The sequence below is a fragment of the Littorina saxatilis genome, linkage group LG3 (genome assembly GCF_037325665.1).
Source record: "Littorina saxatilis isolate snail1 linkage group LG3, US_GU_Lsax_2.0, whole genome shotgun sequence".
NCBI lineage: Eukaryota > Metazoa > Mollusca > Gastropoda > Littorinimorpha > Littorinidae > Littorina > Littorina saxatilis.
Window position 1 is genome coordinate 48,063,450 of NC_090247.1, and position 144,179 is coordinate 48,207,628.

General features: G+C 40.3%; 5 protein-coding genes and 2 long non-coding RNA genes across 9 annotated transcripts in view; 3 read left to right on the plus strand and 4 right to left on the minus strand.

Moving 5' to 3' along the window:
• Positions 1–10,742: 10,742 nt before the first annotated feature.
• Positions 10,743–55,328, minus strand: LOC138962511 (uncharacterized). Of its 3 annotated transcripts, none has more exons than XM_070334350.1 (13): positions 55,237–55,328; positions 50,916–52,566; positions 45,732–46,264; positions 45,178–45,312; positions 36,532–36,689; positions 35,682–35,787; positions 27,351–27,497; positions 26,471–26,612; positions 26,050–26,181; positions 22,755–22,891; positions 22,045–22,179; positions 21,639–21,716; positions 10,743–18,234 (listed from the first exon to the last, which is right to left on the minus strand). In XM_070334350.1, the coding sequence occupies exons 2-13, from the start codon at positions 52,411–52,413 to the stop codon at positions 18,181–18,183; spliced, it is 3,255 nt and encodes a 1,084-aa protein (XP_070190451.1). In that variant the 5' UTR covers positions 52,414–52,566; positions 55,237–55,328; the 3' UTR covers positions 10,743–18,180. The 3 variants fall into 3 exon arrangements, with proteins under 3 accessions (XP_070190451.1, XP_070190450.1, XP_070190452.1); XM_070334349.1 differs by lacking the exon at positions 55,237–55,328 and adding an exon at positions 55,053–55,228; XM_070334351.1 differs by lacking the exons at positions 10,743–18,234; positions 21,639–21,716; positions 22,045–22,179; positions 22,755–22,891; positions 55,237–55,328 and adding an exon at positions 55,053–55,228 and having other exon boundaries at positions 25,661–26,181.
• Positions 55,329–55,380: 52 nt separating this feature from the next.
• On the plus strand, positions 55,381–98,577 carry LOC138962512 (dual specificity protein kinase TTK-like). Its single transcript, XM_070334352.1, has 20 exons — positions 55,381–55,469; positions 62,081–62,782; positions 63,239–63,384; positions 64,080–64,153; positions 64,569–64,678; positions 65,635–65,778; positions 66,421–66,496; positions 69,304–69,477; positions 70,041–70,165; positions 77,689–77,812; positions 78,141–78,203; positions 82,540–82,615; positions 82,891–82,968; positions 83,391–83,545; positions 83,891–84,060; positions 84,709–84,944; positions 86,524–86,700; positions 87,435–87,713; positions 90,424–90,506; positions 92,920–98,577. Exons 2-19 carry the CDS (start codon positions 62,140–62,142, stop codon positions 90,457–90,459), a joined length of 2,886 nt encoding a protein of 961 aa, XP_070190453.1. The 5' UTR covers positions 55,381–55,469; positions 62,081–62,139; the 3' UTR covers positions 90,460–90,506; positions 92,920–98,577.
• A 3,172-nt stretch (positions 98,578–101,749) lies between these two features.
• LOC138962513 (serine/threonine-protein phosphatase PGAM5, mitochondrial-like) lies at positions 101,750–105,368 on the minus strand. Its single transcript, XM_070334354.1, has 5 exons — positions 105,008–105,368; positions 104,111–104,283; positions 103,097–103,308; positions 102,753–102,883; positions 101,750–102,425 (listed from the first exon to the last, which is right to left on the minus strand). The coding sequence occupies exons 1-5, from the start codon at positions 105,295–105,297 to the stop codon at positions 102,254–102,256; spliced, it is 978 nt and encodes a 325-aa protein (XP_070190455.1). The 5' UTR covers positions 105,298–105,368; the 3' UTR covers positions 101,750–102,253.
• A 7,254-nt stretch (positions 105,369–112,622) lies between these two features.
• On the plus strand, positions 112,623–116,387 carry LOC138962514 (uncharacterized). The gene is made up of 3 exons (XR_011454536.1): positions 112,623–112,992; positions 114,121–114,301; positions 114,734–116,387. It is a non-coding gene; the product is annotated as an uncharacterized lncRNA (long non-coding RNA).
• A 7,944-nt stretch (positions 116,388–124,331) lies between these two features.
• On the minus strand, positions 124,332–127,335 carry LOC138962515 (toll-like receptor 2 type-2). The gene has a single exon (XM_070334355.1). The coding sequence runs from the start codon at positions 127,076–127,078 to the stop codon at positions 124,922–124,924; it is 2,157 nt and encodes a 718-aa protein (XP_070190456.1). The 5' UTR covers positions 127,079–127,335; the 3' UTR covers positions 124,332–124,921.
• Positions 127,336–127,997: 662 nt separating this feature from the next.
• LOC138962536 (vesicle transport protein SFT2A-like) overlaps positions 127,998–144,179 on the plus strand; it is a 22,391-nt gene continuing 6,209 nt past the window's right edge. The window contains exons 1-3 of the mRNA XM_070334380.1: positions 127,998–128,186; positions 141,099–141,185; positions 142,124–142,206. Of these exons, the coding sequence (XP_070190481.1) occupies positions 128,121–128,186; positions 141,099–141,185; positions 142,124–142,206 (236 nt within the window). The 5' untranslated portion in view covers positions 127,998–128,120. The remainder of the gene's footprint in view (positions 128,187–141,098; positions 141,186–142,123; positions 142,207–144,179) is intronic.
• The window catches only part of LOC138962538 (uncharacterized), a 173,842-nt gene continuing 173,373 nt past the window's right edge, over positions 143,711–144,179 (minus strand). Inside the window, exon 2 of the long non-coding RNA XR_011454541.1 lies at positions 143,711–144,055. This is a non-coding gene — a long non-coding RNA (uncharacterized lncRNA). The remainder of the gene's footprint in view (positions 144,056–144,179) is intronic.

Sequence of the window (144,179 nt, forward strand, 5' to 3'; positions counted from 1 at the left end):
TCGTCGGAGATTACTTGACCAAAATTTCAACCAATTTGGTTGAAAAATGAGAGCGTGACAGTGCCGCCTCAACTTTCACGAAAAGCCGGATATGACGTCATCAAAGACATTTATCAAAAAAATGAAAAAAACGTCTGAGGATATCGTACCCAGGAACTCTCATGTCAAATTTCATAAAGATCGGTCCAGTAGTTTAGTCTGAATCGCTCTACACACACACACAGACAGACAGACAGACACACACACACACACACACACACACACATACACCACGACCCTCGTCTCGATTCCCCCCTCTACGTTAAAACATTTAGTCAAAACTTGACTAAATGTAAAAACAAGAACAAATAGGTCCAATGTTTGAGTGCAGGGAGAAAAATATTGAAAAAATGTTTTCGAACATTTTCTCAAAGGGATGATGATGATGATGATGATGATGATGATGATGATGATGATGATGATGATGATGATGATGATGATGATGATGATGATGATGATGATGGTGAAGATGATGCATGAAGAGCATACACATGTGGTTATTCATAAAATCAAATGCATACTATGCAGGCAATTATGCGTACAAGCAAGTAGTAATGGAACATGTAGCAATAGTACAACAAAAATATGTTCAGAATATAAAATGCACAGCATATCTTTGACATAATTATTACTAACTGACATGAAGTGTTTTTTAACACATTTTTTAATTTTTTTTTAATGACTTCAAGCGCTTGAAAGATGATGGCAGTGAATTCCAGACTGATGTACCGGGAAAAGCAAGACTAGTCTTATAAAGGTCAATTCGAGAATCGGTAAGATCAAGTTGTCGGTAGCTTTTTTGAATAGTGATGTAATGTAAATCGGCACTTTACCGTAATACAATGTATGCATGAAAATGGCTTTGTTTAAATTAATATGCTTCTCCAGTCGAAGAAAGTTAAGCATTTTAAACTTCATATCTGTTGAGGCATTATCCTTTACGATGAGTTTAGCCGAGCGACGATAGAGAGAGTCTAACTTTTTTCAAATGGACATCACTGCTGCCATCCCAGAGCGTCGAAACATAATTAATGTGAGGCATGGTGGAACATTTCCAGAGTCTTTCTGTACGTAAAATGCTTTAACTTGGATAGGAGGAAAACGTTCTTGGCTACTTTCTTGCAAATATGCTGTAATTTGTGCCTGCCACTTGAATCCACAATCAATAATTACCCCTAAAACGTGATGTTGTTGAACTTGTTCAATTGATTGCGTACCAATAGTAAGATTTAGTGGAGAAATCTGGTGTTTTTGTCTGGTTGCAATTACCACACTTTTTGTTTTTACTGGATGGACAAGCATATCATTGGCACTACACCAGTTATTAACATCGTTTAAAGCTGTTTGAAGGGAGGACTCTATTACTGGAACAGATTTTCCACTTGAATAAAGAGAAGAGTCGTCAGCAAAAAAATCGCTTCTTACATTAGTATCAGAAATGTGCAGAGGCAGATCATTATTATACAGACAGAACAAGATCGGCCCAAGCACTGAATCTTGAGGCATTTCACAGCCTCCTCAGTAGATATTTTACAGTTTAGGGCAGTATATTGAGTTCTGTTACACACTGAACTGTTTCTGATATACAACTGTAATTTCTGCAATAAAATGGAATGATCAACAAGATTAAACGCTTTTTCAAAGTCGAGAAACAAAGCACCACTGATTTCAGATCGGTTTGTTGAGAGAGAGAGAGAGAGAGAGAGAGAGAGAGAGAGAGAGAGAGAGAGAGAGAGAGAGAGAGAGAGAGAGAGAGAGAGAGAGAGAGAGAGAGAGAGAGAGATCAAATCAATCAAATCAAATCAAATTTTATTTTACGAGGGTTGTGGCATAAGCAAAATAAACGAGCTTCTTTTCAACCAGCCCAGGCTATACATACATTCTTGCGTTATGAAACACTGATGCTTTATGGACAGATATGATCAATATGAAAATAATCAGAACGAAGTCTTCCATCACTGTGACTTTTCGTAATTTGACATTAAATGTAATGAGAGGTGTTTTTTGAAAGTATTGAGACTTGTTGGGACTCGAACTGATTCCGGGAGAGAATTCCACAAAACGCTGCCAGAATAAGCTAAACTTGATTTAAAGAGATCTATCCGCGGAATGGGGACGTTGAATTTTCGGCTTGGTTTGGCTTTAAATTTTGTAATGAAAGCACTCGGTGCATGGCCGGAAAGGATTTTGTGAAGGAGCACGCCTTTATTTGATTTAAATCTTTCTTTTAAAGGCAAAATTTTAAGTTTTTTATCATTGTCGAAAACAAGACTGGATTGTTTTAATATAACTGATTTTAGTGCTCGTCTGTGTAGACTGTACAGTGGTTTTAAAATGTTTGCACTAGCAGAGTCCCAGATGGTCGAACAATAATCCGTGATGGTTTGTATGTATGCATTATAAAATAATAACCTTGAGTGTGGATCAAGAAAGTGCTTTATTCTGTTCAACAAATATATTTTCCTCGACACGGTTTTGCACAACGATCTAACATGATGGGTCCAAGATAAATTATTATCGATATTTACTCCCAAAACTTTGTGATCTCCTACTTCCGCTATTGCATCGTTGCCAATTAATAAGGAATGAGGATTATTCTTGATGTTTTGTCTTTTTTGCCTTGTTGTAATTAACATGTATTTGGTCTTTTGGGGGTGAAGACTCATGTGGTTATATTTTGTCCAATTAATGAGATCATCTACACTGTTCTGCAATGATAAATAAACTTTGTCTAATTTTTTATCAGAAGTGTGTATGGTCGTATCATCAGCAAATAGTTCACAATCATCATTAACACTAAAAGGAAGATCGTTAATATACAGAGAGAAAAGAAGTGGCCCAAGGACAGAACCCTGGGGGACTCCATATAACACCGGTCTTTTACTTGACATAGTGGAATTCACGCAGACGGATTGCTCTCGTCCGGCTAAGAAAGATGAGAGGAGGCATAGGGTTTGGGGTGACAATCTATACTCAGCTAATTTTCTTAAAAGTAACTCATGATTAATGACGTCGAATGCTTTTGCAAAATCGACGAATAGGACACCACAGAGTTCATTATTATTAATGTTGCTAAGCAAGTTTTCAAGAAGGTTTATTAATGCTGTGTGGCACGAATGATTTACTCTGAAGCCTGACTGATTTGAATGAATAAGGTCGTATTTCTTCAAATGTGCGGCCAAGTGTGTATATATTATGTGTTTTTCAAGTGGTTTGGATAAAACAGGAAGAATCGAGATTGGTCTGTAATTGGCGGGGTCAGAAGAATTACCTGATTTGAATAGCGGGATTACTTTTGCCTCCTTTAATTTGGCGGGAAAGTCAGATTTGTCCAGGCACAAGTTGTAAACGTATGTCAGAGATTCTGCAATAAAAGGGGCAGACAACTTCAAAATTTTCCCATCAAGATTATCTAGACCATGAGTACCAGTTTGTTTTAAGCATATCAGATAATGGAAGACTTCGCTCACAGATAACAGGGGGATGTCTAAATTATGTGTAATATTTTTTGAAACACAAAACTGTTTCAACTTGTCCAGATTATTCTGTTTTGATCTATCATTTGTGATTATTTTTTCAACAATAGAAGTGAAATGAATGTTAAGATCATCCGCAGGTACATCAATGACAGAAGATTTTACGGTTTCTTTACGTGTCAACTGGTTGATCACTTTCCAGATGGCTTTTGAGTTTTGTTTCGTATTTGATGCAGCGAGCTCACGGTAATATTTTTTGCGAGCAGCACGTTTCATGGACGTTACTTCGTTTCTCTGCTTTCTGTACTCTTCTTCTCTGCCATTACGTTTAAGAAAATCGCGGTGATTAATCGCACATTGAATGTCGTGTGTAAGCCATTTTGGTTTTGGGTGTTGCTGCACACGAGAGGTTCTGAATGGTGCATGTTTATCATATACTTTTATAAACAAGTTGTACCATAATTCAAATGCTTCATCGGGGTCAGTATGATTATAAATTGTTGAAAAATCTGCACAACTTAAATCAGAAAGAAATGATTCTTTATCAAGTTTTGAAAATAGCCTATACGTTATGAATTTATGCTTTCGTTTGGGGATTCTAACCCCTTTTTTCGACCATGTGAGGCATATTGGAAAGTGATCACTACAACCAATACTTGGAACTGAGGTTTCAATAATGTTAGCCTGAGTTGACACACATATATGGTCTATAAGCGTAGATGAGGTAGCTGTAACTCTTGTTGGAATCGTTACTAATTGTTGTAAATTATGAAGGGATAACTTTTCCATCCAGCACTTGTTGGGTTTCAGAAGATCAAGATTAAAATCGCCCAAAAGTATAATTTCTCTGGATTCAAGGCTGACAGCGTCCATCATGTTATCGAAATTATCAAACCAGTTAACATGTTCAGCTGGATTCCTGTAGCAGAAACCGGTCAAGACTGGCGCTGATTTACGCAATTTTAATTCCAGCCATATTGTTTCAACCGAATGCTGCTCTAAGTGATGAAGTCTATGAAACGTTAAGGACTCGTGGATATAAACAAGCAAACCAGTTTCTTTTGTTGATGATGGATCTCGACGTACGACATTATATCCTTCAATCTTAACTTCCACATCTGTGATATTGCTGTTAAGTCTCGACTCAGAGAGTCCAAAAATGTGAAAGTATTTGCCTGAGTTGAGAAGAATAGCTGCTACCTCATCAAGCTTATTTATGGCATGATTAATATTCAAATGTCCAACTCTTAGACCGTCTTTAACAGGCCAGGAATTCGTAGATACAGTCATGGACTTATTAAACAGTACACAATGAAAACAATCTCTGTAAGAGAAAATGAGTGAGTAGAAATCTCGTAGAATACAAAAAAAACCAAGAACAATTCAAATTAATCTAGAAAACAAAGTTTAAAAAAGAAGAACAAAGATGTATGCACTGTAAAGGCAGGAATCTGCAGGAAATGCACAAGCAATTCGATAAACTCGATCGTACTTCAACCGTCACAGAAAAGTCAATTTTCCAATGCTCCAAGGCGCTGGTGGTAATGCTGAAGAGTTAGAGGCAATCACAGTACAGACACGGATTGACCGACACAACATTTAACTCGCACGTATTGAGTACAATTCATGCGCACGGGCAGAACAGTTGAACCTGCCAGGCCAATTATATGCTTGTCACAGGTTACGTTATGATCGCTAAACAAAGGGTACTCAGTTAAGTTATTTTCCACAATACTTTTTCGCGAAAATACGGATAATTGAGCGAAACACACTGATAGTTAGGTACCGAATATGCGTACCATTCACACAACTGATGAAGATGATCAGAGAGAGAGAGAGAGAGAGGGGGGGGGGGGAGGAGAGATATTACATGTTTATTACACGTTTTTATGTTTGATTTTTTCTTTCGATCTTTCCTTTATTCTTCATTTTTTTCTCTTACTTGTTTTAATATTTCTTTGGCTGTCAGCCCGTTTGTCTGCTTGTCTTTCCGTGCTTGTTGCTGCGCAATCGATTATATAGCGCGTGTGTGTGTGTGGTTTTAAATTTTTTAAATTTTTTTTTACAGAAAACGTATTACTGTTATTGCTCTTGGAACCCGTTTGATTCAAACAAGATAACGCCTACAAATGCTTACTTGCACTTCAAGTCACACTCATTAAGGTAGAAGATCCCATCTGCACCGCACACCGGATGCCGGATTTTCCCGTGGCACTCGATGCATTTGCTCTTAGGCTGATCATGGTACGGACTCCCTGCAGAAACCAAACATGGGTTACAAATTACGAAAACGGACACACACACACACACACACACACACAAACACACACACACACACACACACACACACACAAACACACACAAACACACGTTCAAGCACATACACATGGGACACGATATGATTGTATAACCATGGAGGGTCACCACAAGAGAAGAACAGAACACTATACCACAGAGCAACTCAATAGATCAAAGTAAACACATGAAACACGAAGATGTGTTTTTACAGAAAATAAGACATGAAAAATAACATTGTAAAAAAAGTGAAAGCAAAAAACAACTGAGAATTTAGAAACACTGAACCAACGACGAAAAAGAACATAGGTAAAGAAAAGAAAAATACCAAACGATTATCTGAAACAAGAGCTCCGTAAAAAGGTTACCATCAGCCCAGCGAATCAGGATTAAACAGCAAACAATGCAGTTGATTAGCATTGTTAACGTTGGTGAAAGCCCTGTGGGTTTTCATTCCTTCCTTCCGAGGTATGCTGGCCCTACCGCGAATCAATCCTCAAACGTGATTTTTCAACATAGACAAAAAGTATGGTGAGGGAGATTTTATGGCGGATACAGTAACTCTTAACAAGTCGCGTAAAGCGAAAATACAATATTTAGTCAAGTAGCTGTCGAACTCACAGAATGAAACTGAACGCAATGCCATTTTTCAGCAAGACCGTATACTCGTAGCATCGTCAGTCCACCGCTCATGGCAAAGGCAGTGAAATTGACAAGAAGAGCGGGGTAGTAGTTGCGCTAAGAAGGATAGCACGCTTTTCTGTACCTCTCTTTGTTTTAACTTTCTGAGCGTGTTTTTAATCCAAACATATCATATCTATATGTTTTTGGAATCAAGAACCGACAAGGAATAAGATGAAAGTGGTTTTAAATTGATTTGGACAATTTAATTTTGATAATAATTTTTATATATTTAATTTTCAGAGCTTGTTTTTAATCCGAATATAACATATTTATATGTTTTTGGAATCAGCAAATGATGGAGAATAAGATGAACGTAAATTTGGATCGTTTTATAAATTTTTATTTTTTTTTACAATTTTCAGATTTTTAATGACCAAAGTCATTAATTAATTTTTAAGCCACCAAGCTGAAATGCAATACCGAAGTCCGGGCTTCGTCGAAGATTACTTGACCAAAATTTCAACCAATTTGGTTGAAAAATGAGAGCGTGACAGTGCCGCCTCAACTTTCACGAAAAGCCGGATATGACGTCATCAAAGACATTTATCAAAAAAATGAAAAAAAATGTTCGGGGATTTCATACCCAGGAACTCTCATGTCAAATTTCATAAAGATCGGTCCAGTAGTTTAGTCTGAATCGCTCTACACACACACACACACACACACACACAGACACACAGACACACACACACACACACGCACATACACCACGACCCTCGTTTCGATTCCCCCTCGATGTTAAAATATTTAGTCAAAACTTGACTAAATATAAACAAGTCGCGTAAGGCGAAAATACAATATTTAGTCAAGTAGCTGTCGAACTCACAGAATGAAACTGAACGCAATGCCATTTTACTCGTAGCATCGTCAGGCCACCGCTCATGGCAAAGGCAGTGAAATTGACAAGAAGAGCGGGGTAGTAGTTGCGCTAAGAAGGATAGCACGCTTTTCTGTACCTCTCTTTGTTTTAACTTTCTGAGCGTGTTTTTAATCCAAACATATCATATCTATATGTTTTTGGAATCAGGAACCGACAAGGAATAAGATGAAAGTGTTTTTAAATTGATTTGGACAATTTAATTTTGATAATAATTTTTATATATTTAATTTTCAGAGCTTGTTTTTAATCCGAATATAACATATTTATATGTTTTTGGAATCAGCAAATGATGGAAAATAAGATAAACGTAAATTTGGAGCGTTTTATAAATTTTTATTTTTTTTTACAATTTTCCGATTTTTAATGACCAAAGTCATTAATTAATTTTTAAGCCACCAAGCTGAAATGCAATACCGAACCCCGGGCTTCGTCGAAGATTACTTGACCAAAATTTCAACCAATTTGGTTGAAAAATGAGGGCGTGACAGTGCCGCCTCAACTTTCACGAAAAGCCGGATATGACGTCATCAAAGACATTTATCAAAAAAATGAAAAAAACGTTCGGGGATTTCATACCCAGGAACTCTCATGTCAAATTTCATAAAGATCGGTCCAGTAGTTTAGTCTGAATCGCTCTACACACACACACAGACAGACACACACACACACACACACACACACACACACACACACACACACACACACACATACACCACGACCCTCGTCTCGATTCCCCCCTCTACGTTAAAATATTTAGTCAAAACTTGACTAAATATAAAAAGGGGTTAAACCATATCAAGATCTCTCATAGTGCGTTTGTCCCAATAGACCTCTCAGCTTATGGCTGCAACAGTGCATATTTGGTTTTTTAGAGGGTGTTTTCTTTCCAATTTCAAACCTGCCTTTTCTTTTTAAATGAAATTCCTGAGATCTGCCATTAAAAGGTTTGCAATTTTTTCTTCTTCTGCTGCTGCTGCTTCTTCTGTCACGGGATGCTGTTGATTTTTTCTTCGGAAGTAAAAGACAACATTCATCTTCGTGGTTTATTATAAATAAACACACACACACACACACACACACACCACACACACACACACACACACACACACACACACACACACTCACACACACACACACACACAAGGAAAAGGTTCGAACACTAACTTGGGTGGTATATATTGCAATGATCTGATTGCTTTTGCTGCACCAATATCATTAATCGTACGCTTTGTGTACCCGGGGTTTTCACTGTTCGCGACACCCTTTTGAAGAAGAATATGACCAAGAGACTTCCAATGTCCATAAAGGAAATGCACCTGCAATGCGTAAACCACACACCAGATTTCGTGGTTTATCTAACCCCTGAGCCATCGTGGAAACGTGTGATCCACTATCCTTTTTTTCACAATTTAGTCGTCAGTTTGTGATTTCAATGCGACTCGCTGTATCTGCAATAGCACGTTATTGTGTACATCTGAATCTAATATGCAACAAACGACTGCGAGTCACACTACCTTATCGGCGGCGGTTGGCTTCAGATAAAAAAGCAAGCGGTATGAAGAAAATTCGTCTGCTTGGGGAAACACGACCTTGCGTGACCAGCTTACGGGCTCCCTTTTTTAAAACTTTCAAAACTTCGAATTGTACTGATCTTGTCTTGATGAATAAAGAATTATTTTATGATTTAAGAATGTTTGTGTAACCAGCTGTCAATTTATTATTTAGATCAGTTTTAAAAGTTAGTTCTAGCGCCAAAACGAGGCGTCCGATTGTGGGTTAAACAATCCGTCTGGCCACGCAAAAATAAATTCTTTGAAAAATGCTCGCTCTTTACGGAGGGCACCAAAGATGTTCTCAAGCGGTGAGTGTTTAAACGAAAGGGTGTTTGTACTGTGTGTCAAAGCCTGACAGTGTCTGTGACCAGAAACTGATGGTTTACGGGAAGCTGAGTGTGCCTTTAAGTGTTTCTAGTGGTGGGGTGCTGCTTGGGGGGGATTTGAACAGATGACATGCCTAGGTTGTAAGATCTACGTGCTCTACCGGAAACCCTCACGCAAAACACACGAACCCAAGGACGAACCTGTATCCCCTTTCTTCGTTTTCATCGTTCTTGCATTACACTATTGAATTCCTACACTGTGGGTAAAGTAGAATTTTGAAGGTCCCACTACCCCTGATGCTTATGGATTGTTGAAGTCATACATTCTGTGTTTTATGATGACATTCGGTGCACATGCTGTCTATGAAATATGTCAGAAGCAATGCATTTTTTTTGTGGTTTTCACTTTTTCATTACAATTTGTAGATATGATGTTAAGATGGACGTGAAGTACGTAAAACGAGATCAACGCAATCCGTGCGCGTGTGCGTGCTTGCTTACATGTGTGCGTGCCATCAGCAATCCATTCGTGTTCTAGTACCGTAAACTACCTTGTATACGCCCACCCTCCCTGGCCCTGTGCACAAATGTTGTCCAAAAGTTGTGGGTGGGCGTTCACAAGGAACTATACCCTTTGCAGGAGCGGTTCCTTAGCTAGAATAACGATATTTTGGTCACTTGGCATGGAAGTGTTCAAAGGACGCATTATTGCACAAAACATTCCTCACACACACACACACACACACACACACAAGGAATTCTGCAAGCAAACCACAAAGGAAATCGTGTTGCTTTATTGTCTGTTAACACTTAAGTTTATAACTTCAAAAGATAATGCTAACTGGAAAAGATTAATCCAGGTCTGCAGTTGCACTGATTCAAGTCATCAGATTCGAGGGACAATCTCTTGAAACAAATATCGTGATAAAGAAGAGGTCTTTTCAACTTCAGAAGAGCTTTGAAAATGTCAACTCTCTTTTATTACTCAGCTACACTGCGGTGAGAGTACAAATCAACGGTATGCCTTTATAACAGCATCTTGGCATTATACACTCAAAAGAATCCTCTGTACCGCATGCGGAAGTTTACACTAAAAACAAATGTTCCAAAAATAGTTTTCGTGACATCATTTATCAAGAAGTGGGGGATGGGCGTTTACCAGGTAGTATGCCCTATGCACAGCTTTCGGCCCAAAGTAGGGGGTGGGCGTTTACTCGATACTGGGCGTATACAAGGTAGTTTACGGTATATGTACGTGTGTACGTGCATGCGCGCGCGCGTGTGTGTAATTGGCCTGTGTGAGTTCGCGTACGTGACGAGAGACGCACAGATGATAAATTAGCAGGTCAATACCATGTACGTGAACCAGAATGAGAGAGAGAGAGAGAGAGAGAGAGAGAGAGAGAGAGAGAGAGAGAGAGAGAGAGAGAGAGAGAGAGAGAGAGAGAGAGAGAAAACAAACACATTCACCCCAAGCTTACAATTCATCTCTTGTTGAGTACGGTTTATTCAAAGTGCACTACCAAAGCGAAAAAGTAAACAGAAAACCGATCTCTGTTTTGATGTACAAGACATATAATTTGAAACCAGACATGCTATTGATGAAAAGACTAATTAAGGCCCTGGTGCTTGTTTGTTTGTTTATTTGTTGCTTAACGTCCAGCCGACTACGCAGAGCCATATCAGGACGAGGAAGGGGGGGATGAAGGGGGCCTCTTGTCAAGCGATTCCTGTTTACAAATGCACTAACCCATTACTTGTGTCCCAGCAGGCTTTAGTAAAACTAAATTAATACCTACTGGAAGATTACCAGTTTCCAGTATGTTAAAATAGGCTTAACCTATCTACTGCTGGACTTACATCAGAACACTAACAAATTAAACTACCCTGGTGCTTTTTCTAACCATCACAATATTTAAACAAGAGATGATATCAGTACTGCAGACTGAGAGAGGTTTGGAAGTTACATTTCGAGCATGATACAGTTTTGACATTTTAGAAGATTCAAAGTTGAAGCCTACTGTTACAGTCAATTATCAGATCTTCTGTTTAGTGATGAGTAAAACAATAACAATATCATATGAACACATTTTTTGGTGTGATTTAATGCTTCAGCTGTCATTCTGAACCTTCAGCAATAACTTGAATTACGGCTTTTGCATGTTATCCACAACAATCTGAAGTTACTAGCTGTGCACTCTCTGAAAGTGGCCACAGCTTTTTAAGCAAGATTGTCCAATTAATGTTAAAAACTCATTCTATTCATGAAATATTTGCACTGAATGTACAAGAGATGATAAATATTTTCAGATAGTAAGATCCCTTTCACCGGATTGAGATAGAACTTGTCAGGCAACCTCAAAACATTCAAATTCTGAACGTTCAGAAATGTCTTGGAATGTTGCTTCTGCATGTTGAAATAAGAACACTTTATAACATTTTTTGCAAATAAGAACATTCAGACAACCATTACACCAATCAAATCATCCCCACCCAACCCCCACCTTTGTCAAAAACTTGATACATACCGGAGAGTAAATTTCTCGTAAAATGCAAAATGTTGAAATCCACACTGTCATTCCTGACAAGTCTGTGCATGAAATCAATGGTGGATCAACCTCGATGATGATCTCATGTCATCCACAGACAGGAAAAGTAGAGTCTAAATTTCCCCTTGCCCTAAAAGTGCCAAGGTCTGTTTCAAATTTGTTTTCTTAACACTATTGTGACTAGCACTGCCACGGCGTTTACGTCCTGCCTGCCCAAGCTTGCCACCAAGAAACTTCCCAAAAATCAGTAACTGTAAAGAAATCTGTCTAGCAAGCTTGAATTAAGTCCAATCACCACCAAATTTTGTGTACTAATTCAAAAATGGATGCCCAGTTCAGTCGTGCTATTTATAAGTTTGTCACGCGATTTGTTTTAGCAAAGGGGGGTGAAAGGGGGGTGAAAGGGGGATAATTTGTGTTTTTTAACGTTTTTTTGTGTGTGTTTTATTTTCTACTGCTTTTTTTAAAAGTTATTTTTTAACAGAAAGTATTATAAATAATGTTATAACCAAACAAGGTGTAAAACCTATGAATTAGCTGAAATATTGTTAACATTGTACACAGAAATAAGGAGACAGTACAAAGAAAAAAACAAGCAAATCACGCATTCACTCACAGCATCCTGACTCAAATGAAACAAAACTGTAGATCTAACACTCACCAAATGATGTCTAGGTAATCCATATTGAATATAAGTCACATTTTCACAACAAAGTACCAACTGTACACCTATCAACAATTCCAAAAGGATTTGAAGGCTCCAGCCATCCATTGTTATCAGTGCTGCCACGCCCCCATAGCTCCTGCACGATTCCGAGATACATGTTCGTCTAGCAGTATCACCGCCAACCACGTGTAGTTTGCCGACTCGTACTAGCAACAACGGGACTGTTTCTTCCTCACTTTCACTGCTTGTATCGCTTTCGTGAGGCGAAAACGATACGTCCGAATCATGCTCTACGGGATCCTCTAGGTCCAACATCCGGAGAATCTCCTCCCGAGACAAGGCTCGCCTTTGATTCATTTTTTTTCCTCAAAAACGCACACAAATCAGGCGGATTTGCAAATGGCAGAAGGGGACGCCAAGTGTATCAAGGGAAACAACTCAATTTATTTGCAAGCTTCAAAAACCGGGAAGCAATCACGAGTCGTGTACCCTCTATGGCTGGTACTGAAAAATGCGCTTCCCGTCCATGGGCGTGTCAGCGCTGGTACTGATTTATCAGTGTCCCGTCGCGAAAGTGTTAAGTCAAAACACTTGAAGGACAGGCTACTCATGCGATGACGTGCTTGAAGTCTAGTCATGCTCCCACTGCTTCTTTCACCACTGGTGGTCAGCCAGTGACACTTGTATTACCATAGATTATGTCTTACAGGTAATGTTCATTTAAAACGGCAAAACAAAAACACCACCAAGTGGGGTAGATGAGGAGAGAGGAAGGCATGCTATAGAGCACCACTACATGTGTCAAGACATGATACATGTTAATGCACAACATTTTCTTGATGGATTTGCACAAATCTCAACATAGGGTCCTAATTAAGGTATTAAAATTTACAACAACAAATATCAAATGTACATACAAATCTTGTCTGTTATTTTCCTAATACTGAACATAAACATTGCCTTAAATAGTTTGACCAGGCCTTGGAGAGATAGACATGCTCCAAACTCATTTTCAATTAGAAACACAGCTGTTTCAAAACAAGACCAATACACAAGGGTGCAAGAAACCATAGGCAGATCCTTTAAAACAGGTGTGCTACTACTGTCAGACTGCTTCTGCTTTTTTGATACAGGTGATGACAGAATCAATAAATAAACATTTTGTGTGAGGCAGTGAAAAAAGAACCTTGTCCAGCCATGAAACATACTCTCTTCTACTGCTAAACTGCTTCACATACACACACACACAAATACACAACCTTTTTTGTTTGATGTATGGCTCTGCAGTTACAGAAATAAAATGCTAACAAACATTCAGAAGTGTCAATTTGTTAGTTGTTGACATTTTGTAGCATCTGAGTTGTTGCAAGCAGTGGTGAGTACAGTGGAACCCACATGTTAAGAACCACCACCCCCCTCCCCCCTAAAACTAACACTTTCACCCTTTTAGGACCCTAGTTTTTTTGGACATTCCTACATCCACTTGTTTACCTCCATTTTAACACTTCCTCCCTTTCAAGACTTGGTTTTCTTTCAAGACTTGGTTTTCTTTCAAGACTTGGTTTTCTTTCAAGACTTGGTTTTCTCCCATTTGTGGAGGCCTTGAAAGGGAGGTTTCACCGTGGCTACATGTACTTATCTAAAAATATGGTAACAGTTCAGATTTTACCTGAAAATAATAAGTGGTTCACCTAGAACAACAACACGCTTATTAAATTGGCAGTGATGAAAAACACTTCTGGTGAAAATCCAACAATCTAATCTTACTGTCCTGCAGTAAAACAGAAGCAAGTGTACACATCTAAAAGAATAACAAAACTTTAATACACGTGCATGAACCACAAAGCCAAAAATGACGATGAAAAAAAATCTCATATAGAATATATATAGATATAGATATATGGCATCTCAAATGGATTACACATGATCCATGGGTGTATGTTGGGTTCAAGAGGTCTGTCTGAACTTTCCTGGTTTGTATTTGGGCATAGTAAAAATTCTGTGCTACCACTCCCATCTGCTGCAGTCTTGCATGTAAGATATTAAACAAACCCACTGAAAACATCACATTGTGTGAAGCTATGTTTCCACATAGCGATGCGGCGGTGTGAAAAAGATTGGCAGCAGGCGATTTCTAGTGTTCGTGCTTCCATTAAAAGCGGCGCAGCAGGCCGCTTTATTTTCTTTTTGGATAGATACCTGAAGAACAACTGGTCAAAAACTCATACAACCTTGCTTAATTCAAGGTCAGCTATATCTGAAGCTAGGTATCTTGGTGAATCATGAAAAGACGAGAAACAACAAAAAAGCTTTTATTTATTTCAGCAAAATTCATAAACATCGGAACAAACCTGGAGCCTTTGACAACCTTTGAAGGAATTCTTGCTGGGCAATGTACAGTGCACGGAATACATGAAGCTGACGAAAAAACAGTCATCATAGAATAAACACCTGGTTATAGTGGGTCTTCAAATACTTGGAAGGAGAAAGACCACGCCCACTTTGGGCGCAAATGCCACCGAACTGTCGTGCATTTGGAAACATGTTCTTTTTTTCTACTATTGCTATTAGTTTTGCTGCTGCGGCCACCGTCGCATCACTTTTTGGAAACAAAGCTTAAGGCAAAGGAATAGAAGCTGTAAGTGAAATTGTGACCTTTGACAGATCATGCACCTTTAATACACCACACCCTCTGAAATGATGGAATGTGCTAATCCTAAGGCACACAGGCAAAAGATACAGCTGAAACTACTGTGCCTACGTACATATGATATGTTTCATAAACTAAATCTGCCAAAAAATATATTAAGAATAGCAAGTAAACAGAAACATTCATTGGAAATAAATGATGACTACTGAAATTAACAATAAAAACAAAACAATAAAAAACAAAGAACATTTCACATAAAAGATTTGTGTACATGCTTAAACACAGTTCTAAAATGCATTCAGAGGGCACCAAAAAAAATCAAAATAAAAGACTAAATAATTTCACATCCTGATCTTTTCAGATTGGAGTTGCAAACTACAAACGTTATGAACTACAAAAGGGACCAACACCAAACTAATGCAACTCCAACCAAGAATCAACAAAACAAGAGTTTAAGCAATAATACTGCCCACACCCATTCCCCTATGCAAGGTAAGTGGTAGTAGTAAATGTGTAACAGTAACAATTAATAGGTGTGCCAAAAGCAAGTTTTTCTGTGCATATGCATGCGTGCATGTGCATTAATACAGAATTTAGAACACATATATATATATAAAAATGCAAAAATTCCTTACAATGAGACAAGACCTAACACTTGTGAGTGCTGTAAAATCAATTTGTGCAGCCCACATATGCAAGATTTGAGCAACATCGATGAAATTCGGCACACATGTGTACAGGGGTGACATGAAACATGCGCCTGTTGTCACAATGAAAAACTATCAAAATAATTACCGTGGAAACAAACTTCTGTTTAAATTCATAAATACATGTATCAACTTTTAAGAGCACTGATATGTGAAATGTGACATGTGACTACATTTGTACTAACAAGAATTAAACCTCTTATGCACACTTACATTCACGATCTGTTGAAAAACAAACAGAGCAACATTATAGTACATATACATTATGCATTATATAAAATCACAGCTGCATCACCATCAAAATAACAAACATCAAATTAATGTTATGGTACTCTTGTCTACATTTTGTTCCAGTTAAGTATGTTTGCACATAATTATGTTTTATCACATTTTTTCAAGAAAGTTTAACAAAAATAACAAGTGATACTTCAATGTCTATAAAAGTAGACACTCTTATCAATTTACCACATACATATATAATATACAGATTTCCACAAAATGTAAAGCTTTGTTAACAGGCGTAGTAACTCTCTCTTCCAATTCAAACAACATTTGAAAACTCAGAAATAGTGCTGCACCATCTCACACAATGGTGTATAGGAGCATGTCACCATGTGCACATGCAAACATGGTCACACACCTATACTAGCGCACCATCTGTACAGAGAATTAGACTCCCCTTTTGATAATTCTGAATCAAAACATATCTGTATCCCCTGGAATCCGAGTATGACTGCCTAAAAAATAACAGGGGGGAAATGGCTACAGATGTAAACGCCTCTGCATGAGGGTGCATGGGAGTTGCAGCCTACAAACGCAGAAGAAGAAGAAGAAGAAGAAGAAGAAGAAGAAGAAGAAGAAGAAGAAGAAGAAGAAGAAGAAGAAGAAGAAGAAGAAGAAGAAGAAGAAGAAGAAGAAGAAGAAGAAGAAGAAGAAGAAGAAGAAGAAGAAGAAGAAGAAGAAGAAGAAGAAGAAGAAGAAGAAGGAAAAGAAGAAGAAAACTGTTTGCCCAGTTTCCCATGAAGCCCTTCATTGTCCTCCATTTGTATTCAACAAAAGACCGAGTCACTGACCAATTATTCTTTGACATTATTATGCTCCTGCCCCAAAGTCAGAAATGACTGAGAGAATCAGTCCAGCTCAATCATTGCGCAGTGTGTTGTACATGTATCTGAACAATGTTTTATGATAGGTTAACTCTGTCAAGCAAAAAACAACAACAGTTATCTTCATAGTTATGCTGCAAACTGACCTGTTGCAAAATGTGACTACTCTACAAACTTCTCTGTGTCACATGGTTTCTGGACAGTTAGCCCATGGTAGCTTAGCACTCAATGAAAGATTTTCTGCTGACATGAAGAATACATTTGTAACCTTTCAGTCAAATGATCTGATCAAAAGGCAGGGGCGGATCCAGGGGGGGTTTCCGGGGTTTCCGGAAACCCCACCCCTAGCCTAAAAAAATAAATTAAAAAATTGAAAATAAAGAAAAACTGATGCTCAGATTGCACCAGATTGCTCCATTTTCCTTGATTTTCATCAGAATGTTCCCTAAAAGAAGTCTGGAAACCCCCCCTTGAAAAGGATGTGATCCGCCCCTGAAAGGCATACTCAATCTGAAAGCTTCTTCATGTCAACTGGTCAATGATGCCATTTCAAAATACATAGCGTTACATGTACTTGTAAACAAAGAGATAAATAACATGACAGTCCCTTTCTGTTAGTAGTGAGTAGCTGTGCAGCATCCATTGGACTGTGCTGTTCAACCTGTGAGGAAATTGGCAGGCCAAAGATGCTGTCCAGGTTAGCCAAGTTATAGCCCTTTTGTCTGCATCAGTCCCATAGAATGATAAACAAGTTCTAGCTATAAAAAAAATATAAACCTGTCTTTGAAATCTGACCTCCTCAATTCCATATTTCAGATTGGTAAATGTTTTCAATGCAGTCACAAGCACAATGCCAAATGGACAATGCCAGTGATTCAGTCAGGGCCAATAACTGTACAAAATATCAAAAGTAGTTCATACACACCTTTGATTTATCATAAAAACAGATAGCATATGGAACTAAAATGACAGATTATGGTGCATCAGAAGTCTTCAAACTCTCAAGAGAGACTCATCAACACAAAGATTCAACACACATGTCCATATTTCTTTACCAGTGAGGTTAAATCTAATTTTTCTTCATTTACTACATGGAAAGTTCAGTCTAAATCCCATTGTGTTGTCACACTGATGACATGTCAACGTGGTTTCCTTTGGCTCCATCAGTGGAATGTGAGTTTTCCTCATTGCAAGAAACGATAAACCCTGTTTCAACCAAATGTCACTTTCCTGCCCATGAAGAAACTATTAGCCCAGGCGTTCCTTGATTTTCTCAACGGAAAGTCTACTGGATGGGTTTCTCTGAAACAGAAAGCACGAAAAGAGCTGAAAAATCTGTCCTGAAAATCTGCTTAATTTACAAATTACATGTTATTTGTAACATGTTACAGTTTCTTAAAAACAGAGAGAGAGAGAGAGAGAGAGAGAGAGAGAGAGAGAGAGAGAGAGAGAGAGAGAGAGAGAGAGAGAATCAAATCAAATCAATGTTTACTATTCGAAGGTTATCCATAACCAACAAACATGCTTCTTTACATCCAGCCCTCACCCAATGATAATAATAATAATAACTACTACATATTAACATTCATTAAGAATTAATGCACAAATGAAAATTTAAACAAGTCGCGTGAAGCGATATAAAAACATTTAGTCAAGCTGTCGACACCACAAACCAATCATCGCCGAGACTACATTCAGATAGTCTCGGCTAACCATACCAAAGACCATGACGGGTCATGCTCGCCGCCGTGAAGCACGCGTCCGTAGTACTTACTGAACCTATTTTCTTTCATTTTGAGCACATTTTTAGAGTAAACATGACATATGTATATATCTTTAAATTTAGGAGAAGATGAGGAAAACAATGCAATCAATTTTAAATCTGATTGCACAACAAACAAAAAAATCGATTTTAATGACAACTTTAATTAGCAAACTCATTAATTAATTTTTAAGCCTCCAAACTGAAATGCAATACGAAAGTCCGGGCTTTGTCGAAGATTACCTGACCAAAATTTCAACCAATTTGCTTAAAAAATGAAGGCGTGACAGTGCCGCCTCAACTTTCACAAAAAGCCTAAAATGACGTCATCAAAGACATTTATCTCAAAAAGAAAAAAATGGTCCGGGGATAATATCTTGAAGAATTTGTGTGTCAAGTTTCATGAAGTTTTCCAGTAGTTTTCCCGGAATCGCTCTGCACATATACACGCACACACACACGTACACACATACACCATGACCCTCTTCTCGATTCCCCGTCAATGTTAAAACATTTAGTTAAAACTTGACTAAATGTAAAAATGTAAGGGAAACAAGAGAAGAGAGAAAGAGAGGGGGGGGGGGGGGGGGGGGGCAGACAGGCGGACAGTCAAATATATTGAGAGAAAACCAGGCAGAAAATAGACAGAAAGTTCTTTTCAAATTGAAACATTTGTATGGTGCTTAAAAATCTCAAAGCTAAGTCTTCAACTTTTTTTTCACAACAGTACTGCTAGTTGGAAATGGTATATTGCACAGTACATAGATTTTCTGGCACAGCCACATAAAAGTAAAAATGAACAGTAAAAGTGTTTCTGCCAGAAAAGTCAGTCAGCACTGAACAATATCCTCCCAAAGTACACCAGTCAGCACTGAACAATATCCTCCCAAAGTACACCAGTCAGCACTGAACAATATCCTCCCAAAGTACACCAGTCAGCACTGAACAATATCCTCCCAAAGTGCAAACAACTCTCCTTTTCACACCTCCACAAATCAGGATTAAAAAGGAGGTAGTCTTAAAATGGAAATGGAGGTAAGATTAAAAGAGAGGTAGTCTTAAAATGGAGGTAAGATTAAAAGAGAGGTAGTCTTAAAATGGAGGTAAGATTAAAAGAGAGGTAGTCTTAAAATAGAGGTAAGATTAACAAGGAGGTAGTCTTAAAATGGAGGTAAGATTAAAAAGGAGGTAGTCTTAAAATGGAGGTAAGATTAAAATGGAGGTAGTCTTAAAATGGAGGTAAGATTAACAAGGAGGTAGTCTTAAAATGGAGGTAAGATTAACAAGGAGGTAGTTTAAAATGGAGGTGGTCTTAAAATGGAGGTGGTCTTAAAATGGAGGTAAGATTAACAAGTCGCGTAAGGCGAAAATACAACATTTAGTCAAGTAGCTGTCGAACTCACAGAATGAAACTGAACGCAATGCCATTTTTCAGCAAGACCGTATACTCGTAGCATCGTCAGTCCACCGCTCATGGCAAAGGCAGTGAAATTGACAAGAAGAGCGGGGTAGTACTTGCGCTGAGAAGGATAGCACGCTTTTCTGTACCTCTCTTCGTTTTAACTTTCTGAGCGTGTTTTTAATCCAAACATAGCATATCTATATGTTTTTGGAATCAGGAACCGACAAGGAATAAGATGAAAGTGTTTTTAAATTGATTTGGACAATTTAATTTTGATAATAATTTTTATATTTTTAATTTTCAGAGCTTGTTTTTAATCCAAATATAACATATTTATATGTTTTTGGAATCAGCAAATGATGGAGAATAAGATGAACGTAAATTTGGATCGTTTTATAAAACATTTTTTTTTTTTACAATTTTCAGATTTTTAATGACCAAAGTCATTAATTAATTTTTAAGCCACCAAGCTGAAATGCAATACCGAAGTCCGGCCTTCGTCGAAGATTACTTGACCAAAATTTCAACCAATTTGGTTGAAAAAAAAGGGCGTGACAGTGCCGCCTCAACTTTCACGAAAAGCCGGATATGACGTCATCAAAAAAATTAAAAAAACGTTCGGGGATTTCATACCCAGGAACTCTCATGTCAAATTTCATAAAGATCGGTCCAGTAGTTTAGTCTGAATCGCTCTACACACACACACATACACCATATGACCCTCGTCTCGATTCCCCCCTCTACGTTAATACATTTAGTCAAAACTTGACTAAATGTAACAAGAAGGGAGTCTTAAAATGGAGGTAAGATTAACAAGGAGGTAGTCTTAAAATGGAGGTAAGATTAACAAGGAGGTAGTCTTAATATGGAGGTAAGATTAACAAGGAGGTAGTCTTAAAATGGAGGTAAGATCAAATTGGAGGTAAGATTAAAATGGAGGTAGTCTTAAAATGGAGGTAAGATTAACAAGGAGGTAGTCTTAAAATGGAGGTAAGATTAAAATGGAGGTAAGATTAAAATGGAGGTAGTCTTAAAGTGGAGGTAAGATTAACAAGGAGGTAGTCTTAAAATGGAGGTAAGATTAACAAGGAGGTAGTCTTAAAATGGAGGTAAGATTAAAATGGAGGTAGTCTTAAAATGGAGGTAAGATTAACAAGGAGGTAGTCTTAAAATGGAGGTAAGATTAACAAGGAGGTAGTTTTAAAATGGAGGTAAGATTAAAATGGAGGTAGTCTTAAAATGGAGGTAAGATTAACAAGGAGGTAGTCTTAAAATAGAGGTAAGATTAACAAGGAGGTAGTCTTAAAATGGAGGTAAGATTAACAAGGAGGTAGTCTTAAAATGGAGGTAAGATTAAAAGAGAGGTTATCAACAGAAAATTCCAGAAAGTCAGGTTTTAAAATAGAGATAAAGTTTTAACCGTCTACAATCGGGAATGGAAGTTGTGTGTGCGTGCACACGTGCGCGCGAGCGTGCATGTGTGTGTGTGCATGCATGTGTTCCACTGTACAAAGAAGGAATACAAAGCAAGTGTTCTCTTACCTGTAGACACGCTTGCATTAGCAGTTGTGTATTCTGTGGCAAGGTCTTTGACAGTATGGGTGGGATTTGCAGTAAAATCTGTGAACAAAACAGAGTGCTGTGCAAAAATGTCTAGGGCCTTACAAAACTTATAAAATGTTTGCAGTAAGTAAACATATGGTGCAACTACCAGCACTGTTAAAAAAAAGAAGAGAAAAACAAAATAACTTGCACACAACTTCAACTGACTTATTATGTGGAGCCATATTTTATGATACATAAGCCCCTGAAAATAGCAAAGGCCTTAGTTATAACCAAAATATTATTCATATTAACTTATGGATGAATATGTAAATCCACGGCATAATACACAAGCCCTAAAATATTCTCCAACCTATTTAAAGCAATAAAATGTACATATAAGTACCTGTCTCCAGATTTCCTCCTGCCTCTGGTGTCTGAGATGATACCAGGGTCGAACTCCAACCAGCATCTCGTGGAGAACGCAGGCCAAACCCCAACTGTCACTGTCGTGTGTCACCACTCCATCGTTTGTCAGCAGCTGCATGCAGAGAAATTTCATGATTTCAAGAATCCTCCTTTGAATTCTCTGTCTCACAACCCTTATTGCAATGACACAAATCTAGTCATGCCTGCAGTCACACAGACACCCATTGAAAAACGCACACACCACACACACACGCATATAAACACACACACGTACACGTTAACCTGTGATTTGCCATTTGTAAAATGTTTTACAAATCACGTAAATGCACCCGATATTTTCTTGTCATCTGGAAAGTCCAGGGATCTATTAGCTTGGCGGTAATTACGATGTTGAGAATTTTTTTGAGAACTTGCGTGCACATGTGTGTGTTGGACAGACAAATCTGCGCTCATGACACTTCGAAATCGAAAATATTAAAAATTAACATGTGCAGATTTTCTCACACACTTTCATTTTCATACGAATTTTTGGCCTGGTATCCCTTTGTGGTTGACTGGACTCCAAACAACAAATATTAATAATAATAAAAGGCATGTATTACTTTGTGGAATGCGATTTTGTTACATTTGTACAAATCGCGGTTTTAGATTTGACGTAATTTGTAAAATCACGGGTTAACAACACACCTCTGTGGGTACAACATCTGCTGGGAGAGACAGCTTCACTGCTCCGATGTCAGCATTCAGGCCAGGCAGACTGACGGACATGGTGAAGTTGGACATCTTCACTGTCTCACAACTTTGGTCCAGCAGTAGATTGGAACCTGTCATGACCAACACAGACACAGATAAACTAAGTGAAAGGTTTTGTGAAAGTAGAAGGGACATGCATTTGGACTTACACACACACACACACACACAGTATATTCAACATAGTATGTTTCCTCACTGGGACCAGCCAGGCATACAAAGCAATACATTTTGTAATTGTCATAATGGACTTTGTTGTTGCAGTGATGCAGGCAGGTACATAGGCATGTTCACACACACACACACACACACACACACACACACACACACACACACACACACACCCAATGTTTATAAATCTGCTTGCCTCGAATCTGCTTACCATGATCACATTTACATGCACATGCTCATGCTGGATTAGTTTTTGATACCCTTTCAAAGTTAGAATCTCATCCCTAGCTTTGACCATAAAAGACTGTTGCAGAGACTTTGCTGATTCCATTTTGAACAAGAAGAGCAAACGCTCGATCGAGTCACTTTCGCAGTTCTGAATATTATATGAGGCATCAGATGGACAGGAAGAAATTGCTATTCACAACACAATACAGATGTAAATAATTTGATGTAAAGAATAATCCTATAAAGTTTGAATCAAATCCGATGAATAGTTTCAGAGATATGATATTTCAATTTTTTTCCTTCAAGACATACCTGTGACCTTGAAAAAGGTCAAAGGTCACCAAAGCAGACGTCAAAGTGTAGAGGTCACTGGGAGTCACGTTCACATAAAATTTGAGCCCGGTCACTTTTATAGTTTCCGAGAAAAGCCCAACGTTAAGTTGTGTGTTGCCGAACAGAAAAGGCTAGTTATCTCCCTTGTTTTTCTGATAACGTTCGTAAAAGGCTACAGATGTAAATACTTTGATGTAAAGAATAATCCTACAAAGTTTCAATCACATCCGATGAACTTTGTCAAAGATATAAAATGTCTAATTTTTCCTTTGACGCTGACCTGTGACCTTGAAAAAGGTCAAAGGTCAACGAAACCATCGTTAAAGTGTAGAGGTCATTGGAGGTCACGACTAAACAAAATATGAGCCGGATCGCTTTGATAGTTTCCGAGAAAAGTCCAACATTAAGGTGGTGTCTACGGACGGCCGGCCGGCCGGCCGGACAGACTAACACTGACCGATTACATAGAGTCACTTTTTCTCAAGTGACTCAATAAATCATGTTAATGAAAGACCACATAGCATCGACTCATTGATTTATTTTTTGTAAGATTTGAAATCACAAGACAGTAACAAAGACTTCAATGATTCAATGTGCGTGCATACCACACAGCTGTTACCCACAACGGTGGGGGTGAACAGTTAGTTTCCAGCCGAGCCACGTCTGTATGCTGCGCTGTGTGCCAGTCTCTACGCGGCTGGAGGCACGCACTGTGATGAGTCACGCTGCGTTAATGCAACAGGCAATCTCCCGCTGTCTTTGTGAATAATCTGATTGGCTTTGTTTTTTACTTGTGTTGCTCTGTGCGTTTATTAATCAGTATTAAAACATTCATAATCTTAAAGTACACCCTTTGCCCTGCACGCTCATATAAAATTTATAAGAATTGACCATGAGTGTGTGCGTAAGCTTGCATTTGAATAAAGGTAAATGTTTGCGACCGTGTTGTGTTGTCTTCGTTTTCTGAAAATATCATCAACTTCCATCGTTCGTGGACATCGCATCCAAAAAAACACAATAAAAATGTGTACATCCACACATACATAGCATGTGTAGAACAAGCACAGCCTAATTATTTTCCCAAGCGGTGAAAGGGTGTTGATGGGGAGGTGCGATAAAGGGTCACCATGGCGCCGCACCTCGGCTAATGTTTAGTCTCTGCAGCTCGCTTGTCTCTGCAGGGGCCAGAGTTTATCTCTGGAATGTAAATTGTTTTCAAGTAAAAAGCCCATCCCGCTAACGATATCACTTCCATCGTGGACGTTGTTCACTGGGCATGTATTCTGAATAAAAGTGAAACCAGAATATGTGATGAGCTTCATAGTGTTTATTATTGACTCAGTGTTTGATTTGACCTCCGCTAAGTCAGCAGTGTTAATCCGATGCCAGTGTCAGTATCTCAGGTAGCACACATGATTTTGATTGCGCATGTTTCATTTCTTTTCTCATTCTCTATGTGTCTAATGAAGACTACTATCAGCGTGTAGTGAAATGTTACATGGTTTAGTGAAGTGAGTAACCACCGGTGTAATGGCAATGAAAGCGGACAGAGTGCATACAGAACAATTACATGAACAGAGACTACATTCTCTTTGTAGAATAATATATGTTTAACACTTAAAGCGGCCATGTCTAAGTGTGAAGTGTATCAGTATGTACCCAAACAGCAATTGATTCACTTTATATCTGTTTTTTGAGGACTATTTTTGTAGCCAGCAAATCATACAGATCGCGCTTGTGTCAATGACAAAATAGGTGCAGTGGAATATCAGCAGCAAGATTACTCATACTAGTGACATACTGTGTGGCCTGCCCGAACTGTGTTGTCTCTCCCTGCGCTGTTTACTGCCCGCACGGACAGCGCAGCCAAAACTGTGTAGTTTCAATGGAGTACAAGCCGCGACGCGTCAGCTTTACTGGCTGCATTCCCCACCCTCCTGCTGTCACCCCCTTCACCGCTTGAAAAATGTGGTAAGCTGAACTTGTTCTAGGTATGTTGAACTTAAAGTGTGTGTCTATTTCCTTGATGCATGTACCGGGATGCGCTGTCGAGGAGTGATGGATCCTGACCGAATGTTCATAAACAATGAAAAACGCAATGTTTGGTTCGGTGCGTACCTTTATTCACATGCATCTTGACAAACACATATACAGTCAATGCTATTAAAATTTATATGTGCATGTAGGTCAGAATGTGTACTTTACAGTTACCTGTATTTTACTACGATGTGATGAACGCGCCGAGCAGAAATAGTGAAACACAAAACATATCATTCTTTATGGGTTCTGAGCGGGAGCGTATCCGCCAGGGACTTATCGCTTTCCACAGCTGTGTTATTTATGGAGGCAACTGGCTCTGCGGGAAAAGCTCTCTGCACTGGCGCGCTCAGCGCTGGCAGGCACAGAAACTCTGTGAGAGCTAGGATGCAGCCGTGCACTGCAGAAAGACTGCTGCTGATTGTCCAAGGTTACAAATGCCAAACAATCCCAGTACACTTACATGCCCAGTTGAGGTAGACAATATCATGGCTATGTATGAAAGATACAGCGTCCAAGATCTGCTGCAGGTAGCGCCGCGCCTGAGTCAAGGGTAAGGCACCAAACTGGTCCAGCAAATCTGTCACAGACAGACCTGCAGGGAGAGAAACAGACTTGAACACACTGTCATGACGATCAACAGTACAGGAGGCTTAAACCAACACCAATGGTGACAAAACAAGGGCAAGCAGGTCGTAAAAGTAGAGTTTCACTGTACATGTCTTCGAGCCATAAACAGCATGTGCGCATGCACACACACACACACACACACACACACACACACACACACATGCACACACACACACACATGCACAAGAGTTTCAGCCGCTTTATTCAAAACAACAGCTAAGACCCACAAACAGACAGAGCAATCATGTCCTTACCTGGCAGAAAGTCTGTGCAGATGACCAGCAGTTGTTGATTGGAGTCGGACGCTGCCCAGTTATGTTCAATTATGTGTCGATGTCTCAGTCCACGTAGCTTCTCCAGCATCTCAAGCTGGTTCTCTCCTTCATGGAGGCTGGTCTGCAACAAAGATGTTATACAGTGGAACTCAACTTCAGACTCTCTCCCTTCCTTCCTCCCTCTCTCTCATCCCCACCCCACTTTCTCTCTTAATTGTTTGGTTACCTATTTTTCCTCTCACTGGGTTTTACTCCAAGACCTTGCTTTTTCTGAGTTTCCATTCACAACCTCACTAATTTATTTCCAAAAAAAGATTCTTTCTCCTTAAATACCTGATTTATCAGATTATCTGAGGTTTTAAAAGAGATATAACACTGTAATCATTATATGTAGCTTGAACTATGCATCAGGTTAGCACCACATTTTGCAGTCTGTTCACAGAATCTTTCATGACGTGACCTACACCATAACATTTTTGTCTTCCTCTTATGAAAAATCAGTTCACAAAAACAGATATGTATACAAAAAACAACCCACATATTACATATCAGATAAAAGGTGCATATTAAGTACATACTACAGATATGAATTAAAAAAAATTATTGTAGAAAACTATGAGCACACACACACACAGACACACACATACACTGACACACACATACACACACATACACACACACAACTTAGGGGAGCCAACTGACTTTTGAGAAACCAATTCCACAGACTGTATGTATGTATCTCTTTGAAGGACTTTCTTGGAGGAACAATTCATCACAAATGACTGCAGTGCAAAAAAGCTAGGAAAGAAGTTGGGGGAGAGGGAGTGGTGGAAGATGACAACCAACTTGGACAGCTCACCATTTTGACCACCCAGTGTCGCCGCGGCCATAAAGGTATCCTGGGAATGATGACTCGGGCCACGCTGAAGGAGTCTGACAGTGGACACAGCAAGACCCAGTCCTTCCATTCCTGTGGCATTACATACAGTTCCAGGCTGGGGTCAAGCTGCAAGGCACACAAAGTGTTTTAGGGATCACTGGACATAGTGGGGAGAATGGTGGTGAAATACAGTGGCTAAGGAAAACTGATCTTTTGACCTCTTTTTACATTTAGTCAAGTTTTAACTAAATGTTTTAACGTTGACCAGGAATCAAGATGCGGGTCTGGCGTATGTGTGTGTATGTGTATGTATGTATGTATGTATGTATGTATGTATGTATGTATGTATCATTGTATGTATGTATGTATGTATGTATGTATGTATGTACTAGATGAATACCCGCTTCGCCGGGTATGGCTTCGCCGGGAAGAAGTCGAGCCGAATACAGCCGGCGCACCGCACGAAGGAAGGGAGATAAACGCGCAAAACACTGGAGAAGATAAGGAAGAGTAATACCCGGCTTCGCCGGGACAGTGACCTTCTAAAAATAGTATAACGGGAATATGGATTGAGCGTTGTCGACAGTGACCTTCTAAAAATAGAAACGGGAATATGGATTGACGCCACACGAAGGAAGGGAGATAAACGCAAAACACTGGAGAAGATAAGGAAGAGTTAGTGGGAATGGATCTGGGAAGATGAACAGAAAAACCAAAATCGGTTCAGCGCTGCGCGCTGAGAGCACGTGTTGAAATATCTCATCGACCAGGTTGTGTCCGGGGTGTACCTGAATATGGCCACCAAATTTGAAACAGATCCATCGAGAACCTTGGGCGTGCATCGCGAACACACAGACACACACACAGACACAAGTCGTATATATATATAGATGTATGTATGTATGTATGTGAGTGAGTAGTGCCCGGTAGCTCAGTTGGTAGAGCACTGGACTTGTGATCGAAAGGTCGCAGGTTCGAATTCGGGCCGGGACGGACATGGGTCAACTTTATGTGCAGACCCAGAGACGGAAGCCATGTCCCACCCCCGTGTCATCACAATGGCACATAAAAGACCTTGGTCATTCTGCCATAAGTGCAGGTGGCTGAATACACCTAAACACGCAGACACCTGGGTAGCGCGACTCCGTTGCTGCTAGCTTTCCACTGGGAGGAAGCGACCCGAATTTCCCAGCGATGGGACAATAAAGTAATGAAAAATGAAAAAACGAAGAAAAAAAAATGAGCGGGGATTGACACACCTGACGTGACCTCTCACTACTTTTTACCAAATTACCTATTTTATCAAAGTTTTTATCGATTGGTTTTACTACCAGAAGTTGTCTGATGGAACTGTCTACACAGTGGTATAATTTTCTACGCATTCTGTCCATGGATCCCAGAGCTTTCTCCATCTTCGTCGTTTGGCTAGCCATCACTGTGCAGTGCTTAGTAGGCCTCTTCAGCGACTTGCTCAGCCAGTTGGCAAGCAGTGATGACAGTGCGCTTGTTTACGCCGCTTACAGTGCACGCGTACCCGTACCCGTAGGCCTACCTCGTGTGCCTATCGGTTTTCGCTCTGATCGTCGCTGTTTCACCAGAGAGTACCTGTTGGACTTGAACCCGAGCAGTACTGCTGTGCCTCCCGTACTTGGATTACCTGATCGACAGTCGGGGCCTTCGTCGTCGCCTCAATCTGCCTCCAGCTGTGTACCCAGTGATGCTTCGTCGCTGTGTCGTCGTCTTCACGACCTTGGCATTCACTGCCATCAGCTACCATGCCTACGCATCCCTCCAAAGAAGGCACACAGGGGACATCGTCGCAGACCACGTCGGAGGAATGGGGCAGTGCTACCGACGCCAAAAGACTGTAAGTCTCGATCACACACCTTACTCCCCACTTCCACCATCACACCTCTCCGCATCGCACTTTTCAACGCTCAGTCTGTTTCTTCAACTCAGCAAGCATGTAAAAGAACAGAAATCGTCGAGTTTGTCACAGACAATGACCTAGACATTTTGATTTTGACCGAGACTTGGCTCAAGGAGAACGGTGACGACAGTGTTATTGTTGACTTGACACCAGCAAACTATTCCCTGCGATCGTTTCCCCGCAGTGTCACTCGCAGTGGTGGAATAGCAGTGATCTTCAAAAACTCTCTCTCTAGTCATGTGTCGTTTAATTCAGTACTGCCATTTACACATCCATCCTTTGAGTGTGTACAAGTGACACTAGGCCTTCATCAGAAACCAGTTCACTTGTTTTGCATCTATAGGCCTCCTCCAAACTCAAAAAACAAATTGACTGATGCCATGTTTTTCTCTGAATTTCATGACCTTGTTGACCATTGTTACACTTTGTCTGGAACTCCTGTTTTGCTTGGTGATATCAATGTTCATTTTGATGACTGCAACCACCCTTCCACTGTCAAGATGTTAGATATTTTAGATGTTTTTCAATTCACACAGTCAGTCAGTCATCCAACGCACAAGAAGAATCACATACTGGATTGGGTTATGCATAGGCCTGATGATCATATTGTTCAATCTGTGTCTGTTACACATGTCTTAGCCTCGGATCATTTTTGTGTTTTGTTTGATCTGATGACCCAGTGTCCTCCTCCTCCACCCATGTTTAAGTCTGTCCGCTGTCTCCGTACGATGGATAAAGACGCTTTTAGGGACGAGCTGCAGAACGCGCTGCCCCCCTCCCCCTCCGCTGACCAACTTGATGCCACACTTCGTGCTGCTCTTGACGTTCATGCCCCCGTTTCACGTCGCCGTGTCCGTCCGTCCAAGTCCGCACCGTGGTATTCCAATATCTGTGTCGAACTGCGTGATGCCAAATGTGACCGTAGGCGTGCTGAGCGCAGGTATCTTAAGACTGGTCTTACTGTCCATAAACAAATATTTCAAGGAGCAAAGGACATTGTAACTAAGTTAGTACACGCAGCAAAGACAACCTTCCTCCAAACCCAGATTATTGCTTGCGATTCAAGCAAAAAACTGTTCGATATTTGCTGCCGGTTGACCGGCCGCAGTAAGGTATCCCCACTGCCCACTGTTTTCCCCGCTAGTCAGCTGCCAGATGTATTCAGTGATTATTTTATCAAGAAGGTTTCTGATATTCGTTCTGAACTTGATCAGATGAGTGCACATTCTGCTTCCTCCAGTCATGTTGATGTTCCCACTGATTGTTCTTTTCCATCATTTCAGCCAATCAGTGAAAAAGACCTTAAATCCATTATTCTGAAGTCCAAACCAACAACTTGTCCACTTGATGCCATACCCACACCACTGCTTTTTGAGAATCTTGATGTGTTGTTGCCAACTCTTACTCAAATTGTCAATGATAGCCTGTTATCTGGTGTTTTTCCATAATTGTTCAAAACTGCACTTGTCAAACCACTTCTCAAAAAAACTAGTCTTGATGTCAATATTTTGAAGAATTATCGTCCTGTATCTAATTTATCATTCTTGTCCAAAGTTTTTGAAAAGGTAGTTTTGAAGCAGCTGTTGTCATATTTGAACACCCATGATTTGATCTCGCACTCTCAGTCCGCTTATCACCCTTCTCACTGTACTGAAACAGCCCTACTTAAAGTAATCAGTGACATTCTGTCTGCTCTGGATGGTGGTGATGTGTCAGTGCTTACCCTACTTGACCGTTCTGCAGCGTTCGACACGATTGACCAAGTCACGCTTCTCCATAGACTTCAGACTCTGTACGGCATATCCGGTCCACCGCTAGCATGGCTTGAGTCCTATCTCATTGGCAGGACTCAGGCTGTGCTTGTCGATGGCCAGATGTCTGCTCGAGCCCCACTTTCTTTCGGCGTTCCTCAAGGTTCAGTACTCGGTCCCATCCTTTTCATCATGTACACTAAGCCCCTATCCACACTGATTCAAAACCATTCTGTTTTAAATCAGTCTTTTGCTGATGACACCCAGCTGTATAAACCCAGTCCCCCTGCAGAGACACATTCCGCCATCCAGACCATTCAGACATGCATCACTGATGTTAAATCTTGGATGGTCGATAACAAACTCAAGCTGAATGATGATAAGACTGAAGTCTTACTGTGCAAAAAGAAGAACACTACATTTCCCTCTCCCCAACCTGTTTCTGTTCAAATAGGCAATACCGACATTCTTTTCTCACCATCAGCTAGAAACCTTGGATTCACCGTTTCATCTGACATGACCCTTAACAAACATATATCTTTAGTCTGTAGAGCAGCTTATTTTGAGCTTCGTAAGATCAGCACCATTCGCCACACACTCTCCTCTCAAACAACTAACACTCTTGTCTGTGCCTTTGTTCTTTCTAAACTTGACTACTGCAACTTTCTTCTCTCTGGCTGTCCTCTGTACCTCCTGCATAAACTACAAAAAGTCCAAAACTCGGCAGCACGCCTCATTCTCAAAGCACGAAAACGAGATCACGCAACACCACTTCTTCACACACTGCACTGGTTACCTATTCAAGCCCGCATTGACTACAAACTGTCCACCCTCTGCTTTAACTTCTTTTCTGGATCGTCTCCTGCTTACTTCTCTGAACTCCTCACCGTCTATTCTCCAGCAAGACAACTCCGTGCCTCTTCTGACTGTCGCATCCTTACCATTCCACACACCAAAACCAAAACCTACGGACAACGCACTTTTACTTTCTGCGCACCCACACAATGGAATTCTCTCCCCTTTCACATCCGCCACTCTCAGTCACCCCAAGCATTCAAACGAGCACTTAAAACGCACCTCTTCAAGAAATACAACCCCTGATTTTGTTTTCTCAGTCCATCAGTAGGCTACATGTAGTGTATTTGTTGTTTTAGTGATAATGTATATAAACATCGAGGACTGTTTTCAGCATTGTTGATAACATGTTCTGTTTGATTAAGGGTATTCAGCTGGTATTTCCTTGTTTTTTACTACCTATTTTATTCATGTTTTTATTACTTAGTTAGTGGAAGAATCTTTTGTAATGTATGTTTGATGGTGTATGCTTTTAATTAAGCGTTGTTGACTATGAATGTAGATGTAAATGCTTGTATAACTGTGTTTTAATTTTAAATGTGACAAGCGCAAAGAGCATAATTGTAAAGTTATGATGTTGCGCTATATAAATGCTCATTTATTATTATTATTATTATGTATGTATGTATGTATGTATGTATGTATGTATGTATGTATGTATGTATGTATGTATGTATGTATGTATGTATGTATGTATGTATGTATGTATGTATGTATGTATGTATGTATGTATGTATGTATGTATGTATGTATGTATGTATGTATGTATGTGTGTGCGTGTAGAGTGATTCAGAAAAAAGTACCGGACCGATCTTCATGAAATTTCACATGAGAGTTCCTGGGTGTAATATCCTCAGAAGTTTTTTTTCATTTTTTCGATAAATGTCTTTGATGACGTCATATCCGGCTTTCTGTAAAAGTTGAGGCGGCACTGTCACGCTCTCATTTTTCTACCAAATTGGTTGAAATTTTGGTCAAGTAATCTTCGACGAAGCCCGGACTTTGGTATTGTGTTTCAGCTTGGAAGCTTAACAATTAATAAATGAGTTTGCTCATTAAAGTTGTCATTAAAATCAAATTTTCGCAAACAGATTTAAAATTGATTGCATCATATTTTTCATCAAATTCTGAATCTAAAAATATATACGTATGTTATGTTTACTCTCAAAATGTGATCACAATTAACGCAAATAGGTTAATTAGTACTACGATTAAAATTTAAGAAATCGATCAAAAAATCATTTCATCTTATTCTTTATCATTTCCTGATTCCAAAAACATATAGGCAGGTTTCATGGTATTAGGCCATTTTGATAGTCTCAGATTTGCTTAGTCTTTTAAATCCATATCTGTGAGAATCTGCTGTATTTGTTGTATTAACATGCAAACTAGTTGTTGTTTAAATACTTTTTTGAAAATAAAAGTTGAAATTTTTTATAATGTGTTTATTTATGTGCGTGTGAATGGTGGCGATCGTCAAAATACGGACGGATGAATTTACTTTTGCCACAGCATCACTAAACAAAGAACTAAATTCCAACACACACATGCACAAGTATCAATGCTGTGGTGGTTGAGAGTGCCAGAACACATTGAAATGATTGTTTTTCAACAACAATCGATATCCATAACACAAATTCTAACTTATACTAGCTCCGCAAAAAAAATGTATGGGGATTCGGATCTGTCCGTCCGCATAGCGATATCAAGAGCATCGAAACTAATTGTGATTTCACAGGACAAAAACACAAGTTTACCTAATTTTGTATACTGTAAATACAAGTTTGTGCACCCTTGAAGTGAGTTATAATGTTGCCGAGGTCAATTTGCCCTTGATCGAGGCACGGTGACCCGAGTTTCAAAGTTGCGATCCTGTCCGTCTAAACAATGTAACGATCGCCACATTTTTCTTTTCATTCAAAAACTAACCGTTTGGGGAGGAAGTGACCTCACGTTGTTTTACGTTGACGCTCGCGCTCGACAGAAAAAGACCGCAACAGTTTTTCAGTTAAAAAAATCGCAAAGTAATTACATTTTCTGAGGTTTTCTAGTGTCCGTCTAGTAACAATCGCCACTCTAGCGATCGCCACTGAGTGTTAAAGTCACATTTAACTCCATTTTCGACTGTTTTAAGAAACTATTTTGACGCTCAATCGTCACGTTTCAGTGTCGAAACACGTACTGTGCATTTGCAATCAGCCGGTGTGTCCAAACTGAAATGCGAGTGATGCCTCGATTTGTGGCGATCGCTCACGTGGTTGACGGACAGAAATACCTTCTTAGGGGGTAGGGGAACAGTTACTCCTCCATACAATAATGGTGTTTACAAATGATTGCAAACTTGTCTCTTTATAAACTGTTCAGACATGTCTTCTCTTCAATAATTTTCAGTTTTTCTCGGTTTGTTAATCAGGAGCACCCTGCAGTAAATGTTTCATCTGTGACAATGCTCGAAATGTTGACGTAATTCCAATGCCCATATCCTTCTCTTGTTACCTCATCTAGCCAAAACCATTGAAGATAGAAAGACATTTATTGAACAAACTAGATGCACAACACCAGTCTTAACACGTTTTGGTCTTACATGTATATGAAAATATTGATGGCCATGGAATGGTTTGAAAAAAAAGACGGTTTTTTCCTTCAAAACGGTCTAGGTCTGCCGGAAGTCGTATTTTTTCAAACCATTCATTTGAGAATCAATATTTTGATGTACATACAAGAACAAAACTTGTTAAGAATGATGTGGGGCATATTTTTTGTTCAATAAATGTCTTTCTATCTTCAACGGTTTTGGCTATATGAGCTATATGCATGCATAGGATGACCGTATTGCTTTTTTTGCGTTTTCAGGGTATGCCGCTTTGCGCCTGGTTTTTAGATATAAATAAGGACCAGGACTATAAAAAAATTTACTGTTTTTAGTTGTAACAAACTCACTTTGTTGGAAAAACATGTCCTTTGAATTGTGTGCCAACATTTATTTTGTAGAATTTGAGTGTGTAAATAGTAAATTGCTGAACACAATACTGTGAAACCTGCCTATAGATATATGTTGTATTCAAAACAAGCTCAGAAAGTTAACAAGAATACAGAAAAGCGTGCTTTCCTGCTTAGAGCAATATGCTACCGCGCTATTCTAGCTTGTCAATTTCACTGCGTTTTGCACGTGAAAATTGAGCGATTTCCTTCTCGCGAGGATTGACAAAGCTGCTGATGAAAAAATGCATTGCGTTCAGTTTCATTCTGTGAGTTCAACAGCTTGACTAAATGTAGTAATTTCGCCTTATGCGACTTGTTTGTTGTTGCGTGCAATTCCCTGTGTGCTTCCCTTTGCTGGTGTTGTTACACCTCAGTCATCTTTATCTGGTTAGGTTTTGAAACGGGTATAGAAAAGACATTTAGTAAGGCTCAACCAAGTTCTTTTACTTCGTCCTGGTTTTCACAGGCTAGACGATGTCTGGTTCAGGTGAGCCAAGAGAGTTCAAATTAAAGTGCATTCATACAAACCTCCCGCAATCTCATTTTCACCATCACCCCACACCCCGAATGATACCTAGAAATGAAAATCCTAGTCACGAGTGGGTTTTTATGTTTGTGACCGTTTTACCCTGCCATTTAGGCAGCCATACGCTGTTTTCGGGGAAACCCATCAGGCGCAGCCGGGCTTCACTATTTGGGAGGCCGGTGTCTACTCCACTATAGGCCACTGCGCCTGCCACTGTGCCTGTCATAGCAGTAGTGAAATAACAAAGCCAGCTTTTTGATACCCACCTGGACAAAATGATTAAACTTGGCCTTGGCTGGCAAGAAGGTGTGCAGAGGGTTGCTCAGCAGTGTGCTCAACTCCTGCAGTGTCTTCTGCTCGCCCCCTTGGCACCTGATCAAGATATCATACAAAACTCTACACTCATGTTCTGACTCATCTACATGACTACATCATTCATATACCTACATCCATACTCTTGTACTGTGTACCTCACACATGTTCTGACTCATCTACATGACTACATCATTCTTATATCTACATCCATACTCTTGTACTGTGTACCACATACATCCCACCAACAATTTAAGAAAATTGGGTTTAAAAGAGGGGAGTCTTCAAATAGAGTTCATTTTACAGATGTTATGAATAGAAAATCTGTAAGAGCAGCGTCTAAAAAAAGAGGTTGTGTAACTTAAAAAAGTGGGGTAGATTCAACTGTGTACCTGGACCACATATCATTTATGGTCCCCTCTGCACTTTGAAGAATTACTGACTAATTAAAAAATTCTTTCTTTCTTTCTTTATTTGGTGTTTAACGTCGTTTTCAACTACGAAGGTTATATCGCGACGGGGAAAGGGGGAAGATGGGATAGAGCCACTTGTCAATTGTTTCTTGTTCACAAAAGCACTAATCAAAAATTTGCTCCAGGGGCTTGCAACGTAGTACAATATATTACCTTACTGGGTTAAAAAATTCATTTTCATCATAAAAGTTCATTGAATGATAAGAAATATAAGAAAAACAACACCCAAATGCTATGTTGCGCCTTGAGAAGGTCTTTGAGACGCAAACTATAAACGCTGTAAAATTCAGTAAAAAAGATTTCTTATAAAAAGAACATATACAGTACTAACTGTTGTGTGATGAAACGGCACCAAGGTACGTTGCAATTGGGTTGATCGCACGACTTGTAGTGCTCACGCAGAAGTTCCATGAAGCGTATGTCATCGGCACTGTGATCACTGGGTCCCTTCTTCAGAGCCTCTTTTAAACTGTGCAGACGTCTTCTGCCCTGAAACCAAAACCAGAAAACCTGACTGAAATATAGGAAGCAGGGGTATGGACGGGTGCAGGCAACACGGAGGAACTCTGGCAAACTGCTGAGCAAATCGCAAAATGTTTTGTTCATGAAGTTTGTTCAAATGCAACGTTACCTATGCGTGCAGGGTATAATATACTATCAGAATTGCACTTTCCCCAGGAGTAACGCATCATTTTTGGACCAATTTCTTTCCTCTCTCATTGCTTGTTTACTTCGAGCTCGTGTTGGCAGAAGTCGAAATACTTGTCCGAGCTTAACTCTGCCGAACGGTCAAATGACAAGAGTTATTTCAGAGTTATTTCTATAAATAGTCTATTGCATGAAAGGTTTGTGCCTTCCCATGTAAAGGAACACGTATCTATCCAGACTTCACGTATCTATCCAGACTTCCACATGGGATCAGAGCATCTTCCACTTGAACACATACACTCACTCAAAACCACACAAAAGCAGCCTGCACAATAGCAATTTCTTGCCAATTCATTTCACAGGTTGACAGAAGTGTCAGTTACCAAAATTAATTCAGCATGAAATTCAAACTCTGCACAGGATGCTGGAAGGCTGGTGATTTTTGGTATGTGTCCAAGTTGAAGGAATGGCTCACATCCTGGACGAAAGCCTGGACAGATCTGTGGTGGGATATAAGATGGTTTACACTGGAAGTAAAGTATTTTTTAATTGTAGGTAGCTATGAGCACACACACCCGCATTTAGACAAACAACACTGTCTTTCTAAGTTTCTCTCTTTACAAGGGGGGGGGGGGGGGGGGGGGGGGGGGGGGAGAGAACATCATTGTAACAGTTTTTGGAAGGATGTGTTTTGTGTTTATGAACAATTTCAATACAAAATAGATTTAGGAGTTTCAGAAGAAATATTAGCGGAACCACTTTTTCTTTTTAAATAATATCAAGAATTGGTGTGATAAAAAAGTTTTTTTTATTGGTAAGCTGGTAAATGACGATGGACGTTTTCATACCCATAACAAGTTTTGTAATAAATATGAAATTAAAACATTTTTTTTAGTTATTTGGGATGCGTTAAAGGGCAGCTGCCTGGTCTCAAAAATGCGCGGAGTCGCGTGCAAAAACGCGTTTAAGAGTTTTCCGAGTTGATTCAACTAAAGACTGTTGATTTGGTCCAGAAGAAGACACTTTCATCATTAGTTTGAAACCATTAAAATGCGTGAAACTTTCTGCTAGTTCTCACAATCCGCAAAAAAACGAAGCAGTTGGCAGGCCGAAACGACTCAAAATCCGCGACCGACAACTCTGTCAGCACAAGAAAGACACCGCAGCGTTAGCCTTGCTGTGACGTCACTCGAGGAAGCCGATAAGGCCGCTGTGAAGTTTACAGTACAATGTCGACTACAGCTGGACATCTGTAATGCTGTACGCGTGATTGATTCTTGCACAAAGTAAAGTATTAGGATGGTAATATCTTCTCAAGACCCACGTTCACATTTTCTCTTCTTTGATCTGACCGACTGCAACCTTTACAAGTCATTTCTAAAGTGGTTCACATGCTGTTGCTACTCCTCCAGTCCACCCGGTTAAACCATAAAGTTGCTCAACCACAGACCCTCGTGTCCCTTGTCAGCAGACACTGTACACTTATGAAGAAGGTCCGCTTGAGGTGTCACACCAATTACCGTGTACGTGTGAGGTACTGAATTCAAGACAAAAGCCAACTCTGTCGGTGGGAAAATCTAGGAAAGAGATGATGATAATACATCTTCAGTTACTCACTCAAGTAGATAGACGATAAAGGGAAGAGAGACGGAGACAAAGATGAAACAGTGGATCTAGTGTGGAAAATGGGGGAGGGGGGTTCGGCCGCAAAAAATCAAAGATGAATTTGTCAAACTGTGTTTGTGATGGTTATCGTGCGTGTGTGTGTGTGTGTGTGTGTGTGTGTGTGTGTGTGTGTGTGTGTGTGTGTGTGTGTGTGTGATAACACGTATGTGTGTGTGTGTGTATATGTGTGATAACACGTGTGTGTGTGTGTGTCTGTGTGTGAGTGTGTTTGTGTGTGTGTGTTTGTGTTCCTCGACGCGTGACAATATCTGCCAATAAGTTGAACAAAAACAGGGTTCAAGTGGAACAAAAGCAGGAGGCAGGTTTCACGGTAATCAGACTCTTTGATGTGTGTAAACTTTGCCTTCAAATTACTTGCTTACTGTGTTGATTTTCATCATTTTTTCTGCTTGGCATGAGAAAGTATGGTATTTGCAATACAAAAAAATAAATAAAAGCTAAAATGTTTGTGTTTGAGCAATTATTTGAGCGAGTTTTTCGAAGCGAACGTGTGAATCCTGACAGACACCATTTCCTTCTGTCACATGACCCCATCTCAAAGTGTGATTCAACAGACACGAAAATAACACACAAAACTTATGATAATGGGGTTATTAATTCAATTAATACACAAGGTTAGTCTCTGACTAGATAAAATTGGGAAAAAATATCAAATGGGAGCATAAAACCGTTTCTGGAAAAATTTTCAATCGCCACCGAAAGTGTCTGTCAGTAAAAAAAACACGTGCTTTGTTTGAAAAGCAAAGCCTAATTTTACACATCGCGTGCTTTTGTCTGTTATTCTTGCTTGTGAACATCAATTTATTGATGTTCTTCACTGGAAAGCAGGTGTATCATCAACAGTATCACAAAATCGCAAAGAATGAACATTTTTGTTGTGATCCGACCGGTGTCTGTAGACTGAATCACACGTTCGGCAAACTTTGTTTTTAACGGAAATAACCGAGCCTTTCATCGGAAACGACGTTTCAACCGCTTCAGATCGTCTGCAGGAAGAAAAGGAGGAATGCGATACCCAGTGAGTAAAACATTTAATCGTTTTTAGTGCCTTTTGATCAAGTTTTGTTGCGTCTGTCAGCAACGTTCGTCAACCCAACGTTCGACACAGCGACGCACGCATAAGGATTTGCAGCGTTTGCATTCGGAAAGTGAGGGATTTGTGAGTTCGTTTGCATAATTTCAATCGCTAGTAGGTTTTCCCTTCGTCTCCCATTGTTGTGTTTGCATGTTATTGGCATTTCATTGTGTAAATTGAAAGTTTGTGAGTAACAGTAGTACAATGTGTCGAACGTTGGCGACGCTGACAGACGGAAATATCGAACGTTGCCTTCAATGACAGAAGGGCTTGGCGATCGTACTTTCGATTCGTAGGAACACAATATGGAGACAGCAATGTGCGCTCGTTACCACAACGGTCATGAACCGGTGTAACACAAAATTTTTACTCCACGAAAAATTGACTCCGGAGTAAACTTCCAGTAAAAATCTTGTACGAAAAAAGAACTCCACAAGGAACTAAATTTTTACTCCCCAAATATTTACTCCCAGTAAACATCTCGTACGAGAAACTTAGGGCCTACTCCTTCGTTTATAATTCGCGCAATATCCCATTTACGTGCAATCCCGTTTTGCCGCCGTCCCATTTTGGCGACATTTCACAAGCCAAGCGTCATCTTACTACCGCATCACATTTTGGCGCAATCCCGTTTCGCCGCTATCCCATTTTTTTTATTTTTTATTTTATTTTTACATTTAGTCAAGTTTTGACAAAATGTTTTAACGTAGAGGGGGAATCGAGACGAGGGTCGTGGTGTATGTGTGTCTGTGTCTGTCTGTGCGTGTGTGTGTGTGTAGAGCGATTCAGGCCAAACTACTAGACCGATCTTTATGAAATTTGACATGAGAGTTCCTGGGAATGATATCCCCGGATATTTTTTCTTTTTTTTCGATAAATACCTTTGATGACGTCATATCCGGCTTTTTGTAAAAGTTGAGGCGGCACTGTCACACCCTCATTTTTCAATCAAATTGATTGAAATTTTGGCCAAGCAATCTCTGAAGAAGGCCGGACTTCGGTATTGCATTTCAATTTGGTGGCTTAAAAATTAATTAATAAATTTGGTCATTGAAAACCTGAAAATTGTAAAATAAAATAATTTGTTTTTAAAACGATACAAATTTACGTTCATCTTATTCTTCATCATTTTCTGATTCCAAAAACATATAAATATGTTATATTCGGATTAAAAACAAGCTCTGAAAATTAAAAATATAAAAATTATTATTAAAAAAAAAATTCCGAAATCGATTTAAAAACAATTTCATCTTATTCCTTGTGGGTTCCTGATTCCAAAAACATATAGATGTGATATGTTTGGATTAAAAACACGCTCAGAAAGTTAAAAAGAATAGAGATAAAGAAAAGCGTGCTATCCTTCTCAGCGCAACTACTACCCCGCTCTTCTTGTCAATTTCACTGCCTTTGCATCGAGCGGTGAACTGACGATGCTACGAGTATACGCTCTTGCTGTAAAAATGCAGTGAGTTCAGTTTCATTCTGTTAGTTCGACAGCTTGACTAAATGTTGTACATGAACAAAGTGTGCAAACCAGATGATCCAGCGACGTCCTTCCCAATTTATGTCCAATGGACGTCTACCCACAACACGCCACTGGATGCCGCGTGGTCAGCCAACCATGTGGTGCCAGTCGTGAAAACCAGGTTCTTTTTCCCACAGTGAGACATTCAAGGTGGGGACTTTGTGACCGCTGACTTTGTCAGCATGGATGGAAAGGTGGAGAGATACAGGGCGGTGATCATCCCCAAGTCAACCCATTTCCCCGATGGGCCAGATCGAGAGGAGATCTGTGTGAAGTGTTTGCGCGCAAAAGACAATGGGAGATACTATGTCTTTCCTAATGTTGATGACATTTCATGCTTGCCAATGGCTCAGATAAAAAAAATCCCACCAACCAACCATGAAGAACAGGGGGGATTACTTTTTTTGACATGTGACCAAGTCTCATTTGAGCGTTCACAATGTTACCTGAGAATAGCACACCCCCTTGAATTGGGACCAAAGAAAAAGCGTTGTATATATGCATTTTTGAATGCTTTTCTAAAGTCATAAGTTCATTTGTGAAATAAAAATTTTTTTAGGGATTGTTTTGCTGAATGCATGCAGTTAAGAAATTGACCCCGTTTTCAAATTTAGGGGGTAGGGTTGCCCCATAGCCCACGTATGTCTGTGTGACTGTGTCAAATATCAATCTACTTTGCGTACAAAATGTATAGATGTTTGTTTTTCGATTTTAGAATGATTTCTTAAGCTGGCTAGAACTTCTGAGGTCTACAGGAAACGATAAAGATAAAAAATGTACAAAATATAAGTAGCGTCCTTTATCTTACCATTGTTCTGATCAATGCTGTCCCTTAATTTGCAAGTTAACCATTTTTCTTAATGCGTTCAAGGAGTATGTTAAAAATTATTATCAATGGTTGCTTTAAACAGCACCTTTGGGCAGTTATTATGCACTGAAGTTGTAAAAGCATGTTTTGGGGTTTTTAGGATATAGCGTCTTGGAACGCCAATCATCTTGGAAATACGAATGTTCATATAATTTTTTTTACTGTTTTGGATAGATAAAAAGTTGAACTCTTGGTGCAAACTGTTTTTTGGCCCCTGTTTGACTATTTATTATTTTGGAATATTGTGTGTGAGGGGGAAACTGCAATCCTCAATATCATGAAACGTGCCAGGAGGGGGACAGAAGACATGTTATGAACTCCGTTTTTTACTGCGAAATTTTGGCCTGGGAGAAGTCACCCCATCCTAAGTTTCTCTTCACCTACCCGTGAAGTATGCTTGAGGGCTTGACTAGACAACCCGATTGCGCCCATTACACGGCATAAAGAGAGCACCGTTCAACCCGGCCGATTCCGCGGCTGACGTCACGCGTCCAAGGGAAGTAATGTTCGAGCGGGCTGCATTGACTCGGCCAAGAATGCAAACTTTCTTCGATTAAAGACATTGTAGCATGTCTAAAGTCTTCGGACTTGTGTTATCAAGCTGTCAAAATCACCAAGTAACTTTTAAGTATAGTTTCAGTTACATGATAACTCATTCTAAGGAACAGATTTTGAGAGCCACAACCCGACAGCTGCCCTTTAAAGCAATTAAAAAATATAGATAAAGTTTTGATATTGTTTTGGAGAATAATAGTATGGTTGATGGAAGTAAGTCTGTATCAATAATGTATTCTCAAGTAGAAGGAGCAAAAATGTATTATGAAAAATTAATAGAGAGCGGAAAGCGTCCAAATTGTTGAATAAAATGGGAAAGTAAATTAGAAGGGGATATTGATTGGAAATCGGTGTTTATATATGTAAATAAAATATCCAAAGTGGCTCCAAATCAGAGTGCTGAACATTATTTTGGCAACTAATGTTTTATTGAAACAGATGGGAGTTGCCAATGATGCATTATGTCATTTATGTTGAGAAGAGAGAGATAATATTCAATGTCTCGACATGTATTTCTCTCTCTCTCGACTGTATACAGAGATAAGAACAGCCTCGCTTTCACCTAGATCCTGCCAAAAAACAATGTTCAGACCTCATGTTCAGACTCGGCGTAATGATTCCGAAAGGACTACTTTTAAGCGGTCAAGTCCAGTCGTCTGCATACTCGAAAGTGAAAAAAAGATGAAACGTTTTGCTAAAGTATCGGAGGATGAACTGTCGAAGAAGAAAAAGAATCTCGTGCCAACCACTACGCAGAAGACCATCCGAGTTGTCCAGAAGAAGTTCTGAAACACGTCACGTTCCAAATCAAAGGACAACATTCTATTCTCTTACGTCACTATTCTTGGTTTACGGTACCATTCGGCGGCTTTGCTACGAGTATGCCATAGTGATGCCGAGACCTTGAGGTGGAATGCGAGTGATTAGGTTTGTTGATTTTGCTCGAAGAAGTGGTCTGTGTTGAAGCAAGTTTCTTTCTTCTTTGAAAACAAAAACCCTAAGACCAGTGAATGTCAAGATATTTATGTTAATTGGATCTGTGATCCAAACATGCCTTTTGGTCAATCTCGATGGCAGTTTATTCCACGAGCCCGTAGGGCTCGTGGAATAAACTTCCATCTCGATTGACCAAAAGCCATGTTTGGATCACAGATCCAATTAACGTATAATGTTTGGTAAAGATAAATGTTTTAAAAGTTGTAAAGTTTTCGATTCTATAATATTAAATGGCAAATTTTTTATTTATAAATCTAAATATGCAAAGGTTGTACCTACATTTGTAGTTTTCAAAAGAGATTTTCGAAAACGATATTTGTTAGACGAAAATATAAGTAAAGTCAATTTTACTTTTGACACTTTTGTTTTGGAGTGCACCCCATTTAAACCTTTGATATTGTTAAATGATCGAGTACTAGTCAAGTATTAGTGTATCATTATTTCCTCACAGAAAGATTTGAAATGTCATGTAGTGAATGAACGATTCTTTGTATACCTTTTTTTTTTTTATGATAGTGGTGCTGTTGTTGTGTTGTAATACATGTACAGTAGACTTCCACTATATCGCGGTCTTTGGGGTCCAAAGATTTGAGATCGCGATATATCCGATTTGCGATACTTTTGATGAAGGCGGGGTCGGCGGCAACAACACACACACACAAAAATCTCTTTTTTAAAATTATTTTTGTAGTTGATCTAAATACTGTCTGAGTTTTTCTTGGTGTTGGAAGAGAAAGACAATAACTATACTCACCTCTGCTAGCTGTTGCAAACACACTCACTCTCACCCTCTGCAACAACCCCAGTCCAAAAACAAGGGCAAAATATTGTACAGCATATTTGCCAGTGTAATGTGAAGGAGGAGGGATTGCCAGGAGGTTAGTACACTGTCACCTCTACAGTCTCTGCTACCCAGGCAAAGTAAGGAGGAGAGAGAAACACCTGGCCCAATTAGATGGACACAAATCCTAAATCGGCATGCTTGACTGAACAGCAGACAATAAAGGATGGTCAACCACTAACCATGCTGCCTAAGGGGTGTCATGTTTGACAGATGTGCAATGGGGCATGAAATTTGAGGCCTGCTGTACAAGTCCACAAGAGAAAACATGCTTCTTCACAAGCAAAACCGGAACAGCAGACACACACAACCCAACAACAACAACAAACATTTTTTTGTTTTTTGTTTTGAAGGTTGGTCCTGTTTTTTGGGGGGGTCCAAGAGGTCTTCGCGATATAGCCGAATTCGCGATTTAGTGGACCGCGATTTAGTGGAAGTCCCCTGTATTTGAAAAAAAAGAAAACAAAAAGAAAAGAAAAAAAGAAAAGAAAAAAAGTTCCAGTGCACACACCACGCAGGCAGCTACAAATTACAAAGTAACAATGTGCAGGGGGTTGGAATCTAAGGATACAGGTGTACTTTACGCGCAGACGATACCCCTGTGTCACTGCTGCACCACGTAAAAGACCTCGGTCATTCTGCCAGAAGTGCAGGTGGCTGATTACACCTAAACATGCACACACCTGGGTAGCATGACTCTTGTTGCTGCTAGTTTTCCACTGGGAGGAAGTGACCTGAATTTTCCAGCAATGGGATAATAAAGTAATAAAAATGAAAAGTTACCTGCTGACAGGTTGGTTCACTGCACTTGCTATCTCCGCACTGCGCAAGAACGCCCAGTTCCTCCAGAAGACTGTCCCTCACACCCGTGCTAATACTGCTCTTGTCCGAACCAATGTCCACACTCGAGTAAAGGGACTGCCGAAACAAAATTTGTGAAAAACCCCTTGCACTTGTGGAACACAAATTGAAACAGGCATTATGAACAAAATAAACAGCTTCAAAGCAACAAGCAACCATGCCGTATTGTTCATGGGCCTCGGTTTTCGGTCATTGACGCATATTTTGGCCAGTCAAATGTCCGATTGTTATGATATGTAGGAGGTCTTCTGATCATAAATGTTCATACCAAGCGGACAAAGCCATGACATTTAGACCTATATATTTTCAATCCAGGTCCAACTGATCTTTTGCTCTCTGAGGCTGGGAACAACACTGACCATAATGCCTACCACCACCAAAAACCCCAACTTGGGTCATCATTTTTTTCTTCTTCAACTCTTCAAAATAACATCATCAGAAACAAACATTATTACATGTTTTGCCTTGTCACTCACAGTGGGAAGCAGGTTGTTAGGAAGAGGGCCTTGGCAGTAGTTGTCAGGCCCTGTTGGTGCAGACCCTGGCATGAGTGGGTTGAATGCTTGTCCAGGGGGGGCAGGCTGACCTGGGTGGACCTTGTTGTGTGAGTAAGGACCAGGTTGCGCGCCTGGTATGTTGTGACTGTGAGACGCTGGACCTGGCTGATACTGCGCAGCAGGCGGCTTCATGTTCATACTGCCACGGGGCTGGGCCCCAGGGATATTGTAAAGAGGTGGATGAAGTTGAGGTTGTGGGGCGGGTTGGCCCCTGTTAATGTTGGCCTGTACGTATGGAGCAACCTGCATCCAAAAAGTAGAGTTCTGTTGGGTTCCAAGTTGGAGGAGGTAAGGACAAGTAGGTGACTGTGTGGCACAGTTGATGTTCTCATGCCATCCAGCTTTTGTGCTCTGAGATCCTTTCTCCTCAGTACCAACTTGTGCCAGGTGTCCGCGCAGGTCAGTGCCTCCGACCAGTCCCATCCCTTGTTGTTGTATGACAGTGGTGGCAGCTGAAAAAGTCCACAGAATGATCATCTCAAGTGTCAAATGAGAATCTTTCAGTTTCGTCAGTCTTTTTAATTTGAATATATACAATGCCAGAAATGTATGAATGTTCAAGTAAACACAATTTCAGGGGATCCCTTCTTTTAGTTTTAGAAGCTCAAGGAAGCAGCAAAATATGGGAACAGATTAAATTTTGCTGAAGCTGCAATACAGGAAAAAGGAGCAAATGTCTCTGCTCCAACATTACCCAATATTGACGGACTGTGTGATGATATCTTCTGCTATTGGTCTGTTGAGACATTGATACACATGTATCAAAATAGAGACCGGACGGAGGTCGAGATTTCGATATCACTGTCAAAACCGACCAATAGCAGATTAAGATATTATCACACAGTCCGTCAATGTTAGATATATTGCTATTTCTCTCGACATTAAATTACAAAAGTATTTGTCTAAGTTTTGGCTGTTCCATATCCCTCCCTCTTGATTATTATTTCTTTTTGTTCACTCTTTTCTTGTACTTTCCAGTATTTCCAAATGTCTTTTCTTTCAAAAAGTAATTAGTCACTTGCTCAACTAAATTCTGAGATACATAGAGAATACTACAGGGCTTGCTGTGTCGTACCAGATTTACACGAGTTGTTTTTTTAAATATTGAACTGCGAGCGAAAGCGAGCTGTTCACTATTTGAAAAAGCAACGAGTGTAAATCTGGTACGACACAGCAAGCCATGTAGTATTCTGTTTATCCTACATACTGTACTTACGTGTATTTTACTGAAGATGTCCTGCAGTCGAGTCAGCTAAATTGAAGACGCTTGTTTTGGAACCTCGATCTCTTCTAAAGCCTCGTGCAATCAAAGCAAAGAAACGTCACTCTGAAAGTGTGGCGTGACGTGTTAGTTCTAAAGATTCATCGAGGGTAATTAGCGAGCGCAATTTTGTTTCTATAATGACGTTTGTCTCGGTGACTTTGGCATCATAAGCAGTGGAAAAACAGGTCCTTGCCAGACTTGCTTGACATGACCTCATTTACATGATATACACACGTGTGATTTGAACGATTATTATCTCACGGGTGTCTCTCTCACGTATGTAGGATAAATGTAATTACATTTTTACATACATATTTTTGTTTTTAAATTTAGGAGTCTTTGTTTTTGAAGTGGGGAAGCAATAAAGAGGTCGTCGATATCAGTCGTCGATATCAAAACTGATATCAACGGCAATGGCTGTCACTAAACACCTGCAATTAGCTCTTCCTGAATGGTAACAGATCATCGTATTACATTACCGTAGGCCCTTTTGTTATTAACAAAAATATGTGATGAAAGACTACTTAATCTCCATGTAAAAGAGTTTAGTTAGACGTACTTCACTGTTACATTCTTCACCGATCATTCTCTAAAACCAGGCATGGGAATTCCAAAATAAAAAAAACTCTGAAAATAGGCCAAGGTTATGTTATATGAAGTCTTATATCGCGCGCGTATCTCCAGACTCGGACTCAAGGCGCAGGGATCTATTTATGCCGTGTGAGATGGAATGTTTTACACAATACATCACGCATTCACATCGACCAGCAGATAGCAGCCATTTCGGCGCATATCCTACTTTTCACGGCCTATCATTCCAAGTCACACGGGTACTTTGGTGGACATTTTTTATCTATGCCTATACAATTTTGCCAGGAAAGACCCTTTTGTCAATCGTGGGATCTTTAACGTGCACACCCCAATGTAGTGTACACGAAGGGACCTCGGTTTTTTGTCTCATCCGAAAGACTAGCACTTGAACCCACCACCTAGGTTAGGAAAGGGGGGGAGAAAATTGCTAACGCCCTGACCCAGGGTCGAACTCGCAACCTCTCGCTTCCGAGCGCAAGTGCGCTACAACTCGGCCACCCAGTCCTCTTGCCCGGCAGGGTACAGGGGTGAGGACCAGGGAAGCTTTTACCCCCCGGAAGGAAAACGAATTTTAGCATTTTAGACCAATATTTTGATAGTTCTTGTGTAAGCAAATAATGGATAGAGAGACAATAGTATACATATAATTAAATTTACCTTTTTTTTGCCGCGGACAATTTTTTATTTTTGATGAAACGTAATTTTCTTTTCGTGGAAATCCGTGAACAATTCCCATGCCTAAAAACCCTTTTTTTCTTTAAATACATGTGGTACAATTGACTAATAACACAAGACCCTACCTTATACCCCTTACAATTCTAAAACAAACAAATCTGAACCGGTAATCAACACAGTGAAAGCACTTTGAGAAGTGTATCCCCAATCTGCAACTGAACCACTCCAACCAGTTGACTTGTGTAAAGAGCAAAATGAAAGTTAGGGAAAACCATTCTGTCTGTTTATAAAGTATGTGTGACACTCCTTAGCAAACACACACATGATAGAAAGCATAGCATGCAGTGTGTTCAACTCACAAAACATTATGCCACAGCCTACAAAGCACGATGTTTCTCTCACAAAAGGTTAATACTCCTCACTGACTCTTCGTCAAACACTGACAATATATTGTATGAGAACTTACCACTTGTCAATACAATGTACACCTAAAAGCACGTACACAACCAGAAGTTTCCACAATCTGTCTAAAAATAAACTGTCCAATAGTAGTCCTTGCAACAAGAAGGGGAAACCCCATGTTGTCCTTGTTTATAGGATAAGCTATGTGTGCCCTAGATATGTCACAGTATCTATACTATCTGATAGTATCAGTACCATTGTACCAACTATCAAACTGACGACAAAAGAAGCTGTAGACACACAGCCACTCATTTACAGATACTGACACTTGCTCCCATGTATCAATTCATGTTCAATAACCATCGCTTGATACACATATTACATTCATGAACACATGTAAAATGAAGGCATTTTTTCATCTAGCTCTTCATACAACCGACTTGCCGAATAGGCCACTCTCAAAAAGAGCTCTTCAGCGACAGAGATGGGATTGTTTACTTCGCTGTGGGAAACTTTTCTGGCAGCGGCTTTACTGATCGGGCTGTCACGTGTCACCACGCTTTTGCCTTGACAAAAACCCACATAAATGTGCAAGCCTTTTTTCATATTCTTTTCTAATTTTCAACAATGTGTGATGAGTTACCCACCTTTAAATAAGTTTGTTTGTAAGTTTTATACAGTATTTGAAGGAAATGGATACTTCTGTTGTCGCTGTATTAGTGTATAGCAAATCATTTTTGCAGTGGATCAGTTGTTAACTTGTTTAGAATTAAATAAGTAAATGAATGTTATAATATATAAGTAAATACATAAATAAATGAGTAAGTATGATTGCACAAATAAAAATGCCCATAAAACATGGTGGTTTCCCCTGTTTCTGTAAGTAATGTTCTCCGAAAAATGTGAAAGCCAAATACTGCCTTTTTCCTCTGTTTCAAATTGTTTCTTTGTTTTTTTTCTTTCTTCTCTGTCTGCAAAAGAGTTGCTGAAAGAATAGAGAGAGTAAACTTATGAGTTTATCAAAACAATAAGTAATCAAAATATTAAAAAAACAGTACATGTACGGGTTTTTTAAACTAAATTAAAGGCTAAGTAAGATTTTTCAGCAAAAAAAGCACAATCTGCATGATGAGATCAGAAGCGCTCCTTTCTTCTTATTTGTTTTAAATTTAAATCACTCAAAGCGTTATTTAGTAAATCAACTTTAAAAAACAAACAGACAAATAAACAAAAAACAAACATGTAATATAATTTCAACATATATATATGTGAGTGCACATCCATCAGCGGTTTTGGAAAATAAACCAAACAAAACAATACCAAATATATATGTTCACGTTAATTTTTATTTTCAATTTTACCTAACGGTACTGACAATTCACATCAGTGAAATTTGAGTGGACATTTTGACAGTATTTACCTGTATAACTGGGGCCACCTCAGACCACTTTATTCTCGCTAAACTGACCAAAGTCACAGGCAATGAACATGTGCGCATTTTGAGGCAGATCTCGCAAGGCCACGCAGATTGATCGCGGGACTTCGCCGCGCTGGCTAATAGGGCAAGTCGGCTATTCTGACACTAACTAAGAGAAAATCTGCAGGCTGTCAGTGTCACAGCAAACACACTAATCTTTTTTTTTTAGCATACATAATATTTAACCAATAAACAAACAAACAAACAAACAAACAAAACGCAAAAAATCCCAAACAGAAAAAAAAACTATCAGCTCTTTCAATTGTTATGGGATGGGACTGTAATCAGAATGTTTTTGCATATATATTATATAAAATATCAGAGACATTTTTTTTTTTTAATAACCACAGCAATACAGAAGTTGCAAAGCCCCTATTCCAGTTCCGGTCTTAACACCACTCTTCAATAGCGGGAAAAAAGTTTTCTGTGTCTGTAGGGTGTTAGGAGGAAGGAACTTGATAACAGTTTAAAGATCATAATCTGGCCCCCTTTTAAACTGACACCTGCCAGGAAAGTAAAGCAATGTTAATGTATCAGAGTCAGTTGGTCAGTTGCGCAGTATTTAAGAATAAGCTGAGTGAATTTACTTCTCAATCTGAAGAAACACAAAAATTAATGAATACAATTTACAAAAAAAAATCTGCTGCAATTTTAGTCTTATGGAACAAACAAGCTGATAAAAACCTGAACGTACCTTGTTGGGCTCCTCTGCATCTTTGTTTTTGTCTTTGTTCCTCAAGTGCAAAAAATGGACTTTTGGGTGAGGGCGTCAGTGCTTCTCCGATGTTGTTTTTGAACCAGTCTAGGAGATCACTCAGGCTTTCCTTCGCCGGGTCAAACTTCAGCATCCTTTCCTCAAAGAGCCTCTTAAATAAATCTCGCTGGCACTCTTCCTTTGTGGTGGGGGAAGTTTTGTTTTCAGAGTTTTCTGCAGTGGCTGTGTCCACCCCACTGCCAGGACCATTGATGTTAGTTAAAGATTGTGAAGCCAGGGCTAGGTCGCCTCTCTCAATGTCTGGATCAAGGACTTGATGACGGTGGTCTAAGAAGTCTTCCCCAGCAATACTGATCTCAAAGATGCTCAGGTGGGGGAGATCTTCCTCAGATGGGACTCCGAACTTGGGTGACATCTGTCTTTGCCAAAGCTCAGTTTCATCAACAACCTCCTCTGCTTTCTCTCCTGAAGCATGGCAAGAACCCTCTGCCAGTGTGGATGCATGCTGGCATTTTTCTTGCGCACTTCCTGCTGGATTTGTTGTTTGTTTAGAAGAGGGCTCCACTGCTCCATGTTCTTCATCGGACCCATCTGTGCTTCCATCCATGCCGGTGGAGGTGCCTGAGTAGCCATCCACTGAACAAGGCTTCCCATCATCAGTCTCAAAACTTCTCCCATCCTCTAAAACATCATCAGACATCATGGAGCCTTGTTCGCTGGAAATGTTACTTGTTGTCGACTGTTGAGAACAATCCGACTGAGATCCGTACCCGCTGCTACAAAGTCCACGGAATCCATGTCTGGCTTCCTGACCTTTATCCGATAGCACCCTCACTATCTTCACCGCTGTTTCAAAGCTCACGGACTTCTTTCGCTTCACCTCTGGGAGTGGGTCTATATGCATAGGTTCATAGCAGACAGGCCCTTCAAAACCTTTCTTCCTCTCCATAAAATCTCTCACCTCGGAGTCTTTGCTGGTCCCACTGGTCAAGATGGGTTTGACAGGCGGGTGACTTGCATGGTCTTCCTTGTTGCTGTTGGACAGCACGTCCGGTGAATTGTTCCCAGACTCACAGTGTGGTTCTGGAATGACATCTGGAAGCACAGCCACTGCTGGTTCACTCATCCTGCGATGCATTACCGCCCTGCCCATCTTGTTCTTAAAAGTGTCTGAAAAGACATTGTCTTCTGTCGGGCACTTGAACTCTTCAGGGGCCTCAAAGGAATCTTGCTTGCTCTGTGTCCACATTCGGTGCCGCTCGAAGCGGCTCTTGCATTCAAGCCCCACAGTGGAGATCGGTTCACTGAAACGCTTCCTTTCTCTCTGGTTGTGTATATCATTCACATGGTGACCTTGCTTTTCATGCAAAGGGCTTGCGAGTTTTCCTTTATTTTCTGTTGTGTTGACACATTGATTCAAAGTCGCTTTCTCCATTTCAGATGTCCTCTTCATCCAAGGGGATCTCTGCTGGTTCATGTTCCTTTCCACATTCCATTACAAGTTCCTACTAAAACTTGATGCAATGCTGAAATAAACAGCAAGAAATGTCACTAGGCCCAGATCCTTCTCACTGGTTCAAAATGGGAAAGATGCTCTGCAGGTGCTACATGCATCCCTTTATTTGAATACCTGAAAAAGGTCAAATTCAGTCAGTTTTAAGCATGACTATCATTTAGTATATATGTTATGCTTTTATAAATTGCTGTGCAATCAGAGCCTTGCAGCATCAATATGGTATCTCTGTACGAGCGCACCAGGAAGAATACATGGAATTTAGCTTGCATGGTAAGGCCAAAAAAAAAAATTGTCTGTTTCTGGTAACATGGCTAAAAAAAAATAGGGTCGGTAGGTCGGGATTTTTTTTAAATTTTTTTAAAATTTTTTTTACCCCAAATGTAGACCAATAAAACTAACTTTAAAAATCGCGCAAAGAGACTGGATTCACTATACATAGAGACAAGACACTCAACACATTTACAAATCGTCAGCGGACTTTCGTTTTCACACGTTTTTGTTGTTCATTTTCTCACCCTATCCTTTACCACCAAAAAAAAATAAAATTTTGAGTTTGGAAAAAAAAAGTTTAGGGTCGGCGCCGAAATTTACGGTCGGTCGGGTGACCAGAAACAGACAATTTTTTTTTGTTGGCCTAACCTGAGCCACTATAACTGTTCTAATGGCATTTACCAGCACATGTTTATTGCAAAAAGAAGATTTTTCCCCTTTTTGTTTAAAAGAGAAATATCCAAGCTATTTTAATTAAAAGATAGCGATTAAAATGTTTTCTTTCTTCCACCTTAGAGGCCTTTTTTTATCACAACCAAACCTGGTAAAATACTCTTAGTCTAGCTGTTGTTGTTATTCCCTTTTTCTCTTCTTTTTTAAAGGTAAAATAAACAGTGTCATAGTTAACTTGATAAAAGCAGATAAAGCCATTTCATTTTCAACTTCAAGATCAAATGTTTAATAAAAAAAATCTGTGTCAAACTTAAATCCTCCCAACGACATGAGCAAACCCAATCACATACTCATTTCAGTTAACAATATCAGCAGCTTCTCAGTGTGAAGTTTGACGGAAAGTAAGGCAACAAGGAAAGCTTGATAAACACCTGCGTGAGTTTCTTTTTCCTCAATCCGTTTGTTTCCCCTTGTGACAGTGACAGCATACGTTATAAATAGGTCACTGTGGACGGTAGACAGAGCGAGACTGAAAGAGGGAAGCATTTGCCTCTTATAAGCAAGCTACAACTTCAACAGCCGGGACAATAAGTTTTACTTTCTTTTTCAAGCCATTTTTACACCTTGCAACTTGTTGATCTGAACATTTCCTTTAATTCTTTTTCAAGCCAGAACTTCAAGGCATAAACCATTACATCTTCATAGTACTAATACAGTGATGGCGCTAGTATTTTTTCAAACTGGTACACAAATTTTTATGATGAAAACTATCCAGAAAAAAAGGTAGGCTGGTCATGGGAACCAGTAAGACTACTAAGAGTCCAACTCAGAGTTCTGGTTTTGTTGTTTTACCAGCAAAAAAACCGGTAGTTCAAAAAATCAACCGGTACGTTATACCGGCAACCAATTATTTTCCGTTTTTTTCTCCCAATACTGTAATAGTGCGGACATGACAATTCAACAGGAAGAGCCATTACTGTATTTTGTTGAAAAGACTGTTTGTGCATGAACATAGCAAACATACTTACATAGATCATGAATTCTCCAAAAGATTGCATCTCTCAGGAAAGGGTGCATGAACTGATGAAGACAAATTTGTTTGCAAAATATAAAATGTTTGGTGCAATCCAGAAAGTGCAAGACAACTTGGAAAATTGGAGAAAAAAAATGTTACAGATAGACCGAAAGAACTTAAGGAGCACTTTCAGTTGTTGTGTCAACACTGTTATAGACCTCTATATGCCCACTCCATAAACCCAGAGCTCTGCATGGCCACATGCAGTCCTTATGGCCAGAATGGATGCTGACCATGAGTACTTGCTAATTTATCAGTATGTCTGTTAGTGTAAGTCTTCTTTGGTTGTTATATATTGAAACTCACTGCCAATCGAGGTCTGTATTACAATTTATGAGTATCCACACTTGGCGGACAAATCAGCGGCGCATGTCTGTCGGATATGCCATCTGTACTCACTGTGTTGGCTCTTTTTGTTTGCACACCTGGCAACTATTTCTTTTGTCTGTACAGTCGAAGCATGTGCCTTTGCCTGCCAGCCCTCTCTATGACACACAAAAATCGCTGCTCAGGTAGGCAAACGACAGACCTATTTGACTCTTGAGCCAGCACAATGTTCAATTTGTGTGTATTCAACCAGTGTGTCGAAGCTGAATTCAGTAAATGAATAAAAGATTTTTTTTGTTCATACCGAGTGGAAGTAATTACAATGGCTAGCCTTTAAACTTTAGCATCTGCCAAAAGCAAAACACGTAGTACATGAGCAGATAAAACCGAAAGTACCCGGTGTAACTGTAAGCATCAAGGTTTTATTTGTTGTTCCCTATGATATGATTTGAACACATATGTAAACAATATGCTCAACGGATTTGGACAATCACGCTTCGGATGCAGATGATCACGATCTGAACAAGGACATTACCAAAGGCAGTGCATAGATGATAGCGTATCAGTCGCAGTTTTCATCAAGGAAGTAGTCTGGCTCATCTTCACAACAGTATCGACAATTTCAAACTCATAGCCAAGGCTGTCTGCTTTCATAACCGTGCACAATTTCATCTACCCAGAAGCACAAAAATGCAAATGAAGATAAGTAGTAGATTTACCCGTCCCACGTTCCCAAACAGGATGACGCATGGGGATTTCCAACCGAGCATTTCTCGGAAATTTTCCGGGAGAACCGCACCGGAAGTATGTTGCAGTAGCTTCCCTTACAACATTAATGCTAACCAATCAAATGTTCGTTTGGAACTGTTGCATCAATGGTGGGTCTTTCAAATAATTTTCACAACATTCGCGTTCCTTGTCGTTTTCGAGGTGTCACCGTACTTCCCCCCAGGTAATCAAACTATAAAACCTTTCTCTGTGTCATGGAAAAGGGAAAGGCCTCTCTCAGTATTTTTGCATGCTATGAACTCAGAACTGTATGCGATAGAGATTTAACAGTTGTCGATGTCAGTGCACAGGCGGAAGGTATCGTTCACTGGACCACTACTTTCATAGACTATGGTAGTAGTCTTTCTATGAAAGTAGTGGTCCAGTGAACGATACCTTCCGCCTGTGGTCAGTGTCACTGCTAGTACTACTAGTTGTTGAAATATTCAAATAGCAATGACTAGGTTTTTGTCATCATCACTGACATCAGCAACCTTGTTCTGCAGTTCACCATCGTGAACTTCGTCAAAATCAAAATGCATCCCTATAGAGTATAGTATGACGAGACACACCTAACGCCGACGAATCAAAGAAGACAGCCGCTTGTTCGATTCATAATATTGTACCCTGTCCTCGGGTTGTGGAAACACAAAGTGACATACTCAACAGAGTTTCACTTTCAGTTTTCCTCAAGTTCCTGAGTTCCTCTCCCTTGAAGTTGAAAATGAAAGAAGGTACTTATCAAAACATGTCCCCAATCCAGGTTTCCCAATTGCTTCGTTTCCGGCCGATTTATGTGGAGCACGTGATGCGCACAAAAAATATTGGCGGTCTAGAAGTGTCGTCTGCGCAATGATCGCGGTGGCTTTCTTGACCGCCAAGGACGACCACGCACGTTGTGAGACGTCATTCGTTAGACCTCAATTGTCAACACAGGAGGTTGAATCTCACTTTCACAGTTTCAGCATTTCCAGTTCTTGTGTTAGGATTCTATGATTATAAAATTAAGTATTTAATAATTATTAATATAGAGCTGTACTACTACTCGAAATAACATGTGTATGCAACTGCAAGGCCATAAGATCAACAATATTACTATTATTAATATTAGTATCCCTATGAATCAATGACTGAATGAGTGCCTCCTCATCTGCGCAGCGACATCAGTGCCGCAATGGGGAAGGAATGATTGCACTTGTAGTTGTAAGCAGGAATGGCCAAATCAAACGCCCGGTCACCAGGGGCGAGTAAACATTCGCCGGGCTAGTGGAAATCGGCTGGCGAGTAAAAATTCTGGTCAAATACAAAGCAACTTTCTATTGACAATTGAGGTTTATTTTCCATAGCCAAATAAACAGTGCACATCAGAAACTTCTACACATTGCAACTTGTGTCAGTGAAGAACAATTCCATACAAGTTGCCAGCTGAGCGCGGTGCAGTACGTACTACCGCTTTTTTGTGTGTGTAAATACAGGTCATTTGTACTAACACTGTTTCGTAATTTATTTGTGTAATATGTACCGGGCTTGTGAAATTTCTGGTGGGCTTGTGACTTTCTTGAAGTTACTCACCCCACTGGCAAGTTACATTTTGGAGATTCGGTCATCCCTGTGTAAGCCATCAAAGCCAGTATTAATTTAGAAACTATTTTGGCTGTGGCTAGACACACGAGTCCTTGACTTTAGTGCCCTGGCTATATCCACGTCACTGATGATCATACCAAAGGGACATAATTCTGCCATATATTATTCACCCACTTCGGATGCTACATATGACTAAGTGCCAAAAGGTGCGCACGAAAAGCGGACAAAGGGGCTAAAAAATAAAAGTTGACAAACACGACTGATATTGTGATTTTTGTTAAGACAACAGATGCTGGAACCCAATTACGAAAAGAAAAGATAAATGTACCCAAATGATTTTACAAATAACGATAATTTTGTTCGTTATATCATTCAAAACGGCACTGAGTCATAGCATTAAGGTTATCTCGCACGTTTTTAAAGCTAGGGCTTTGAAACTTGGCACACGACCAAAGTATAATGACCTCCAGGTATGGTGCACATCACATTAAACAACATTGAATTTCAAGGTCACAGCGAGGTTAAATTTCCTTTGCAAACTGGAAAATTGTCGTTGTCACGTCTTACATGTTTTAATACTAGATCAGTTAGACTTTACATACTTCACATACTTTCAGCATTTTTATAAAACCTCATTAAAAGTGACCTGCTGGTTAATCTTTGTCAAAGTTCAAGGTCACAGCGGGGTCACATCTGGTCCAAATGTGGAATATTTTCAATTTATTCAGCGCGTTTATAGCACGAGCTTTGAAAATACACACAGTTCTAGTGTATAATGTTCACACACGATTAAAGTCTGGTTGAAAAAGTCAAGGTCACAGCAGGGTCGCGTTGAGGTCAAACATATACATTTTTTTCAATGAGGTTTTCTCATATATTTTGAAAGCTAGGGCCTTGAAACTTGGCACACTACGCAAGTTAAATTAAACCTCATCAAATTCCAAGGTCACAGTAAGGTTAAAGATCCTTTAAGGATATTTTCTAAAAAAGGTGACCGCCTGGTTAATGTTTGTCAAATTTCAAGGTCACAGCAGTGCCATCTGAATTAAACTTTGAAAAATTGTCAATTTCTTCAACTAGTTTTATAGTGTTTGAAGTCATTCACACATGATGAAAGTCTGGTTGATAAAATCAAACGTCAAGGTCGCAGCGGGGTCGCATTGAAGTCAGACACATACAATTGTCATTTTCACGAACGCCTTTTAAGCAACACCTTTGAAACTTCACACATTCCAAAGTTTTGATGTTGTTTGGTTATAATCAAAGTGTGGTCAATTTCCATGATTGAGAGCATTCAGAGGGGTCAAGTTGAGGTCACACAAAAAGTGATAATCTTTATAAGACTCACGTTTGCTGCTATTGCTCACTTGACATCCCGCAGTGGGGCACTGCGGTTATGAAATTAAAAGCCCCTCCTGTTTTTGGAACCGCAGGAGCTTTCTAGTTTGCTGTTAGGTAGATTTTTGGTTCCTCTTTCCTGTCATGCTCTCTTTTTCTTCATGAATTCTTTTCTTTTTTTCTGCCTTCTTGCTCATTCACCTGTATTTTTTCCAAAAATCTCTTCTCTTGCCGCTTGTCTCGCGATTCATGTATAGTTTAATCTGTTAGTGTTCTGATGTAAGTCCAGCAGTAGATAGGTTAAGCCTATTTTAACATACTGGAAACTGGTAATCTTCCAGTAGGTATTAATTTAGTTTTACTAAAGCCTGCTGGGACACAAGTAATGGGTTAGTGCATTTGTAAACAGGAATCGCTTGACAAGTGGCCCCCTTCATCCCCCCCTTCCTCGTCCTGATATGGCTCTGCGTAGTCGGCTGGACGTTAAGCAACAAATAAACAAACAAACAAACTCACTTGACATTGGTGAAAGTGCTTATTTTATAATTGTTGATCTTGATGTTTTGACCAATTAATATTACCAGGATCAACCATACCAGATTTCAAAGTCCAGAAGTTGTCAAACCTCAAACCTGTTGGAAGTTTCAAAGATTTAAGCATTAACAAATTTCTATTTGATTTGACCTTAAATAACAGATTTGACCTTAAATCTTAAAACAGATCAACCAGACTTTGGTTTTATATAAATTGAAGTTCAATACAATTTCCTTTTTTTTTACCCAAACCATAACGCCACTTTGACCTTGACATTTGACTAAGGTCGACCAGACTTGGTTCATGTTTGCTGGTGTTGTCCATTTGTAAATGTACTGATATCTGAAATATGACATGACTTATGTTTTGTCGTTCCATGCTACATGCAGTGTCCGAACAATCTCATTTTTACCCACACGAGACCCTGCTATGACCTTCACATTTCTCAAGGATCAACCTTGAATTCTCCATGTTGAACAATCATTAAGCAAAAGCGTTGTTTGAAGTTTGAAGGTTCTAGCTTCAAAAATCTCTGAAAAAATATGTTTCATCCGTTTTCTGAACCACATGTGACCCAGCCGTGACCTTGAAATCTGACAAGGGTCAACAAGACTTTTACCATGCATGGGGGCGATTAAACCCCAAATGTGTGTGAAGTTTCAAGGTTTCAACTTAAAAAACGTCTGAGAAAAATATACATTTTCCTTTTTGACTCACATGCGAAGCAAAAGTGAGTCTATGTACTCACCCGAGTCGTCCGTCCGTCCGTCCGGAAAACTTTAACGTTGGATATTTCTTGGACACTATTCAGTCTATCAGTACCAAATTTGGCAAGATGGTGTATGATGACAAGGCCCCAAAAAACATACATAGCATCTTGACCTTGCTTCAAGGTCAAGGTCGCAGGGGCCATAAATGTTGCCTAAAAAACAGCTATTTTTCACATTTTTCACATTTTCTCTGAAGTTTTTGAGATTCAATACCTCACCTATATATGATATATAGGGCAAAGTAAGCCCCATCTTTTGATACCAGTTTGGTTTACCTTGCTTCAAGGTCAAGGTCACAGGAGCTCTTCAAAGTTGGATTGTATACATATTTTGAAGTGACCTTGACCCTGAACTATGGAAGATAACTGTTTCAAACTTAAAAATTATGTGGGGCACATGTTATGCTTTCATCATGAGACACATTTGGTCACATATGATCAAGGTCAAGGTCACTTTGACCCTTATGAAATGTGACCAAAATAAGGTAGTGAACCACTAAAAGTGACCATATCTCATGGTAGAAAGAGCCAATAAGCACCATTGTACTTCCTATGTCTTGAATTAACAGCTTTGTGTTGCATGACCTTGGATGACCTTGACCTTGGGTCAAGGTCACATGTATTTTGGTTGGAAAAATGTGTAAAGCATGTGAGTCGTATGGGCTTTGCCCTTCTTGTTGGACAATGTGTTGCACGCAAGACAACACGACAAACGCTCGTGTTATCATTCTTTTACTTTAAGGTCGACTTGCGTGCCCGCTCTTTCGCTAATCTCAATTAAAATTCATCTTGGAAGTTCGGTTTTATTACGCTTTTAATTAAGAAGATTAAACTAAGACAACAAATAGTTAGTTTTACCCATTAAACTCGATAAGGTAGTGACATTTTATGTTGAACGCAAGATGGTGTCGCACGCAAGATCTGAAAAGATGTTGACGACATAATTTCAACACTTGATAGCGAATTCGTGGTTCGTGATTTCTTCACAAATTTTGAACACAGAATGTGTCACGTGGTTCCGTAGATGAAGTAGATCTTTGTACATGTAAATTTTGTTTTTAAAAGAAAATAACCGTTAATTACCGAACATTTTGTCGCACGCAAGATATGACGAAATTTTCAAATCGTTTTCAAAAATGCTGTTCAAAAGTTCTGCAGTCTTTGCTGGATTACTTGAAAGACAGCAGTTTGATACACCGTTATCGCTTGACGTGTCGACATCCATTCCAGAATTTTTGAAAAAGAAATTTAGTAAATATCTGCGATTGAAAAATGTATGCCGTGATGACGACACATCTTGCGTGCGACACCTTAAAATTCGGTTATCGAAAAAAAAAATTCTCTCGAGATTTAGATTTGACGTTTGGTCTCGTCTGTAAAGCGATGTTTCAGGCATTCAATCAAACTAAATGCAATTCATTTGTGCTTCTTGTTATTTTTCTGTGGCATATTCAAAACACGAGGTATCACGATGTCCGTTTTCAGATGGCCGGTTTTGGCGTTATTTTTGACTTTAAACAAAGATAACTTCAAAACCGTTCAAGTCAGACACACGAAATTATGTCCACTATCTCTTCGCACATTCATCCACACACACACCAATTTTCAGCAGACACACGTTTTTAGAAACATTTTTATTGTAAAACAAAGTCGTCTTCTGTTCTGTGAGCACCTTTTGGCACTCAGTCATATAGACTCTGCTGACGGATAGGTTACAAACATTGTAAATGTAATTGTAGTTATTCACTTCTGTCATAAGAGCTGCCGTGATTGAAACAGATCTATACACATTGTTCTGTAAATAATCACTTGAGCTCTAATTTCAAAAACCAAAATTGACTCAAAGTGATGTGGAGGTGGCAGTGACTGGCACCGATCGAAACTGAAATGCAAAGTCACTTTATCTTGGGAAAGGGTGTTTTGGGGTCTTCTCTCTCTTTATTGAATAGGTGCTGATAGACCAAAAATCTGAGTTACGGATGTTCAAGGTCCATTATATTCAAGAGTCCAAAAACCTTGTCACCCACATCAAAGTACGTGAAAACATGTCTGCCCACAACAAACTTTTACCCAACGGTCAGGATTCCGAGTAGTGCCGAATAGACACTGATGATGTCACTGTCAGTGATGTGGATATATATATATATTAATAGCCTGAACCCTAAAGCCATGGACCAGTGTCTCTGGCCACAGCCAACTATTTTGACCGGTCTTTCTGTCAGTGCCAGTGTCAAACTGTCACACAATGTAATTAACAAAAAATGAAAGAAATAACACAGCATGCAGAATGATTGAATCATTGATCACTATTTTGAGGAGAAGGCAGACAATCACTCAAAAAGACAAAATATAATTGGTACTGGTTGGTCTGAGGCATGATAGTTGTGTGTTGATTTACTAATTTCATAATCATATAGATACTGCAGTGGGAGGAGTTGATCATACAGGCCTTTCCACTTTTTGTTCATCTGATAGTGAAAGATGTGTCACTAAAGCATGTACATCTATGGTATTCATCAAAAGTCACTACACAGTTTACAGTTTGCATGAACTTTTGCTTCTGGTTTCAGAGAGCACGAAACAAACAAAGGGCTTGATTTTGAAGCAGGAACTGAGGAAGCAACATAAGATGTCTTCTGACTCTACGTTGTCCCTCCAGACGATCAGAGCCAAACTTCAGCAGCTGCAAATGCTACAGCAGCAAGGCTCTGCAACCAGCAACAACAACAGTTTGTCTACGCCCTCTTCCGCCCTGAGAACAGCTGAGCTGACAGACAGAAGCACAGCCAACAGTCTTCACTTCACAGACAGATCCAAGGTGACGACAGAGTCTCACCACGCACATCCTATTGCAGCTCCTGCTCAGAAACATGTGCTACTGTCAAAAGGACCTGCTAAGCGCAGACATGATTTGATGACAGGATCATCTGCTAAGCCTACTGGCTCTGTTTTGATCAAAACTGATGATTTGAATATGTTGATGGAACAGAACTCTTCCGGCGACTTTCACCTAACGGACAGTGTCAAACTGACAGGTGACTTGCACCATCCACATCATGCAGCGACTGCAAACCCAATCTTGCAGCAATGTTTGAATTCACAGTCACACTTACAGGTACCTCCAAGAAGGATCAACACCCTGGCTGGTGGCCTTCGGTCGTCAACTCAGCCTTCTGGCGCGTTTCAGGACAGGACAGCAGAACTGACGGACAAAAGCATATTAAACAGCCAGGCTACAGTAGAGAATACTACAACGACTTTTGAAGTAGGAGGTATGATGGAGATGTTTACGAAATAGTTTACATCTTAGATTTTTACTGATACTACTGTAAATGAAGCGACAGATCTCTTTTGCTGCGTGACACAAGAGCTAGTACTTCACCTGTACAGTCATGGATGGACAGAAAGATGACATCACTGCTGATAAAACATGATGCATACATGGCATGATGAAGCTTTTTGAACAATTAATGAAAGATCTCTGAGTTTGAACTATTTTTGATGCAATTATAAAGTCAGTCTGTTGGAGAGCTTTTTTTCCTGAACTTTTGACATGATTTATTACAGATGAGATGTGTGTTCGGCTCAGTTGATATCACTATTACCCCCCGGAAAAGATGCGATTGCCCATATTATTGTCAGTCACTCATTGTTTACACTGTATTTCATATATATTATATCACCAAAGAGTCTGACCGAGCATGCAGTTTGTTTTCTTGGGTTTTCAGATCACAAAGCCAGAATGAGAAACATTGAGACCGAGGGCAACTGTCCAGCGGAATGGAAGTCTTACATAGATTTTTTGAAGAGCGTGTCTTCTGAGGGAGATATTCGCTCAAAACCTCTGTCTGACGCCTACAACCGAGCCTTTACTGTGAGTCAAACATTCACCATCATTCTTCCATACATCATTACATGACATATATGTTCTGACAGTGATATGCTTTAATTTGATCAAAAACTGAAACTGGAGTGATGAACGATTGATTCTGTTCTTGTAAAAATACTAAAACTGCTATAAATAAGTTTTTTTTCTCCATTTTTCCATGTGTGTATAAAATATATTCCACTGTTCAGAACTGATTAGTGAGTTGCACTCTTTGTCTGTGTCTTTTTCAGGACTCTGTCTTCAGTCACTGACGCATACTTTTTCGATATGACGCATTTCTCTTACAACTGGCTGGTCAACCATCTGATAGTTTTGACATGTTTGAGGTCTTCTGACCATCAATTTTCCTACTAAAGGAAGGGGGGAAGATAGCGGCGCTGGCTTGAAACCATTTTGTTGCTATCAAGTTTCCATGAGAGTTACCTCAGGACTAAATGAAACTAATGATACCTTATTACTAGAAGGACAAAGTTGGGGAGTTTAGACCAATACATAGCAGTGTTGTTCCCAGACAGAAGACTGTAGGTCATTGAAGACCGTCGCCTGGGAACAACTCTTGACATAGTTTCAATCCAGGCCCAACTGACCTATTGTCCTCTGAGTCTGGGAACAACACTGCTTTGTGTGTAATAATTGTAACTCTTTTTATTGTCTTCATTCTTTTCTCTCTTTTTTTGCAGGGTATTCTGAATAGCCGTGATCACAGAAATGAAGCAGCGGTGAGGTTGATCATGGATTACGTGAACTTTTGCAGGTACAGTGTAATGACTGGATGTCCACCAAGAGTGGCCTGTTTCCCTGATCTCTAAGTTATTTATTAGCATTAGGCACAACGCTCTCTTTATTTACCTGAGTGTTAGTAGTTATTGAATTGTACTTGACTTGCTAACTAGTTTAATTAAGTTGTCAGCATGCTCCAAATGTCTTGATACAAATGTATAGATGTGCAAGGGTACCTGCAACTGCAATCTTTGTATCTTCTTTCATACTTTAAATTATGTAATTATAATAGCTGTCCATTTTTTTCATAGCCTGAGTTACATAGTTTTTCTTGTGGGTTTTTTCTTTGCTTCTGAAGCAAGTGTTTGTTTGATAATGATGTCAGTGTTTTTTCGTCATGCCATTGAATAATGTGCTACATCACATGTGTTTGATGGACTGCATGTCAGTGAGCGTTTTGAGTGGGACACTGTGGACACCATACTGGACATGGCCAGAAGTCACATACAGGGCTTTGCCATCATCACTGTGGCCTGTGCTGAGGTCAAGATTTTTAAAGGTAACATATCAATCAGCTATTTATTCTTTTTAGTTTAAAATGTATTAATGTTACACGCTTATACTTCTGGGCAATGATTCATCCCTCATAAGCCCAACTCCAGGTAGATGGTTCTCATTAGCCCTGTTAGACAAGCCATCAAAGAGAAGGAAACTCAGACTATAAATCACTCAGGTGGGATATTCTCCAAAGCCTGGTATGGCAGTTATCCTTGGGGCGGAGGACACCCTGAAAAAAAAATCACTAAAGACGCAAGTTTGGCATGTGAGAAAATCAGATGTCTATGCTTTCTGATGGTATGTGTGATCGATACCTCTTAAGCTAAATGCTGTGTATGGGGGGCTTTTTTTTATTGTAAGTGTATTAATGTTACACGCTTATACCTACTATATATGTTCATACCTATGGTGTCAGGGCACCCCACAGACGCTCCACCAATGTAATTCAGTGGAATTTTAGAAGGTGCGAAGTTCAGGAGGTTCATATTCTTGCTTTCAGAAGGCACATTCCTCGCTTTTGGAGTGCTCATTCCAATGCAATGCTGACTTTCAGAAGTTCTCTGACTAGTCTGAGCCCATCATAAAAGCACTATGGTCATAGATTAGCAGTTAGATTAACTCTGTAAATTTGCATCGGAACAGATCTGGCGGAACATTTTCTGAGAACATTATTGCCTGTACACATGATAACGGAGATGTGGTGCATCCCGGAACCCGCTCTTTTCATGTTTTCTGCATAATTTTCTCCATGAATTTCTGGTACGTCGCTTTGACTTCTAGTGCGTACCAGCGGCAGGGACGCATAATTTGGGAAGCCCTGGGAATAAAAAATGTGTCTGTTTTTATCCCTCATCATGAAAGACTTTTTACGGTATTGTTTGCATGAAGAGGTGTTGATATGAGAACATGTACAGAATGCTGTCAATTCAGCTGCAATTAATGTGACTGTGTCTTTAGGAGACCATGAGAAGGCCATGAGCATTCTAACCAAGGCCCTTGCCAAGGGAAAAGCGCAACCCAAGGAACTTGTGATCCGTGCCATCAAGTCTGCTGAAGCCGGCCAGTCCAAGCTGATTTCTGAACAGGAGAGAAAACTTGAAGGTGACATTGGAGGGGATTATTTTTACAAGATTTTTGAACCAGTGGACGGTTTTGCTAGATCTGTGGTAAAGTTTGTGCTGACTTAATTGTTTAGAAGGAGTTGGACTAGCTCTTAAAAAAATGTTTTAGGCATAATCAACAATGAGAGGGGTGGGGGAGGGGTGTCAAAGAGCACTGTTATTATTGTGTACTGAGTTCTGCACATCAGAAGAACCTTTTGTAAAAGCAATGTTTTTATTGCCAGTGATGCAATAATCACAGGAAAACAGCTGAGTATTTGATATCACATGTTTTGTCTCACAGAATAAGCATTGGATAAAAAGGGGGATATTAGTTTTACGTATGTCATACACATCGCAATGGGGGGAAAATGTGTCGGTGAGTTTGTAATACATGTACTCAAAAATTGTTTGTCAAGGTGATCCCTGGTATAGAGCTGATATTTGGGAAACTGCATTCTAAGCTCTCTAGAATTCATTAAGTTAAGGTCTTGCATTTTCTGCAACTATGGACATGAAAATCTTATGTAAACAAACAGACACAAAGTTTCTTCAGAAGGTTCTTCATAGAGGCAAGATCTGTTGCCGATTCATGCCATTGCATAGCATTTGAAGGAATTAACATTTTCTGTATTATTTGCAGTACCTTGGGTATTAGGGAAGCAGAGCAGTCAAGACACATGTACAGAAGAATTCAAAATACCCCAACCTGCATATGGGTAAGAGTCAATCACACTGCACTCTCTCCTTTTTGCTTTTCTTTCCATACCCCTTTTCAGAGCAAGTTGATGCGCAGTGTCTTGCATACTATATAACTAATGCTAAACTGCTTTCTCTTACCATTGATAATTCACTAAGTCATAAGATGATATTAAAAATGTTTACCTGTAAAATAGTGCTTGTACTCTGCTGAATTGACAGTTAGTACTTGGTTTAAACAGTGTTTATTCAACAATTCATATGTATTTGAACATGATACATGTTACGGATCATCAACAAGCTCAAGCTTATGGTGGTGACCCTAACGGGAGAATTTAACATATTGATTACGATAACTTGCGACGAGACTTCGACAAGTACTTTTTAAACCAAAACAAACGAGAAACAAACAAAATGTGCAAACATACATATATATATATATATATATATATACATATTTGACAAAAAGCAAAGGCATAATGGAGACAGGACACGACAATAGAATGGACAAAGAATATAAAAGGGAAAGAGAGAAAGGAAAGGAGAGGGAGAGTGTGTGTACATAAGTATACATCACAATTGCATATACCAATAACAATCGCTATAACTTCTTAATTAAATTTAGACTTAAATTATCTATAATGAATGGGGCATACTGCACTCAAATTCGTTTTGCCCCAAGTCGGCCAGTTGAAATAATATATTCCTGGACTTTATCAAAAACAGATTCATTTAATTCTTTTGACAAACTTGCATCACCAAATAAGAGTGTTGATATCGTAATTTGATCAGTGGGGAGAGTACTTATTGTTCTGGTTCGGTCTCGATCGTATTGAGGGCAATCTAAAAGAAAGTGTTTTACGTCTTCTGATGCGTGGCCACAGGCACACGCTGGATTATTGCTCAAATGCCTATTGACTAGGTGCTGGTTTAGATCGGTCATGCCTAACCTTAATTTACTGTGAATCACTTGGACCTGTCGTTCTCCAATATAAAAATACGGTGGCACAACTGGATTGTTAGCAGTTAAATATCTTTCAAATTGGCTTATGGATTCGATAAGTTTGATTTCATCAGGCAAGGCATTCCATAGATGTGTTGTTGATGGGAAAAACGATGATTTATACAATTCTGTTTTATATGGAATCTTGCGTTCTAATGGGCGTCTCCTGTGATACGGGTTTTCTGCAGATACGAGAGGTGGGAGTTCAGCACTTAAATAAGGGGGAACTTTGTTATGAACAATTTTATGAAATAATATTAATTTATGGCGTTTGCGTCGTTCAGAGAGTGTAGTAAAACCCGATTCTTGATATAATTTTCGGTGACTTGTTCCTCGAACTGTTCTTATAATAATTCGTATTGCCTCTAAGTGAAGACCTTCTAATTCATCTGCCAATCCGGTAGTGCAATTATCCCATACAACGTCTGCATAATCAATACTTGGCAATATGAATGATTTATACATGTTCTCTAGGGATTTTCTGCTTAATCTATATTTATATGAGCGCAGACAAGAAATCAATAAGTGGCATTTGGCTACGATATATTTTGTTTGGGACTCCCATTTACAATTATTTTGAACGATTACACCTAGGTGCTTGTGCTTTTCTACATCTTGTAATGTGTTATCGCCAAACTTTAATTCAATAAAATCCGGATTCTGTTGTCTGCCTGAATCCGTCGCGATATAACCTTCGTGGTTGAAAACGACGTTAAACACCAAATAAAGAAACAAAGAAAGTCTGCCTGAATTTAATAATTCGGTTTTAGTTTGATTTAAAAGAACTTTCCACTTTTTTGCCCATTTAAACATTTTACTCAGGTCTGAATTTAAAATCTCGGCTCTGAGAACAGGATTTTCAATGGATAAATACATACTTGTGTCATCAGCGAATAATTTAATAACAGATTCAATATTTTTCACTATATCGTTAATATAAACGAGGAACAACGTAGGGCCTAATACTGATCCTTGTGGGACTCCTGCTGAGACGGGTAAATATATTGACTTATTTCCTTTTAAAACAACTGCCTGTTTACGCCCAGAGAGGTAATCTTGGAACCAGATTAAGAGCCGTCCACGTATTCCGATTGCTTCCAGTTTCCTAATGAGGCCCTTGTGCCATACTTTATCAAACGCTTTAGATATGTCAAAAAATATGGCTTGAGTAGGAATATTATTGTCTAGAGATTTACACAAGTCATTATACAAAGAAATTAACTGGTAGGTGATGGAATCTTTTGGTATGAATCCAGACTGGTAAGGCGTAAGAATGCTGTTGAGAGTTAAGTATTCAAATACTCGTGACTGGACACATTTTTCAAACACCTTTCCGATACAGCTTAGGAGAGAAATGGGTCGATAATTTGAACAATCAGTTTTATCTCCTTTTTTAAAAATCGGTGATACATGGGCTTTTTTCCATTCCATTGGAAACCTGCCTTCCTGGAGAGATCTGTTATACAAGAGGGTTAAAGCTTCTGAGATGTGCCTGGCACTAGATATCAAAATTCTGTTGTGCACCTGGTCGGGACCAGCGGCTTTTGTGTTATCAAGGTTTATTAAAACTGTTTCTACTTCCTGAATACGGAGGATCACATCGTCCAAGACACTATCTAATCTGTCAACGTCAGTTAGTACTTACAAGTTGTTCTCCCAGATTAAAGTACGACTATTACTTAAAGCTGCACAATCAATACAGTTTTTCTTCCTGGTTTCATTCATCTCTCAATAATCAGAGCGGTTGTATGTCAACTTGTGGACCTGGACAGCCCACTGGTAGTAGACGTTCGTGTGCAGTCTCATTGTATTCTGTCATTCCAGGTATACAGATTCACAAACTGAGATGGCAACAGACTCGGGAAATACATCCACAGACTTCCCGCTGCTCACCCATCCGTCGTCCACCAGCAAGCAGCCACCACTGCGACACTACTACAGCACTCCCGAGGTGCGCTCCTCCGCTATCAAGACACCTTGGTCCCAGCTGCAAAGCAGGTACACTAATCATCTCTCTTTTTTTTTTCTTTTTTTTGGGGGGGGAGGTGGGTTGTTTGTGTGTGTGTGTTTTAGAGAGAGAGAGAGAGAGAGACTATTCATGCCTGTCTGTTAAATGTAACATTGTCTCTGTTCGCGTTCTTTTAGTATTTTGTGAACATTTAGGCTGACTGATTTGCGAAGCTTTGAGCTGCCTGATTTGAGCTGCCACAAAGAAACTCATTTAGAATTGATATGGGGGGAAAAATTGGTTGAAACATTGCGCTTTGGTCAAACGAAGAAGTTTGTTCAGTAAGAGATATATGTGTTTTTTTGTCATCAAGGTGTGGCAGAATTTATCATCATTTTGAAACAAATTTCAATGTAATCTCTGGAAATCCAGTTTCCAAATCTAGTCAGTTTCACAAGCACAGTTAAAGGTAATTTGTCCTTGGTGGCTGGTAAATAAGCACTATTAGAAAAGATTATGCTGTTGTCTATCAGTCTAAACGGTATTCAAAAAAGCCATTGGCGTTCAGTTGGTAGGATTAATGTGTCACCGCTGTTGCATGGTGTTCCAACAGCAAGCTGAAAGGGATCGGTAAACCAATGCGTGTGCGCAACTCAATGCAGCATCCTGTGCACATGCTGAGCAAGGAGAAGGAGGATGACACAGACTTCATTAACTCCATAATACCATTCAGAAAGGGTGAGTGAGCCAGTGTGTCAAAAAGAACGTATGCGTTTCGTATCGTTAAATGTTGGTGGATTGTTGTCAAAAATGAAATATCCAGAATTCAACGAGCTGTTTTTTGTGTAACGATATTATATGCCTGTCTGAAACCAAGCTAGATGATTTTGATTTCTGTGAAGTTGAAGGTTTTACTTGTTTTAAGAAAAACAGATTGATATGTAAACGAAAGTCGGGTGGGGTTGCAGTTTATATCAGGGACGAGTTCTGTAAACACATTAAGATTGTAGAAGACATTAAATTAAAAACAAGAATTGAAGAAAGTGCCAACAGTAAATACAGGTTTGTGAACTTCCCAGTGTTTCAAGATGGTATTTTTATTGAGCTGTCTGAACATGTAGGTCAGCAGATGATTGAAAGGTTATTGTTGTGTTATGTTATATGAAGTCTTATATCGCGCGCGTATCTCCAGACTCGGACTCAAGGCGCAGGGATCTATTTATGCCGTGTGAGATGGATTTTTTTACACAATACATCACGCATTCACATCGACCAGCAGATCGCAGCCATTTCGGCGCATATCCTACTTTTCACGGCCTATTATTCCAAGTCACACGGGTATTTTGGTGGACATTTTTTTATCTATGCAATTTTGCCAGGAAAGACCCTTTTGTCAATCGTGGGATCTTTAACGTGCACACCCCAATGTAGTGTACACGAAGGGACCTCGATTTTTCGTCTCATCCGTGTTGTTGTGTGTGGTATATATGCCACCAGAAGGCTCACCCTATGTCAGACCCAGTGCTTACCTAGAGTTAGAAGAAACACTATCATATTTGAATGCAGAAAAGGTTGTCATGATTGGAGATTTTAATGCTAGAAGTGGATATGCAAGAGACTATTTGTGACCCTCCACCACGAAATGAGTCGCATGTCACCTCGCGCGGTTCTGCGCTAGGCTTGATATAAGTCCGAAGAGTGTATGGTAACAGCGTGAGGGTCACCTTAGTCACAGGCTTATAACTCAAACAGTTTTCGCTCTTTTCTAAAACGGGTTTCACCACTGGATAGAGCATAAAAAACTCTTTATGAAAATGTAAAAATATGAAAATCATGCAAATGTGACATGCGACTCATTCCGTGGTGGAGGGTCACATTTGGAAGACTGTGCTATTATGAATGAATTAACTGATGAAGTATCAACAGTGCAGATGATGGACATGTTTGGAATTATAAAAGAGAGGTGCTCAATGGACCATGTTATGAACAATTTTGGCCGCAGTTTTATTATGGGGGCGAGGACGCCCCCATTCTATACGGATAGTTTAGAGGTTGACCATGGGCAGCGCCATTTTCTTGTGAAATACGTCATCAGTTTGTGTACACAGGAAGTTGTGACATCCGTCACCCTATGGGAGGGGTGAAGGCAACATTGTTCATCTGTAGAAAGTTGTGAAATCCGTCACCCTATGGGAGGGGTGACGTCAAAATTGGTCATCACAGAGTTTGTGTAACACAGGAAGTTGTGAAATACGTCACCCTATGGGAGGGGTGACGTCAAAATTGTTCAACAAAAACATGATATGTCGCATTGTGCAGGGTCAACCGCAACAAACTCAAACCGAGCCATTCATACCTAGCTGTATTTGAGAGACTTATATACCCGACATTTTTATTTCTTATTTTTAGCACAGGTGTAGGAAAAATCATGAACCAAAATGTTATTTATTTTCTAATTTAACATTTTTTTTACAAATATGACCATGGTCTTTTAAACATACAGTGACATTAAACATTGTTATGTTAAAAAAAAGAAAAAAGAAATAAAGCTTTTGTGCACAAATCAGAAAATACATTGTACATTTTACCTACAGGCCAAACAGTGTCTGTTGGCGGCAGAGGGCCCAGCAAGTTGCTATTTTTAGATCGATTAAAAGTTGTCAAGAACAGGCGCTTACATTTGGATGTGTCCACTGATAGTAGGTTTGGTTGTGATCAATCAGAATGATGTAGGAATAAAAATGTATGACAGTTTGGTATGATGACATGTAATTCAAATATGCTGAAATGTAATATTATACATGATATAATATTATTATGGCTGTTGCCATGACCATGAACCCCAAGAAAGGTTTAATGTTATGTAAAATCAAAATACCAAAATCAAGCACCTACTAATTTGGTCTACGGTGCGGCTTGGACCAAAAAAGGATGGACACGCAACTCGCTCAGCCAGCCAGCGCTGCGAGACTTACAGCGGCCAACTTCGCCGCGGCGCGCTCATTGGCTAAGTATTGAACTTGCGTCAAGGCCGATGCGCGTAGATTCCCAGAATGTTTACTTTCGGTTAGATTCTTCGACAGCATTCGCAGAGGTGACTGCCGTATTGTGTACCGCAGTCAGAAGTAATTTATTACTTTTGGGAGTTTAGTAACGTGATATCAGTTTTCAATTGTTCGTTCACTTATATTGCTTTCAGATTTAACACACAAGAAACAGTAGCACGGTTTTCGTTGCGAAAATGTGCATTGGCAGTGCTACGCGATCGAATTGACAATTGTGTATTATGTACACGCGGTGTTCTTCTCAGGAAAAGACCGAAGCGACATGTGACGTCAGTCGTTCAGCCCGCGAGCGGTGGGATGGGGGGGTTCACATGGTTTGTTTGTTTCAGAACCACACCCATATACACACATTTCACATGTAAACCATTTGTCCGCCCCCTGTCGATATTTATCGACTAAGTTCCTTGTTGACTTTTGTATTAGTCAACGATTATTAGTAGTGAACGGCAGAATGGGAGAGGACGCAAGATTGGGTCGAGTAACTTGTAATAATGTGAGTTTGGTAGATTATGTACTAGCTTCGCCTAATGTTTTTCTGTCATTTTCAAAATTTCAAGTATGTGACTATAATGAATGTTTATCGGATGTCCATTGTCCTATATTTTTTGCCCTGTCAGATATCCTAATGGACAATGAACACGTTGAGAATGAAACTGAAAGCAATTATAACACTAGCAGTGTGTTGAAACCAATATGGAAAATAGGAGCAAATCAGAATTTTGTAGATGAAATTGATGATAATTAAGTATTATTAGTGGAAGGGATATTAGTTTCCCTAATTGGTAGCGTAGAGGATGTAACTCAGGACCAGATCGATAATGTAATGAAACAAATAGAAGGAATTCTATCCGAAGCTGCCAATAAATTGAACATGCTTAGAAAGAATAAGCAGAAGAAAAAAATAAATACATGTAGCAGTAACGATGCACATAGCGGAGTTAAGAACATTTGGTTTGATAAAGAATGTAAACAGACAAGAAGGAAATATAGAAAAATAAAGAGAAAATTTAAAGCCCAACCAAATAACGGAGAGATTATACAAGATAAGGTCCAAGCATTCAAGGATTATAAGGGAACACTGAGTAAAAGTTATAATACTTATTTAAAGCAGCTACATAAGAAAATTCGAACAATGAAGTCTTCTGACCCCAGCAGTTATTGGAAATTGATAAGTGGATGTGACCAGCAGAAGAAACAAGCGATGCATGATATATCCCGTGAAGTATTTGATTTTGTAAAACATTTTGAAAAACTTAGTAATGTATCTGACCACGACTTGATTGATGTGCAAGATGATGTGCTTGATGACATAGACCTTATGAATGAACAATTGAATGTTGATATTACAAAGGAGGAGGTGATGATATGTGTAAACAATTTAAAGAATAACAAAGCTTGCGGATACGATGGTATTATAAACGAGTTTTTGAAATATTCCTCACCAAAACTATTAACTATTGTAACACGTTTATTTAACTTGATATTGCATACTGGGAAAATGCCTAAAGCTTGGACAGTGGGGTATATAAGCCCAATCTTTAAAGGTAAAGGCTCAACAGCCGACCCTGATAATTATAGAGGAATCAGTGTACTAAGTTGTTTTGGAAAACTTTTTACAAGTGATAAATAAAAGATTGCATGCATTTCTGGATGACAATTCTGTGATCGCCAACGAACAAGCTGGATTCCGAAAAGGCCACTCTACTGTAGACCACATTTTTGCACTACATTGTCTTATTGATATATTTTTACAACAAAAGAAAAAGTTATATTGTGCTTTCATTGATCTGCGTAAGGCTTTTGATTCTGTGCAACGCAATCTCCTGTGGCAGAAGCTGATGCAACGGAATATTAATGGTAAGGTATTGAATGTAATTAAGGACATGTATGATTAGGCAAAATTGTGCGTGAAGGTGAATAGTGTATTCTCCGAGGCGTTCACCTCAAACATCGGGCTTCTTCAGGGAGAAAATTTATCACCGATTCTTTTCTCACTATTTTTAAACGACCTGAAGCAGTTTTTGATTGAATATGATGTCAGCCTAGAGTTGCCCCTGAAAAGAGCCCAAAAAATAGATGTTGAACGCATTAATGACTATATGTATTTGTTCCTGTTAATATATGCTGATGATACTGCTATACTCGCCGAAACGCCTGGCGAAATGCAAAAAGCCCTGGATGGACTAGATCGTTATTGTAAAAACTGGGGACTAAGCATAATTGTAATTCAATCAAGTTTGCGTTTTAATGAAACAGATCCTGTGATTGGTCAGAATGCCCCAACTCATTAAAAATTACAGGTCATTAATTGTCGATAACCACTCGCTAAAAAATCCATTAACAACCTGCTGGCGAGGCGCATTGATACAGCCTCAACTAGTCTCGGTTAGCTTTGAGGGTCATTTTACAAGTAGGAAATATGAAGGCCAACGAAATACCGAGACCATAAGGTATGCGAAGTGATGACGTCGAATACGTGACGTAAGTTGATGCATGAATTCTTCCGGACTACGTCAGTCAATTCCAAAGATCGCTTCTGTGATGAAAAGATTTGCTTTAGAGTTTGCTGTCCAGAAACCCGTCAAAAAGGAAGGGAAAATGTGTGTGAAAGAAAACAAAACAGGAGCAGAGTGATACAATAGGAATACAGAGACATATTTCTTGGGACTTGACCCTTGCAGGTAGGTGGACTGAAAGTAGTGTGTGAACAGAACAGAACCAATTCTGTCTGTTTACAACCGCATGAAAGCAGGAAAGAGATCGTCGTCAGATTGAATTACAATAACATTAACATGCTTCCATTTGAAACTTCTCGGTCTTCATCGTGGATTGACGCCCTCCCAAAGTCTAATTGAAGCCCTCCGTCGCTTCGCTCCGTCGGGCTTCAATTAGCTTTTGTCGGGCGTCAATCCCCGATGAAGACCTCGAAGTTTCAAATGGAAGCATGTTAATGTGTAAATATTGAAAAGACAAAAATAGTTGTTTTTTCGCGGGGGGAAAATACGGAATATCCCAAATTTTGTCTTGAATGGAGTACCTGTCCAAGTAGTTTGGGACTATGTGTACTTAGGTGTACTATTTAATTATAATAACAAATTTCGTAATGCCATGAAACGTCAATGTTTGATTGGTAACCGTGCAATGTTCTCGTTAATTCGAAAATGTAGAAAACTAAATTTACCAATTGATGTGCAATTGGATCTTTTTGAGAAGTGTGTACATCCAATTTTGCTGTATGGTTGTGAGGTGTGGGGATATGATTCATTAGACATATTGTCAAGGTTTCAATTGCGATTTTTAAAAATGCTTCTTGATGTATATAAAACTACACCCACTTGTATGGTTTACGGAGAGCTTGGTCGTTATCCAATTAGAATTGAGGTACAATGTCAGTTACTGGTTTATTGGTCTCGATTTTGATATCACTGTCTCAACAGACCATAGCAGAAGATATCATCACACAGTCCGTCAATATTGGGTACTGTTGGCCTATGACATCTACATTTCTAGTGTCCAGTCTCTCCCCCACCCTGCATCCAGTCACAGCCCACTCCCTGCACCCCACCCCGCCCACTTTGTTATTCCGTTCTCTATCCTCTCTACTTTCACACCACACACACACACACATTTGTCAACATATGACTTCACTTACTAAATTTAAATGTACTACATACATATGTACTTGAAGGTCATACATGCTCCAAGCCATGTATCCATATCCTCTTCCTGGTACAGTGGAACTTTTGAGACCTCTACAAATCTGAGAAAATTAGTTCTTAAATGGAGATACAGTGGTACCTCTCTATAAACGACTTTGAAAATGTAACCGAAATTCGGTCGTATTATGGAGGGGTCGTATTATGGAGGATAGTTTTATGTCCGGGTCCGTCAATGATCCGGAATGACATTGGCGTTTTGATTGATTCCGCCCACAAAGTAATGTTATTCTTTCCTTAAACGATTATGGTAACCTGTTTTCTAATTCAATTTATTACCCACACAGTTTTCTTGCTTGTTTAATCAAGCCCCGTAACTACTCGTGGGTTAAGGTTTGAAATAAACAAACTGAGGTCGAACGAAAGCAGGCAGTCCCAAAACATGCACATCGATGTCGATACCAGCTACTAATCATAGTCATACGATACCCAGCAACGATTTGGTTGAAAACAAAGAAAAGTGTCCCAAACACAAGGAACAAAACGAATAAGAACCGCGGCAGTGTGTTGAAACTGATGTAAAATTGTAGCCAAAAGCGTCAGTTTTCACGATGAAACTTGACTCACTCATTCAACTTGGGAACAACTGCACTACGGACTGTCCACAGAGTTGAGTAATCTAGGACACGTACTCCACTACTCACCTTCAAACTTCACTGACGGAATTCTGAGAAGAATTTATTGATTCAAACGAACGCGTGGTTGTATATCGCGTCATTCGGTCACGGATCGGGGAAAACCAAGAACAGTTCCAGATTTCAAAACCCATGTTCGTCGGCCGCCATTGTTAGCTAGACCGAAAATGTTACACACGCTTTGCATACGTACATTGCAAAATGACATGACGTCACCACAACTTTCGGTTTTGGTTCGATGATCGGATTGCTTTCATAACGTTTCTGTAACTTTGCGTGTTTAAAAGGTAGGAGTTCCTGCACAGTTCTTTGCAAAATGAAGCAGACATCTGGCGAATGACCTTTATCTATTCAAAATAAAGTAATGACCTGAAATAGAAACGAAAAACCATGGCTTCAGCCGTTAGCGTGCCGAAGTGATGTACACGGACAGGATTTCAGCACGTGTTTGTGTCCGTATCGCTTACTCACTCGACTGGAGATATAAGTCAGAGTAAACCAACCCCGTGATAATTTTGGGAAAAGTCGTTATAAGTCCACGTTTGGACGGTCGTATGTCGTATTAGAGAGGGGGACGTAATATGGAGGTGACAAATACTAAGACAAAGAAAGAGAAAAAATCCGTCAGAGAAAAGTCGGTCGTATTATTGAGGGACCCGTAAAAGAGAGGGGTGGTATAGGGAGGTACCGCGTCGGGCGGAAAGGGTCTAACGCGAAAGGATCGATCCTTTTGATCGATCATTTGACCCTTTTCGCCTTCCATACCACTGCACTAACTAGCTCTAAATCATACAACTACTACATTATTTGCTTTGCACGACCACTTGCTTCCCTGGCCTCATCAGCCGTCACCATCACAACAGAGCACGCCAACCTGGGGCACAGTGTGAGTGGAGGACACAGGGAGCCACTGCAGTCCACCGGTCACCCCACTGCTGACCACAGTGTGTTTGATGAACATGATAATGGGTGAGGAGATTATCAATGCATACTGGATAAGCAGGGATGAAAGTGATTAAGTGTGTAAAGGACTTGTCTCTGGGTTGCTCGAAGGTGCCTTTTGTCCTAGGTTTCACCCTTGGTCAACGCAGGCAAAGAAATGGTAATGTTTTTCTCTGAGTGGAATAAAGAAAAACAAGAGTTGTGTTGGAATGTTTAACTATTGACAAAACTAGAGGTTACATTTTCTTCAAAGAAGTAAGATTGACACTTGTCACTGAAGCCAAAGCTGTAAGTTAATACCCTTTCTTCTCGACTGTAGTATGGTTTTTACATTGACAGTGTGTGGTTGTTTCAGGAAAAAGACGTCAGTGCCATCACTGCCACCACCGGTCCCAACAGCAGCAGCTCCAGCAGCTCGGTGAGATAGGACATATTAAGGAAGAACAGCATGCATGCACACACGCACATACACACACATCAGGTGCACTCATCATTTTTAACACTTTCTGGTTAACCAAATTGGAAATCCAAAGCATCATCATTATAATCATCCTCATCTCATTAATCATCCAAAACATAAGTTGTCCTTGCTCTTGTGGCCCTTCATGCCCGGAGCTCTCATGGTGACCTTGGTCTCAGTGTTCCTGTTCGATCCTTCCCTGAATAGTAGTTCTGCTGTCAGTCTTCAACGTGTGACGTTCTGGGGTGTCGACGGAGGGACGTGGTGGCGGTCTGCTCTCTGGAGGGGACACTCACTCAGTCTGGCTCCGCGACTTAAAAGTCAATGTCGTTAGTGGGGGCATAGTAGGTAGTGGGCTGCGTCCGTTAGCTCGGGACAGACCCACTACTGAACACCGTCGAAGTGACTCAGCAGAAGTGCAGTGTCATCTTCCAAGGGTAGCCTACCGCAGCGACCTGACATCCCCCCCTGGAACGTCTGTAAAATCGACAAGTCTGGCAGCGGAACGAAATTCAGAGGTGGTTGGAGCAGTGAGTGCAGGGACGGGGCGGTGTGAGAGCACAAGGAACAGGTACGAGGAAAAAAAACAAAAAAAACCAACTTTCTGGTTCCAGCTCAAGGCAACTGAGCAAATTTTTTTTTTACTGTTTTTATTTTATTTTAGACATAGACACATGACAGGCGAAATTAGCTACAAATCTCTCAAACAGCAAATTTAGAAGGAATAATTTGGCCCTTCCTTGCCATGCTTGAACATGGTCCCCTGACCAGCAGTGTAGAGTATTCTTTTCATGCCACTATCTATCTTGTTTTAAGCTTTAGTGCTCCACATATTTTTCTGTATTCTCACCCCTGCAGCCAAGTTATTTTCTATGTTTTTGGCTCACGAAGTGTAGCCTATGCGATCGTAGCTTTGTCTGTCTGTGCGTGCGTGTGTGTGTGTGCGTGTGTATGTCTGTGGTAGAAACTTTAACATTTCGTCATTTGAAGACGTCACATTATGGCGTAAGAGGGTTAGACGTCACGCGAAAGAATTACTGAAAGTCTCGGTCATTGTTATTTTGAGCGGGCCGAGACTAGTTGGCAGTCGTGTCGTAGGTATTTGACTCTCTCTCTCTCTCTCTCTCTCTCTCTCTCTCTCTCTCTCTCTCTCTCTCTCTCTCTCTCTCTCTCTCTCTCTCTCTCTCTCTCTCTCTGTCTCTCTCACACTCAACTTCAGGCCCTTCAAGCGTTATTATTCTGATTTGTTTCGTTTTGGTTTCATTTTTCATTGCTCATTACATTTAGTCAAGTTTTGACTAAATGTTTTAACGTAGAGTGGGGAATCGAGACGAGGGTCGTGGTGTATGTGTGTCTGTGTGTCTGTCTGTGTGTGTGTGTAGAGCGATTCAGACTAAACTACTGGACCGATCTTTATGAAATTTGACATGAGAGTTCCTGGGTATGATATCCTCAGACGTTTTTTTCATTTTTTTGATAAATGTCTTTGATGACGTCATATCCGGCTTTTCGTGAAAGTTGAGGCGGCACTGTCACGCCCTCATTTTTCAACCAAATTGGTTGAAATTTTGGTCAAGTAATCTTCGACGAAGCCCGGACTTCGGTATTGCATTTCAGCGTGGTGGCTTAAAAATTAATTAATGACTTTGGTCATTAAAAATCTGAAAATTGTAAAAAAAATATTTTTTTTATAAAACGATCCAAATTTACGTTCATCTTATTCTCCATCATTTGCTGATTCCAAAAACATATAAATATGTTATATTTGGATTAACAACAAGCTCTGAAAATTAAATATATAAAAATTATTATCAAAATTTTTTTTCGAAATCAATTTAAAAACACTTTCATCTTATTCCTTGTCGGTTCCTGATTCCAAAAACATATAGATATGATATGTTTGGATTAAAAACACGCTCAGAAAGTTAAAACGAAGAGAGGTACAGAAAAGCGTGCTATCCTTCTCAGCGCAACGAATACCCCGCTCTTCTTGTCAATTCCACTGGCACTGCCTTTGCCACGGGCGGTGGAGTGACGATGCTACGAGTATACGGTCTTGCTGCGTTGCGTTGCGTTCAGTTTCATTCTGTGAGTTCGACAGCTACTTGACTAAATGTTGTATTTTCGCCTTACGCGACTTGTTTTTCTTTTTGATTTATCTTCCTTTCCCCATTATTTTGCGCTTGGAGGACATCATCTTCTCTGATAAGTCGTTTTGATATTTGTATTGTTGTTTTCATATTTTTTTTCTAACCTGTTGAAGACCATTAGGTCGAAACGTTGTTCATTGTCATTTGTTTGTATATTTCGTTGCGAGTCCAGAATATTAGGTATTACTCTTAGTCGTGTCCCTGTAAGTAGGCTACAGACAGACAGATCTAGATCTAGTGTCTCGCTTTCTTGCACAGTGTCACCTATGCTTACTGTGTGTGTGTGTGTGTGTGTGTGTGTGTGTGTGTGTGTGTGTGTGTGTGTGTGTGTGTGTGACGGAGTGATTGAGTTTGTGTTACTATTTCTTACGTGAGCCTTGAAGGCTTCGCCTCTTGTTCATGTGTGTGCTTAAGAAAACACCTTCAGGACTTGTTAAACTCAATCCTATAGTTCACAAAGGACAGTTGACCAGTACAAGTCATAAAATGAAAGTTTTGTAGGGCTAGTCAAAAGCAGAAGACCAGGCATGAGCAAGATCAGTCGCCCACTCGCCACAGGCGACCAGAAATGAGTATGGGCGAGTAGAAACTCTTATAATGATCGCCCACTTGGCGAGTGAAAATGTTTGGTCTGTGGTATCATTTTTCGAGCGACGATTGTCTGTTGTGGAGCACGTTGTCGTCTACGACTGCTAAAATTAGATGTGATCGGAGCTCCAGTTCGAGCTGATCGGCAAATTCTCTTTAATGACCATGAACCAATCAGAATGACCAGAACCGTATTTCGGGGTTATCAGGACTTTCCGTTGACGTGATTTTAACCAATCAGAATTGTCGACGCAGCAGGCGTCTCAGCAGCCTAGGCAGATCTGAAGCTGTAAACATGTGGAAACACTTGGACCACTGCCAGCCCCTAAAGAAAAAAAAGCCAAACCAGAGGGAACAGAGTCCAATAGACTGAAAAAGTATGACTCCAGACAGAGGAAGCGTTCCTTCCAGGCAGACTGGACAAAATCTGACTGGTGAGCAGAGAGACTGGCTAAACTATGATCGGGAAAAAAACGTCATGTTGTGTACTGCTTGCGAAAAGCATGCCGCTTCTGAGAAGGAGAGAAAGGGGTCATTCGTTGTTGGTACGGACAAATTTAAGCTAGAAAACATACGTGCACACGAAACATCAAAGTCTCACCGACAAAACACCAAAAAATGTGTAAGACCAGTGTGTGTGTGTCTGTGTGTGTGTGCGTGTGTGTGTGTAGAGCGATTCAGAGTAAACTACTGGACCGATCTTTACAAAATTTGACATGAGAGTTCCTGGGTATGATATCCCCAGACGTTTTTTTCATTTTTTGGATAAATGTCTTTGATGACGTCATATCCGGCTTTTTGTAAAAGTTGAGGCGGCACTGTCACACCGTCATTTTTCAATAAAATTGATTGAAATTTTGACCAAGCAATCTTCAACGAAGGCCAGAATTTGGTATTGCATTTCAGCTTGGAGGCTTAAAAATTAATTAATGACTTTGGTCATTAAAAATCTGAAAATTGTAATTAAAATTATTTTTTTTATAAAACGATCCAAAAGTACGTTCATCTTATTCTTCATTATTTTCTGATTCCAAAAACATATAAATATGTTATATTCGGATTAAAAACAAGCTCTGAAAATTAAAAATATAAAAATTATGATTAAAATAATATTTCCAAAATCGATTTAAAAACAATTTTATCTTATTCCTTGTCGGTTCCTGATTCCAAAAACATATAGATAGGATATGTTTGGATTAAAAACACGCTCAGAAAGTTAAAACAAAGAGAGGTACAGAAAAGCGTGCTATGCAGCACTAAACAGGCTCGTCAATTTCACTGCCTTCTACGGACTACGGTCATTGTGAAAAAATGCAGTTTCATTCTGTGAGTTCCACAGCTTGACTAAATGTAGTAATTTCGCCTTACGCGACTTGTTTATTCTCTCCTAAAACTATGTAAAAGCCTCGTTTTGAAACCGGATACGGGTCAAGGTTGTATGCAAGTAAATATACCGGCAGGAAATTGAGACAGCCTAAGCAGGGTGACTATGTGCTAAAGGTTAATACTGTTTCTTCCTCTTGTTGAAATGTGTATTCCTGTGGTGTGACTTTCAGGGCCGCTCCTGGCATGTCCACACCATCCTGCAAACCACTCCAAGTACAGCCAGCTGTGATGCAGACACCATCTGGGGTAAAGAGTCCCTCTGTGTGTCACGGTCTATGTCTCTGACTCGGTGTGTCTTTGTCTCTATGTCTGTGTGAAGACTTTGTCTAAGGCGCTTGTTTTGTAACTAGAGATATAAAGACAGTATGAGTGGGGGAAAAACGCCCAAGATAAACAGGTACATGTAAGTTGTAACACTAACTGACTGGAAAATGTTTGAATGTGCAATTGCATCATTTTATTGTTATGGAATTTTAAATGGTGATGCCACTGATGATGATCATACTGATGACATGTGACAGGAGCCGATGCAGACGGTGACAGTGAATGGGGAACAGTACTGTATCCTGAAAAAGGTTGGACGTGGCGGCTCAGCCCAGGTAAGAGTGTGGCTCCGTTTCTGCATGCATGTGAGGAAATATCCATTGGAGAATACTCACTCTTCTTCAGGCCTTGCCCTGTAAATTCAACCCCACATTCTGTTGTTTCAACAGAATAGAGATGTGTGTTTTTTCATACCAGGTTTTTGAAGTGTGGGTGAGCCAAAGATACAGTACGTGTAAGTCGTGCAGCTTTGTGTGTTATGTGTAGTCCCTGGTCCCTGTAGTCCCTGGTCAGGTGACCTGAACGTCACAACTGGAAGTAACTGAATGCAAAGCTGGGAGGATTTCAGGCCAGAAGTACCTACTCTTCATTCCACTTGTCTCTGAATTTTGCATCTTCTTGTTTTGTGTTGTTTTGTTGTACACTGTACTTTCTGAAACCCCTGATGTCGGGAAAGGAATGTCTTTTGATGCACTAGGTGTACATGGTGCTTGATGCCAACACCAACATCCGTGCCTTGAAAGTGGTGGACTTGGAAGGGGCGGGGCTAGAAGTGATCGACGGTTTTCGTAACGAGATCAGCCTGCTGCAGCGGCTTCAGTACTGTGATAGTGTCATCAAGATGTATAACTTGTAAGTATGGGTGTTTTCTTATGAACATATGTTGTGCTATATAAGCCTAGCCTTTGAAGTGAAGAGTATGGTTCCTTTCATTTAAGTTTGAATAATGTTGTTCACATTCTGTAAGGCACCACTTTGTTAGGGTTATTTCCTCCTTATTTTTACCCTTGTTTGACATACATTTAGATCAGAATTTGTTTGTAATTATTTTTCTGACTACATGGTTTTTTTTCTTTCTTTCTTCCTTGCGCAAAAAGGCTGAAGAACTTATCCCCATGCTTGTTGTGTGTTCCTGTTTTGTTAGTTTTCAGTGTACTCTTGCCTCACCCAAATTCTGATATGCTTGCCATTTGTCAGTGAACTAAATGAGGAGCTGAACCGCCTGTACGTTGTGCTGGAGTTTGGAGAGACAGATCTCTCTGGATTCTTCAGTGAACGGGCCAAACAGCAGCAAGGACTGGACCCTACGCTGATCAAGTTTTACTGGGCAGAGATGCTGAGAGCCGTCAACGCTCTTCACAAGGAAGGTGAATATCTGCAACTGTGGTCTGTGGCAAAAGAGACTTTTTGTGTGAGAAATGTCTTTTGTACAACTTTCTCAGTTTCTATGATTTGTGTTATCTAAATGTAACTTTATGCTTCATAAAAACACTTGAAATCTTATTGACAAGCAGGAATGATCTAAATAAAGCAATACATCTGGAATTTTTATTTTCTTTCTTCAGAATGTATGATCTTGGTCCCTGGTCAGGTGACCTGAAGGTCACAACTGGAAGTAACTGAATGCAAAGCTGGAAGGATTTCAGGCCTCAAAATGATTACTACTTGACACTTGAACATATCTTGGCCCCATTTCCATGTCAAGAACGAAGCATTTTCTGCAAGCATTAGAAGAAACATATAGAGAAAAATGCATAAAGTGTTTTACATGCTTTGCAACTTGTTTTTTTGTGTGTGTTTTTTTTCTCTTTAAGACCCAAGAATTTAGACAAAATACCTGTCAGTGTCTTGAGCTTAAGTGACTGTGAAATCTTGTTTGATTTTGCTTTAGTTTGGCTTGTTTATGTTGTGGTTGGCTTGTTTTGCTGTTGATAACGATGATGATGATGATGATGATGATGATGATGATGATGATGATGATGATGATGATATGGAATTTGTTATGCTTTGCTAAGGCATCATCCATTCAGACCTGAAGCCAGCCAACTTCATGCTGGTGGCGGGGAACCTGAAGCTTATCGACTTCGGCATTGCCAACGCTTTGCAGCAGAACAAGACCAGCGTGCTGAAAGACTCGCGAGTGGGCACGCCCAGCTACATGAGTCCTGAAGCCATCATGGCCGCCTGTGATGACACGGGCGATGATTCTGCTGACGATAACAAAGAGAACGACAGCAGGCCCAAGTACAAGGTCAGTTAGCAAAAGAGAAGGAGGAGAAGGAGGCGTGAGATTTTCCCTCAAATCAGCACATTTCTGGCATTTTCAAAGCTCAAGATGTCATTCTGGAGATGCCCAGTTTGCACCAGTCCAGATTGCATGATTTTTCATAATGTTTTCAGAAATGTTCAAGGTTGTGATGCTGTCAGTTTTTTTTTACAATTTCATGATGTCATGCCTGGGGAGGGATGATGTCTGTTTTGTTGTTGTTGCAATGCAGTTACTATTCACTTTTAACCATAATTTGCATTGATGTACGTGTTTCACAGACTGGAACCTGTTACAGTGATGTGCAGTGATTAGAGCACATTCTGTACATTATAATCACATGACAGCCAAAGGCAACAGTTAAGTTCTTGTTCTTTTTTAAGACATCTGCCTGTTCAGAATGTATGTACATGATGATATAACCCGGAGCTTGTGAAACAAAATGCTGTCGTTAGGAAAATACTAAAATGAGTAAAGATGGCGAAATGTCGGTCATGTCAGGAACAAAATCTTGGCGTGACAAGCATTACTGATGGAATATTGGCTCCACCAACGTTTTTGTCAATACTCTATTTATATATTTAATACACTTAACCTTTCTTGGTTCTTGATGATACAAAAACTGGCTTGTAAAACTGTCCCTTTCTTCAGCAGAGGTGGTAATTTGTTGCCTTGTGGTTACTATTTCTTTGGAAGCATGCTCCTACTTCAAGCCTAAATCAGGGCCTAGCATTGTAAGCCGTTCGGCTTACTTTACGCCGAAATAACATCTCCAGTACGCGGAACTCGATTTGGTGTACGCCGAAATGCAAAAACCTGTTATTCCCAAACGGTAAACCCAAACAGTCCCAGCTTTCGTTTTGTGCGCTGTTCGGTTCAATTCTCAATCGGTTTGACAGTTTGCTTGAGCACGCACTTCCTCTGGCACCGCGCGAGCATGCTTTGTGCCGGTGTTTTGTGGCTCTAGACTTGAAATAATGTCTCGAAGCGACATTGTAGAACGTGGTCAGCCATTCAGTGACAAAGAATCCAGGTATTCCTGGAAGTGGGAATGGCACTTTCAGGCCAAATAACACAAGATTGTCACTGAGTTTTCTTGTTTTCTGTCTGTGTTTTGCTTGTTGAATAAGGCATAATTTAGTTGCTCAATCTTCTTGGGGGGGGGGTGTCATTTGAGGTAAAAAAAATCTAAAAAAAATCTTCAAATTTTCTATTTTCAGAGTTTTTTTCTATTTCACCACTATTTATATTTATATTTCTTCTTTCTTTTTCCCCACCAGGGGCCAGACCCCCGCCTTTGTAAGCTGAACTCACTTTTTCCAATGCTAGGCCCTGCTAAATGAACTATGATGGGTTACACATTGAAAAGCCAAGCGTACTGAAAACGGGAACGCTTATCAAGACTGATCCTGAGATTTTTAACCTTTGTAGGTTATGCTGACAATATCCTGATTTAGCCCTGTGTGAGGTTCATTGTCACACGGAGTCAATCTCAAAAGTTGGCTCTTCTTTCAGTATGGGACATCACTTCCACGTGGCTAATTGAGGAGTATGTTGTGTGCAGATTGGAGTGCGCAGTGACGTGTGGTCGCTGGGCTGCATCCTGTACAACATGGTGTACAGCAAAACGCCCTTCCAGCACTTCAAGAACAACATGGGCAAGCTGCAGGCCATCACCAACCCCGCCTGCACCATCAAGTTCCCTCACATCCCTGACCCTCACCTCATGGATGTGCTGCAGGTTGGTCTGCAAGTCTGGGGCACTGTGTCAAATAACGTTGACCACATCACATTGTTACCCCTTGGCAAATCATGTTGTGGATGTCTACTTAGAGTTAAAATAGTGTTTTCTGGGGGAAAAGTGCAATCGCAGATAAGATCTGTGTGTGTGTTATTTTTGTCATTGTTCTTTTCCAAGAACATTGTGTCTGTGTGTGTGTTTGTACTATCCAATGTCCTTATATGTCCTCCTCAGTTGTTTTCATCTTGTTGGAAAAGACCAGCAATTTCAAACATGAAATCTGACGGGCGCAATGGCCTAGTGGATTAGACGCCGGCCTCCTAAGCGGAAGGTCGTGGGTTTCAATCCCAGCCGGCCGCATCTGGTGGGCTAAGGGTGGAGATATTTTTGATCTCTCAGGTCAACTTATGCGCAGACCTGCTAGTGCCTTATCCCCCTTCGTGTGTACATGCAAGCACAAGACCAAGTGCACACGGAAAAGATCCTGTAATCCATGCCAGATCTCGGTGGGTTACAGAAACAGGAATATACCTAGCATGCTTCCCCCGAAAGCAGCGTATGGCTGCCTAAAGAACGGGGATACAGGTAAAAGCCGTGGGAGTGTCAGCCCATGAATGAAGAAGAAGAGACATGAAATCTGTCTGAGACTGCAATATAAGGGGCGTGGGAACAAAGACAAATGGGAAGGTTTGTGTTTCAAAAACATCTAAAAAATCTCCTTTTCCTTTTTGCAGAAATGCCTGACGCGAGAGGTGAAGTTGAGGCCTACATCAGAAGAGCTGCTATCCCACCCTTACTTGAAAAAAGACAAAGACAACAAAAACTGCTACACACCCCCACAGCAGACATCGAAAGGGTCCGTTGCGTGCAGTTCTGCCATTTCAGACATGGCTGCTGCAGCACAGCCAGTTGAGACCAGCAGACTGCAGGAACTTAAGTCCTGCTTCGGATTGTTTAAGTCCCATCTGGTGCAAGGATCACCACGCACTGCTAATGCCGTCAACAGAGTCATGGTAGGTTTTCTCAGTTTGTGGGAGTGAGTAAATTATGGTTTTATATTGTTAAGGGGAGGTGGGCCAGTGCACTACCTTTTTTTTAATTTTGAATGTTTTATTGTGTCTGAATGTTATTTTATGAAAGAAATGAACAAATGATGACAAAGAATAGTCACTTTTTGTATTTTCGGTTGCTGGTTTTTGTTTTACGCGACAAAAACAGTCAAAATACAGACAAAAGTGGAGTACAGGAGATACACGGATTTTCATCAGATGTGATTGTCACACTTCTAATTATTGTTTTATTTTATCCTTCTGGGTATGCTCTAGGGGATTACGAAGCAGATCTTGTTTATTATATTTATATTTGGAGTTAGGAACACTTCTTTGTTACAACTGTCAAACTTTAGGGTAACGCTTGCGAAATTATTTTTTGAAATAATCTGGATATGACTATAATAAAATTTCAGCAAAATCCCTTCGTAATCCCCCAGAATGTTATATTCTGCACAAACTACAAAAGAAAATATTGCTCTAGCTAAATTACAGCCAGAGAAATCGCGTAACCCAAGACGTAACCGTAGGCAAAATGGCTGAACTGAGAAAAACGACATTGAAGATTGAACACCACAGAAACACTATTGAAACAGACATACAAGAACAAAACTGTGCTATGAATGAACAGCTTAGTTTATTTGAATTGCAAACTACTTAGCCTTTAGCACGCCAGCAGAGAATTTATGCGTCCATCCCTTCTTTCCCTCTGTCAACCAGCATGGGGATACTGCCCCAGCGCTAAACGTGTATCAATGACCCGATTCTCGTTTGTATTTGCATGCGAGAATAACGGTATTTTTAACGGTAACTTACTTGAGCCAGAACGAGACTTATTTCCTTCCGTTATCTCGTCGATTTGTTGGTTTCCTCGAAGTTTTCTGCTTTTGTTTTTACATCGATACAGTACTTTGGTGCTTCGACAAGCAAGATGGAGGATGATGAGTTTGAAACTTTCGTTTGAGTTGTTTTTTGACAACAAATCGTACGTGGAATCTGGACGATTTACTGAGGAAGCTCTTCGCAATGAACTGTGTATCGTGGTGAAGAAAATGACACAGTTCGTCAAGACAGTGACGGAATTTACGAAAGTGCAGATTAATACAAACAGATGCTGATCCAGTTTCGTTCGGGAAATGGCAGGCCCAGCAAACATTACCGATAATCTGACTGATGTTGGATACTTTCTCCTGTTTTTGTTTTTTTTGCGTAGCAAATGCTCAACTTGCTTGTCGAGGAGATACTGCACAGAAACTGACTCAAATTCAGCGCAAAGCACGCCAGTGCCGAGACGTAAAAAGTGTGCTGCATGGCGTGTTCGGAAATGGCGACCTGTGGATCTGCGTGGAGATCAAAGCTTTCCTCTGTATCGGAAACACCGACAGAATCCAAACTTTGGCCTAGTACCAGCGGAACTACTTGTTGTTGCTAACCGAACTAATAAAGACATTGTCCTCTTTCTTATTTCGAGCCATTGTTATCGTATCAAAGGTTGTTTCTCAAGGAAAAATTCGCTTTCGGTTGTCACCGATCGTTTGATGTGTAACCAGGATGCTGTAAAACCGAGTGAACTTCGGGTGTTCCCGTCATGGCCGAGAGTCTCTTCGGTAGTTTCCGTATGCAAAATTCGTAAGCTGAGCATGCGCACTCACAAAGTAAACTGGTTCCCGATTTCGGTTTATGAAACGAACCAATGGATGTCGAGTACCTTCCAAATAAGGACATTTCCGTTCGATTACGATTGCTGCCTTTGCAACGGACAAGTGGCTGAGTGAATGGAACATTCATCAAAACACTGATGTCATGTTATAGGTCAAGAGCTCCTGCGCAGTTTCGTATGTCGTGAATGCACTGTTTTGCTGAGGACAAAGCCGTAACTAGCCTTTGAAATGAGACATTTTTTGGCGGGGGAATATCGACTACAGAAGACAATCAATGCCACACATGTTCACATTTTGTCTTTATTGACAGATAAATAGGACACTTTTGACAAAAACACCGACACACATGGATGATAGGTATGTTATGGAAACATAATCTGCTAAAATACCCAAAACAGTGTTTTGAACGATTTGGTCAATTTTGCACTGGCCCACCTGCCATCTGAGAGAGTTCATTTTTTGTTTTATATTTAACCTTTATGGGCTTGGGGTGTCAATGCTTTCCTTTTTTTCTCCCTTTCCTTTTTCTAGAGATAGAGTATTCTTTCATCATCAGGGGTCTCTAACTATAACAGTTGTACTCAGGCCTCGGACCTTGGTCACTGATGCATACCTTTTTGATCGGACACATTGTTCTGACCCTTGGGCGGGCGACCGTTCGATAGTTGTAGGTCTTCTTGCAGAACAATTTTTATGTAGACATAATTTGAATCTAGATCGAAATGAATTATTGTCGTCTGAGTCTGGGATTGGGAACTACACTGCTATATGTGCAGCTGCTTTATCAATTGTTGCATACTGCAGCATGGTGGGCCAATGCTGTGACTTGAACTCTTGTGACACAGCCAGTGGTGTTAACTACCGATAAGCTCCTAAGCATTGAAAATATGCGTATCTGACCGTTTCTGTAACCACTAGATGCCTAGCTTATCTTTTCTTTAAACAAGCTTGTTTTCATAACTTTAGTGAGATTACAACTGTTTTCACTGCACCTTTTCTTACTCCCTCTTCAGGACCTGCTGCAACAACTAGAATCTGGGAAGCAGTAGCTTCAATCATTGCTCAGGCCTCCACCTTGAACTCAGTTCAACTTGAAGTGAGTACAGAATCTAACTGATAAAGCTTGTGTCTGTGTGTGTGTGTCTGTCTGTTGATGACTAAAGGCTCCGAAATGGCTGCACTGACTGGGACGGGAATTTCAGGGTATGTTCTTTGCCACTTGAGTCGTGTCATAGGGTACTTTGGGAAAACCTAACTTTAAAGGATTCGTTAAAAACGGCAGAAAACAGTACATATCATATGAGCCATCGCAGACCCGTCTGGGTTGGCGAAACTTTGCTTCATCTCTCCTCACCACGTCATTAGTTTTGACGTCATGTTCTGCGTCATATGTTCACGGCGTCATTGTCCAGTCTCTTCACTTTTGTTGGCAAAATCTTGGGTCTCGGTTACAAAGATAGTCAGTCACGGTAAGCTCAGAGTCTCTCTCTTTCTCTCTCTGCGGGCTGTCATCCGAACGCATACATATATGTGTGTGTGAGTGTGTGCGCGCGTATGTGTGTGAGTGTAAGCTAGCTCTCTCTCTCTCTCTCTCTCTCTCTCTCTCTCTCTCTCTCTCTCTCTCTCTGCGGGCTAAGTCCTGTAATCCAAACGCGCACAGCGCATTCAACATACACACGTGTGTGTGTGTGGGTATGTGCATGTGTGAGCTCTCTCTCTCTCTCTCTCTCTCTCTCTCTCTCTCTCTCCTAAGTATATATGGGTGCGGGCATATGTCGCATACGGACATAAGTGTGTGTGTGCACAAGTGTATGAGTGTCACCTCTCTCTCTCTCTCTCTCTGCAGGCTAATAAGTTGTGTAAACACGTGTGAACATACATAAGTGTGTGTGTGGGCACATGTGTGGGACTGTGAGCTCTCTGGCGCATGTGAACATACATAAATGTGTGTGTGCGTGCACATATGTGTGAGTGTGAGCTCTCTCTCTCTCTCTCTCTCTCTCTCTCTGTCTCTGTCTCTCTCTCTCTCTCTCTCTCTCTCTCTCTCTCCTTCAAACCGTATATAGGTGCGGGCATATAAGTCGCCTACAGACATAGAAAACAAGTACAGCTAGTATGCAATAAAAGCTTTTCCATTAGTCCCATTAATCTCACATCTTCAACTGTTTTGCCAGTAGAAGTTTTGTAATGGTAATTGTGATAGATTGTGACTGGCAGATTAAGAATGAAGAGAATAAGAAAGTGCTAAAATAACACTCTTATACCTTGTGAAGAGAATAAGAAGGTGCAAAATCGTGGATCAATTTCAGCAGCAAAATCATCATCTTACTAAGCTTTTTCATTAAGAGAAAAAAATGAAAATGAAGGCTTTCGTCCTTGATAGCTTGATATTTTTGCTCAGGTACATTTTCAGGTATTACCTCGCTAGAGGGGAATACCTGAATATCAACCCTCAGTCAAATTTGCAAGCTATCCAGGACTCAGAGGTGTGTAACATATATATATTACTGGTGTAAACAGACTGCTCAATAGCTTTTACAGAACAACAGTGTTTTTCCAAAAGATATTGTCATTGCTTAATTTTTGGCTCACTTGAGAAAAAGTGACTATGTAATCGGTCAGTGTTAGTCTGTCCGGCCGGCCGGCCGTCCGTAGACACCACCTTAACGTTGGACTTTTCTCGGAAACTATCAAAGCGATCGGGCTCATATTTTGTTTAGTCATGACCTCCAATGACCTCTACACTTTAACGATGGTTTCGTTGACCTTTGACCTTTTTCAAGGTCACAGGTCAGCGTCAAAGGAAAAATTAGACATTTTATATCTTTGACAAAGTTCATCGGATGTGATTGAAACTTTGTAGGATTATTCTTTACATCAAAGTATTTACATCTGTAGCCTTTTACGAACGTTATCAGAAAAACAAGGGAGATAACTAGCCTTTTCTGTTCGGCAACACACAACTTAACGTTGGGCTTTTCTCGGAAACTATAAAAGTGACCGGGCTCAAATTTTATGTGAACGTGACTCATTGTGTTGTGAATAGCAATTTCTTCCTGTCCATCTGATGCCTCATATAATATTCAGAACTGCGAAAGTGACTCGATCGAGCGTTTGCTCTTCTTGTTAGTTTTATACCAATGGCTCATGGCATTAGTGTTTGAAGATCTAATATTTTTGCTCTATTGTCTACCCACTCCTTGATATCATGGTAAACTTTCAGCATATAGAAAGGCCACCAAAGAAAACAGAAATCAAAACCAACACATCGTCAGAGCCTAAAGCTCGGATAGCTGTTCATGACTTTCGGCAACAGCTCAGAGAAGAATGTTTTCACATTTTCATGGAAATCTGCAGTTTCAGGTTTCTTGACATGATTAACTCCTGTTCAGACTAATCATATATAACCCTAGATTTTCTCCTCAGCCTCATTTACTGCCTTTTTTTGGTGTGTTTTGTTTTTTTGTACTTAGAAACCCTTCTCTGACAGATGATATCTTTTTCAATAGGAAAAAACAAATTCAGCAGACAGCCAGTGCAGAAAGTGATGGGGATAGCAGTTGTGATGCAGCGGAGCAGTTTACAAGGATTTTGAAGTGGAAGGACAAGACCGACAGCCGTCGGACCTCACTTCTGAAATCAGTGAAGCAGAACCAGTGGTGTGGCCAAAAGACATAGAAAACAGATCCTTCCAAGTTGAGCTGCCAAACATTGTACATCTTGTAGTTTGCTATTGTCCTCACGCTGGGTTATACCTCATTTAAGACCCTCTGGTAACATACTGACAACGATCGCAGAAAATAACTGACTCCGATGTGAATGTTATGCAGTGTCCAATCTTCCCCTTGCACATGTAATCGAGACATATGACCCTTCACAAGCAATTTCTGGAACAGATGTACAGTTTTTACTTTGAGAATTTGAAATACTGTGATAAGTCCTTTTTCCGCTTCGCTCAGTCTGCTGCAACAAAAACATTTTGATTTAAAGTGTACAGTATGACCGAAGAGTTTCCTTAGTACATGTACATGTCCTTCTGATGAGTTTCTTTATGTGGTTCTGCTGATGCAGCATTTCTAGAGTGGCCCTGCAGGTGGTGATCACGAAGGTTATTGCATACACGGGCGGTAGAAAGTGTGCAGGAACTGTGTATCTGTGTGGATTATGGGTCTCTCTGCCTTGTCTGTCCAGTTTATCAACTCTGTCTAAGGCGCGAGCGCTGACACACACACACACACACACACACTCTGACTCTCTCTCTGTAGCAACTATCATGGCCTTTTGTTTAAAGGACCATAACAGGCTCTTTTTAAGGTCAGATAAAGCAGTTGGGGTTGATTTAATGATATAGGTAAGCATCTACAGATACAAAAACCGATCAGTAAATCTCAGGTTTTGTGTTGGCTTGCATCAGTCTAATTTTACACAAAATGCATGCTCAAAAAGCGACCAAATTCGTCTGCTACGCGAGACTTCAAATTCCCTGCGGCGGCAAGCCCTTGGCTGTGACGTCACAAGGGGGAGTCAGAAGCGAAAGTAGCAACGCTCAGTGTGCGTCTTTGCTGCAGCTGTGGATGCGCGCGTGCTCCCGATATCATGCCGAGAGAGTGTGCTGCTGCCGAATGTTCGGAGTTGCAAAAAAAAGACTCAGGCTTGAGTTTTTATTTGTTTCTATCCGACTGGGTAGCAATTACAACGACGACAATAACACTGACAACAACTCGAAAACCAAGAACAACTACAATGTCAACAACAACAGCTTTACACTGATAAACTGTAGGTGGAACACTATTGATTTGACACGTTACAACCTTGATTTCATCTACGACGACGACAACAACATCATCAACTTAAATTCGAGAACATAATTATACGTCTTCAACAACATGGCCAACAACAAATCCGATAGAACTTCAACTACAATCACAACAGTGATCATGGGCTGCCTAATCTATTTGTTGAGTCTGGCAGACATTTTACTTCCACCCTTAGGAGAGACTGTTTTTCCTCGTACACTTTGTGCCTCAAACCTGACTAAGAGGATACAATTCTACATTAATCCCCGATTATCAACCCAAATAGGTGGGACACTTCCGTCTCAACTCGGACGCCGCTGTAAGAACGATCTCCAGTAACAGACGCTGATAACGATACAGCTATCTGCTCGCTCCTAAGCCACTCCCCCAGCCTGTATGTCTACACACTGGCACCAATTAAACCTCCAACTGAGCTGTTAACCCATGGTTTGTAAAAATGTAAAAATATTGTACAAATTACGTCGAACCTAAATCTGCGATTTGTAAAAAAAAAATTTTAAAAGACAAATTCTCTATTCAGCCTATTGTCTCATCGCTGGGAAATTCGGATCGCTTCCTTCCAGTGGAAAGCTAGCAGCAACAGAGTCGTGCTACCCCAAAGTCAAGGGATCCATTCGATTTGTTTTTCTTTCTTTTTCCATTTCGTTATTTTCCTTCATCGCTGGCGAATTCGGATCGCTTCCTCCCAGTGAAAAGTTAGCAGCAACAGAGTCGCGCTTGTGGTCCAAGTTGTGGAAATTTCCAAGTTGTGGAATGTGTCCAAGTTGTGGTATGTGTCCAAGTTGTGGTATGTGTCTAATATGTGCAATGTTGTGGTATATGTCCAAGATGTGGAATGTGTTCAAGATGTGGTATGTGTCCAAGTTGTGGTATGTGTCCAAGATGTGGTATGTGTCCAAGTTGTGGTATGTGTCCAAGATGTGGTAATGTGTCCAAGTTATGGTATGTGTCCAATATGTGGTATGTGTCCAAGTTGTGGTATGTGTCAAAGTTGTGGTATGTGTTCAAGATGTGGAATGTGTCCAAGTTGTGGTATGTGTTTTAAGTAGTGGTATGTGTCCAAGTTGTGGTATGTGTCCAAGTTGTGGTATGTGTCCAAGATGTGGTATGTGTCCAAGCTATGGTAATGTGTCCAAGGTATGGTATGTGTCCAAGTTGTGGTATGCGTATAAGATGTGGTCTGTGTCCAAGTTGTGGTATGTGTCCAAGATGTGGTATGTGTCCAAGTTGTGGTATGTGACCAAGTTGTGGTATGTGTCAAAGACGTGGTAATATCGTCATGTGTCCAAGTTTTGGTATGTGTCCAAGTTGTGGAATGTGATGGGACAATAAAGAAATGGAGAAAAAAATTCTAATAGATTCACTGACTTTCGGGTAGCGTGACTCTGTTGTTTCTAGCTTTTCACTCGAAGGAAGCGACCCAAATTTTCCAGCTTCTTCTTCTGCGTTCGTGGACTGAAACTCCCACGTACACTCGTGTTTTTGCACGAGTGGAATTTTACGTGTATGGCCGTTTTTACCCCGCCATTAAGGCAGCCATACGCCGCTTTCGGAGGAAGCATGCTGGGTATTTTCGTGTTTCTATAACCCACCGAACTCTGACATGGATTACAGGATCTTTTCCGTGCGCACTTGGTCTTGTGCTTGCGTGTACACACGAAGGGGGATAAGCCACTAGCAGGTCTGCACATAAGTTGACCTGGGAGATCGGAAAAATCTCCACACTTAACCCACCAGGCGGCAGCGACCGGGATTCGAACCCTCGACCTTCCGATTAAGAGGCCGACGTCTTACCACCACGCCACAGCGCCCGTCAAATTTTCCAGCGATGGGACAATAAAGAAAAGGAAGAAAAATCCCATAGATCTCCCTTGACTTTGGGGTATCGCGACTCTGTTGCTGCTAGCTTTCCACTGCGAGGAAGCGACGGGACTACTTCTTCTTCTTCTTCTGCGTTCGTGGGCTGAAACTCCCACGTACACTCGTGTTTTTTGCACGAGTGGAATTTTACGTGTATGACCGTTTTTTACCCCGCCATTTAGGCAGCCATACGCCGTTTTCGGAGGAAGCATGCTGGGTATTTTCGTGTTTCTATAACCCACCGAACTCTGACATGGATTACAGGATCTTTTTCGTGCGCACTTGGTCTTGTGCTTGGGTGTACACACGGGGGTGTTCGGACACCGAGGAGAGTCTGCACTCAAAGTTGACTCTGAGAAATAAATCTCTCGCCGAACGTGGGGACGAACTCACGCTGACAGCGGCCAACTGGATACAAATCCAGCGCGCTACCGACTGAGCTACACCCCCGCCCCCAGCGACGGGACAATCTAGTAATGATATGGAGAAAGAAAACAAAATCCACGGAGTCGCGCTGCCCCAAAAGTCAAGGGATTTTGTTTTTGTGCCTTGACTTTTGGGATGACAAGAAGATATCGGGAACATTAACGTGATTTGTAAACAAGTCGCGTAAGGCGAAAATACAATATTTAGTCAAGTAGCTGTCGAACTCACAGAATGAAACTGAACGCAATGCCATTTTTCAGCAAGACCGTATACTCGTAGCATCGTCAGTCCACCGCTCATGGCAAAGGCAGTGAAATTGACAAGAAGAGCGGGGTAGTAGTTGCGCTAAGAAGGATAGCACGCTTTTCTGTACCTCTCTTTGTTTTAACTTTCTGAGCGTGTTTTTAATCCAAACATATCATATCTATATGTTTTTGGAATCAGGAACCGACAAGGAATAAGATGAAAGTGTTTTTAAATTGATTTCGACAATTTAATTTTGATAATAATTTTTATATATTTAATTTTTAGAGCTTGTTTTTAATCCGAATATAACATATTTATATGTTTTTGGAATCAGCAAATGATGGAGAATAAGATAAATGTAAATTTGGATCGTTTTATAAATTTTTATATTTTTTTACAATTTTCAGATTTTTAATGACCAAAGTCATTAATTAATTTTTAAGCCACCAAGCTGAAATGCAATACCGAAGTCCGGGCTTCGTCGAAGATTACTAGACCAAAATTTCAACCAATTTGGTTGAAAAATGAGGGCGTGACAGTGCCGCCTCAACTTTCACGAAAAGCCGGATATGACGTCATCAAAGACATTTATCAACAAAATGAAAAAAACGTTCGGGGATTTCATACCCAGGAACTCTCATGTCAAATTTCATAAAGATCGGTCCAGTAGTTTAGTCTGAATCGCTCTACACACACACACACACAGACAGACAGACAGACACACACACGCACATACACCACGACCCTCGTTTCGATTCCCCCTCGATGTTAAAATATTTAGTCAAAACTTGACTAAATATAAAAAAATGATTACAAATCAGGGGGCGCGCAGACCCTTGATTTTAACTCCCAGGCTCAAAACTGTAAGGTTCAGCAGCTAAAGTTGCTTCTATGAATACGGCTTTTGACGTCATCGAAAATTTTACCCAGAATTCACCACTTCCGTACTCTCGCGGACGTTCAAAATACAATGGCCACCAGATCGGAACGCGAAAACGCTTCGCTTCAGCCACGAAATTCGTCGGATTATGGCCTAAACGATTCCGAAATAAACTAAACCCTGTGAGGGAAGGTGAGAAAACAATTTTCTACGGCATGCATAAGTCTGGTTAACCTAAGTCACGCCAAAACGCAAATAAACGCGTTTTTGACACCAAAAATAGCCTGTTGGGGTCCTTTAATCATACGGGTTATTCTCAAGAGCTGTGTCCCAGTGGAAAGAAAATTACTAAGGTGATATTTCTTTATTTAACCGAGATATTTTAACCATACAAATTGATTTCATTGATAAATGCTGGTTCCATATATATCCTTGGCCTGCAGAGAAAGAATTAGAAATAATTGCACATTTTTTGTTTGTCTACATTCAGTAAATTATAAGCATTTCAAAGTACATCACTCATGTAACACGAAAACTAGAGGATGTGACATGGATTTCAATACATTGTACATGTACTAACAATTAAAAAAAGAAGATGATGGTTTTGTTGTTGAATGTCTTTATCATTGTATAAGTGGATTACTAATGAACAAAATAAAGAGAATACATTCTAGTGTCATTTTATATACTTTATAATCACTTTAAGGACTGAAAATACATGTCAGAAAAAGATTTACAGCTCTGGAGAATAACCCATAAAATTATGTACTTGAACATGCAACTAAACACATTTACTCAGGTGGACATACGTACACACTCTGTGTTGCTAAGACTTCTTTCTAAACAGTTAAGTGTGTGTGTGTCTTTCGCTGGCTATCTGTGTGAAAACATAATAAGCATTTTTAATAAACTGTTTGAAATAAAAAGAGAAATGTAAATTGTAGTGCTTTTGAAAGTATGTTGTGGATATGTTCATGAAAATGTGTAAGTCTAGCCTTTTGAACAGTGACAAGATTCACTAAAAATGCCTTTTAGGGAAAATGTATATGATGTTTGGCTCACCTGAGTGATCAGTGTTCGTTGTTATTAAAAACAGGCAGTGTAAATGTGTTTATCCTACATACGTGAGAGAGACACCCGTGAGATAATAATCGTTCAAATCACACGTGTGAATATCATGTAAATGAGGTCATGTCAAGCAAGTCTGGCAGGGACCTGTTTTTCCACTGCTTATGATGCCAAAGTCACCGAGACAAACGTCATTATAGAAACAAAAATTGCGCTCGCTAATTACCCTCGATGAATCTTTAGAACTAACACGTCACACCACACTTTCAGAGTGACGTTTCTTTGCTTTGACGTAATAGATTGCACGAGACTTTAGAAGAGATCGAGGTTCCAAAACAAGCGTCTTCAATTTAGCTGCCTCGTCTGCAAGACATTTTCAGTCAAATACACGTAAGTACAGTATGTAGGATAAACAGAATACTACACGGCTTGCTGTGTCGTACCAGATTTACACTCGTTGCTTTTTCAAATAGTGAACACGAGTTGTTTTTGAGTCACTTGAGAAAAAGTGACTCTATGTAATCGGTCAGTGTTAGTCTGTCCGGCCGGCCGGCCGTAGACACCACCTTAACGTTGGACTTTTCTCGGAAACTATCAAAGCGATCGGGCTCATATTTTGTTTAGTCGTGACCTCCAATGACCTCTACACTTTAACGATGGTTTCGTTGACCTTTGACCTTTTTCAAGGTCACAGGTCAGCGTCAAAGGAAAAATTAGACATTTTATATCTTTGACAAAGTTCATCGGATGTGATTGAAACTTTGTAGGATTATTCTTTACATCAAAGTATTTACATCTGTAGCCTTTTACGAACGTTATCAGAAAAACAAGGGAGATAACTAGCCTTTTCTGTTCGGCAACACACAACTTAACGTTGGGCTTTTCTCGGAAACTATAAAAGTGACCGGGCTCAAATTTTATGTGAACGTGACTCATTGTGTTGTGAATAGCAATTTCTTCCTGTCCATCTGATGCCTCATATAATATTCAGAACTGCGAAAGTGACTCGATCGAGCGTTTGCTCTTCTTGTTTTAAATTGAACTGCGAGCGAAAGCGAGCTGTTCACTATTTGAAAAAGCAACGAGTGTAAATCTGGTACGACACAGCAAGCCATGTAGTATTCTCTATGTCTCCTCTACTGCTTTGGTAACATTGGTAAACTTGAGTACAGTGTACATTTGTATAAAATAACAATTAAGTAGATGTGCAACGCCAAGGCACTGCATACCCCAGCGAAAGACAAACTTCTCTCTTACTCTCTCTCTTTCTCTCTCTCAAACACACACACACGCACACGCCCCCCCAAGTTACACACGTACACACTCACTCACACGCACTCACTCACTCTCTCACACACACTTCATACACACAAAACACACCCCCATACGCACATATAGACAGACGGACATAAACACCTTTGCAAACAAACACACATACACACACACATACACTTACGCACACACACACACCCACCCACTCTCTCTCTTTCTCTCTTATTCAAACAGACACACACCCACACACACTGTACATACGCAAGCACACACACACACACACACATTGACTCACACAAATCTCATACACACAAAACACACACTCATACGCACATAGACCGGCACGGTTGGCCTAGTGGTAAGGCGTCCGCCCCGTGATCGGGAGGTCGTGGGTTCGAACCCCGGCCGGGTCATACCTAAGACTTTAAAATTGGCAATCTAGTGGCTGCTCCGCCTGGCGTCTGGCATTATGGGGTTAGTGCTGGGACTGGTTGGTCCGGTGTCAGAATACTGTGACTGGGTGAGACATGAAGCCTGTGCTGCGACTTCTGTCTTGTGTGTGGCGCACGTTATATGTCACTGATATGGCCCTTCGTGGTCGGCTGAGCGTTAAGTAAACAAACAAACAAATACGCACATAGACAGTCGAACACACACACCAGTCCTTTACAAACAAACACCATATACACACTCATACACACACAAACATACACACAAACTCAGACACACACAAACATACACACAAACACATTCACACACACACTCTCTCTCAAACACACACACACACACACGCACACCCCAAGTCACACACACACACACATACACACACTCACTCACACGCACTCACTCACTCTCACAAAAACTTCATACACACAAAACACACACCCATACGCACATATGGACAGACGGACATACACACCTTTACAAACAAACACACATACACGCACACACATACACTTATGCCCACACACACACTCACACACACACGAGTACAGACTCATGCACGCGACGAGTACAGACTCATGCACGCGTGCGCCGCACGCACACACACACATATACACACACACACACAGTAACACCAACACATGTGCTCAAAATGAACACAAACACACACACTGCGCGAGAGAGAAAGACTACAGGGAGGCATGACGTCATGATGCAATAATTGACGTCAAAGACTTTTGACCGTGACGTAATCTTCTCACGCGAGCTTTATCCATAGTCTTGAACAACCACACACAAATAGACTTGGAAAGTACAGAATTTCTACCCGTCCAAAGCGGCCTTGGGTGGCGTTTGCTGAAAAAATGGGGGCGACTATTGCACCCACCGTATTTTTGTTAGTATGGTCCCAATTTTTGGTGAACTTCCATCTCCAACTGTAGCACGTAGCCGGGCACAAAGAATCCTTCTTTATCATGTATTATCGGTGTGAACATTTCTCAAGTCGATTACAGTATGTGGGATACCTCCAGCTTCGCTGGGATAACAATATGTAAAGAAAATGTTCCTTTATTCCTAAGAATGTTATGTTTGTTGTGAAAACGGGAAAAAAAATCTGTCTTTATTTTGTGAGCACAGTTTGCTTACATGTATATATTTAAAAAAGTGAATTTAGAGGAGGGGGGAATGGGAAATGCCTGATAGTGTAACCGCAACAAAGAAACACTTGCTGTGCAATACAGGGCTCCCCACAGACACTCCAACTAGATGACCCCAGGACCCCCCCACCTTAATTAATGTATAGAGGATCTTTGGACACCATCAGTGGAACTTTAGAGGCTCTGAAGACCAGGAGGTTTTATTTCCATGCTTTCGGAAGGCACATTCCTCGCCAACAGATGATAGTGCATACAGTACGCAGGGACGCACAGTTTGAGGAGCCCTGACTCAAGCGTTCTGAGTGGCTGACTATTTAAGGAGCTGCAGAGCACACATGTACATTAAAACCCTGTACAAATAAAATGGAACAAATTCTGCCTGATTGATGGTCTTTTCTGGCTTTGTTTTCTCTATGTGTGCAAGTAGATTGGAGAACAATTCAGCCTATCAATTTAACAAAGCAACTCTTGCAGATATCTGCAAAATAAGGTAATCAGAATGCATCATCTCCACTCTCTTCCAAAACACCAATAATCTTGAAGTGATGTGAATTCTTAACTTTTTCATGAAAACTCTCATCCATACACAATAAGATTACTGCAACTGCTCTTGTAAGAACAAAGCATTTAGAAGCTCAAAAAAGACCATGTACATTCAAAAACTAATATAGTGTCATGGTAAATTTCGGCCTCTTGACGACACTGTGACTTTGCTTGGGGTCATGTGACCCACACTGCCAAGACCCTGGAGGTAGACATGTCCTGATGGCCGAATGATGATGTGTGTCACACTTGCATGTGGCAAAACAATGCGGAGCCAAGCTTCAGGCGGAAACTGTAAAGCTCTAAAAACCAACAAGAAAAATACACAGTGATGATAAAAAAAACCACTTGTTTTAGCCGAGGATAATAACATAACAACCATGTTACATGTCTATAGTTTAGGGAACACACACGCGGAGGTGACATAAATTGCAACCACAAGGACTAGGCCAGTTAAACTGACATTTTGTACAAAGTTAGTATACTTTAAAGACAGTGGTGAGAATTTTCTGCGGATCTGCACTTTTCTGCGGATAAATAAATAATTAACATACAATCACAAAACAATCATACTTAAAACATATCCCTCACATACTCAGTAAACGGGGAAAAAATATCCTCAGACTTACCTACAAACACTGTATCGTATAACATTGGCATGGCAAACTAGGATTTCAACACTGTCATCTTTCTGCTCGGGACCAGCCCGATGAAAATATTTACGGAAGGCAGCTTCAATGCGGGCTCCATCTTGAAAATACTGCAACCCCAAATCACACAAAACCGTAATTTCTACCACTGGGTTATGTCATCTTGTTCCTGTAAACAATCATGTAAGACCAGAGGTTTTTCATTTTAAGTTATTAAGAAAGTGTTGTCGGTTAAAGAAGATCTTTCCAATGTGGATGAGGTCTCTTAAAGGTAATACAAATGAACAGTACATGTACACACAAGCATACTGAAACCTACTTACTGTATGGTCAGGTTTCGAGTATAGGACAGGTTCCGGTAAAACAGGGCGGCCTTCACACAACAGATCATCACGATCAAGTTTTACTGCTGGCAGGTGCTTCTGGATAATCTCTGCTGTCTCCACTGCCCTTGACATTGTAGAGGCAACCATTCTGGTGTAAGCTAGGTCGAGGTCATTCAGGTACTGACCAGTCATTTCTGACTGCTCTTGACCTGCAGTAAAACAAATATAAAAAAATAAATGAAAAAGGAAGAATTTAAAAATATAAAAAAGGCAACTCATCTGCCACAAGGTAATCAAACATGAGTTCAATGTTCCTTGTTTTATTACAAGAAACAAGTAATTGATGATTTCCTGAAATAACTGTTGAGTTTATATGGGTTGTGTAAGAATTGCTTTTCCTTGAAAATACGGAGGCTTACAAACCCACGTAACCATGAAGTCAAGTTATTGACATCCCAGTAAAAACAATCTACATTTTCCGCACTCTCTGCTCAATATATTGCTCTTTTAGTTCAAAAGTATGCAAATCAGAGCGGGATATTCCATGCTGTTTTTATCGCTTGCCAGTCCGACCACCTGTATGAGCGGTATACGGTATCGATGTCTTCATACGTGGACAGCGATCTGACAGTCCAGGCACGTGATCAAAGCATTGTACAATCAGCCAGATGTGCATACTTTCAAATAAAAAATGTTTCATTGCAAAAAAAGGCAGATCGGAGCTAATTTTCACTGGGATGTCAGACGATCGCTTGACTCCACTGTCACGTGGCTTTATTTGACCCAGTACTTCCAAGGGTGAGCAACTCTTCCACAACCTATAAAAGCTCAAAAGAGTAATTTCCGAACACTTTCTATTGACAAATTTCACTCAAAAAGTTAAATGTGTATCTTTTATGCTCATACTCATTGCATTACCTGCAAATCAGTAAAGCACTGGTATGTTCTGCTATTGGTTTATAAAACACAAACATGATACATGCACACACAAGAAGGTTTCAGCTAACCGACCCAGAGCAGTTAATGTCCGTTCCTGATCATCAGCATCCATGTTGACGAAGACGCCGTGACGAACCAGTATCAGGTGACGAGTTGCACTGGGAGTCTTCTGCTTGACCTTCTCATCATACTTCTCTCTATCGTTTTCAGTCTTAGGGGGCTTTACCAGTGCCTCTGGATCACGTCTGAAGAGATAGAAGAAAACAATTCAAAGCACACCCTACTACTGGAACACACCAACCCAAATCTGACAATGAATGACAATGTCTCATTTCAATAATTAGAATTTTGTGGTTGGTTAAAGGCACCTGAAACTTGTGATACTCCAGAAATTGCTTCAAGCAAGTAACATTCAATAAGATGGCAAAAATATGAAAAGCTAAGTGTGACAATTGCGTACATTTTTTTCCCATATACATTTTATTCGCACACCTTCATTTTTTAAGTTTCTTCACAGGCGGAAGGTATCGTCCACTGGACTACTACTATCACAGTCTCTGTGATAGTAGTAGTCCAGTGGACGATACCTTCCGCCTGTGGTTTCTTAAGCTCTCGCAAACTTCAAAGCATAGCACAGCTTGTTGTTGGGCTGTGAAGGCCAAAGATCGTAGTTCTCACGACTTTCGAAGCATAAGAGCATGTCTCACAGATCTTGCAAGAGCTGCTCAGATACCAAAAAGGTCTTCTTCTTCCATATTGTGACCACGGTCATTTAGGCTGACCATTATGTCACATTGTGGAGGGTTGCAGATTCCAAAGAGTGAAAAAAACACAAAAAAAAAACTATTTGTTTTAGTTGTGTTTTTGTTGTTGTTTTTACCCTAGAAGTGTAATTGTATCACACACACATGATACCACCACCTACAAAGGCAACAAGAGAACATATAACACGCAATTTCTCATTCTCACTTGTCCCAGTTGTAATCCCATTTGACATTAGTGCTGTTGCCACTTGCGTCTTGGATGGCTAGGGTAGTTTTGCCTTTAGAGTTACGTTTGTTGGGGATGACCGTGAATTGGGATGTCTGGCTGACGGACACTTTGTCGCCGGCTTGAATGGAATCAGGCGGCATCTTCTTTTTCCTCTTTTCCTGGTATAACGCGATCCCAAGAACTACTGTAGCTGTTGTTGTTGCTATGATTCCAAACTGACGGGGATGTATGAATGGTTTCAGCCGTTGAAGAAATTTCAGAACCATGATAAAAAATGTTTGCGATGCACAGTCTGTCTTCGTTTCGCTTTTACTTTGGAACCTGAGTTATTTTGTGACTCTTTGTATGAAGAAGGGAGCTATGCTCTTTTGTGACTCTTCTGTATGAAGATCGCGGAAGTTATTGGTCTCGGCTAGCCCATACGAGGGCAATCCAGCAGAGAGGTGAGAAGATTGCGGTCGGTGCACACGCACACGTCACACACACACACACACACACACGTCACTCACACACACGCACACACAACTAACTCAGTCAAGTTACTGACTCAGTCACTGAGTTAAAACTCATTCACAAGTGTGTTGCAATTTGCACTGACATGGTTTTATTACTCTTTCGTCTTTTTTTCTCCAACTGACATTGCGAAATTAAACAATGGTGATTTAATATTAGAACCGACTGAACAACAACAACAACGAGACAACAACAAAAAAGATTAAAATAATATATTATACAAAAACTGCCTGGGTATATTGGGCGTCCAGGCTATCGTCCAAGTCTATTATCCCCCAAACCCACCAAGCGGTTCTACAACTTGATACACTGTAACTTCAAATCAAATCAAATCAAATTCTATTTTTCGAGGGTTGTGGCATAAGCAATACAACGAGCTTTTTTTTAACCAGCCCTCGCCCAGAGAGGGGACTAATCTAATCACATATTTACACGGATATTCACGTAGAAAAAAAGGTAGAGAAAAACAACAACATATGAATATTTACATAATTTTATTACATATTATACACAAATATATGTAACGTAGTGAAAACAATGCTGAATACACATGCATGAGTAAATGTGTTATTAAAGCTGTGAGTGTTTTTGTGTGGATATAATGAACACTGATGCTTTGGACAAATGAAAATATAACTAAACGAAGTCTTCCATCACTGTGATTTTTCGTAATTTAACATTAAATACAATGAAAGGTGTTTTTTTAAAGTATTGGGACTCTCACAAATTCCGGGAGAGAATTCCACAGGACGCTACCAGAATAGGCTAAGCTTGACTTGAAGAGATCTATCCTTGGAATTGGGACGTTAAACTTTCGGTTTGGTTTGACTTTAAAGTTTGCAACGAAAGTTCGTGGTGCACGGCCGGAAAGTATTTTGTGAAGGAGCACGCCTTCATTTAATTTAAATCTTTCTTTTAATGGGAGAATCTTAAGTTTCTTATAATCATCAAATACAAGACTGGATTGTTTCAGTAAAATTAGTTTTAGCGCTCGCCTATGTAAACTATACAATGGTTTTAAAATATTAGCACTGGCAGAGTCCCAGATGGTCGAACAATAATCTGTGATGGTTTGTATTATGCGGCACACACAAGTGAATTACCAAGCGGCTGCAAATACCCACGAGTGGTTTATTTTCCAGTAATCAGTCAACTCGTGGTCATTGTTTAAGCTCTATATAACCTTGAGTGCTGATCTAGAAAGTGTTTAATTCTATTTAACTGATATATTTTTCTCGGCATTGAACGACCGAACATGATGGGCCCAAGACAAATTATTATCGATATTTACTCCCAAAACTTTATGATCTCCAACCTCCTCTATTGCGTCGTTACCAATTAATATGGAATGAGGATTGTTTCGTATGTTTTGTCTCTTTTGTCTTGTTGTTATTAACATGTATTTGGTCTTTTTAGTGTGACAGGGGAGGCTACCGCTCCTTTCACAGCAGACTCTGCACCCGACGGTTGTTATATTTAGTCAAGTTTTGACTAAATATTTTAACATCGAGGGGGAATCGAAACGAGGGTCGTGGTGTATGTGCGTCTGTCTGTCTGTGTGTGTGTGTAGAGCGATTCAGACTAAACTACTGGACCGATCTTTATGAAATTTGACATGAGAGTTCCTGGGTATGAAATCCCCGAACGTTTTTTTCATTTTTTTGATAAATGTCTTTGATGACGTCATATCCGGCTTTTCGTGAAAGTTGAGGCGGCACTGTCACGCCCTCATTTTTCAACCAAATTGGTTGAAATTTTGGTCAAGTAATCTTCGACGAAGCCCGGGGTTCGGTATTGCATTTCAGCTTGGTGGCTTAAAAATTAATTAATGACTTTGGTCATTAAAAATCGGAAAATTGTAAAAAAAAATAAAAATTTATAAAACGATCCAAATTTACGTTTATCTTATTCTCCATCATTTGCTGATTCCAAAAACATATAAATATGTTATATTCGGATTAAAAACAAGCTCTGAAAATTAAATATATAAAAATTATTATCAAAATTAAATTGTCCAAATCAATTTAAAAACACTTTCATCTTATTCCTTGTCGGTTCCTGATTCCAAAAACATATAGATATGATATGTTTGGATTAAAAACACGCTCAGAAAGTTAAAACAAAGAGAGGTACAGAAAAGCGTGCTATCCTTCTTAGCGCAACTACTACCCCGCTCTTCTTGTCAATTTCACTGCCTTTGCCGTGAGCGGTGGACTGACGATGCTACGAGTATACGGTCTTGCTGAAAAATGGCAGCTACTTGACTAAATATTGTATTTTCGCCTTACGCGACTTGTTTTTATTTTAAATAAAGCAACTGAGAAGAAAAAAACCACACCCAGGGCACACATTTATACCTTGTAGAGGCAAGGACCTACCTTTATTGGTGCTGGCCAGAGCAACGAGGGTTCCCTCAGTGGCAAAGTCGGTACTACTTAGGACCACCGTCCCTACGCCTTTGTCATGCAGCCGTCCCATGGCCTCAAGCGCCTCGTGTTCGTTCGTCACTTTCCTTTCTGTCAACAGTCTGAAACGCACGGGTACATACTCGTATCATAACCGACGAGACGACAGCTAGATTAACCAAGTGAACATAAAAGCCGCTTATTCATGTTATGCTCCTTTCTGTGTGACATGCTATGGCTGCATGTTTACCCTACTATACTCTTGTTTTGTCTTAATCATTTTATTCTCATTGATTTGTTTGACTTAGCACTGTAAACAACTTGAATCAGAGTCCAAATCAGACGGAGAGAGAGAAATAGAGAGAGAAATAGATAGAGAGAGAAGAGAGAGAGAGAGAGAGAGAGAGACAGAGACAGAGACAGAGAGAGAGAGAGAAATAGAGAGAGAAATAGAGAGAGAGAGAGAGAGAGAGACAGAGACAGAGACAGAGAGAGAGAGAGAGAGAAGGGAGGGAGGGACTCACTCTAGTTCAAACTGGTTGGGTGTCAAGATGTCTGCAAGAGGCACAATGGTGTTTCTGTAAGGCTCTACCAGATCAGCTGGTACATACTGTAAGACAACAGCAGCAAAAACTACACCAGGCACATTATGATCAGAGGCGGATCTAGGGGGGCGCCTAAAAAATATATATAAAAAAATAATTTGAAAATAAAGAAAAATGATGGCTCAGATTGCACCAGATTGCTCCATTTTTACATTTAGTCAAGTTTTGATTAAATGTTTTAACGTAGAGGGGGAATGGAGACGAGGGTCGTGGTGTAAGTGTGTGTGTGTCTGTCTGTCTGTCTGTCTGTCTGTGCGTGTGTGTGTGTGTGTGTGTGTAGAGCGATTCAGACTAAACTACTGGACCGATCTTTATGAAATTTTACATGAGAGTTTCTGGGTATGAAATCCCCAGACGTTTTTTTCATTTTGTCGATAAATGTCTTTTATGACGTCATATCCGGCTTTTTGTAAAAGTTGAGGCGGCACTGTCACACCTTCATTTTTCAATCAAATTGATTGAAATTTGGGCCAAGCAATCTTCGACGAAGGCCGGACTTCGGTATTGCATTTCAGCATGGAGGCTTAAAAATTAATTAATGACTTTGGTCATTAAAAATCTGAAAATTGTAATTAAAATTATTTTTCATAAAACGATCTAAAATTACTTTTATTTTATTCTTCATCATGTTCTGATTCCAAAAACATATAAATATGTTATATTCGGATTAAAAACAAGCTCTGAAAATTAAAAATATAAAAATTATGATTAAATTTAAATTTCCGAAATCGTTTTAAAAACAATTTTATCTTATTCCTTGTCGGTTCCTGATTCCAAAAACATATAGATATGATATGTTTGGATTAAAAACACGCTCAGAAAGTTAAAACGAAGAGAGGTACAGTAAAGCGTGCTGTTGTGAAAAACAGTTGTGAAAAAATGCAGTGCGTTCAGTTTCATTCTGTGAGTTCCACAGCTTGACTAAATGTAGTAATTTCGCCTTACGCGACTTGTTGGCTTTTAAAGTCAACACCTGTGGATTGTAGAGTTCTGTTTGTGATGGGGTCTGGTGGTTTCCGATTGTCTGTATGTTCATGGAAACCTTCGGGTTTGCATAACAGTTTTTATAGGGCTAAGAAATTAGCCCTAACATTTTCAATCCTGTTTGATTGCACTTCGCTTCCCGAGGTGATCGTAGTGTTTCGGCACTCGGCACTGGCGCTTGCGAGCAGAAATGGGACTCGGCATGATATGTTCAGGTAATGGCATAATATGACCACTGAACATTTTTGTGCTGTTCCCATTCTGCGAACTTGGGATGGACAGTGGTCCCCCGGTTCGGAACTTCGGGACGAAGTTCATTTCAAACGGGGGCGATTGTGACAGGGGAGGCCACCGCTCCTTTCACAGCAGACTCTGCACCCGAGTTGTTGGCCTTTAAAGTCAACACCTGTGGATTGTAGAGTTCTGTTTGTGATGGGGTCTGGTGGTTTCCGATTGTCTGTATGTTCATGGAAACCTTCGGGTTTGCATAACAGTTTTTATAGGGCTAAGAAATTAGCCCTAACATTTTCAATCCTGTTTGATTGCACTTCGCTTCCCGAGGTGATCGTAGTGTTTCGGCACTCGGTTACATTAGGGTGAAGACTCATGTGGTTATACTCCGTCCAATGAATGAGATCATCTACACTGTTCTGCAACGATGAATAAACTTTGTCTAATTTTTTATCAGTAGTGTGTAGGGTCGTATCGTCAGCAAAGAGTTCACAGTCATCATTAAAGGCAGAGTAAGCCTCCCGTAAACCATCACAGATACTGTCAGGCTTTTACACACAGTACAAACATCCTTTCATTTAAACACTCACCAATTGAGAACATCCTAGGTGCCCTCCGTAAAGAGCGAACAATTTTCAAAGAATTTATTTTTGCGTGGTTTATCTTACCCCTGAGCCATCGTGAACCCGTGTGATCCAGTTTTCCCCCTTTTCACAATGCAGTCGTCATAGTTAGTCATTTGAATGCGACTCGACGTGAGCTTATAGACAATAGCACGTTTTTTATGCACGAAACAACGGCTGTGGTTCACAAGAACTCCAGCGATGGCTTTTGACTGTTGAGAGGAACGGCGATTTGCACTGATAAACCGGGCCGTCGTCTGCTACGACCCTTGCGTGACCCTGCTTCCGGGCTTTTCTTTTTTTTAAACTTTCACAACTTCGAATTGTTCTGATCTTGTCTTGATGAAAAACGAATTCTTTTATGATTAAAGAATGTTTGTGTAACCAGCTGTCAATTTATTATTTAGATTTTAAAAGTTAGGTCTAGCGCAAAAACGAGGCGCCATTGTTCTTCAGGGCCAAGTCCACGAAAATAAATTCTTGGAAAATGTCTCACGCTCGACAGAAAGCAGCCAGGATGTTCCCGTTCGGTGAGCGTTCAAATGGAAGTATGCTTGTACTGTATTTAGACGCTCGGGGAGCTCTGTGATGGTTTACGGGAGGCTTACTGTGCCTTTAATACTTGAACAAACAAGCAAGCAAACAAACACTTAAACAAAGAAAGAGTTCCGGTGACACCACAGAAATTCACGGCCGGCTTGATGCTGTTGTTCGTCTGGTCTGCCTGTCTGCCGGTGTGACGATGACATCTTTCCCCGTGGTCATATTTCGATCCTCGGACTCGTTGATCTTGTATAATATAAACTCCACACTCAGTGAACAAAAAAACACCCTTTGATAGTACTGATGAGCGACCTTGGGTACCTTACATTCATGGGGCCAAATTTGTCCAACCAATTTTTTGTATTTAACTTAGAAATTTGATTCATCCTAAAATGTTTCCCTTCTTATTCAATATTTGGAAATTTCACCACCAATTTTCGTCACATGCAAGAAACTGACATGCTTTTCGTCCTTAGAATACAGAATACAGAATCTTTAATTGCCCAAGGTTGGGAACTTGTGATGACATTGCGGTTAAGAAACATTTCAATCCAGCCATATACACCAACACCCGCATCATTTATACAAACTGATCAACAACATTAATTTAAAAACAACACTGGACAGCATAAGTTTAAAAATACATTCACTAAAACTAGCAGTATACGCTCAAAGCTTCCTCGCCTCAAGTCACACACACACACACACGGGCGGGCGCGGGCGGGCGGGTCGGTCGATCGGTGTTTGTCGGGTAATACTTGTATCTCTGGGTCAATTAAGCTCAAATTTCGTGAAATTGTTAGGAATAGGGTTAGACGGGTGTATGCAAAAAATTACATTCATAACGGTAGTCAAACGGAAGATATTAGCTTTTAACGCTTTTACAAACCGAGCCAGGGGACGAAACCCACTGACAGACTCAATACGTTTGCGGGAATTCCCGCACCCAGAACTCCGAGTTACTTCCCTTCGAGTCTCGTTCTATCACTGACAGCATGCGTTGGATTAGAACTCCGGACAAAAACAAGTGTTGACCTTAACGGGTCAAGAAGCCCGCCCTTGGTAATATGGGGTGGGACATGGATTTTTGATCGAGACTTCATGTAAATCTCAAACACCATAGATCCTTCATAACGACCGATTTTTGAAGAATTATTCCGTAAATAAACAAATAAATAGTGACGTCATTTGAACTACACAGTCTATATGTGGTGGGTTGTGGACGACCCACTTTTGAATTAAAGAAGGCATTTTACTTTGTTTATTTCTATTTGGATGGCGTGGGTTGTGTAGAAGGATACTTTTTATGTTGAATATTTCTTTAGAAAGTATGGGCTGTTCATGAGTAATATCATTGGTACTGTGAAGGTTAAGTGACGCAAAAGTGTGTACGTCATTTACTTTGGAAAGAGGCAGTAATGAGTTACTTCCCTTCTGGTCTCGTTCTATCACTGACAGCATGCGAACATGCGTTGGATTATTAAGCCGCCCTGTAAAGGGTGCTTACTGGATTTGCCCTGCCTGTTTGTCCGGGTTTCAGGTGTTTGTTTACCATGTCTCCACGTGTAAAGAGCTCGGTCAATTTTGTTAAAATTATTTATTAATTTATTAATTTAATTTTTTTTAAATTAATTCTTTCTAAAATGTATTTATTTACTTTAAAAAAAATTTTTTTTTATTCATTTAAAGGAAAAGTCCAAGGTTTAGGGTCACTTTTGATATGTTGACCCTCTTAATTCATCAACCACAAATGCGTGTGTAAAAATGAACACAGAAATCCAAAAAGTATACTTTGACTCGTTTTTGGTTGTTCTGAATCGTTCCATCGCGCGCGCAGTCTTGGCTCATGACCTTGTGCACATACGTGTGCTACGTCACGAGCCTTGAACAACAAACATGGCCGGCTCAAGCAGTGAGGAAGACAAGTGGAATACGGACCGGTTTTCAGCCAGCCTGAGGTTTTAGCGTGCCCGTTTGAGCCTCTTCGTCGTCAAAATGCTGGCGAGGCCACAAGGAACTGCTTGAAACAGAGCCAGCATAAGCGGCAATACGAAATGGTAAGATTCTCTTTGTTGTGATGTTGACACACTACTAGTCCGTAGTCGCTACCTCTTGCATGCTAGATCGAAGTCAGGTGTGTTTTTCACAGATCAGTTGATGTGCTTCCACAGATCAGTGTAAGCATGTAAAGATCATTGATTTATGCTATTATTTCAGGCATCTGGTGTTGTTTATTTTCCTATCTTTAATCAAGGATTTCGTCCTTGAACTGCCCAGTTTAGAATAAATGTTTCCACAGTGATGTTCACACGCGACTATCCTTATTTTCTCTTGGAATTCTGAGTACTTTTTCAGTCACACAACGAAACATGTAGACAGCAAGTTAACATTGCGCAAAGTCTGTTTCTTGCGGACAAAACTGCAATTATCCTGGTATTTTTATTTGCGACAGTAAGACACTACATGACATCGACACCACTAAACAGTGAAACTTTTTTTAAATGGCGGTGGGCTGCTTTCATGTGCTAATACTAATAGTGATCCTGACATTTTTCTTGCGAAACGGTCAAAGGGAAGTAATAAATGAATTTAGTTTTTTAAACGAGCACACGTGATTTCCGATCTCAAACTAGATCTGAAATCATAAGATTTTCTGAGCAGTGGCGAAACGCTGATGGCTAGTGATATCGCAAGCCGTTTTGGAAGCAAATAAGCACTGTCAGACATATGCTGAAACACGATTACAGCAGTTCAAACTTTTGATCATTGATTTTTAGGAGTACGCAATGTCGGACAGTTACACTACAAAAAGACAATGCGTTAGTGCATAGATCGGTATTCTCAAACGTCACGAACAGACAGTACGTTGCTACTATATTATTTTACTGTATTAACAAAACCTCACAGTCCCATTAAAAATGTGTGGTGTGTGCCGAAAAGCAACCATATGAGATTCAGTCAGTGAAACCCTGAATCTACCTGGGGTTAAATCGGGTTATTGACTCTCATTGCATGAATTTTTAAACTGAATATATATACATTTTATGTACTACTGTTCGTGTTGTTTTTGTGATCCAGTGCAATTTCTGTGTATACCTTAGAATCTCAAGGTAATTTTTGAACGGGGCATACAGATGATACATGTTGCCATGATCACAGAGTGATACGTGTATTTTGCTTATCAGGTGTCAGTGCAGAAACTCCAAGAGGGAACGAAATTCAAATACAATGTATCTGGAAAACCTGGATGAGGAGATAGACAGCCTAACAGCACATCCTCCTATGTTTGCTCGGACATCTACTACCTTCAAACTGCATACTATGCGTACACACAGGAATATGGACGACTCAACATTGATCAAAATGGTAAGTAACACAACACAAACAGATGATTTCCATTATGATAAATTTATTTATCTGAAAGTAAAATTGACAACAGAGTGTACAATTTGTTTTCAAATACGAAAATATCACATTGGGTTAAAAAAACAACACCATCATATATCATTAAAACTATTCTTTATTTCTAAACACATACATATCAGCATAGTTTATTCGTGTAAACATCCTCATTTCGGTTCCCAGTCTATCTGAAATCAAGGTAAGATATATGCCCAAAAAAAATAGCGATCACACAGTGCTTCAGCATGAATTTGAAAACCTGCTCTACGTCACATAGACACAGCGTGTCTTATGATTCTATCCACCCTCTCCAAACAAACACGTACACGTTTTCTCTTGTACGAATGTCTTAAAAGCTCAAACTAAGCTGCTGTTTTATTCTGTCTTGCTTTGCAGGAAATACAGGCACGTCGCTTACCCATAACAGGCAGCTGGTGCGCTAGCGAGTGGGGTTTCTCGGCAGAAGCATCAGAGTACCATTACCAACCTGTGCAGTCAAAACAATCAGAAATACTTTCCCAAACGGATGAAGAGTGGGGTTCAAACTCCCTGAGCTACAGAAGGCTGAAATATACTTTTACAAATCGTGTGACTGTGTTGAACAGATTCCTGCATGGTTTGAAGATGATACTGGGTTGTCACGTGGTCCGGTACATGGTTTACATTCTGCAACATTTTGTTCCAGACTTTTTCCACTGTTGGTCTACTCCTGCATCAGGTAGTCAGTCCATGAGCCGGTCAGTATAGCCTGTGTCCAGTATTGTCCGTTTGCCTGTTGCCTGAAACATGGTTGTTTGGAAGTAACTAACGATCTCTGCACACATTTTAACATGTGAATAAGAACAGAAAAAGTTTGTCAAAAGTATACATAGTTTAATTTGCATTTACTTCAAGGCCAGACTTTCTTCTCGTTCATTATTTCTTCATAAAGATTCTGGAAATTAACAAAATGTTTCCCCCTATCAAGGCCTCCTAACTTTTTTTTTTAAATGCAGGTCGGTTTGTTGTCATCTGTGCATTACTTCCTCTCGCCACCCGTGTTGTCATTGCCACCAGGTATCTCAACAATCAAACCGTCTATACAGGCTTAAAGGCACGTCCTTTTTCAAAACAGGATTGCTCACTACACAGATCTGCGAAAACTTTTACATAGAAAAAAAAAATCTCTTGACTTGAACATATACCAGGAATAAACATCCTGACTGGTTTTTGGAGCTGCCGGGATTTTTTTAGGGAATGTTCTACACGTGTGGCGTTAAAGAAATTAATTCATAAAATTCTACATTCCCAAAGAGAGTACCCATACAGAGTGTTCATTTCTGGTATTTTTCAAAACGGAAGGATGGCCATATCCCATGTAAAAGCCTGGTAAGATTTGAGATTTTGAACTCAATCGTTTACACGGGAAGGGCTGTCCACTTAAGAGGACGCATCCATGCCTGGATGAGAAATACACTGATAACACAGAAAAAGCACGAGTTTAACCTGCATATTCACAAAACTGGTTCAGAGGCCCGGTAAAGGGAACACATGTTAGTTATTTTAAGAGAACATCACGAAGACCTAATTATTAAATTAAAGCCTTTCTGCACGAATGTACATCTTCTATGAATTATATTCTAAAACGCCACATGTGTAATTCATTCCACACACAAAATCCAGCTCCAAGAAGCAGTGAGGCTGTTGATTATTGGTATGTGTTCAAGTCGACAGATGATTTTTCCTGTGTAAACTGAGCCTTGGCAGATCTGATATATAGTGAGCAAAGACCTGCATTTTTTTTAAACGTGTTCAGAGGCCTTGAAATGGTTAAACATTTTGTTTATTTCAAGTAGTCTTTATGAAGAAAAAATTAACAATAAGGAAGGCAAATGGGTTGAAATGCAAATTAGATTCCTTTTGACGAACTTTTTATGTTCTTCTTCACGTGTCACATTATGCGTACGTAGATCGCAAGATATTTTCGAAAAAATTCATAGATAAGCCAATCTGCAAACGGACACAAATTCACAATATTTATGAAGCCAATAAATTTGACTCAAGAACAAAGCTTATGTGTTTGAGGTGATGTGCATGGGTATGAACAGGGATCGCGTTTACGCACGATTTTTGCGTATTTGACGCATTTTAAAAGTCGCTGACGCGTTTTTTTCGCCGCGCCGCGTAAGCCATACGCAAAAATATTGTAACTTTTTCTTGTCTTCACGCAGCGCTTTTGCTCTGACTTAATAATCACCCGATCCTGAAACTGACTATAGGGCTTGAGAAGTGACGACACACATGAAATCTGCGCGTCAAAACTAAAGTCCGTTTCTTTTTGCATCGAAGTATCGCAAACGAACGTAACGAGGGTATTACCAGATAATGTCTTGTCGGATAATGAAACAGACATTAGCTGCTCTCCCATCTCGCGCTTCCAAAAGGCGGAAAGTGTGTCTAGTCGTATTAGAGCGGGAAACAAACTCGCAAGGCCCGAAGGTTGGAGACAGCAGGGGTGTTATTCGACAGGCGTGCGCGGAGTTCGACAGGAAAACTCGCCGTATTTAGGTCTTTCGTGCGTGTTTTGTTTGTGTCTGTACGTGTTTTCGTAGTACGCAAAAATATTGGTCCGTGACGCGGTTTTTTCGTTTCGTTGCGTATGACTTACGCGTTTTTTAAAAAGCTAGCGCGATCCCTGTATGAATGTTGAATGAGTCCGTCAAAGATACCCTCCATGTCGCCTTACAGTGGAACCTACCATTAACATTATACCACCTTAAATTACCTTGCTCTTTCAAATGTACTGCTTAAACTTCTTGAACATGCAACTCTTGCTGTCTACCATAAAGACCATCAGGTCAACAACATACTCGTGAATGTTTTGTTTTGGTCTATAATTAAAATTTTCAGAAAATACCCTTTTTTATATTTTTTATTCGGAAGCATACTAACTTTATTTGAAACTACTTCGACAGATATAGTTTTGCAGGTTGACGGGAGGTGAGTTACTTAAGAAATTCAATCCATATGTCGCTCAGCACAGAAAGCATAAACGATTAACATGAGTAGAAATGAACTTGTACTTGTTTTCATAATGTATTATTTGGATGGTATCTGTCAAAGACACTTTCTCGTTTTTTTTGCAAAGCTAGAATAAGGCACTAATTTTCAAAACAAAACAAAAATCTTACGATGAATGGCACGTTGGTTTTCTCCTGTGGTGATTCTGGACGGTAGGAACAGGACTGGTCAACAGTTGCGTTGTGATCACGGAGAACCGGGAAATCTGGAATGGTCACGGTGTCAGTGTCTAGTGACCTGTTCTGACCAGTGGCCGTGAGTGATGATGAAAGGTCTGGAAGTAAAAGAAGAGAGAAAATGAGTGTGAGTATAAATCAATTCGAAAGTATGCTTCTGATCTATACAGTACACTGAACATTTAGACACCCTCTGGAAGTCGTCTGGATGTGTATCCATGTTGTAGCAATTAGACTGGTTTTGCGTCTCTCAGTCAATGCAGAAAGATTAATTCCCTGCACAATTCGTAATCTTCTTGTACGCAGGTGTCTGTTTACCTTACCGGTTGCACATCCACCAAAAGTTTAGATCTGGTAAAAATAGCATTAAACCATGATTCCAGCAAACGCTGCCAATTTCATGAATTGATATCAGGGGATAGTTTGCGACTGAATAGAATAGATAACGTGACACACGCATTGTCTTACGTGTCCACAACCCTGACTACATTTTACTCTTTCTCTTAGCTCAACTAAGACCGTTCTGTAACTCTGTAGATCTAGCCTGTGGCGCATCTGTACTCCAGCGAATATCAGCTGGACCCAGACACACTGTTCTGCACCAATTCGTATTCGCTGCGCAGCAAAACAATGTTTACGTATGCATGAAAACAAGTCGCGTAAGGCGAAAATACAATATTTAGTCAAGTAGCTGTCGAACTCACAGAATGAAACTGAACGCAATGCCATTTTTCAGCAAGACCGTATACTCGTAGCATCGTCAGTCCACCGCTCATGGCAAAGGCAGTGAAATTGACAAGAAGAGCGGGGTAGTAGTTGCGCTAAGAAGGATAGCACGCGTTTCTGTACCTCTCTTTGTTTTAACTTTCTGAGCGTGTTTTTAATCCAAACATATCATATCTATATGTTTTTGGAATCAGGAACCGACAAGGAATAAGATGAAAGTGTTTTTAAATTGATTTCGACAATTTAATTTTGATAATAATTTTTATATATTTAATTTTCAGAGCTTGTTTTTAATCCGAATATAACATATTTATATGTTTTTGGAATCAGCAAATGATGGAAAATAAGATAAACGTAAATTTGGATCGTTTTATACATTTATTTTTTTTTTTTACAATTTTCAGATTTTTAATGACCAAAGTCATTAATTAATTTTTAAGCCACCAAGCTGAAATGCAATACCGAAGTCCGGGCTTCGTCGAAGATTACTTGACCAAAATGTCAACCAATTTGGTTGAAAAATGAGGGCGTGACAGTGCCGCCTCAACTTTCACGAAAAGCCGGATATGACGTCATCAAAGACATTTATCAACAAAATGAAAAAAACGTTCGGGGATTTCATACCCAGGAACTCTCATGTCAAATTTCATAAAGATCGGTCCAGTAGTTTAGTCTGAATCGCTCTACACACACACACACACACACACACACACGCACAGACACACATACACCACGACCCTCGTTTCGATTCCCCCTCGATGTTAAAATATTTAGTCAAAACTTGACTAAATATAAAAAGCATGTACTCTGACCTTCAACGCATTCCTTCTTGTGAGATAATCCGCTGTTCGTATGTCGCCTCGGAGTTTCGATGGCTCGTCGTAATACTGCCCTCTCTGGACTTTTATGAAGGGAAGACACTGCCAGGGGTCAAAACATTTGTTTCAGGGATGAAACGCCAACTTTTGTGCTGCAGAAAAATGGCGAAATCTGTGTCCAGAAAGTGCCCGACACTTTGAAATCTGCACGCTTGTGCTGCACACATCTCTTCCATTTCCACAAGAGACTCAGAGTTTTATGAGGGAAAGTGTGCTATGAAATGCCTGGGGACATTGACGAGTTGTTGCAGTTTGCGGCTGCTCTCCGCCGAGGCATTCTTTTCGGGCATACAGTGGTGACTTTTCTGTGTGAAAATCAAGCTGGTACTAGTGGTAGAATCAACACAATAACTTGTGACGTCACAGTGCACCGACGTCACAGTGCACCGAAAACCACGTGACCACTACTTGACCCCAGGCGACTTGTCTTGGTTAGCCCCGCAACACTAAATCTTCAACTACAACAACAACAATTTTTTTTCAATTTTTAAAATATTTTTCCAGAGATGTTTGTAACATTTGGCATTCGATTTTCAAGTTTTTGGGCATATTTAAAAACCTTGGACTTTTCCTTTAAAAAAAAAATCTCCCTCAATCTGTCTGTCTGTCATTACCAAGGGCGGCTTCTTGACCCCGTTAAGGTCAACACTTGTTATATAGAGAATACTACATGGCTTGCTGTGTCGTACCAGATTTACACGAGTTGTTTTTACACCCCCGGTATAGGGGTGTGTATAGGATTCGGTCGATGTGTTTGTTTGTTTGTTTGTGTGTTTGTGTGTTTGTGTTCGCATATAGATCTCAAGAATGAACGGACCGATCGTCACCAAACTTGGTGAACAGGTTCTATACATTCCTGAGACGGTCCTTACAAAAATTGGGACCAGTCAAACACACGGTTAGGGAGTTATTGGTGGATTAAGATTCTACAAGGACTTATAGAGGGACATATTAATGGTCAAAGGGAAATAACCTTCTCAGTTGGTGGCAGTGAGAATGGTAAGGACGGGGGTGTTTTTCCTACCTCGGAGGAATTTCTTGTTTTAAACTGATATTGAACTGCGAGCGAAAGCGAGCTGTTCACTATTTGAAAAAGCAACGAGTGTAAATCTGGTACGAAACAGTAAGCCATGTAGTATTTTGTTTATCCTACATACTGTACTTACGTGTATTTTACTGAAAATGTCCTGCAGTCGAGGCAGCTAAACTGAAGACGCTTGTTTTAGAACCTCGATCTCTTCTAAAGCATCGTGCAATCTATTACGTCAAAGCAAAGAAACGTCACTCTGAAAGTGTTAGTTCTAAAGATTCATCGAGGGTAATTAGCGAGCGCAATTTTTGTTTCTATAATGACGTTTGTCTCGGTGACTTTGGCATCATAAGCAGTGGAAAAACAGGTCCCTGCCAGACTTGCTTGACATGACCTCATTTACATGATATACACACGTGTGATTTGAACTATCATTATCCCACGGGTGTCTCTCTCACGTATGTAGGATAAAGCAGGGCCGGACCAAATGAGTTGTAAGGGGGGGGGGGGGGGGTTCCTCCTTTTTTGGGGGGGCAAATCAGCGAAGTGGCGAAGCCACAAGCGCGCGCCTGCAAAGCAGGCGCGCGAACTAGGTTAAAATCTGTGCAATCTGGTGCATTCTGGGCCTTGTTTTGAGGGTTAAAGAGCAGCATTGTTTTGGTGCTAAAACTAGTAAAAGTCAAAGCAAGGTACATGCTTTTTCCCTCAAAGCTTGATATTAATTTTGTTGCACGTATCTACAAACACACCCACGGCCCTAGAACTTTAGTGTTGTAAATTTAGGAACTTTTTTATGTGACACTTGTGTCACAGTCACTCAAGTTGCTCTTTTATACATACACACTCATTTGAATCGCCATTCGAGTAACAGAATGATTTTTTTAAAATCCATTTATTTACATGTTGTACATGTATTGAAGAAAAACGTCGGCGCGGCCATTTAAAAATTGAAAGTGACCGGTAAAAAGCAAGCCACCAAAATACCACACAAATTACCAAGTTGTGCGCACATTTGGAGCACATTCCGTCATTTGGTGTCGCTCGAATCGGTCTCAGCATTGATAAAAGTTATTCCATCTGCGATGATTAGATATTGGCACTGGATAATTAACTTTGTTTACCAGGCTGAAGTTCCAGCCAATGACCATTTAACCCGCTGATTCGATTTCATTTTGTCCGCGCCACTTGTTCAGACCGGGGTTTTCCTTCTGATTTCGCTTGTATGACGACTTCGCGTGTGAAAATAGCAGGAAAACATTCTGCTGATCTTGGATAGTCCAGACGCCTACAAGGTAATCGCACGAGAAAAGAACACAAGCACGCACACACATATACATCGCACGCCGCACATACACACATGACGCACGCACGGCACCCACGCTCGCGCTCACGCACACACGAACACACACTGACACACACACACACACACACACACACACACACACACACACACACAGATAATATAAAAGATAAAATAAGATGCATTTTTAAAAATATTTTCGACGGTAATAGAGTTCTGCAACCCGACCTTGCCCGCTGAGGTTACACTCTACATTACACGTATAATATATTTTTGCACACATACATCGAACACAGTCATCTAAACTGCCCAAATAACGATACAAAGAGACAAAAGGAAACGAGGCAAAACTATGATACGAAATCACAAACACCACATTGCTGCTGAAACACCGAAAAAAAGAACCGTTGTACAGTATTCGTAACATCATGCACGACAGACCTGCATCGAGTCACTACATTTGAGAGAGAGAGAGAGAGAGAGAGAGAGAGAGAGAGAGAGAGAGAGAGAGACACACACACACACACACACAAAGCCGGATACAGAGAGAGAGAGAGAGAGAGAGAGAGAGAGAGAGAGAGAGAGAGAGAGAGAATAAGATTTTTATTTCAGGGATAAAGGCATACATATGAAGTCATACTTTCCTTATTTTAACCCTCCCCAAACTGGGAGGGACTACTCTTAAATTACATGCATACGAATAGAAAAAAAATCGGTACAAATGGTTGCAAGGACACAATGTAACAGAAACTTTCGGGAAAAACATGTTTAAAGATTCTTTTTATGTAAGTTCAAAGATTGCTAAGGAGAGAAATAAACAGAATGTCGGGCAATAAGAGGCTTGTGTGTCTGTGTAACAGAAGGATTTCGGAAAAATCTTCCCGACATTCATACAAGAATATGTCAGAAATCAATACCAAAACAAACATTGAAAAATTCCACATGTCTGGACCGTACATCAGGAAAATCAGGACATTCATTCAACTTTACTTCTCCGGTTCTTCGTACTGTCACTGTAATCGCAAAGCCCGGGTGATGCTGTGCCCGGGGTTTAAGGCTCAATATCCTTTGCATGCGACCTATGCAGTTCAAAAAGATACCAGGTTTGACTGTCACAAAGATGTGAGTAGCATAATTTGTGGTCTGAACAACGTCGTGATTTTAACCTCCCTAAATGTGTTAGCGCGAGGCGTAGAGACTGGAGGGCGTTATTCACGTGTTTTGTGCGTTGCACGCAAAACTGGCTTTAGTTTGAGATGAGCTGTGTTTGAGACATGTAGCTGGTCTGGGGTAAATAACGTCACAGCGTTTGAGATTTTCAACCGGGAAGGTTGTCGGCGCGTGTCAGACTTGTTCTGGGAACAAGTACTCTTTCAAGAGACGGGTCTCTTAAGGTAAATGATTTATTATGTTGTATATTATTGAAGTTTGATTACATAGCTGCAGTGTAAAGGTTAGTGTATACAACGTGCACTAAATCTTAGTGTGAAGTTTTGAGAGAATTCTTGATGTAATTGTATTATTATTATTATTATTATGAACATTTGTGCGCCTAATCTAAATATAGCCCTAGGCGCTTACAAAATATAAAATACATAGTGAACATTATACGAAACACAAATCGACAAGGACTCATACACTCGCAGACAGGCGCACAGCGAGAACGCGACGCACTCACTCATACCAACTACAGGCACATGCATTCTAGACGGAAAAACAGTCGTAAATAAATAAATAAAGTATTGGATACATAAAGTTTGTTGAGAGAAGAAGAATAGAGCTGGAAAGGGAAGAAGAAGGAGAAAGAAAGAGACAGATCAAGGACCAGCAGGAGAGGGTGATGTGTGGTCATTAACGGACTAGTGAGGGAAGAGGTGTGTTTTGAGTGAGGTTTTGAATGATTGCATAGATGTGGAGTGCCTGAGTGGAGGGCGTTATTGTATCACGGGTTTTCATGGGGAATTTCTTGAACATTACGCATTTATGTTATGTTTAAGACGGTGATGCTTTGTATGGGAGTGTTATTCATAGATTAAGTATTAGTTTGGATATTGAATGTGGACGGACTGTGAACGTAGAATGAACGAGAATGTATGAGTTGGTACATGAACGTTCGGAAGAAGAGATGGTTTTAGAGAATGTTGTATTAAGACTTGGTTAAATTCTTTAGGAGTTTCCATGAGGGTTTTCCATGGCGTGTACCAGGGAGGGACCTTACACGGAAGAGCGCGGAACGATGGTGGCGAGCAAGGGACCACATCGGCGCTGGATGACTAGACGAGGGAGTCTTCATCGATACCGGTCGTAGCTGACGACGGTTGTTTCGCTAATGGCGGAAGGGTTTCTCGGGGAGAAACGTGAAAGGTGTGTGAGGCATCTGTAAGGTGAATAATCATCTTTGTCGTGAAAGGTGTGTGTTGGCATCTACCACGAGAGTGTTTGGGAATTCATTATTCTACGAGGATTCAGCGACACAAGGAAGTGAAACTGGTGACATGCAGTGAGCCGTGATTCGAACTCGTGAGTGTCTGTCAGTACCTTCTTTTGTGCGTTAATCTATATTTGAGAAAGTATCTTTATAATATGTATTTACTTGTATTGAGTGAAAGCTAAAAGATTGTGTGAACTGTGTGTTGAAAAGTTGATTCGTATTGATGTATTTGAAGTGAAGAATTATGTTGTTTTTGGTTGAGGAAATAATAAGCCTGTATCCTCCCAAATTCTGTTGTTTAAAGTGTTTGGTGTGAAAAGGGTAGAGACAGTGCAGTAGGGCAGAACACGTACAAGCAATTTCATTTATTTCACATGCAAACCACTTTATGACCGAGGAAAGGTAGCGGCTGGGTGAGCTTAGTTTCTAACAAAGTACCACATTTTAACGGAATGCGGGGTCGCTTTTTCCATGGTTTTACTGAACACCAAAGGGTAATCATTCTTGACCAGGGACAGGGAGACTGTGCGGCGAGAACATAGAGCGCTCGAATTCATGTCTTGAATGAAGTTTTTGTTTGTGATTTCCACATTTCCATTTTACAGTATTATTAAGACTGTTAAAATAAGGTCTTCGTCGTTTGGTAACAGACACCAGACTGCATTCATTTGTAAGAAAAATACATGCGCATTTACAACGGGGCAGCTATAAAGCGGAAGAGCGAAGAGCACTGAGATAATTATTGTATGTCCTTTTCTTTATGTGGAAAGAGAAACGTAGTTGTCATAAGCGGTATTCAAATGAGTCTCTTGGCCATTGACGATGTTGACATGCCCAAGAACAACCTTCCGGTCTTTTAGCTCTTAGCACGAACCCTCTTTTGCACGACAGTTAACACTCCTGACGGTTCCAGAGCCAGGGCTGAGCACAAGGCCATGTTGGAGCCCTGATCCGTCAACAGATCATGGCCAGTGCCGGATTAATCATGCGTTGAGGGCGAGCCCCATGTTGTCCCAGAAGAAGGCTCGGTCTTCAGGGTGGTGTGACCACTGCAGGTAGGTGTACGTGCGCATGATGGCCATCATGCCAGGGGTCAGGTCTCGCTCGGGGACGTCGCGCAGCAGGACGACCAGCAGGTAGTCGCCGCGGTCCATCACGTGACGCTGGCACAAGGTCAGCTCGAACTGGCACCACTCGCTGAGGGCGAAGTGAGGCGAGAAGACCACCAGCACGCGGCGACTGGCCTCCACGCAGCTCTCGATGTTGTCCAGGATGTGTCTCCCGGGGTGGAAGTCTCGCTGGTGGATGCACAGACGTAGCCCCCTCCTCTCCTCCAGCTGCTGCATGAGGCTGCCGCGGACCCAGTCTTCGTCGCCCTCGGCGTACACCACGAACAGGTCGTACTCGTAGCGAGCTTGGTCAAGCAACTGCTCCTCGTCGTTGTTGTGGTTGTTTCCACCCAAAGCTCTGCGGATCATCTTACGTACTCGGAAACGACTTCGCAGGCAATATAAGACAGAAAGCAATACAAGAAGCGCAATCGTTGCAAATCCAACGATTCCAGCGTAGGTGTCCCTGCTGAAAAGACACGCCTGGTCACTGAGAAAGAATGTGTGTTCATCACCTGTGATGTCATCACAGAAATAGCAATAGCAAGTGTAGTTAGAAGTAGAATTGCTGAACAGGCCTGGGTCTTCTCTCAGCCATGTGAAGAACCATCGCAAAGCACAGGAACACGTAAACGGATTGCCGCTAAGGTCCAGATGTTGCCATTTTTGGCATGTAGTTGCATTGAAACTGGTTTCTCGTATTCTTGTCAGGTAGTTGCTACTTAAATCAACGGAAACCAGATTCGGCATATCGTCAAATGCACCATCTGGGATATCAGATATGAAGTTCCTCGCCAATGACAGGTGAGACAAGTTTGCAAGTTCCGACAGAATGTCAGTGTTAGGACTCGCGACTCCAACGTCCATGAGGCTCAGCCGGCGCAGATGAGACAAAGTGCGGAACATCTTTCTGCAGATCTCCTTGTCAAGCATCAAAAAAGAATTCTTGTCGAGAACCAATGTTTCCAAGCCGAGACAACCGTGAAAGGCTTCCGGGTCAACGTCAAAAAGATCAAAGTCAAGTTTATTTTGAACCAGCGAGAGGACTTCTAGGGCAGGGTTGTTGAATGCTGAAGTTTCTATGCGTACGATTCCAGTGACCATGGAATCCAGATACAGTTCTGTCAGGCTAGGAAAGAGCTGATGCCTGAAACCATCCTTCAGGAGCATGGAGATGGAGTTCTGTCCAAGGTCCAGATACTCCAATGCTGGCAGACATATTTCCGTCGCAAGACTGTCGATTCTGTTTTGCCTCAAGATCAGGCGCGCCAGAAGAGGATACAAAGATGACTCATTCTTACAAGTCTCAGGAAAACGAGAAACCGAGTTTTTCTCCAATTTAATTGTCTGAACTTTAAGCACACCCTGAGATTTCATGGCTTCTATGTCGTTATAGCCCAAATCCAATTCAACTAGACTGTCCAGTGCAGACAAATTAGTAAAGTCATTTAGTGCGAGATAGTTGCCATAGAAATTCAACTGCTGAACTTTTGGCAAACGATGCTCGTGGAAAAAACGGCTAGGAATTGGGCCAAGATTTCCACCATTAATGTCGAGTGTCTCCAGCGTTGGAAGAGAGAATACTGGGTCCAGAACTTTGTAGCTGAGTTCAGGGTTGCCGCCGATATACAACCGTGTGAGATTCTTCAGGGATTTAAAAGCGTGAGTACTGATCAGAGACAAGGCATTGTTGCTCACATCAACACTTGTTATGTTTGTCACATTAGCGAAGAAGTAAGCTGGTAGATTGCCGATGTTGTTGTATGAAAAGTTGACAAACCTCACTGAATCAGGGAGTTTCGGTATAAAAGTCAGACCGCCGTGGTTTTGAGAACAATCAGCGACATCGTCTCTACATCTGCACAAATGTTCAAAGCAAAATGTCCACTCTGCGGGTTCATTGTGTCGTCGTTGATTGCGCCCTTGCTGCGGTTGAAGAGACAGTAACGCTCCCCTTGGAGCGCTAGAAATGAGAGCAGAAAGAGAAAACAAAACTGTCCATCCGGTAAGTACACGAAGTTTTCCATCCATGTTGGCCTACTCAGTCACCATACTGTTTCAAGTTCAGACACACTGACCGCAAAGACTGAAACACTTGCTTTGAAATAGCATACACTTGACACGACTGAAGAGCAGTCTCAGATTGTTTGCCTGCTGGTCATAATTACTTCACTTTTCTCGGATGAATGTGTTTCCTTCAAAATCCGACACTGATCTGAACTAAACGCAGCTCACAAGGAGGTGCAGGACACTGACGCCACAGTCACCAGTCGAGTTTTTCCGCATAGCCTCACACTGCACAGTACAGCGGGGCGAGAAAGTTTTGTGCCAGTTTTATTTGGGCCATATGTGACCCTCCACCACGAAATGAGTCACATGTCACCTCGCGCGGTTCTGCGCTAGGCTTGATATAAGTCCGGAGAGTGTCTGGTAACAGTGTGAGGGTCACCTTAGTCACAGGCTTATAACTCAAACAGTTTTCGCTCTTTTCTAAAACGGTTTTCACCACTGGACTGATAGGCGGCATAAAAAAACTCTTTAGGCAAATGTAAAAATATGAAAATCATGCAAAGGTGACATGCGACTCATACCGTGGTGGAGGGTCACATATATGTCAGCCAGCGGAGTGACGTTCTCTTCACTCAGTCAGGGAAAGGCTGAGCCAGTCAGCAATAATTCTGACCCAATACTGAGTACGTATAGTCTTCACTGAATGTCAATAAATATCCTCATTCTGACATTGCATGCAGACCGCACCGGGACATACGCAAGAGTTTTAACCAGAATTAAAATATACATCATCCGGAAATTATGGCAGCGTTGAGCATGTCACTAAATATCGAAATAAAACTCGTAGGATTTCCCCACAGGAAATCTACTTTCGAATTTGGCTCAAGGGGAGTAATGGCAAGTAGGCGTGACATGTATTTGGGGTTGCTCTCCCTTTTAGTTCAACCGGAAGTTCCATTTCTCAGAAAAACTACAAGTACACAAACTCACGAGCGTGCGACTTATTGTTAGGCTAGAATTATTCCCATTTGCTCCTATTTGTTGACTCACATAGCTGACTGAAATGGATAAATTGAAGCGTGTTTTGAACGGGAATGAAGAAGATGAAGACAAAGGCATTGTTACACAGGTAGGTGTATAAAAAGGGTGTAAGACAGCAGACGACTTTTGCTCGGGTTTTTTTTACCCTCGACAGTCACACGGATAGCGTCAGCTGCTTGCATGATCTCACAGGCTGCTATGTAATGGTCCGGTTTGCTTGGTACGCTTTAGTATGTTACAGATCTTACTCATCTAGTAATTAATAAGCTGAAATTTGTTGACTCCATAGTTTTCCTGTTCCGTGCCGGGCATGGCTGTAAACAGTCACAGGCATCCTGGCTTTTTACACTGAAGGTGGATCGGAGCTGCGTGGCGTGTTCCGGAACATTACGATTGATGATGCGCAGCGCGTTTTGGAACGCACCGACTGTCATCGCACGGCGCGTTTCGGGACACTCCGATTGTCGTCGCGCGGCACATTCTACAGTTAAAATGCCACCACAATCACAATATCTATCTAAAAACATGTCGGACTGAGTCATCGACAGAAGTAAAACTGCCAATACAATGGAAAGGGGAGCAGGATTGGGTGGTGCTACAATAATCTCCGAGTCTCTCTCTCTCCATCGCTTTCTTCACACAAAGTGACGTACCTGCCTCAGATCAGGGAATTTGCAGGATTTACAATGGCCGGAGTCGAAGCATTGATTGTAAGGGAGTGAACTCTACGCCTGGTTGTTGCGACCCATCTCGTCATCGGCGCTTTTCCGGAAATGACCTGCGCTTTGTTGGAATTCCAACAATGGCCTCTGTAGGAATTCCAACTTTGTGCTACGCGATTCTAGAAATGTACCGTGCGCATAGTGAGTATTCTGCTCTTTCTTAGAATGCGATGTAAAATGATACAAATCATGTTGGCATATGATGATCCTTGCGTTTTAAAATGATCAATGCTTAGTCTTGAAAATGCAGATGCATTGTATAACGCACCAAACCAACCAAATTACAATAAACAAAAACTCTTTTGATAACTTCGGCGGGCTGGAACAACACAGATCAACGTCGCATCCCACTCGACCAAAACGCACCTATTTGACGTTATTTTTAACGTCACAGTTTCAGATCTTACATTTTACAACAACAACAAAAACACAACAAGAGTGTTCCGATATAACTTCTCACTGGTAACTATCGATTGTAATGATTTTTATTCATTCTTAATTGATTATATATACTGTTCAAAAAAAGAAACGCATAGCTTGTAATATTTGGTTAATTTAGTTATATGGCTACAAGGATATCCACCAAACTGCAGAAAATGTTTATCTGGTCGTCGACCTTTCGTCCATTGCCACAAGTGAGCTCTGCACGTGACGCATGCGTTATCAGTGGCTACAATGTCAAAATTGCTCATTTGGCATGACCACTCGTCATGCTTCAGTGTAATCTCGTGAAACTCGGGGAATATTGAGCTCTCACCATGTCTTCCAAAACCCATAAAAGCGGATTGTTCGCCACAAAGAAATCAGACGACAATTCAGCGACGAAAGATGGCCCGATTGAGCAGAGAAGACCGCCAAATTGCATTGGGTCGTTTACAAGCAGGCCAAAGTCAAAGTGCAATCGCCAGGCACTTCCACGTGTCCCAGAGCACCATCAGTAGACTGTGGGTCAGGTTTCAAGCCACTGGCTCCGTTGCTGACTTGCCACGAGCGGGAAGACCAAGGGCGACAACTGCTGCTCACGACCGCTTCATACGGCTCCGCCACCTCCGGAATCGTTTCCTGTCGGCCTCATCTTCTGTCCAGGCTCTCCCCGGGCCACACCGATTATCGGACCAGACCGTGCGGAACCGCCTGCATGAAGCTGGTTTGAGAGCTCGCAGACCTCACAGAGGAGCTGTCCTCACCCGCCGCCATCGCCAGAACCGAGTGCAGTGGGGCAACCAGCACCTTCGCTGGACCGTCCGGAATCACTGGAGACACGTGTGGTTCAGCGACGAGTCCTACTTCCTGCTCCAGCGACATGATGGTCGGAGGAGGGTCTACCGGAGAGTAAACGAACGTTACGCGCCCAACTGTGTGGATGAGGCACCCGTTCATGGTGGTGGAGGCGTCATGGTGTGGGGGGCGATCAATACCGCTGGAAGGAGCACCCTGGTGCACGTCCAAGGGCGCATAACTGCCCAGCGATACGTGGAGGAAATTCTGCGCCCACACGCCCTTCCTCTTCTGGCTGACCAGGATGCCATATTCCAGCAGGACAACGCTCGCCCGCACACAGCACGACTCACCACCCAGTTCCTCACCGACCACCATGTCCAGGTGCTTCCCTGGCCATCCATGTCGCCAGACATGAACCCGATAGAACACCTCTGGGATGAATTGGACAGACGTGTGCGCAGGCGAGAAGAAGCGCCGGCAAATCACCGCGATCTATTGCAGGCACTTCAGGAGGAGTGGGACACCATCCCACAGCAAGATATCCGGCATCTGATCCAGTCCATGCCCAGAAGGTGCCGGGCAGTTGTTGCTGCTCAAGGCAGTCACACCCCCTACTGACTTGACAGCCTCGGCACCCAATCGTATTGATTGACTGATTGATTTGAAGATGCAAATGAACTGTGTGTGCATTCAACTGTGTCCATACCAAATTTCAAACAAATAATCTAAATATTGGATTTTCTGTTAATTTTTTCGAAAAATAAAACAAATTTGGCAAGTAGCAACTATGCGTTTCTTTTTTTGAACAGTATATATTAAGCTCACACAGTCTCTCTGGACTGCAGATACAACATTACTTCCCTTTACTGACTGAGCCTAAGGCTCTTGTTACTGCATTGTAATCTAGGCTCATGAAACGTAATGTGCAAGTCTGTGTGCTATATTGATCATGATGTGATTGATTGTTGCAAAATGTTGATTCAAATTAAAGATGATTTCAGCCTGTCGTAAAAAAAACTAACACTCTGCTCTGAAAAATAAAATTGTGTTCAAAATAGATCGAGACCGTGCAACAGCAACTAGCTAGCTGCATGCGCTGACTGTCAGAGAATTGTTACACAGTGTATCCCCCACACCCCCAATTCAAGACTTCCCCTGTATAAGACCTTGCTTTAATTTACATATATACCTTATTCATGACCTGTGAAAAAGGGTATACTTTTTTGTGCCAGTCGAAGGGTTGCCATTTCTAGAACGAGGCAGCTCGTTTCCGAAAATGCGGCGCTTTGTTGGAAATCAAATGAGGTTTCGGGAAATCCCGATTATTCCAACTCTGCCCCGGATTCTTACTTTGCGCTTGACATGGTTATTCTAATGTTCAAGAATTTTCATGACGTCATATGAAAGGGGTTGTGGGGTCCTGTATGTATTTTGAGTTTCAGTTTGCACACACACTTGAAGACCAGATGTCAAAAGGTGTCCAAGGGGTACCCTGGTCTGGTAAAACTTTCACAACTAGTTGATTTCAAAATAATTTGAGGTGTAGTTGGATGGTAATGAAACCAGACATAATAAATATTACAAACTGAGTCTAACGTAATCAAAAAATAAGTTTGTCCTATTTAGATTAATAATCTATTCACAACCTTTTTCCTGAAATAACTGTCCAAAATGGGAGGAAAGCATAGTGAGTTCAAACGTCTAAGATTTTTTTTCCAAAAGTAATGGTTGTTTGTGGTGAAATTTAAGTTCATACTGACTAAGGGAGGATTAGAGAAGGTTTTTCTTGCTGATTTCACTTAAAATAATATCATAATATAGGAGAAATTGAGTGTTGAAATTTGGTAACATTTGTGACGTGTTCATGTCGCACTTCAGTCCTACTTTCAGTTTCTGCTAAAGCAGTAAGAAAAATTGGATTGGAAAAGTAAGTTTTCCAGGAGCTAGTATCCATCTTTGTCTACTGAAAAAACATTGGAAATACCTGATTATTTTTTTTATTTACAAGCAATATGCATAAATATTTTTATTGTCACAAATGTTACGTACCCTTCTACAAGGAACTGAAAAGGGTTACAGATTCCATTTCACCTTTTCCATTAACTGGAAGCAACACTTTGCAAGAGACATTACTCCATTTCTTCTGCCAAAATGGAGGGAAAAGAAAATGGTGAGTAAAACATTTTTGTCACGTGTTGTTTTTGGCGTTTTGTTTGTCACAAATGTTACCTTTTGTCACAAATGTTACCCCACAACGGCTTTTTTGGTGGGTGGCTTGCAGACTTGAGGATAAAACGTATATTCTCAAAAAAAAGGGGTTTGAAGATGAGGCTGGAGTGCATACTGATGTTCCACTGTTAAAATACTGAAAGCTGCTCAAGATTAAAAAAAATTGACAATGCAAAACGTACTGTCACATGTCACAAATGTTACCAGAGTACTAGTCTTGGCTTTGTACAAATGATTACTTGTTATATTGCTGCTTAATTTATATAGTACTGTTTCAATGCAGACTGCATGAGTATTCAAAATGGATCAAGTATATATAAAAGGTGGTGGTGGAAACTATTGCACTGTAACATTTGTGACAAATTCTGATGTGACGTAAAAAGCTCATTGCTGATGTTTTTGTTTGTTTCCTGGTATGCTGGTTGTGCATGTTTAATGACTGTGCTTTCTTTTAAAAGTTACCATTATCATCTTCTTTTTTTTCTAGAGGTGCGATCAAAGAAAAATTCTGGTTTCCAGGTTAGAATTGTACACCGCCAGAGAAAAAATGTTTCAAGGGACTAGGTAGGCAGTACCTTGAGAATGTTACCCAAGGACAGGCTTGGCCTCCATGTACCTACTTTAGTGCAAGGGCTGTCTGTTACAGTTTTAGTAAGGTGGTACATTTGAACTAACATGGCATAAAACCCAGTGTGTAATTAACAGAGAACATGCCATGGAATTTGTTGAAACTTGAATTTGAAAGAGATGTCTTCCGCATTACGTCTACTTTATTTTTTTAAATACATAAAAGTCTTAAATTGTTAAACAATATGATTCCTTTCAAAATGTTCTTTATATTTTCAATCAATCAATCAATCAATGAGTCTTATATCGCGCATATTCCGTGGGTACAGTTCTAGGCGCTCTGCAGTGATGCCGTGTGAGATGAAATTTTATACGGCCAGTAGATTGCAGCCATTTCGGCGCATATTTACCTTTCACGGCCTATTATTCCAAGTCACACGGGTATAGGTAGACAATTATTAACTGTGCCTAAGCAATTTTGCCAGGAAAGACCCTTTTGTCAATCGTGGGATCTTTAACGTGCACACCCAATGTAGTGTACACGGGGGGAGGTTCGGACACCGAAGAGAGTCTGCACACAAAGTTGACTCTGTGAAATAAATTTCCGCCGAACCTGGGATCGAACTCACGCTGACAGCGGCCAACTGAATACAAATCCAGCGCGCTACCAACTGAGCTATATCCCGAGCTGAGCTGAATCTTTTTTTGCAGGTGCGTGACCTAAGGGAAGATAAACAAGATGTTTTGATTAACTTCCTGACCAAGGAGGGAGACCTGTATACCTGGCCAGCAAAACCAGACCTTTCATGGGAGCCAGCCTCCACCTTTCTTTCCCAGATTACTCTTGTGGACCTGGCACTTGATGAAAAGAGTTCCACAAACAGAAAGCAATATTTCCGTGTGGTTTGAAGACACTATGTGCACTGGTGTTTGCTCATGTGACACGCTTTGCATTATGTGGATTCTGTGTAATATTCGCAGCTTCAGTTCTTTTTTAAGTGGAGACAATTCTGTTTCAGTCTTCTATTGATTACCTAGTCATGCATCAGTTGATTACCTAGTCATGCATCAGAGTGCCATTTCCTCTGGGTTGTTTGTACAGAGATGAGTACAGAATTAATTTAGTACTTCAGTATTTCCTGTTCTTTATGATGCAGCCTACTTCAGTTTTTCCTTTTTTGTGCATCTTTCTGATCAAAACACATTTAATGATAACTTTATTCATCCCTTGTGGGTAATTTCAAAGTACTCTAGTCATCCATCAGCAGTAGTATATAAGTAAACAACTAAGGTAGCATAATCAATCTATTCACATATGCACACATACATGCATGCAAACACATGCATGCAAACACATGCGCGCCATTCTTCATAATTCATAACTGGATCAGTCTCATTCAGTGAAATACATTTGCTCTGCCAAATTACATAATCTGTGTTTCATTTACACATTAACATGCTTCCATTTGAAACTTCGAGGTCTTCATCAGGGATTGACGCCCGACCAAAGGTAATTGAAGCCCGACGGAGCGAAGCGACGGAGGGCTTCAATTAGACTTTGGGAGGGCGTCAATCCACGATGAAGACCGAGAAGTTTCAAATGGAAGCATGTTAATGTTATTGTAATTCAATCTGATGACGATCTATTTCCTGCTTTCATGCGGTTATAAACAGACAGAATTGGTTCTGTTCTGTTCACACACTACTTTCAGTCCACCTACCTGCAAGGATCAAGTCCCAAAAAATATGTCTCTGTATTCCTATCGTATCACTTTGCTCCTGTTTTGTTTTCTTTCACACACATTTTCCCTTCTTTTCTGGACAGCAAACTCTAAAACAAATTCTTTTCATCACAAAAGCGATCTTTGGAATTGACTGACGTAGTCCGGAAGAATTCATGCATCAACTTACGTCACGTATTCGACGTCATCACTTCGCATACCTAAAGGTCTCGGTATTTCGTTGGCCTTCATATTTCCTACTTGTAAAATGACCCTCAAAGCTAACCGAGACTAGTTGAGGCTGTATCAATGCGCCTCGCCAGCAGGTTGTTAATGGATTTTTTAGCGAGTGGTTATCGACAATTAATGACCGGTAATTTTTAATGAGTTGGGGCATTCTGACCAATCACAGGATCTGTTTCATTAAAACGCAAACTTGATTGAATTACAATTCTTATTAATCTTAACATTGTTTCATGCTTATTTTTTTTCCCGTTTTATTTGTTTGTGAATGTATGCTGTTTATGAGTATGTGACAGCGAGCTGTGACAAAAAGCGTCACAAATGAGACATAACTTAGCAGAGGCTTGTTTACTATGTTAATGACCCTAGCTGTTCCAAGTTCTTTAGTAATTCGTTAACTATCTGGATCTAGTGTAGTGCTTTATTTTTGTTTATTGTTTTGTTCTTTTGCTGTGTTGTTTAATGTGTATCATTTGTTACACGTGACAAAAATATGTTTACTTGCGTGACAAGAAACTGTTACAAATGTGACCTTAGGTAACAAAACCTGCCTTTAGTCAACTAACACAACTGAATGTTTAATGAGATCTTCAGTTTAAAGAAAAAATTTGTTTAATGATAGTACTTTAAATTCATCTTCATTGCCACTTTCGATACATTCTTTAATGTGTAACATTTGTGACTTGTGATGATGAATTGTGACTTGAAACTGTCACAAATGTGACCCAAGGTAACAAAGCCTGCTTTTTAAGAATTTCATGCAATTGAGTTTTTAATGTTATCATCAGTTCAAATAAAAAAAAATGCTTTTGGTAGTACTTTAAATTCACCTTTATTGCCACTTTTACTATACTGTTCAATGTGTAACATTTGTGACTTGAGACATGAAGTTGTGACATAAAACTGTCACAAATGTGACTGAAGATAATGAAACTTACGTTACCTGATATGAGATAACAGATTGTTTTACACTATGTTTAGTTTAAAACAAGTCGCGTAAGGCGAAAATACAACATTTACTAGATTTAGTCAAGTAGCTGTCGAACTCACAGAATGAAACTGAACGCAATGCCATTTTTCAGCAAGACCGTATACTCGTAGCATCGTCAGTCCACCGCTCATGGCAAAGGCAGTGAAATTGACAAGAAGAGCGGGGTAGTAGTTGCGCTAAGAAGGATAGCACGCTTTTCTGTACCTCTCTTTGTTTTAACTTTCTGAGCGTGTTTTTAATCCAAACATATCATATCTATATGTTTTTGGAATCAGGAACCGACAAGGAATAAGATGAAAGTGTTTTTAAATTGATTTTGACAATTTAATTTTGATAATAATTTTTATATATTTAATTTTCAGAGCTTGTTTTTAATCCAAATATAACATATTTATATGTTTTTGGAATCAGAAAATGATGGAGAATAAGATGAACGTAAATTTGGATCGTTTTAAAAAATTTTTTTTTTTTTTACAATTTTCAGATTTTTAATGACCAAAGTCATTAATTAATTTTTAAGCCACCAAGCTGAAATGCAATACCGAAGTCCGGGCTTCGTCGAAGATTACTTGACCAAAATTTCAACCAATTTGGTTGAAAAATGAGGGCGTGACAGTGCCGCCTCAACTTTCACGAAAAGCCGGATATGACGTCATCAAAGACATTTATCAAAAAAATGAAAAAAACGTTCGGGGATTTCATACCCAGGAACTCTCATGTCAAATTTCATAAAGATCGGTCCAGTAGTTTAGTCTGAATCGCTTTACACACACACACAGACAGACACACACACACACGCACGCACATACACCACGACCCTCGTCTCGATTCCCCCCTCTACGTTAAAACATTTAGTCAAAACTTGACTAAATGTAAAAAAAGAGGCTTTCTACAGGATAGCACTTTAAAGTAAATCTTCATTACCACTTTCAGCGTGTGTAGTTCTTGGTCACATTTGTGATGCGTGACAAAAACAATTGCTCCTGTCACAAGTCTAAGATATTGAAGGGTTCTGTCTGTCTTTATCTTATATTAGATAATGAACATCTTGTATTATCATTGACAAATAAATCTGAGTGTTTTCCTCATTTGGTTTTTTGTTTTGATTGCGCACACCTGTAGGTAACATTTGTGACTGTGACTTAAATTGTGTTTGTTTTTTATCTAGAAATATTATTATTTTTTAAGAACTTTCTTTTCTAAATTGCTCCACAAGGTGTCAAAACGCATAAAAGTACAGAAAACAGTAATTCTGTTTAATATTGTGGCAGTAATTGAACATTCTTTTCATAAGTTCTTATCACATGTCACAAATGTTACCACCTTCATTTTTATATTTAGTCAAGTTTTGACTAAATATTTTAACATCGAGGGGGAATCGAAACGAGGGTCGTGGTGTATGTGCGTGTGTGTGTGTGTGTGTGTGTGTGTAGAGCGATTCAGACTAAACTACTGGACCGATCTTTATGAAATTTGACATGAGAGTTCCTGGGTATGAAATCCCCGAACGTTTTTTTCATTTTTTTGATAAATGTCTTTGATGACGTCATATCCGGCTTTTCGTGAAAGTTGAGGCGGCACTGTCACGCCCTCATTTTTCAACCAAATTGGTTGAAATTTTGGTCAAGTAATCTTCGACGAAGCCCGGACTTCGGTATTGCATTTCAGCTTGGTGGCTTAAAAATTAATTAATGACTTTGGTCATTAAAAATCTGAAAATTGTAAAAAAAAATAAAAATTTATAAAACGATCCAAATTTACGTTTATCTTATTCTCCATCATTTGCTGATTCCAAAAACATATAAATATTCGGATTAAAAACAAGCTCTGAAAATTGAATATATAAAAATTATTATCAAAATTAAATTGTCGAAATCAATTTAAAAACACTTTCATCTTATTCCTTGTCGGTTCCTGATTCCAAAAACATATAGATATGATATGTTTGGATTAAAAACACGCTCAGAAAGTTAAAACAAAGAGAGGTACAGAAAAGCGTGCTATCCTTCATAGCGCAACTACTACCCCGCTCTTCTTGTCAATTTCACTGCCTTTGCCATGAGCGGTGGACTGACGATGCTACGAGTATACGGTCTTGCTGCGTTGCATTGCGTTCAGTTTCATTCTGTGAGTTCGACAGCTACTTGACTAAATATTGTATTTTCGCCTTACGCGACTTGTTTGCTATATTTCCAAAAATATACAAATAATCACCAAAAAATGAATGAATTAAGTTAGCAGGGATGCCCACCAAAGCAATGACAGAAAAGAAAAAAGTATGACAATGCTTTCATTTGGGGTGTACTGAAAAGGAACCTTTTGACATCTGGTCTACAAATCTAATTATTTCAATCTCTATTACTATTATTATCACAAAAACAATCCCCAACAGACACTCTCTCTCTCTGCATCATTACAACATGTGATTATCACTGACCTGACATACGATTGAGTCTCCATCACACCAGCATTGCACAAACACACAGACCAGGCACACCGACACCAGATCACACGTGCAGGCACACGAAAGAGTATCGAGGATATGCTTACATCACTTGTCAAAAAATTGAAGACGGTATTAGATTGATAAAGCACGTTCACCATTATGTTTAATAAAATTATAAACAAAAACAGCGTGGCAATGATGCCTACAAGATCATCAGTTCTTCCGCTCGATCGTAAAATCTGATACAAACACGAAAAAATACAGGGGAACATTGCGGATAATGTTTTATGATTTCAATTGAACATGTTCAAATGGCATGATTAAAGAACAGTTTCTCTTATTTCTGTCGATGTGTGTTTAAAAATAAAAAATTATGAGTTTAGTTGTTGTTGTATTTCGGAGAAAACCTACTTCCAGAAGTGCTGTCACTTGGAATGCTGAAACATGACGGTTTGATAAGTTGTCACAAGAGCTTCCGATAGTACATTAAAACTACTGTATAGTAGAACTAGGTAACGCGCAATATGCACCAAAATATGACTGATGCTGAAAGGGGATACAGGTAGCGAAAGGTTAGTGACACGCGTCCCCAATCGCACCGCTCGTCAGCTCTCCGCTGCAATCTCAGCCCTTGTCAACGCGCCGTGCATTCCCAAATGCTTGCCTTTTACATGCGCTTGGATCAGCCACTGGAAGACGCCTGACTACTCTCTGTGAAAACTGAGAATACATTCTGCAGACAAATCGTTATTTTCGTTCCTGAGGTAATTCAAAAAGTAACTCCTGTCGTTTCACATTTATTGTCTAATAAAAATCTAAGATGAGAGAGAAATTTAAATTTTACGCCCTCACGGCAAAGCCATTTAGGGCATATGTTCCCAGGTGTTACCCCGACTGAAGATGAGATACCCAGTTGTATGCATGTTTAGGTGGTATCAGCCACTTGCACCAATGGCAGAATGACGGAGGCCTTTTACGTTCCACTGTGGTGACTTGGGGTTAGGGCATGGATACCATCTAAGTCTGCACATAAAGTTGACCCATGTCTGTCCCGGCCTAAATTCGAACCCATGACCCTAGGATAACAAGTCCAGTGCTCTACCACCTGAGCTACCCCCACCCCCCAAAAATAATGTAATGTTAGAGATCACATCATTTTATGTGACATGTTGACTCAGTGGTCCCCCTTTCACATCAGCTGCTCTGCACTAACAGAGTTGTCTGCCAGCCTAGAGGACGAGCTATTTATAGTAGTGCTATGTTTCTTGTATGTCGCCAGTTAGACACCTCCAAGATATGTTTTGGGAGCTGTTTGTAAATGTGATGGGGTCTGACTGCAGTTTACTCCTGATACGCTCATGTGTACCGTTGAGTTTACATGGCGGTTTTTCATATATGTATCCCAACCTCACTCCTGTTTGACTGGCCTTGCCTCCAAAGTTGCTTCGGGCGTTTCACACACTTAACCCCTTCACTGCCTACCCCATATGTAATACGTGGTCATTTTCGGTTTGTCCTACGCCCATAACCGTATCTCATACGTGGGATTTGTGTCAACAACATTTCAGGACATTTCTGAAAACTAAATGGGAGGTAACCACTGTCCAAGTACTTGCAGGGGTTCTAAACACAGTTCTTTCCCACAGACCGTTCGGATAATGCTGTTATACTGTGGCAGTGAAGGGGTTAATAATACATGTATACTATTCAGTATATTGTTGATCATCACTATTCCATGGGGTAAAACAAAATGGGAAATTGAAGACTTTCCTCTTGAGTGTCTGTGTTTGAGAATGTGACATCCTTATTAAAGTCATTGGTGGCGATTTAGCTTGTATCAAGACACTGAAATTACAAATTTAGCATAGAACACCAGATTCCTATTGTTAGTTTTTTTCAAGAGTCTTCAAAATATTGTAGAACAGAGTCTATTATGGTTGGACACACCAGCGTCCAGACAAATGACTTGTGACACTGTATGATTACAGTCCCAGTGTGATCAGTGATCCACCAGACATGTTTTTGTTGTGTGAACGGGTAGAAAATGTGAAGAGATCAGTCTTGAAAACTGCGGAGATGGGTACCAACACTTTGCTATTGCACAAGTTTAGAAAAAGGTGACATGAATTTGATGATTACATCTTTAATTGTATACACTGAAAACAACAGGAGAACATTTATTTTGTTCTTGGATTTTTGTACAGATAATCAAAATAAACTGGGTAATGTTGAAATGGTCGCCAACATCATTGATGTCGACATGTCAAAAATAATACATCTCTATAGGTTATTTTGCAGCTGCCTTTTAAGTAGGACCGGCAGGATCATGTGCGTCAGACATGTATTTACATGTGTAACGGTCAGAAGTGCTCTGCCATATAGTGTGGACACTGACGGTCAACATGCTGTAATGCATTCGCTGTTCATTGTATGAAAAGCACATATTGATAGCGCTTTTGGGCATTGTGCATAACATCTGAACAAGCAAAAAAGTAAGCAGGTTAAACCAGCAGACCAAGTAAATGCCATTTTGTTTTGTAGAAGTCCATTATGTTATTGTGTAGCCTGATTACAATGATTCTTATTGTCAATCTGTCTGAAGTGAGCTAAAAGTAGATTATTTGTAATGTGTCTATGCTAGGCATTTACACAGTACTGAGTGAGTTCTGTAATGCAGGAATGAAGTTGCCATCAGGAAATTGTGATTTGAAAGACTATTTCCTGATTATAAGGTTTCCTGAGTTCCCCAAAACAACCTAGGAGGGAAAACATTAGAAAAATCTAAACATGTAAAGGTCATCTCATTCCCAAGCAAGTTTTTCCTCATCTTGATAATTCTTGATTGTGATTTCTGTTTCAGATAAGTGATGCTTCTACATTAAGTTGGAGCACTCGCATCAAGCTGTTTGCTGTGTGCTTTATCCTTGGTGCTACACTGTCCATATTGGTATGTGTGAAAGTCTGTGCAGTTCAATTTAGGACAAATCCATACATACATGTATATGCTGTTGACCTGATGAATCTTGGGGCTCATTGTGACACATTCTTTCATCATTGTTTTGAATGGTAGACATCCAAATCCAGCTAAATATCACTATCATGACTAACCTAACATGATAGCAACTTTCAGAAAAACTTTCAGTTGAGTTTGCTGGTGTTTGAGATACATGTACTCTGATTAATGTATCAAGTAAATGGAACAAATTTCACATCATTAAGTTTTTTTTTAATCTGCTTTTATTTAAAGATGGATAGAGCATTGGTATACACCATATTGTTTGTAACAGCATTTCAATCTTTTATGACTCTTTCAGAAAGGCAATTACGCGACCTGCCTTTTTGTACCAGTAATTGCTCCAATAATCAAGCAGCAACAAAACCGACTTTCATAAAGAATAATGTGCCTCTCAAATCAGGTGAAAGTCAAAAGATGCTGATGCATTAAACTGTTTCAATAAACAAGTAAAATTTTGCGTGGCCAAGAGAAAAAATGTGAATGGTTCAGATATTATTTCCTCTTGACCTTGAACGTTATTTTACCCAACCATCAAAAACAAAAATAACTAAACTCTATTTTGCAGACTTTACAAGGAAAGTTACTCTTCTCCGACATGCAGGGGACATACCTTGGCCGATTTCCAGCCAATTAATAGTCAAATGCACCTGTGCACACAAAAACTTCAATAAGTATTTTTTCAAAGGAACCGACCCACCAACCCTCCTTTTGTGGCCTTGTGACTGGAAACTAAAAAAAACATGTGAATGGGGAAAGCAAGGTAACAGGCCAGGAAAGTACAATTTTAGCTATGTTTAGCTATCCCTAAACCCACTTCATTGTTGCCCATGCATATGCTGCTGTTCTTATTTTTATTATTAATGTTTCAGGGAAGCTGCCTCTTGTTTTTGAGAAATGGATTTACAATATTTGGAATTCTCTACACTCTGGGAAATCTCCTGTCACTTGCCAGGTAAGATAATATCTCAGTATAGATTTATGAACAGATAATATAAAAAAAAAAAAGGTATGAAGCACAGCTGACCAGTCTCTAACAAGCTGCCATGAAGCGGAAAGCTATCAAAATTGTCCGTGATCCAATCCATCCTCTCAACACTTGTTTTGAAATTCTTCCTTCAGGTAAATGTTTTAAGGTCCCTTTGGCATGCAGAAAAACAGTTTAAAAAGTCATTAATTCCTTCTGCAGTCACCATTTTAAATTCTTCTCACATCATGTAGAGGCCGGTCAGAAGGGAAAAACAAAAAGTGTATGAAGGTGTGTGTGTGTGTGAGTGCGTGATCGAGTCCATGAGCAGTGTACATTTATCGATTGAGTGAGAGCTCTTTGGAGTTTAGAAAATTTGATTCTGTGATATATTCGTAATGTGATTGCTCTGCTCTGAAACCCTAACTCCTGTGATATGAGAGGGTAAATTTACATAGTGCAATATTATATTTGATTGTGATAGACTTAGAGACGTTTGACCTTATTTAGATTTTATCTGTAATTTTATCAAATGTAAAGATGACACCGACCGCACTCTGGTTCAATGTTATTGGAAATATGATAGGTGTGCTTGTTACTATATACGTGAACCTATGTTTTATGTGTGTTGTCGTATGAAATTGTTTGTTATAATCGTTTAGGGTGTGCCGAAGAAAATTTTCCATTTTTATGTAATATTTTAATGGTGCTGTTATTTTTGACTCACATGCGAAGCAAAAGTGAGTCTATGTACTCACCCGAGTCGTCCGTCCGTCCGGAAAACTTTAACGTTGGATATTTCTTGGACACTATTCAGTCTATCAGTACCAAATTTGGCAAGATGGTGTATGATGACAAGGCCCCAAAAAACATACATAGCATCTTGACCTTGCTTCAAGGTCAAGGTCACAGGGGCCATAAATGTTGTCTAAAAAACAGCTATTTTTCCCATTTTCTCTGAAGTTTTTGAGATTTAATACCTCACCTATATATGATATATAGGGCAAAGTAAGCCCCATCTTTTGATACCAGTTTGGTTTACCTTGCTTCAAGGTCAAGGTCACAGGAGCTCTTCAAAGTTGGATTGTATACATATTTTGAAGTGACCTTGACCCTGAACTATGGAAGATAACTGTTTCAAACTTAAAAATTTTGTGGGGCACATGTTATGCTTTCATCATGAGACACATTTGGTCACATATGATCAAGGTCAAGGTCACTTTGACCCTTATGAAATGTGACCAAAATAAGGTAGTGAACCACTAAAAGTGACCATATCTCATGGTAGAAAGAGCCAATAAGCACCATTGTACTTCCTATGTCTTGAATTAACAGCTTTGTGTTGCATGACCTTGGATGACTCCCGCAGTGGGGCACTGCGGTTATGAAATTAAAGGCCCCTCCTGTTTTTGGAACCGCAGGAGCTTTCTAGTTTGCTGTTAGGTAGATTTTTGGTTCCTCTTTCCTGTCATGCTCTCTTTTTCTTCATGAATTCTTTTCTTTTTTCTGCCTTCTTGCTCATTCACCTGTATTTTTTCCAAAAATCTCTTCTCTTGCCGCTTGTCTCGTGATTCATGTATAGTTTAATCTGTTAGTGTTCTGATGTAAGTCCAGCAGTAGATAGGTTAAGCCTATTTTAACATACTGGAAACTGGTAATCTTCCAGTAGGTATTAATTTAGTTTTACTAAAGCCTGCTGGGACACAAGTAATGGGTTAGTGCATTTGTAAACAGGAATCGCTTGACAAGTGGCCCCCTTCATCCCCCCCTTCCTCGTCCTGATATGGCTCTGCGTAGTCGGCTGGACGTTAAGCAACAAATAAACAAACAAACAAACCTTGGATGACCTTGACGGGTCAAGGTCACATGTATTTTGGTAGGAAAAATGTGTAAAGCAGTTCTTAGTGTATGATGTCATTGCTAGGTTTAACTGAAGGTCAAGGTCATGTAAAGGTCAAGGT

Coding starts and splice junctions, on each gene's coding strand:
- LOC138962511 (XM_070334350.1), bottom strand. CDS start 52,413: ATGAACCAGCAGAGATCCCCTTGGATGAAGAGGACATCTGAAATGGAG. Junction 35,788..36,531: donor TGCCGTTTCATCACACAACA/GTTAGTACTGTA, acceptor TATCTTGATCAG/GTGCCAAGGGGGCGAGCAGA. Junction 21,717..22,044: donor AGGAGGAAATCTGGAGACAG/GTACTTATATGT, acceptor TTTTGTTCACAG/ATTTTACTGCAAATCCCACC.
- LOC138962512 (XM_070334352.1), top strand. CDS start 62,140: ATGTCTTCTGACTCTACGTTGTCCCTCCAGACGATCAGAGCCAAACTT. Junction 63,385..64,079: donor CCTACAACCGAGCCTTTACT/GTGAGTCAAACA, acceptor CTTTTTTTGCAG/GGTATTCTGAATAGCCGTGA. Junction 66,497..69,303: donor ATACCCCAACCTGCATATGG/GTAAGAGTCAAT, acceptor CTGTCATTCCAG/GTATACAGATTCACAAACTG.
- LOC138962513 (XM_070334354.1), bottom strand. CDS start 105,297: ATGGTTCTGAAATTTCTTCAACGGCTGAAACCATTCATACATCCCCGT. Junction 104,284..105,007: donor TGGGATTACAACTGGGACAA/GTGAGAATGAGA, acceptor CTATCTCTTCAG/ACGTGATCCAGAGGCACTGG. Junction 102,426..102,752: donor ATACGATACAGTGTTTGTAG/GTAAGTCTGAGG, acceptor GTTGGTTTTTAG/AGCTTTACAGTTTCCGCCTG.
- LOC138962515 (XM_070334355.1), bottom strand. CDS start 127,078: ATGGATGGAAAACTTCGTGTACTTACCGGATGGACAGTTTTGTTTTCT.